This window comes from Thalassophryne amazonica, chromosome 11 (assembly GCF_902500255.1).
Source record: "Thalassophryne amazonica chromosome 11, fThaAma1.1, whole genome shotgun sequence".
Taxonomy (NCBI): domain Eukaryota; kingdom Metazoa; phylum Chordata; class Actinopteri; order Batrachoidiformes; family Batrachoididae; genus Thalassophryne; species Thalassophryne amazonica.
The window spans coordinates 95,129,854-95,274,032 of record NC_047113.1 but is presented as its reverse complement, the minus strand read 5'-3'; positions in this window follow the sequence as shown (position 1 = coordinate 95,274,032).

Here is a 144,179-nt window from a genome sequence, read left to right as displayed (position 1 = left end):
AAAATAAAGGATTAAAAATGTACATGGAAAATTCAATGAGTAAAGTAAATTGCTAAACACGTACATTTAACCCATCCACTGCAGAGGGTGACTTAGTTGCTGGCCATCATTGATGTACATGTGATAAAAATGACACTACCTTCGCCGTTGGTCCACTACAGTCTATGATGTCATGAAAATAGCCTTTGACGTGGTGTCCCATGAAAGGTGACGGGAGCAAAATAGCCAGCAGTGGAAGAGTTAAATTTTTTTTAAAAGTCAGGTCAACAAACCTAATATCAGATGGTGTCAAACTCAGAATATACTGAGCAATGTCAAAGTACATTGTGGGGGGCCATAGACCAATACCTTCAGCCTCCTTCAGCCAGCCTTCTGTCAAGTCCAAAAAGGGATCTGGCAACTGCACCCCACCAACCTGAATAGTTAATTGTAATGTTAATTGTAATGTTAATGGGCAAATGAGGAGCCTTATGTTGTCATCTGCTGTTGATGTGTATAATATTTTATAGCCTTGCCTTCAGTAGCCCTCTGTATAGTGCTGCCTTCTCAAGAGCTTTCTGTCTTGCTGATGGCTTGATGGCAATACACATTTTATGTGCAGCAAATGCCAAGGCTGCAAGTTCTTCTTTACAACCAATGACTGGAAGCTCCTGTTTTCTCAGAAAGTCCTTCAGTAACTCAGCACTCCACCTCTGGTAATCAGCAAGGGACATCTCCTCTCCACCATCTATTGCACAAAGAACAAGTCACTGCTTTTAGCCTATAGATGACTTGAAAGTAGAAACATTTACTGCAGTGGTGTCCAAACTATTCCAGAAAGGGCCGAGAGGGTGCAGGTTTTCTTTGCAGCCACTGACTCCAGCAGGTGATTTCACTGATGAACTCATCCCACCTGCTCAAAGTGATGTTAATCAGTGAAATCACCTGCTGGAGTCAGTGGCTGCAAAGAAAACCTGCACCCTTTCGTCCCTTTCTGGAACAGTTTGGACACCACTGATTTACTTTTATGATTTCTACCCACCACTGTTGGCCACATCCTGAACCAGTGCTGGTGCCAGAAAAGTATCAGCAGTAGAGAGTGTGGGACTGCATGGAGGTATGATGTGTCTCTTTGGTGCCGGTGTGCCATACTGAGGTTGAACCATCTGCTGGAATGTGGCATTTCCACCTTTAGCAAAGGATGGTGACAAACCTGCAAATAGTACATACATCTCAACATATGCATTTAAAAACAGTGTGTGCTTTAATAAGTGACAATAAGTTCATCTCAGGTTCATGAGCCAAAGTATAGATGTGACACCACTCTCAGCATGGACCTAGGTCTGTTCTGTCATTGGCTGTTTGGGCTGCCGTGGCCTGCACAGCCTGGGGTTGAATGAAATTAGACAGTGCACGAGATGTTGGCACACACTTGGTGCTGCCAGTGCCACACAGTAGTGTCTTCTGAATAAGGACATACAAAGCAGACATTTCTTCAGTAAAAATAAAATTATTAATGAATGGGCTTCTGACAGAACTAATTCAGTAGACGGTGCGCAAGTAAGATACGCCTAATGCACAATTTTACCCACCCTGTGTGATTCTTTTGACTTCCCAGCCTGCTTCCCAGGCCTTTTCTCATGCTGACTGGATGCTGATGGATTCATCATACAGTGAACCAACTGCCTGTAAGAGACAGACAGATCTATAATAATGTCATCGAGTGCATTGTTTGGGCTGCACACACAACATTGAATATGCGAGCGATAATAGGTGAAACAGGTTTCTATTTACCAAAAACCAAGACAATCACAACAGTAGTGATAGAAATCTGTGCTGTCATTCTTACTTTGGTTGAAATCAGTAAGATGTAGGCCGCAGACAGAGTGTCAAAGTCGTTTAGATTTTTTTAGATTTTTAAAAATAGTGCAGCCGTTTTGCGTGCAGCGCTGTTTTTCTCAAATGACCTTTGACCATACCCAGCATGCAACGCGTGCGTGACATCCCGAACTCGCTTATTAGTTTGTTTTCGATCATATGGCTCGCTCTGTAATTCTCGGGCACCCATGGCTGCAACAGCACAGTCCGAATTTCAACTGGGCAAATGGTACAATTATTGAGGGGCGTTCTTCTTGCTCTGGGAAGTGTTTAACCATCCCCAAACCATTGTCTTTGTCTGTTCTTTCAGATCTGGCCGGGGTTCCATCTTGCTATCATGACTTAGCTACTGTGTTTAGCAAGGCTAAAGCTAAGTCACTCCCGCCTCATCATGCGTATGATTGCGCTATTGATTTGTTGCCTGGGGCCAGTCCACCAAAGGGAAAGTTATATTCTCTGTCCACTCCTGAACGCACCGCCATGCACAGTGGCGGTTTTTGATATGGGCCATGTGGGCCATTGCCCTGGGCACCATTTATGGAGGAGCGGCACCGTGGAGATGAGCACTTGAAAAAAAAATCATGTCCACCGCAAAATGGTTTTCTTGTCACTGTGTGTAGAAATGGCAAATTGACGCCCCCTGTAGGCAACTGCTGGCGCCCCTGCTTGCTGAAGCAGAGATGATGGTGAAAGAAAGAGGACGGACATGTCGCGCGTGGAGGACAGTTCACCGCTGGGTTTCTCTAATGGGAGGGACAAGTGGGGGGGTTTGTGGGCTAAAGTCAGTTACACCTCAACTTCCTTCCAAATAACGCACATCTCATTCATAACATTATCAATACAGGCTTATAATTCCTGCACATTTTTCTGAATTGTGTGACATGTCCTGCTGCACACGGAGAGGATTCAGCTTTATCCCGAGCTGGGCACAGCCGAATTTTCTCCGTGTGCAGCAGGAAACCATGGACAGGTGCTCTCCTCCCATGCGATCTGCTCCACTTTGGCTCCATCCACTTAGGACGCAGCACAGAACCAGAACTCTGAGCCACATTTCTCTGTGGATCACGCAGCAAACAAGGCAGGCAGCCTGTTTATGAAATAAAAGGCATTTGAAAGCAGACGGACAGGGTGTAAAAAACGGGTTTGAATCTGCCCACTTGTGGAAAAAAGTTTGCAAAAAGGACAGCCTGCCTATTTGCAAAGACAGCTTAAAACTTGTGCTGTGTTTACATTCCTAGCTGAAGTGACTGAATCTGACCATTTTTTTGTGCCTGCAAGAGTGTGTTTTTACAGTAAGTTCTCAGCAGCTGGCAACTCTTTTTGTTGTCATGTACACTGACAAAATAATAATATTAATAACAATGATAATGAAATTTAAAATTAGTCTTATCATCATAATTAACAGGTTTATTTAATGGAGAAAAAGTATCACATTTGATTTCATTGGCATGGGAATGCTAGCAACATTTCAGTTTAGATTTTTGTTTGATCCACAGATGAAAATCAAAACTTGGGAGGAAAAAAAGGCAAAACACTACATGATCAAATTTCTGTCAAACCTAAAGCTTTTGCAGATTAGTTAATGCAAAGTATTTACATATTTAGCCTGTACAATATGTACAATATACAATATGCACAAACATCAAGCTAAATATTTAGATAAATGTTGAGACAAATATGTACTTTAATAAAAGAGCTAATTGTTCCTCCCATGGAAGACAGAATAATAAAGTGTCTAATGTAAGGGCATGTTTATTTAAACTTGGAATTCATGGATGCTTTGTTTTGGAGTAATATTGTAGCCTACTGGCTTTTGATGTCAATTTCAATTGCAATTTCAGGGGCACATCTAAAATATTAATAATATAATAATAAAATAATGGCTGTTTGTGCAAAATTTTGTCTTTTTTTAGGTTGGGGGGCTCAGAGGGAGCGTCGGCCGAGGAGTAATTCAGTGTAGAACCACCACTCCACCACTGGCCATGCAGGAGTAAATACAGGAGTCACTTGACGCTGGTTTAATTCGGCCCTCGTCACCCACAGGGGCGGGATTTTTCTTTGTTGAGAAAAAGTGGCTGTGTATGGAGTGGCTGTGTATGTGGATAAGAACATGGATTATAAAATAGTAGACAATATGACAACTGTGATTGATAACTTATTAGAATGTATAACTATTGAAATATGTGAAGAAAAAAGCAAAAATGTATTAGTCAGCTGTATATATAGAGCACCAGGATCTTGTATTGAAACATTCACTGACTGTATGGAAAAAATGTTCTCAAAAACTAATCAAAAAACTGTGTTCATTTGTGGTGACTTAAATATTGATCTGCTCAATCCAAATAAGCATAAAATAACAGATGAATTTATCAGTATAATGTACAGTATGAGTTTATATCCAAAAATCACCAGGCCAAGCAGAATTACATCCCATAGTGCCACCTTAATTGATAATATATTCAGCAATGATATTGAGAATAACACTGTGAGTGGATTATTAATCAATGACATTAGTGATCATCTACCAGTTTTCATCGTTTATAATAGAAACCATCGGCGGAATCAGCCAGAGGAGAAAATAAAATACAGGCGAGTGCGGACAGAGGAAAACATGAACACACTAAAGAAGGATTTACAGGAGCAAAACTGGGAAAAGGTATACAGTGAAAGTGATGTTGATAGTGCATATGAAACTTTTTTACAAATATTTACATCATTATATGATAAAAATTGTCCAATTAAACAAGACTACAGAAAACAAAAAATCCAAGCTCGACCATGGATGACGAAAGGGTTACGAAATGCATGTAATAAGAAAAATACACTGTATAGAGAATTCATAAAACTAAAGACTAAAGAGGCAGAAAATAGATATAAGAAATACAAAAATAGATTAACTAATATTATACGGGTATGTAGGAAGGAATATTATAGTAACATATTATATAATAACAAAAACAATATTAAAGGAATATGGGATATATTAAATAGCATTATCAAAAATGGTAATAAAAAACAGAGTTACCCTCAGTATTTCATTGATAATAATGTCAAGAAGGAAAATAAGGATGAGGTAGTCAACGGTTTTAATAATTTTTTTGTAAATATTGGACCAAGCTTGGCAGAAAAAATTCCCGATTCCCAACCTGAGGATTGGGATAATAATCTCATAGAAAGAAATCCCTGTTCAATGTTCCTCACAGCAGTGGATGGAAAGAAATTATAGACATTGTGAATAATTGTAAATATAAAACATCTACCGATTTAAATGAAATTGATATGGTGGTGGTAAAACAGGTCATTGAATGGATTGTAGAACCATTAACATACATCTGTAACTTATCATTTCAAACCGGTAAATTTCCCAATCAAATGAAAATAGCTAAGGTTGTGCCGCTGTATAAGACTGGGGATAGACACCACTTCACAAATTATAGACCTGTTTCTTTGCTTCCACAATTTTCCAAATTATTAGAAAAGTTATTCAATAATAGATTAGACAAATTCATAAATAAACATAAATTACTTACTGATAGTCAATATGGATTCAGAGCACATAGTTCAACATCACTTGCATTAATAGAATCAGTTGAGGAGATTACAAACGCCATAGACCACAAATTACATTCAGTTGGAATATTTATAGACCTTAAAAAGGCTTTTGATACAATCAATCATGACATATTAATCAATAAACTTGAACAGTATGGGATTAGGGGGTTGGTGTTGCACTGGGTGAGAAGCTACTTAAGTAACAGAAAACAGTTTGTGAAGTTGGGGGAATATACATCATCATGCTTGGACAATGCTTGTGGCGTCCCACAGGGGTCAGTATTGGGTCCAAAACTGTTTCTAATTTATATAAATGATATTGTCAATGTTTCTAAAATATTAAAATTAGTATTATTTGCAGATGACACAAGCATTTTTTGTTCAGGGGGGGATTTGCAGGAGTTACTGAGGAGGATCAGTATAGAAATGGGAAAATTGAAAATATGGTTTGACAGAAACAAATTATCGTTAAACTTAAGTAAAACAAAATACATGTTATTTGGCTATTGTAATACAGACATACAGGTTCAGTTACAAGTCGAGGGGGTAGATATTGAAAGGGTACATGAAAATAAGTTTCTGGGGGTGATAATAGATGATAAGATAAACTGGAAGACTCATATAAAACATATACAAAGTAAACTGTCAAGAAGCATTTCAGTTCTAAACAAAGCGAAACATATTCTGGACCACAACTCACTCTGCATTCTTTACTGCTCACTGGTTTTACCATATTTACAGTACTGTGCAGAGGTATGGGGTAATACTTATAAAGGTACAACACAATCACTATCAGTAATGCAGAAAAGTGCTATAAGAATTATTCATAATACTGGCTATAGAGATCATACAAATCCACTATTTTTACAATCCAAATTCTTAAAATTCACAGACTTGGTTCATTTTCAAACATTTTCAAACAGTACAAATTGTGTATAAAGCAATAAACAATTTACTTCCAGCAAATATTAAAAATATGTTTTTTAACAGATCAGGGGATTACAGTCTGAGGGGGAAATTTAATTTAAAGCATCAGTGGGCACGAACAACATTAAAAGGTTTCTGTATTTCTGTCTGTGGGATGAGGATGTGGAACAGATTGGGAGTGGGGCTCAAGCAATGTCCAAGCATGAACCAGTTCAAACAGCGGTACAAAAATATGTTTTTTTCTAGGTATAGGGAGGAGGAAGGGTAATGAGGGTTAGGGTGTTTTTGTTTTTTGCTTCGGCTTGTAAATATATAGTATTTTGTATGTAAGTAGGTATGTGTAGGTGTATATTTATGTTTGTGTATATATATGTATATATGTATATGTGTGTATATGTGTATATATGTGTATGTATATGTGTATGTATGTTGATGTGTGTATGTATATATATATATGTGTATATATATATATATATATATATTGATATCGGTTTAGGTGTGTAGGAATCTATGTGTATATGTGGCAAAGGGTATTACTGGTTGTGGGGAAGAAGGGGTAGGGATAAATAAGCTGATGCTTCACCCTACCCCTTTTCGGACATGTTGGGTACACAGTAGGAACTTTTTTGTTGTTGTCTTTACTGATCTATCTTGTAATTGTTGTTGTATCAAATGTTCGAAATAAACAGTTTTCATTCATTCATTCAAAAAAGGATAAGACTTGTCGTCTCTGTATTGATTATTGGGGTTTGAATGATATTACAGTAAAGAACTGTTACCCCTTACCATTGATGTCATATGCTTTTGAGTCATTAGTGTGCACCAAAGTATTTACTAAATTGGATCTTCGAAATGCCTACCATTTGGTCAGGATTAGACAGGGGGATGAATGGAAGACGACGTTTAACACTCCCACAGGTCACTACGAATATCTGGTGATGCCATTCAGGCTTACGAATGCGCCAGCCATCTTCCAGAACCATGTTAACGATGTACTGTGGGAATACTTGAATAAGTTTGTGTTTGTGTATTTAGATGACATCCTGATCTGGCGACACTGGCTTGAGAGGGCACAGATGCCGTTCTTGGATTACACAGATCATAAGAATTTGGCTTATTTACGTTGGGCAATATTTTTCATTCGGTTTGATTTTGTTATCACGTACCGGACCGGGTCGAAAAATGGTAAGCCATATGCGTTGTCTAAGCAGTATGATGACTCCAATGCTCCAGCTGATCTGGGTAATATTTTGGCTTCCATCTGTGTTTCAGCCATTACGTGGGAGACAGAGTCTCACATTAGGGCCGTACTTGAGACAAAAGCGATTCCGGCCGACTGTCCTGCTGGGAAATTGTTTGTTCCAGCCCCCCTTGGGGGGGGGGGGGGGGGGAGTTATAGAGTGGGGCCATAGTAGTTGATTCTCCTGCCATTCAGGTATTAAAAATACTTTGGATTTGGTGGCCACATATGATCAAAGATGTTACAGAGTTTGTGAATGCCTGTCAAGTCCTCAATTCATCCTCCTGCTGGTTCATTGTTGCCTTTGTCAATCCTGAGACAAAACTGCCTTCTACCAAAGAGTTAGCTGAAATTATGCTCACTCATGTTTTTTGTCTCCATGGTGTTCCACAGGACATCGTCTCTGACTCGGGTCCACAGTTCATTTTGGGATTTTGGAGAGAATTCTGCCATCTCCTTGGGGCCACGTCCAGTCACATGTCTGAGTACAATCCTCAAACTAACGGTCAGACCAAGTGTTTTAACCAAGAGTTAGAGAAAGGTCTATTATGTTCACAGCACCCATCTACCTGGTCTTCACAGTTGTCTTGGATAGAGTTAGCACACAACAGTCTACCATCAGCATCCTCTGGGTTCTCACCATTTCATGTTGTTTTTTGGTCACCAACCCTCCTTGTTTACTCCCACAGTTCTGCGATCCCTGGTTCTGTCAGCTCTCAGTTTGGTCAATCGGTGCCAACAGACCTGGGAGCGGGCTCGGTGAGCCCTTGGTCATTCTTTGACTCTATATAAGGCAGTGGCTGACCATAAGCGGTCAGTCGCTCCAGCCTATATGCCTGGTCAAAAGGTTTGGTTGTCTACTCATCACTTACCGCTCCATGGGGTTCCTCGCAAATTGGCTCCCACGTTTGTTGTGTCTAAGGTTATTAATCCTGCTTCTGTTCAACTCTAGTTACCCAGTTCCATGCGCATTCCCCCCACGTTTCATGTTAGTCACATTGGGCCTCATGTATCAACGTTGCGTATGGTGATATTTGAGTGTACATAAGGTGTACGCCAAAATGGCTGTGCTACTTGGCATTTATCAATGTGGTCGTTGTCGTACGCCGCGCTGAAAATATACACCAGGTCGAGAGGTGGCGTAAATTATACACCAAAATGAACCAGCGCTGGAATCCACATAAAAATGAAGATGATCAACATGATAAACAGTGCCATTATGCAAATCAATGCATATGTTACATAAATAACACTTTCCTGATTATACTACATAATAATCAATACAAATCCCGCCTTTGCGGGATTGTTATGGAGCATGATCCGTGGCCACAGCGCTGACTGCAAAGACTCGCCTTTTTCTCCAGACTTCGAGCCTGGAGCCAGAGCAGCGCTGAGCTTAACTTCATGTGGTGTGATCGTTTTAGACTATGAAATTGATAATAACAACTGTAGTTTTGTCATTCCCTTAATTCGCCCGTGCTGCAACCACGTTTTGTCGTCTCCATTCGGTTGTCACAATAAAATAAATACAGAAATACATTTAAAAAATAAAGAAATCTGACAGATTAGGCGTGTCTTATTAATTGAGCGAGCAAATATCCACATGTCAAGAATTATTGACATGTGAAAAGAGAATACAGTGGTCCCTCGCTATAACGCGGTTCACCTGTCGTGGCCTCGGAGTCTCGCGGACTATTTAGTCCAATTTTGCATGCCTTTTTTTTTTTACAGTGTTCTATGTTCTGCGTATCTGTTTATAAGAATCTTGTTGCCCAGAAGAGAAAAGAGCGCCAACAACTACTCATAACTGTGTTTGTCACACGGAAACAAACACCTGCTGCAGCCAGGTGTGAGTGGAAAAAGGCGCAGCGCCAGGACGCAGAGGCCCGATCTGTGAAAATACTGGTGAGTCACTATTAATAATTTCTTATGTGTCCGACCTCGTTCGTTGATCGTTAAAATTAATTCGTTAGTTCTAAATGCCATCATAATTATTTATAGGAAAACGTTCTATTTTTATTTCTCAAACAAATGTTTGGGCCTGAAAACAGTTTGGTATTATTTTCCTACTAAGGTTTGAACTTTTAGAGTGTTTACACACGAGAGAAAAGTGAGAAAATGTTCATGCCTGACTGAGAAAGTGTATAAACTGTGTAGTGAGGGGTTTTACAGCTTTGAAACGTCTATAATAATTGTAAAAAATAACGCTGACTACGTCACGGTTTCACGTATTACGGGCTATTTTTTAGAATGTAACTCCCGTGATAAACGAGGGACCACTGTAACACTTTTTTGATTATGCTACAAAACAATTAATACGACGGCCGCATTTGATGCTCTATTGGCACGCGTCGTGATTGGTGGAGTTCTTTTTCATTGCTGTCTTCCCAGTTTCCATGTCATAAAATGAGGGTGTGTCTGAAGCGGAGTCTGAATATTTACGGGCGTGTTTATTATAATTACGATCGTTTCCACCCGCCGCATTTATCAAGATCACATCAGGTGTACACCAGAAATGGGCAGGTGCGCACTGCTTGATACATGTCACGGCGACTTTGGTGTATTTCAAGTTTACGCAGTAAATTTACGCCACAAGTGTGCAACATTGATACATGAGGCCCATTAAGCCTTTTAAGTCCAACCCATTGTGCCCTCTGGCTGTTCCCCCGCCTTCCACCCGGTGGGTGGACAGGGGGCCTGTGTTATCTGTCTGGTGGCTGCTTGCTTCGTGCCATCGGGGCTGGGGGTTCCAATATTTGGTTGACTAGGAGGGTTACAGTCCTGAGGAGCGGTTGTGGGTTCCCTCCTGTTTTATTTTGGACCCCGGTCTCCTTTGTGATTTTTGTTGGGCTAATCCTGCTGCTCCTGGGCCGTCTGGGGTCAGCCCTTAGAGGGGGTGGGGGGGGGTGGGGGGGTACTGTCAAGATTTGGGTTTTGTGTGCTTTTATTTCTTTGCTTTGATTCATTTGTTCAGTTACTTTTTGTTTCGTTTAGTCTCTTGCTGGGGTTTTTCCTGTTTGGGTCTGTCTGACCACACCCTCTTTCTGGAGCATTCCATGCACACCTGCTTTCAATCTGCACCTCATCACCTGGGTGTATATAAGCTCCTCATTTTGCCTTGCTCCCTTGGCAGATTGATGCTCCTACTGCCTTCTCTCCAGCTCTGTTTTGTGTATTCTCGACCTGCTTGCCTCACGTGTGTTAGGATTACCTGCCTGTATCCTCGACCACACTTTTTGTCTGATGTTTTTGGTTGTGTTACTCTTGTTGGACTGCCTCACTGTCTACCAGACCCCATTTACTGTTTCAGTAAACTGCTTTCACTTACAGAGCTTGTTGTCTGAGTCCTGCATTTGAATCCAGCCTAACCTGTCATCCAGACCTGATACACCTTGCTGAAGTTAAATTCTTGCCCCTGATGTGTCCGCAGTAGTTCAAGGGTTCCACTCAAGGGTGAGGGATTTTCTTTCTTTTTCTTTTTTTTTTGTGCCCTCCATCCACACTTCACCCACTCAGCTTGCAAGCAGCAATCTATGACAGATGTGGAGCCATGCAAAGAAGTCTGCCCCCTTGATGAAAGGAGTGTGAATGTTATAACAGTGAGTAGTGAAATTGAAACATCTGCAGAAATAAAGTCAAGTCTTGTCGAGTTAATCAGGAGCATGTGATGGCACTGCACATTCACCACACCACTGGCCCAATTCCTGAATGGCAGCTACCCCAGCAGACACCCAACCCACCCCCACACCTTGGAAGTAACCATTGATGTGTTGCAGACAGGTCAAACATGGGTGTCCCCTGGGCTTGCATTCATCAACTTCCCCAGTCTTTTGTTGCCCCTGTCTCAGCTTTTTTGAAATGTGTTGCAGGCATCCATTTCAAAATGAGCAAATATTTGCACAAAAACAAAAATAGCTTATCAGTTTCAACTTTAAATATCTTGTCTTTGTGGTGTATTCAATTGAATATAGGTTGAAGAAGATTTTCAAATCATTCATTGTATTCTGTTTTTATTCACATTTTACACAATGTCCCAACTTCACTGGAATTGGGTTTGTATAACAGTCTGGCTGCAGCCAGACAGTGCACTCAGATTTCTCTTCTAGTTTATATTTGTTCTTGTGCAGGGCTGCAGTGCTGCAGGGCTGCGGTTCTGCGGGTCTGCGCTCTGATTTCTGTTATAGTTTATCTTTCTTCCTTTGACTGCGAGCTGCATTCATGCATGCGCGAATGAACGAATCGTCCGTGAGTAAATGTGGAGATGTCTGGAGTTATACTTGATGTGGACAGGACTTACATCCTTTTCTGTCCTTTGACAGAATTTTGAGAGAGCTTGAGGGGAGAGCAAGGAACTGTCTACAGCCAGGCTGAGCATTTTTTTTTTTTGTGCTATTTGTAGTTTTAATGTATTGTGTACACGGTATAAAAACAAACAAGTGATTTATACTCCGGGAACAATGGAACACAGCAGAAATCATAAATTGGCGTTGGGTAACGTTGTCTTGTAAGGGTGTGGCTTCCAGTCACGTTGAGTACCGTTGCTTTGCCCTGACTTGCGTTTGAAAGTGTTTCTTTTCTGCATCCTGTGCTCGACGCAGAAAAAATTAAACGTTTAATTTTTGGCGTCCGATTCGCTTCATGCTTTGCATCCGTCACGTTGTTCTGGCGTTGAGCTGCATCATCTCGGCACTAGGTTGCATTCACGTGATGCCGCACAATGCAACTTGAAGTGGGCCCAGTGTGAAAGGGGCTTTAGGTCCCGTTTTCCTTCCCACACTTCTCTGATGAGTTGTGTGACGACACAGATATTTCACCCTTCTGAACAGCAGTGTTGACATAGTTGTTCTTCAGAAGGGTGAGGTCCCTGGGATGCCCTGCTGTTTGGAATGCACTGGTGTTAATTCACACAGATCATCAGCACTCATCAACACTGATCAACACTGATGTATTCAGATTAGATTAGAGAGATTAGATAGAAGTTTACTGATCCCTTGGGAACACTTCCTCAGGGAAATTGATGTTCCAGCAACATTGTATAGCAGCACACAGAGTATCAAAAGTGAAACAAAGAAAAACAGTTTGCAAATGTAAATTTACGAAACCTGGGAGAGGTCACTTAAAGTGATATATATATATATATATTTTTTTTTTTTCTGGCCATGATAATTTGTGCTCACTTTTTCCTTGACCACTCAAATGAATAAAACCTGCACACATTTTATTAATTGAGCTGTCAAATTAATAAAACATGCTCACGTTTCCCTGGCCTTGATAATTCCTGCACACATTTTCCTTTAATTGAACCCTCGAATTAATAAAACGTGCGCACGTGTTAATCATTTCCGACATTTCCTTCCTGTTCACTGTCACTGCTGTATGAAGATTTGGTCTACTCGTAGGCTGTAACATTATAATTCCTTTATACCACTTCATCATGAAAGTGTATAACTGGGGGATACAAAATGCAAAACATGTACTGTGCACAATTTCCCCAATCACAGCCACAGATGCCTGTAACTTCTTCTGGGTTGTCTGGGTGTCTTGGTGGCTTTCCTCAGTCTTCTCCAACTTGCACAATCGCTCAGTTTTTGAAAACTGTCTACGCCACACAGATTTACCAAAGAGTGCCATACTGTTTGTATTTCTTCATAACTGATGTAAATAAACTTCAAGACATATTCAGTGACTTGGAAATGTTCATGTATCCATCCCCTGACTTATCTGAAGAAAACTGGCAATTAAATTGATTATTTACGGGTATTATACCAAAGGGGCTGATTACTTATGCAACCCATCATCTTGGCTTTTATATTTTTAATTAATTTATATCAAGTTGTAGAGATTTACTTTGAGTTTGAGTCTAAGGAAGATCATTTTAGAAATTTTTACATTGAGAAGCTTGATTTACTTTTTGTAGTTGAAATGCCATAAACAAATTAAAAAGCGTGAAATACCAAGGGGCTGAATACTTTTGCAAGCCACTGTAGTAAAATGAGCGCACAATGTAGTAAAACGTCTGCACATTCTCTCCACATGCAAAACTTTTAGTAAAATGAGTCAATTTCCATAGAAAATTTATGGAAACTGTGGATGCATTAGGATTTCAGCAATGCATTCAGGACTCGATGCACATTAGTGGAAATACCGTGGATTTGGTTCTCACATGTGGTATTGCTGTCACGAATATTGACATCATGCCTTTTACATCAGTAGTCTCTGATCACTCACTTATTAAGTTTCCAGTTTCGCTGCCGTGTTTAGTGGAACAACAACTTTATATGTCACTACACGATGCATCAAATCCTCAACTAAGACTGAACTTGAAGCTAGAGTGCCTGATGTCTTAGCTTCACATTTGGCAAATACCCAATCAGTAGACAGTCTTGTGGATAGTTTAAACTCAGTGCTCAAAAGTACACTCGACATGATTGCGCCACCTCTGTTAAAACCGCGCTCCTCCAAAACACAGTCACCTTGGTTCAATGATTACCTGCATGACTTCAAGCATAAGGCTAGAGGTCTAGAACAGAAATGGCGTAGTTCAAAATCAGAAGTATTCCACCTTGCGTGGCATGATGCTATCTTAGACTATAAGCATGCATTGCTGGCTACAAAGCAGACCTATTACTCTGATTTGATCAACAAAAACAAGCATAATTCAAGGTTCTTGTTAGACATGGTGGCAACACTTATTCCTGGACAACCACCTGTAGTTCGCACTCCTTTTACAGCACAAGATTTCCTGGATTACTTTGAGAAGAAAATACTGTAGAAGACATGAGGTTAAACATATCACAGCATGCCTTAACCGAGCCATTGCACCCTGCTATTGAGGTGGGCACCATTACTGAGGTATTGCCTAGATTTACAGAATTTGAAAGTATATCTCTAGGCATGCTGACAAAACTCATAATGTCAACAAAAAGCACAACCTGTTTATTTGATCCTATAGCCACAAAACTGTTTAAAGACCTGTGGCTCACTCTTGGGCCGACTGTGCTGGAAATTCTTAATTCTTCTTAAAATTCTTAAAAACTTCTGGATCTGTTCCAATCTGTTTCAAATCTGCAATGATTAAACCATTACTTAAGAAATCTAATCTTGAGCCTAGTGTTTTGAAAAACTATCGGCCAATATCAAATCTATCATTTTGCTCTAAAATTCTGGAAAAAGTCATTTCATGGCAGCTCGTAGACTATCTTACTAAGAATAATCTCTTTGAGCTACTGCAGTCTGCTTTTAGATAATATTCCACAGAGACGGCTCTCACTAAAGCGGTGAATGATCTTCTGCTTGCAATGGATTCAGACACCACTACAGTTCTGCTGCTGTTAGATCTCAGTGCTGCATTTGATACCGTGGATCATCATATTCTACTTGATAGGGTGGAAAATCATTTTGGGATTACCTTGCTTGGTGGGGGGAAGGAGTAAGATTAGGTTATGGTTAAGGTTAGGGTTGGGGGAAGGAGTGGGGTTAGTAATAGTGAGTTAAAAAACCCCATCACGAAAATTTGACTCATTTCATCACTGGAGCATGAAAAAACAAAAGTGAGACTGGCCTGGAAATTTGGGGTTCCACAGGGGTCCGTCTTAGGCCCCTGCTTTTCTCTGTTTATATAGCACCCCTTGGGTACACATTGCGGCGCTTTGGGATTACCTTTCACTGCTATGCTGATCATTCTCAGTTATAAATGCTGATAACTGCTGGTAATCTCATCCACATAAAATCCTTAGAAGATTGCCTTGCATCAGTGAGAAGCTGGATGTCTAGAAACTTCCTACTTTTAAACTCTGATAAGACTGAAATGATGGTTCTTGGTCCAGTGAGACATCGGCATCAATTTGACCAGTTAACGCTTAGCCTACACATGTGACAGACATGTATGTGTGTAATACATCACACTGACAAAGTGAGGAAACCTGGGGTAATTTTTTAACCTACATTGTCCTTTGACCTCCACATTAGAAATATTACGAGGGCTGCTTTCTTCCACCTGCAAAATACAGCAAAGATTCATTCCATCCTGTCTATGGCTGATGCTGAGACCCTGATCAATGCATTTATCTGTTCTAGATTGGACTACTGCAGTGTTCTATTTTCTGGTTTACCACAGTCCAGCATTAGGGGGCTCTAATTGGTTCAAAATGCTGCAGCCAGACGTTTGACATGAAGCAGAAAGTTCGACAACATTACACCCATTTTGGCATCCCTTCACTGGCTTTCTGTCCCAGTGAGATCAGATTTTAAGGTTCTGCTACGAGTCTATAAAATTGTTCACGGACTGGCACCTCCCTACCTAGCTGATCTAATTAAACCTTACGTACCGGCCCGGGCTTTGCGTCTCAGGGTGCAGGACTACTTTGTGTCCCTAGGATGAATAAGAAGTCTGCGGGTCATAGAGCTTTCTCTTATCATGCCCCTGTTCTGTGGAATGATCTCCCTGCATCAATAAAACAGTCAGATTCTGTGGAGATATTCATGTCCAGACTTAAGATGCACTTATTTTTCCTTTTGTATGGCTAGCATACTGGCATAGTATGTTTCTATGCTTTTTACTCTTTTAATTCATTTTATTAGGAAATGGAGCAGGCCACGGCCTCAACTTTATCTAAATTCTGGGTCTTTTAGTGAAGCTTAGGGCTAGTGGCCGGCAATCACCTTAGTATTTCCTGTTTTTCTTGTTAAATGGTGGCAAATTATATTGTATTTCGAGTCTTTCTGTGCCTGTTTCTCTTTTTTCCTCTCTCTTTAAGGTGCAACTCCATCCAGAGATGGGTGTGGTATTTGTGCTGGAGACCCTCCTGTCCTGTGCACCAATAGTATTTCCTGTATATTCATTTTATGAATTGTTCTGTAATTTATGTCTGTAACATGGCCCAAGCAAAGGATCACCCCTTTGAGTCTGGTCTGCTTGAGGTTTCTTCCTCAGAGGGAGTTTTTCCTTACCACTGCTGCTCTGGGGGTTAGTAAGGTTAAACCTTACTTGTGTGAAGTGCCTTGAGGTAGCTCTCTTGTGATTTGGTGCTATATAAATGAAAATAATTTGAAATTGAATAAAAAAAAAAACACTTCCGTAAAATATAACTACAAATACACAATATAAATACCAGACATACTGATCAATACTGGTTTATTGGCTACTATTGTTTCTCTCATTCTCATTCCCTACCTCTGTCTTGGTGTTACTCCTCCTCCTCCTGAATGAGGACTGGTACAGTCTGATGGCCTGAGGGACAAAGCAGTTTTTTCAGCAACAAATGCTGGATGGCAGCATGTGTTGCTCCAAACCTGGATATTGGTGCCATCACAGATATGTAAGTTGCCCATGCCATGGGCACTAACACACCCCCATACCCTCACAGATGCTGGCTTTTGAATTTTGTGCTGGTAACAATCTGGATGGTCTTTTTCCTCTTTTGTCCGGAGGACACAACGTCCATGATTTCCAAAAACAATTTGAAATGTGGACTCATCAGACCACAGCACACTTTTCCACATTGTGTCTGTCCATTTCAAATGACCTTGGGCCCAGAGAAGGCGGCAATGTTTCTGGATGTTGTTGATGTATGGCTTTCACTTTGCATGGTGGAGTTTTAACTTGCACTTGTAGATGTAGCGGTGAACTGTGTTAACTAACAATGGTTTTCTGACGTGTTCCTGAGCCCACGCGGTAAGATCCTTTACACAATGATGTCGGTTTTTAATGCAGTGCCGCCTGAGGGATCAAAGGTCACGGGCATTCGATGTTGGTTTTTGGCCTTGCCGCACACGTGTAAGAAATTCTCCACATTCTCTGCATCTTCTGATTATATTATGGACTGTAGATGATGGAATCCCTAAATTCCTTGCAATTGAACATTGAGAAACATTGTTCTTCAACTGTTTGACTATTTTTTTGTGTCACAAAGTGGTGATCCTTGCCCCATATTTGCTTGTGAATGGCTGAGCCTTTTGGGGATGTTCCTTTTATACCCAATCATGACACTCATCTGTCTGCATTTTGGTGTTCTTTGAGCATTCATCAACTTTTTAAGTCTTTTTTTAAATATTTTGCAGGCATCCATTTCAAAATGAGCAAATATTTGCACAAAAACAAAAAGTCTATCAGTTTGAACATTAAATATCTTGTCTTTGTGGTGTATTCAATTGAATATAGGTTGAAGAGGATTTGCAAATCATTGTATTCAGTTTTTATTTACATTTTACACAATGTCCCAACTTCATTGGAACTGGGGTTGTACAGCTGTGGAAAAATGGTGTAATACATGGATTTAAAACTATAAATATTTATATAATATTTATATTGTCCTTTTAGATTATCTTTATGATCCAGATCCTGAATTACACAGCTCCATGTGGGTTGAAGGAGAAAGTGACAAACAGCAGTCATGTGACATTTTTCAGTAACTGAAACTGAAAGAAAATCTATTTTTATTTTTCATTGCTTGAGTTTTTTTTTTTTTTTCCTCAGTCACAGAAAGTCCAGTAAAAGTTAATTATTTAAACTTGGCAGTATAATGTCAAAATGCACCAGATCTATTTTCTAGAGGAGTGCAGCTAGCATGTTACAACAGATGTGTCTGGGTTGACCCTATTGCTGCCTGTTTGCCTGGTTTAATCTGTTAACACGGAAACATGCAATATAGCCATAAAGTAAGTGTGACACTTGCTATGTGTGTTTCAGGCTTCAGAGTGGTGTGGAGAAAGGTTTTCATCTCCTCAGCTGAGCACCTGAAGCTGCCCCAGTAGCTTTTTGGTGGATGTGAAAGGGCTTGAAATGAAAGCAGTGTGCTTCCTTTCTCTCTCCCCTGCCACTGTGTAGGGTTAGGAACTTTTTTGATAGATTTTGTGGAGCTCAGCAACCAGTTGTGTTTCCAATTCGCAGGCTACCTTGTGCTGTTATTTCAGGGCTCAAAGTACTGTATAATAACAGCATCACTTCTTCTTTTTTGTTTGGAATCTCCTCTTGATGACATCCATCCATCCATCCATTTTCTATGCCTGCTTGCTCCTAATAAAGGTCACAGAGGGGCTGGAGCCTAACCCAGCAGTCTGACAGGTTGTTTGGTTTGGACACAAATGCAAGGCTCACACAGGCAGCTCTGGTGGTTGAAAGACTTTAGTGATGAGAACAGCAAAGGTTGGTACATGGGAAGGCAGTCCAAAAAACACAGCAGCAGTACAAAAAACTTCAGGCTTAGACAACTACGGAATAAACAGGCTGGAGGTCGAGAACACAATGAGGCTGGCAGAACAAGATAATACAATACAGAGAGCTGGAAAGAAGGCACAGGGCGCAACAATCTGGCGAAGAAACAGAGCAAAATGAGCAGTATATATACATCCTAGTGATTAGCGGCAAACTAATAGCAGGTGCGCATGGAAGGGCCCAGAACAAGGGCATGGTCAGGGAAGAGAGACACACCCACCACCAAGCGAGACAGTGAAACCAACACAGGAAAAGATCCAACTGAGGAATAGACAAACAGGAGAGCAACCAAACAGATAAAGACAAAACAAAGCAAAGCAGAGCAACCTCACACCCTGGCACAGTCAAAGGGCGTGAGGCGAGGTACACCCTGGACAGGATGCCAGTCTGTTGCACGGCCACTCATAGACAAACACATTCACATATATGGTCAATTTAACGTGTCCAGTTCACAATTCCCATATATCTTTGGATGTAGGAGGAAGCCGGAGCACCGAGAAGGAACCCATGCAAACACAAGGAGAACATGCAAACTCCATACACAAAGATCCCAGGTGGGAAGCAATCTGATGACCTTCTTGATGTAAGGGAACAGTGCAGACCACAAAGCCATCGTGCTGCCCTCAACACAATAATATAATTTACTTTGTGATTTTAGTTTGGATTGTTAACCTGACTTTTCAAAGTAACAAGTAATTAAAATTGACAGATAAATGTATTGGAGTAAAACATACAATGTTTCCCTTTAAGATGGAATGGGATGGAAGTATGAAGTAGCAAAAAATATAAATAAATATATACCAGAGTACATTGTTACTTTCACCAGTGACCACAGGGAAACAGACTGTCTGCCTCTTTCACTCCAAATAAACACAACATTGAATGGAGTGGAATGCCCTTAGTGATTCCCTGGTTTGGCTGAGGTTTGAACAGAGGATCCTGTGGTCTTATGCCCCATGCTTTACCACTAGACCATCACCTGAGCAATAAGACTGCTGTTATCATTAAAAACTAACCATATGCAACCTCCTGGACTCATGAATTTGGACTCTGAGGCCACTATGAAGGATTGCAAATTCAAACTGTGTACTTCAGTGGGAAAGCATTGTCAGTGATTTTTCTTTGGCCAGGGACAGACACAACTTGGGAAAGCATGGCAATCAATCACCTGTAATCAACCTCTGAATGTATTAATGTAAAATATGTACACCCACTCTTGTATAGTGCTGTACCGAAGCCAAATTTAATCATACGCGTGTGTCATTCAGCCATTTTCACACATTTCTGCCTTACCAAAATAAAATATAAACTAGCGCATTACCCGTGGTGGCTCTAGATTGGGTAGTGTTTATAAAATAGGTAGTTGACACTTCTCAAGGGTGGTAATAAATTGTGCAAAGTTTCCATAATGAGTGGGAATGCATGAGTCCAGAATGTGTTTAGAACCTTAGACCTTAGATCTCAACATTTTTCTGAAGAACTCAACCATTTTTTTAAGACGTATTAATTTTGTAATTTAATGGTATTTTACTGTCTTAATGTATTCATAAATTGTTTAGGTTCTTGTTATCATGGACACATTATTATTTGAATTGAATTTTAATTTATTAGACACTCATGCAACAAAATTTCACTCATATACAACACAAAACTCAAACAAAGTAGTCAAAGAAAAAAAACAGTTAGAAAAAAATAAAAAAATAAACAATGTACACAGTGCCTAAAGGCATAGGCAGAAGCAAAGCTTGTCAACGCCTACACACCTCCATGAAATCAAATCAAACCAGGCATGTGTGCCTGTCCATAAACATTCATTTCTAAACAAAATTGGAACAACAGCAGCTTATAATTACAATTAAAAGAAAAAAAATTTCCCAACAGCTTCCAATACAAGCTGGTTACCATCTACATATTTCAATAGAAAAGGTTCAAGTATAACACCTTCATACAACACAACTCAACCACTTTCCTCTAATACATATTTGGAGAATACCATTTCTTTGTATAAATATTTGAACCGGTTGATATCTGGACATCACTTGAGTTTCTCAGGTAGATTATTCCATTTTTTTAGGACCACAAATGGAGACACAGAAGCATTTCCTGGTTGTCCTAGCGCCAGTCATTTTAAAATGATACAAACCCCTTAAATGATACATTCCTTCTCTTTGCGTAAAATATTCTTGAATTCTAACTGGTAATTGCTTATTTTTCGCTTTATAAATCAATTGAACAGTTTTTAATGAAATCATATCATATTTAATATCTTCGATTTAATGTACAATGAATTGGTATGGTCCCGATACGCTGCATTGTGAATTATTCTTAATGCTCTTTTTTGAAGGATAAATAATGGTTACACTATAGTTTTATAGTTATTGTCCCAGACTTCAGCACAGTACGTCAAGTAAGATGTAATCAATGCACAATACAGAGTGTGTAGTGATTTGCCATTAAGAATGTGCTTTGCCTTATTTAATACTGCAATACTTTTGGATGTTTTCTTTTGAGTATGTTGAATATGAGCTTTCCAGTTAATTCTAGTCAATAATCACACCTAACAACCTATTCTCTTTGACACATGCTATGTTTACCCCAAGTATATTTAACTGTATATGTACATCCTTTTTGTAATTTCCAAATAACATCATTTTCGTTTTAGACCAATTTAGTGACAGTTTGTTAATATCAAACCAACTTTTCAACTTTATCATTTCAGTTCTTAAATCAAATAATAATTGTTGCAAATTCTCTCCTAAAAAAAAAAAAACAAGTTTGTGTCATCAGCAAAGAGAACTGCTTTAAACACATCCAAAACTTTACATAAATCATTCATATACGAGGTCTGTGAGAAAAGTATCCGACCTTTTTATTTTATGCAAAAAATATATGGATTTGATTCATATGTTTTTACGTCAGCCAAGCTTGACCCTTCGTGCGCATGCGTGAGTTTTTTCACGCCTGTCGGTTGCGTCATTCGCCTGTGGGCAGGCTTTGAGTGAGCACTGGTCCACCCCTCTCGTCGTTTTTTCATTGCAAGGAAATGGCAGAATGATTTGGGCTTTGTTCCATCAGAGTTTTTTTCAGAAACTGTTAGAGACAGGCAGCTGGAAACCATTCGGAAAATTCACATGGCTTTCGGTGAAAATTTTATGGGCTTCACAGAGATTAAGGAGTGTTACTACCGCTTTAAGGACGGCCCACAATGGCGCACGGCGCGCCGTGCTCCGAGCTGCGATCGACAGGCGGAAATCGCCAGATCATTTCTAAACGGATGGCTGTGTCGATCCGGGACCGTCGTGTGCAATTTCTCTGGTTATCACAAGAGCTGGACATCAGCCATTTTCCGGCAGATTTCACTTTTAACAAGAGATTTTGTCATGGAAAGCCACACGAAGGCTTTGCGCATCATGACTGATTTGCTGATGGAGCGAGACAAAGAACACCTCCGTTTTGGAGTGTCAGAGGACAAGTTGGGCCATGCCCAGCTCTCCACAATTTCTCTTATACTCACTTAACTGGTAAGCCACTGAAAGCCGAGATAGGCATGAGAAATGATCTGGCGATTTCTGCCTGTCGATCGCGGCTCGGAGCACGGCGCGCCGTGCGCCATTGTGGGCCATCCTTAAAGCGGTAGTAACACTCCTTAATCTCTGTGAAGCCCATAAAATTTTCACCGAAAGCCATGTGAATTTTCCGAATGGTTTCCAGCTGCCTGTCTCTAACAGTTTCTGAAAAAAACTCTGATGGAACAAAGCCCAAATCATTCTGCCATTTCCTTGCAATGAAAAAACGACGAGAGGGGTGGACCAGTGCTCACTCAAAGCCTGCCCACAGGCGAATGATGCAACCGACAAGCGTGAAAAAAGCGGTGGACCTTTTTGCTCTGAACCCATACTGACTGTCGTCAAGCAAGTTGTGTCATTCAATGAATTTTATCCAATCTGTTATTATAAAGTTTTTCCAATATCTTAGAAAATTGTGACAATAAAGACACAGGCCTGTAGTTAGTAAAAACATGTTTGTCACCAGATTTGAATAGAGGAATCACTTTTGCCACTTTCATACCATTTGGGACAATTCTAGTTTGAAATGATTTATTAAATATATAAGTTAATGGTTTAGCAATTTCTGTAATTATTTGCTTTACTAAGGCTATATGTACATCATTATGATCAGTTGGCTTTTTGCTTTTACATGTGCTGACTACCATAATAATTTCCCTTTCATCTACTGGGCCAAGAAACATTGTGTATGGATTTCTATCAATTAATTGCTGGTTTACCCAAGTAGTGTGTGGAATATCAGCTGCCAGATTTGGTCCAACATTATTATTATTATTATTATTATTATTATTATTATTATCACTTCTATTTTGTCATTTGATTTTTAAATGGATCATAATGGAAATAAGTGTTTTCACTTTCTTATGTCATCCATGCATTTTTAAAATATTTACAATCATATTATGTACTTACATTGAACTTACTAAGTAAAATCACAAACGCACACACACTCACACACACACACACACACACACACACACACACACACACACACACACACACACACACACACACATATATACACTTATGCTTTTAATATACAGGGTGGGCCAATAAAATGTTACCACTTTTTGATTGTTGATGACATGTTCAATCCACGCTCCTCTTCTTTGGATTACAGCTGCAACACGCACATTGAAGTTTGTGATGACATTGCCACACATCTCAAGAGGGATTCTTTGAATTTCCTGATGGATGTTGGTCTTCAGGGCCTCAGTGGTCTGTGGGTTGTTGTAGTACACTCTCTAATTGTACGAATTTAAAAAAGTGGTAACATTTTATTGGCCCACCCTGTATAGATGATTTTTCCCCTAATGGAATGGCGCGTGAGTCTGGAATGTAACTATCAAGACAAGACAACATGGCACCAGTGTGTGTGGCTGCTCGTCTGCCATCTTCAAGTTTGTTAGTGTTTTTACTGTTTTTAACTTATGTCATTTATGGAACTGAGTCTGTGCTGGTGTGTGATTGCCGAACATTGTTGGACCACCAACCTTTGGCTCAGGGTATGGTGTTGTTTGATAGGCAGCATTCTTGCTGCCACTTCTGTCAGAGATTCCTGGTTATCTGTGGCAGGTTCCCGTATTACATACCGGCGGAGGCATCATCGTTGCTGTGGTAGACAAAGCGGCCTGCTGGTGAAGCTGATGTTTTCTTAGGTGCATTATTCTGTTTCCACTCAACCAGCGCACAGATCACTTGCTCAACGTGTGCCGACAATGTCTGTGGAACCTGAGACCACCGTGCCGGGTTCCTTGACTCATTGAAGCCCGTGCTCTAGCTTCAGGTCCTGTCAGAACTGGCCTGGTGAATGCCAGATAGCTGGCAAATAAAACGTTAATTCTTTGGGACTGTTTTAGTTCCTGAGACTTGGCTTAGTGTTGGTGAGTTCAGTGCTCTAGCTGAACTTTTACTAGTGGATTGTTGTTATTTTAACTCACCTCGGGCTTCAGAGAGAAGGGGAGACATGGCAACTGTTTGCATAAAGGATCAGAAATGTAAACAGTGTTTTCTACTGTCTTCATTCTCCAGTTTTGAGTTTACCTCATTCGAAATGAGTCATGTTAAGCCGGTGTTCTGCGCTCTTGTTTATTGGCCCCCCAAATACAAGAAGAACTTCATAAATGACTACCCGGAACACCTCTCCAGCGAGGCATCCAGGGGGCATCCGGAAAAGATGCCTGAGCCACCTCAGCTGGCTCCTTTCGATGTGGAGGAGCAGCGGCTCGACTCCGAGCTCCTCCTGAGTGACAGAGCTCCTCACCCTATATCTAAGGGAGCACCCAGCCACCCTGCGAAGCCTCTGCCACCCTGCAAAGCCTCTGCGAAGCAATGCGCACAACTGTTGAAGACCAAATGAAAATATTGACAAAGCTACAGCCCCTTTTATAGGAGGTGGTGACTCGAATGTGCGCTGTATGCACTGTGGTTCCTCATGCCTAAATGAGAGACATCAGTATAATTAAACAAACAATGACCACATTAACTCAGCCTATATGGTTGAGATCTTACCTGCTGGTGTAGGCACGCGCACCCACAGTCAGCAGGAGGAGGAGGGGAAGAGAGAGCCGTGACGGACTTAACCACGAGGTCCCGTAACCCAGGCTCTAAAGCAAAATTTTGCATCAGCCATAACCAGTGCCCAAATCCAATGCAACAATGAACGGACTTACCACAGTAGAGAGCCCTGGACCCACAGCATGTGTCCGACCGCATGCCCTCTCAACAACCATGAAGGAATCCTCCACACAGACCAGACCTCTGCCCTGGAATGCACAGAGTTTGGCGTAGCACTTGCCCAAACAGAGTCGCACACGAGAGCACTGCCAACTGGAACCCACTCCAGGTGGTGTGTGTATGACACGCAATGGGCATGCTCCGGCTTTCAAGGCCATGCTAGCTCCGCCCACCATTTACCTTAAAAGTACATCGCACACCAACATACCACACATATATTCCATTTAATCTGACGTGTTCCGTTTTTAAAAAAATGGTTTATCTTAATATGATTCTTTAACTATTAATAATTAGATGGTGGAATATTCTGTTTTAACCAATGTTTTTTTTTTATGTTCTTGTTGGGTAACTAACAATCCTTTATTCATTTAAAATTACCTAGAATAAAATGTGACAGCATAGTTAATGTTTTTAAATATTTGATTCCTCATCTGCCTCTCTACACATGATATTTTTCTGAAGTGAAATTGCACACCCGAATTGGTGGAGTTTTAATGATGTAAGACCCCTTTAAAAGTTTCAGATCAGAGCGCCTCTCCCCCTCCGGCCTCTCTCTTCTGTCCGCTTCTTTTCTTTCTCTTTTTCCAAACGCTGAAGTTTCTTTTGTGGCTAACAAGGCCCCAAGCAGCCGAGCTTCATGTAGCTAAAAGCGACCACATGGTTCTTTGTTCGTTCTGTGTTTCAAAACTTTTGATAACAATTTACCAGCCTGATAACTGTTTTTAAGGCAGTAAAGGTTTATTTTATTTTATTTTATAAGATAACTTCCTAGCATAACTTTTCAGAATAAGAACAAATTTACAGAAATGTGTCTTTCTCCTTTTTGTAATGTTATTACGTCATTATCAAAAGTTTAAGTTTTTCTAAATTCACAAAGACTTTTAATCTGGTTCCACAAATTTTTGGAAGCCACCAGAAACCATTTTCAACAAACACCTTCACCTCTCAGGTGAAGCAAGCTACGACAGACCTGCCTGCAGAAGCATCAGCCATCCTGCCTGCAAGCCAACTGAAGCCCACACTGCTTTGGGATCACCAGGGAAAACCAGTGGTTCAACCCCAGACCCAGTCAAGTTCAGGCCGCAAAGGCCCACCACAAAGGAACCAAACCCAGCCACCAGTGACAGATACAATCTGCTCGTCCCAAATCTTCAATGGACCAGCTAAGTACACGTTAAAATGTCCCTTCAAGGGTTTTGTTGTCAATGGATGCAAATTGGCTTTAAACATATTCATTTAATAGTTTTAATAATTGGCTTCAAAATTCATCACTAAATTCAAATCAGATTTATTTACTGAGTTCCTTAAGCTTTATTTCACTGCTTGCTTTCAACGTCTCATGAGTAACAAATGTGTCAATAATAAAACTATTTAATCATTGTTCATTTACTCAACATGCTGGTAAACTCTTCATTTTTCTTGTATATGTGTAAATAAAATGTAAATATTCCTGCTGTGGTTTTTATTGTGTTCAGGTGGAAACAGTGTTGGTCAATCATATCGTAGAAGTTACAACTTTCATATTTGAGACTGATTAATGATTTTAGACTGATTAATTAATGATTGTTGAAATGAAAGTTCCTTAAGCAGCTTAAAATATAGGCGGTGCCCTGTTTAATCTTGAGGTAATTAAATATCATTCTAATTAAATATTGCTTTAATAATGTGCCACCATGTGTGGCCAAAGTTTAAAGTTTAACAACTGCAAATAACTGCTAATTATTAATTATATTGCTTAAATTCAATACACAGTCTTTTTCAAACTATGACAGGTACAGTGTCCATTAAATGCAGCATGAGCTCAGTGTTATAGCTCTACCAAATCCAGCATATAGACATGAGTGGTTCATAACATCAGGAGGCTTCAAACATACAGAGAATGGGCTGATTAGAGTACTAATATGTAGATAATGTCCTCCTACAATAGGTCTTGAAATGGTGATCATCCTCTCAAACCATTGTATTATGTGTATGTGCAATGTATACATCATCCCTCTGATGTCTTGAATTTTGATTTATTGTGTTTTCACACAAAACACTCATGCACCTTCCTGTTTTTTGTTTGTTTGTTTTTTTTGTTTGTTTATTTGTACTAAGTGAAAATAAAAGATTTGAAATATAGATGCAAAAAACTGTTTAGATTAAGTTTGGGTGGGTTTAGGGTATTAGTCACTCACACCTTTGCATGTTTTATATATATATATATATATATACGAGGTATGTTAGAAAAGTATCGGACCTTTTATTTTTTGCAAAAACCTGATGGATTTGAATCACGTGTGCTTGCATGAGCCAACCTTGAACCTTCACACGCATGCGTGAACTTTTTCACGCCTGTCGATTGCCTCATTTGCTGGTAAGCAGCCTTTGTGTGAGGTGTGTGTCGTGCGCTCGGCGGATTTTCATTTCAAGGAAAAAGACGGAACAACTGGAGCAGCGCCGCATCAAATTTTGCCAGAAACTGGGCGACAGCCAGGTGGAAACCATTCGGAAGATTCAGACGGCTTTCGGTGACTTTTCAGTCGTCTGACTATCCGAGAAATTGTGGAAGAGGTGAGCATGTCACAGCATGTCCTGTGAGACTTCAACACGGAGGTGCTTTTGCGCCGCCGTCAGCAGCAGCATGAATTTCACAGCCACTCTTTTCATGGCCAAATCTTCTGTCACAGTGGAATGTACCGAAAACATGCTGATGTCCACCTCTTCCACAATTTCTCGGATAGTCACACGACGGTCCCACATCACCACAGCGTTCACTTTGGAAATGAGCTGGTCATCAGCGTGTTGATGCCGACCGGAGCGTGGCTCGCTCTCCACCGTTGTGCGGACGTCTTTAAACCAGTTGTACCACTCCTTAATCTGTGTGATGCCCAGAGGATCATCACCGAAAGCCGTCTGAATAATCCGAATGGTTTCCACCTGGATGTCGCCCAGTTTCTGGCTAAATTTGATGCGGCGCTGCTCCAGTCGTTCCGGCTTTTTCCTTGAAATGAAAATCCGCCGAGCGCACAACACACATCCCTCACACAAAGGCTGCTTACCAGGAAATGACACAATCGACAGGCATGAAAAAATTCACGCATGCGCACGAAGGTTCAAGGTTGGCTCATGCAAGCACACGTGATTCAAATCCATCAGGTTTTTGCAAAAAAATAAAAAGGTCCGATACTTTTCTACCAGACCTCGTATATATAAAACATGAAATTTAGCTGCAAAAAACTGTTTAGATTAAGTCTTCATTTAGGCTAGTCTCTCCCATCACTCACACCTTTGCATGTCACATCGAAGAGACACATCGAAGTGGACACGGTTTGAAAATTAAGCTGGTTTTCTGTGAAAATTTTAATGGCTGATGAGAGATTTTGAGGTGATACTGTCGCTTTAAGGACTTCCCACGGAGCAAGACGTCGCACAGCGGTCCCAGGCGCCGTCGTCAGCCTGTTTCAAGCTGAAAACCTCCACATTTCAGGTTTGTCTTTCATTAAAAAAAATCTCCTTTAACAGTGGAATATCCGGATAAAATGCTGAAACCGACTTCTTCTGAAACTTCTCTGTTCTCTCACGATGTCCTGGATCAATAGAGCCTGAAATGTGGAGGTTTTCAGCTTGAAACAGGCTGACGACGGCGCCTGGGACCGCTGCGCGACGTCTCGCACCATGGGAAGTCCTTAAAGCGACAGTATCACCTCAAAATCTCTCATCAGCTGTTAAAATTTTCACCGAAAACCAGCTTCATTTTTTGAACCGTGTCCACTTCGATGTGTCTCACAGGTTTAGAAAAAATTTTGATCAAACAAAGCGCCAGTCTCTCAGCAACTTCTCAGACAAAGGAATTCCGACGAGGGGCTGGACGACTCCTCCCACAAGGAGTGCTCAAAGGCAAATGACGTCACCGACAGGCGTGGAAAAACTCACACATGCGCACGAGGGTTCATGCATGTCTGACGTAAAAACAAAACGTAAAATCCATATAGTTTTTGAAAAAAATAAAAAGGACCTATACTTTATTGACAGACCTCGTATATATATATATATATATATATATATATATATATATATATATATATATATATATATATATATATGAATAAATGTTTTAAATTTTCTTCTTTTGTAATGTGTTGCAGGCCTTAAATAGAGGAGTGGATGTAACTTTATTTTTCTTCCATATTGTCCCAAGTTTTTTCTGATTAGTGCAAACTATTAATGACCGTATCTTCCACTTTGTGCAAGATAGCACCCTGGAGGTGTTCACAGGTCATTTTGTGGCCTGTACACAGTGGATGCTGCATCAACCTCTTTTGCATCACACCTGATACAACCCCTGGCAAAAATTATGGAATCACCGGCCTCAGCGAATGTTCATTCAGTTGTTTAATTTTGTAGAAAAAAAGCAGATCACAGACATGACACAAAACTAAAGTCATTTCAAATGGAAACTGTCTAGCTTTAAGAAACACTATAAGAAATCAGGAAAAAAAAATTGTGGCAGTCAGTTACGGTTACTTTTTTAGACCAAGCAGAGGGAAAAAAATATGGAATCACTCAATTCTGAGGAAAAAATTATGGAATCATGAAAAACAAAAGAACGCTCCAACACATCACTAGTATTTTGTTGCACCACCTCTGACTTTTATAACAGCTTGCAGTCTCTTAGGCATGGACTTAATGAATGACAAACAGTACTCTTCATCAATCTGGCTCCAACTTTCTCTGATTGCTGTTGCCAGATCAGCTTTGCAGGTTGGAGCCTATTGTATAGCCCATTGTAACCTTGTTTTTTTCTGTTTAGGTGTTAATGATGGCTTTCATTTAGCTTTTCTGTATGTAAATCCCATTTCCTTTAGGCGGTTTCTTACAGTTCGGTCACAGACGTTGACTCCAGTTTCCTCCCATTCGTTCCTCATTTGTTTTGTTGTGCATTTTCGACTTTTGAGACATATTGCTTTAAGTTTTCTGTCTTGATGCTTTGATGTCTTCCTTGGTCTACCAGTATGTTTGCCTTTAACAACCTTCCCATGTTGTTTGTATTTGGTCCAGAGTTTAGACACAGCTGACTGTGAACAACCAACATCTTTTGCAACATTGCGTGATGATTTACCCTCTTTTAAGAGTTTGATAATCCTCTCCTTTGTTTCAATTGACATCTCTCGTGTTGGAGCCATGATTCATGTCAGTCCACTTGGTGCAACAGCTCTGCAAGGTGTGATCACTCCTTTTTAAATGCAGACTAATGAGCAGATCTATTTGATGCAGGTGTTAGTTTTGGGGATGAAAATTTACAGGGTGATTCCATAATTTATTCCTCAGAATTGAGTGAGTCCATATTTTTTTCCCTCTGCTTGGTCTAAAAAAGTAACCGTTACTGACTGCCACAATTTTTTTCTTGATTTCTTATAGTGTTTCTTAAAGCCAGAAAGTTGCCATTTGAAATGACTTTAGTTTTGTGTCATGTCTGTGATCTGCTTTTTTTCTACAAAATTAAACAACTGAATGAACATCCTCCGAGGCCGGTGATTCCATAATTTTTACCAGGGGTTGTAAGTTTTGAAAGCATATCAAATGTCACAATCTTCCCTGTACATCCTTTGTCTTTTATCCTTTCTTCAGTAACAGCTGTCTCGGGTTTGATGATGTAATCAAAATCCTAAATGTCCCCGCCCACCCCAGCAGCTACTCTTGATTGGTAATTCATCACCAGCACAGCTCACCCTAATGAACCTGGACACTGATTACAAGCCTCCCTTCAAACAGAAAACACTGGCCCTTCCAACTCAATTTCCTCACTCTTGTTGTCAAGTAGGAACTACAAAGCACCATGCACTGCTCTCCAGCTGGCAGCTTGTTAATATTTGATGTGATGAGCTTCATCATACAAATAAAACAGGAACCATCGATGCTTCTGCTGATGTCAAAACTGTGGTTGTTTAGAGAGAAATAAGAGTGTGGAGCTGATTAAAAGGCGGTTCAAGGAGGCATGTGACATTAGTTTGATTCCCACAGAGCTGTTAGGAGAAGATGAATGATGAGCAGAACATTGGGAGGAAATGTCACTTTACTGAAATTGGTTTTAGCACAGGAATTTTACAGTGATAATCTCAATTCGATTTTATTAAAGCAGCTTTGGATAAGTGACAAAAATGAGCAGGAGAGAGGGAGGGGAAGGAGTGACAGGGTAATTAACAGAGCAACAGACATGCTTGACTCAGGAAAATAGGTTAGAAGCATTTTAATGAGATATCAGGACATGATTGTGCAGATAGAGAGGGCAGGGAGTCCGCAGTACTTAACTGAAATATTTAGGGCAGTGTTACTTTTACTGCTATAATTACACATATTTTATTCTGAAGTACTACACAGACTGAGATAGAAGAAAATATTCCACATAAAGCGTCCTGATTATCCTAAACTGTGTGTAAACGGTGAAGAAATGTCTTACAGCTGTGCCGTGAGATCTCCTCTCCCACTGAGTCTTGACGATTAAAGTATCCCATGCCATAAAGAAATAAAATAAAATGTTAAAATTAGTCTGTTTTGTTTGTGTCACGTTGACGGTAACAGTGTAACGTCAAAAGTGAACGTGAACTACACTACCCACAATGCTCACTGCGTCGACCGGCCAATCACGTCTTGCGCTTGATGATGTCATCAGGAAGTGACAGCCAGTCTGCCATAAACACACGACACATGACAGGGATTAAAATGTTTGATTTTAGGGTTTACAAATGTTTTTGACTGTTAAACTTTGTTCACTTTACCAGCAACAACAACAAAAAAAATGTTACCAGACTGTAGTTAAGTTAAATTTTTCGGAAGATAATTGGTCCGATGATGGTTTTAAAACTTACCTGAAAAGCTAGTCCACTAACAAAAACATTAGCTTAGATATTTATTGGTTATCGGATTAGCTGAACAGTGCCCACCATTGCAAAATAAGGGAGCAGCCAAAGGGACTTACTAGTTAATTACTTATTAAGTATGAGTCATTCTTAATTAGTTATTTGTTACAAATTCATTATGTATTTATTCATACTTAATTAAGGCTAAATAAGGTGCAGTTATTGTAAAGTGCTACCTAATAATCATGATGTCAACTTACCATAAAAACAAAAACAGATGTATATGTTGTTAATGTTAAATTGTCATGACAATGACATTTTCCGGTAATGTCACTCATGTCAAGTTGTCATAATAAGAACATCCCAAACAAATTTAATTTTCTGGTCATGTCATTTTGATTAATGTCAAGTTGTCATAATCAAGATGACCCAAAAAATGTCATCTTGTCATTACAATAACCAAAATAACACTTAATTGGGAAACTGGGGTAAACTGAGGTGGTGGTCTCCATATTTAAAAAGGGGACCAGAGAGTGTGTGCCAATTACAGGGGCATCACACTTCTCAGCTTTCTGGGTAAAGTCTACGCCAGGGTGTTGGAAAGGAGGGTTCACCTGATAGTTGAACCTCTGATTGAAGATGAACAATGTAGGTTCCATCCTGGTCGTGGAACAATCAATTAATTGATCCAGCTCTTCACTCTCACAAGGTTCCTGGAGGGTGCCTGGGGCCCATCCAGTCTACATGTGTTTTGTGGACTTGGAGAAGGCGTATGATGGGGTACCCCGGGAGATACTGTAGAAGGTGCTGCGGGAGTATGGAGTGAGGGGGTCCCTTCTCAGGGCCATCCAATCTCTGTACTCAGAAAGGGAAAGCTGTGTTCATGTGCTCGGCAGTAAGTTGGACTTGTTTCCATGGGGGCTGGCCTCCTCCAGGGCTGCACCTTGTCACAAATCCTGTTTGTGATATTCATGGACAGGATATCGAGGCGTAGTTGGGGGGAGGAGGGTTTCTAGTTCGGTGGACTCAGGGTCCCATCAACGCTTTTTGCAGATGTTGTGGTCCTGTTGCCTTCATCAGCCTGTGACCTCCAACACTCACTGGATCAGTTCACAGCCAAGTGTGAAGCGCCTGGGATAAGGATCAGCACCTCTAAATCTGAGGCCATGGTTCTCAGTAGGAAACCGATGGATTGCTTACTCCGGGTAGGGAATGCGGTCTTGCCCCAAGTGAAGGAGTTCAAGTACCTCGGGGTCTTGTTCATGAGTGAGGGGACAATGAAGCATGAGATTGGTTGGAGAATCAGTGCAGCAGCGGCGGTATTGCATTCACTCTACTGTACTGTTATGATGAAAAGGGAGCTGAGCCAAAAGACAAAGCTCTTGATCTCCTGGTCAGTCTTCATTCCTACTCTCACTTATGATCATGACGGTTGAGCCATGACCAAAAGAACTAGATCACGGGTACAAGCAGCTGAAATGGGCTTTCTTAGGAGGGTGGCTGGTGTCTCCTTTAGAGATAAGGTGAGAAGCTCGGTCATCCGTGGGGAGCACAGAGTAGAGCCACTGCTCCTTTGCATTGAAAGGACCCAGCTGAAGTTGTTTGGGCATCTGGTAGGGATGCCCCTTGGGCACCTTCCTTACCTTGGCACCAGATCAAATTCCTTGTATGTGCAAACTTACTTGGCAATAGGGATGGGTATTGATAATATTTTATTGATATTGATGCCATTATCGATTCCGCTTATTGATCCGATTCCTTATCGATTCCCTTATCGATACCTCTTGTGAAATTTCTGTGTAGTAAAAGTAGGCTTTGCAGGTTTTCTATGTCAACAACATTTTAAATTGGTCACTGGATCACTGATCTCTGGACATAAATTAAAATAAATAAATTCTGAATTTTTTGTCAAAAGCATTTCCTTTCAGACATTTTGGCATGAATGTCTCTCCATACCTCTGAGCTGAGCTCAGTCGGCTGCTGCATGTCAGTACAGGACGTCCCAATTTGGCAGGAAAAAAAAAAACATTTTGATTGATTGCAGTTTGTTTGTATTACAACATTTGGAAAGAGGTGTGATTTGATTTAAACGGTGTTTCGCTTTGAATTTATTAATTCCGACTGAACTCTATCATTCTTACTTGACTCGGCAGAGAGCCACACAGTGTTTGGAGCTGTTTGAACAGAACAGAGCACGATTCTCGTTTCTTTCTCGCAACAAGACAGGAGTCCCAGTTAGTGACATATTCAGGGATGAAAGTGGTGAAAAACATTAAAATCTGAAACCCAAAATTACCCCCCACCACCACCCACACAAAAATGTTTGAATTCTAGAAGCTCTGAAATGCAATCTGGGCAGTGGTTGGCACAGTTCCGACAGTACAATAACTGATAATTATTGAAGATAAAGTTTGCATTATCGGGTTATCTTTTCAGATAACTTTGAAAACCATTATCGGACAAATTATCTTCAGATAAATTTTTGTCTGATAATTTTTAGACTGTTAACAGAGATGAACAGATGTGGAATTCTACCCTCTACACACAGAGGAGAGCGGCTTCTAGGAGAAACCGCTCTATCCTCTGCAGGCAAAGGAGAACTGGTCGCACAAAAAAAAAAAAAAAAATTCTTTTGACCCCACACACACACATTTTTAACTTATGGTTCAAATTTTACCCAAATTTATTTCGGACAAGTTATTTAAATTAACTGCACTTCTGGAGTTTTATAAAGTGAAAATTGTTGTGTGGGCCGCTGAAGAGGAGGTACTGCTGGCCCACCACCACCAGATGGCGCCCTGCTTGGAGTGCGGGCTTCAAGCACGAGAGGGCGCCGGAGCCACTGGGAGTGACAGCTGTCACTCTTCATCAGCACCAGCTGTCACTCAGCCAACTCATCACCATCTCCATAAAGGCTGGACTGCGACTCCACCTCCTCGCCGAGAAATCAACTACCAATCAGGTAATTTTCTCTGCTGACTCAAAACATTGAGTAATAATCTGAACTTCTTTGCAGCCGTTTTCCTGTGGTGTGTCCTTATCTGTGGGATTGGCGTTTGGTGTGATCAGCGACGGCTTCGCTTCACCCCAACCAGATAAGTGGTTAGACAGGAGCTCTCCACGTGACAACAGCTCCCCCTGCTGACGTTGCTATGGAAATGAGCAGGGCCAAAAAACGATCAGATCAGAGACAAAGGAGGCTGATCCGTGGAGAGTGTTTTCTCTGCAGCTCTACCGAGCACACACAGAGAGAATGCCCCAAACGGTCAAAACAGCAGCACTCGTCCTTAGAGACTGGGCTAAGGGTGGGTCACAACACCCACGTGGGGATACCCCGATGATCTGCACGAATCCCAGTCACGATCCTGAGTGGGGATCTAACCCTTCACGCCCCAGCACTGGTGGACACGGGGTCGGAGGGGAATCTGCTGGATAGCAGATGGGCAAAGGAGGTTGGGCTCCCTCTAGTGGCCTTACCGTCACCATTGTCGGTGCGGGCGCTAGATGGCACCCTTCTTCCACTAATCACACACCAGACACAGCCAGTGACATTGGTGGTGTCTGGGAATCACAGGGAGGAGATTGTGTTTTATGTAACACCTTCTACCTCTCGAGTAATTTTGGGTTTTCCATGGGTGTTAAAACACAATCCCCGGATTGATTGGCCGTCTGGGGCTGTGGTTCAGTGGAGCGAAACCTGCCACCGGGAGTGTTTAGGATCCTCGGTTCCACCCGGTGTGACAGCTAAGGAGGAGGTTTTAGTCCCCCCCAATCTGGCGGCGGTGCCAGCCGAGTACCATGACCTTGCTGACGTCTTCAGCAAGGATCTGGCACTCACACTGCCCCCGCACCGTCCGTACGATTGTGCCATTGATTTGATACCGGGCGCTGAGTACCCGTCCAGCAGGCTGTACAACCTCTCACGTCCGGAACGCGAATCAATGGAGACCTACATCCGGGACTCGTTAGCTGCCGGGTTGATCCGGAACTCCACCTCCCCGATGGGTGCTGGTTTCTTTTTTGTGGGCAAGAAGGATGGCGGACTCCGTCCATGCATTGATTACAGAGGGCTGAACGAGATCACGGTTCGCAACCGATACCCGTTACCTCTGTTGGATTCAGTGTTCACGCCCCTGCATTGAGCCCAAATTTTCACGAAATTGGATCTTAGGAATGCTTATCACCTGGTTCGGATCCGGGAGGGAGACGAGTGGAAGACGGCATTTAACACCCCGTTAGGTCACTTTGAGTACCTGGTCATGCCGTTCGGCCTCACCAATGCGCCCGCGACGTTCCAAGCATTGGTTAATGACATCTTGCGGGACTTCCTGCATCGGTTTGTCTTCATATATCTAGACGATATACTCATCTTTTCTCGGGATCCTGAGACCCATGTCAAGCATGTACGTCAGGTCCTACAGCGGTTGTTGGAGAACCGGCTGTTTGTGAAGGGCGAGAAGTGTCAGTTCCACCGCACTTCTTTGTCTTTCCTGGGGTTCATAATCTCCTCCAACTCCGTCGCCCCTGATCCGGCCAAGGTTGCGGCGGTGAGAGATTGGCCCCAACCAACGAACCGTAGGAAACTACAACAGTTCCTCGGTTTTGCAAATTTCTACCGGAGGTTCATCAAGGGCTACAGTCAGGTAGTTAGCCCCCTGACAGCCCTGACCTCCACAAAAGTCCCCTTCACCTGGTCGGATCGGTGCGAAGCCGCGTTTAGGGAGTTGAAACGCCGGTTCTCAACTGCACCGGTTCTGGTGCAGTCCGATCCCAAGCGCCAGTTTGTTGTTGAAGTGGATGCCTCTGACTCAGGGATAGGAGCCATGCTGTCCCAGAGCGGGGAGTCCGACAAGGTTCTCCATCCATGTGCCTACTTTTCCCGCAGGTTGACCCCAGCTGAACGGAACTATGACGTCGGCAATCGGGAACTTCTTGCGGTGAAGGAGGCTCTTGAGGAGTGGAGACATCTGTTGGAGGGAGCATCGGTACCATTTACGGTTTTCACGGACCATCGGAACCTGGAGTACATCCGGACCGCGAAGCGTCTGAACCCCAGGCAAGCCTGCTGGTCGCTGTTCTTCGGGCATTTTGACTTCCGGATCACCTACCGCCCCGGGACAAAGAACCAACGGTCTGACGCCCTGTCCCGGGTGCATGAAGAAGAGGTCAAGACCGAGCCGTCAGACCCCCCTGACACCATCATCCCCGAGTCCACTGTCGTGGCCACCCTTACCTGGGACGTGGAGAAGACCGTCCGGGAGGCCCTGACACGGAGCCCGGACCCGGGGACAGGTCCGAAGGACAAGCTGTACCAGGGCTGCGGTCCTTGACTTCTGTCACGGTTCCAAGCTCTCCTGTCATCCAGGGGTGCGAAGGACCGTGGCAGTGGTCCGGCAGCGCTTCTGGTGGGCGTCTATGGAAGCCGACGTCCGGGAATATGTCCAGGCCTGCACCACCTGTGCCAGGGGCAAGGCTGATCACCACAAGGCCCAAGGCCTCCTCCAGCCTCTGCCCGTGCCTCGTCGCCCCTGGTCTCATATTGGCCTGGACTTTGTCACGGGCCTCCCACCGTCCCAGGGCAACACCACCATCTTAACGATAGTGGACCGGTTCTCCAAGGCGGCCCACTTCGTGGCCCTCCCGAAGCTCCCGGCGGCCCAGGAGACTGCGTCTGCATGGGATTCCATCAGACATTGTCTCGGATCGTGGTCCTCAGTTCTCCTCCCAGGTCTGGAGGAGTTTCTGCAGGGAACTGGGGGCCACCGTCAGTCTCTCGTCTGGGTACCACCCCCAGACGAATGGGCAGGCAGAGCGGATGAACCAGGAACTGGAGCAGGCCCTCCGCTGCGTGACCTCCGCGCACCCGACGGCCTGGAGTGACCATCTGGCCTGGATCGAGTACGCTCATAATAGCCAAGTTTCATCTGCCACCGGCCTCTCCCCGTTTGAGGTGTGTTTGGGGTACCAGCCCCCATTGTTTCCGCTAGTGGAGGGAGAGGTCGGGGTGCCCTCGGTCCAGGCCCATCTGAGGAAGTGCCGTCGGTTGTGGCGTACCGCCCACTCTGCCCTGCTCAGAGCCCGGACGAGGGCTAAGGCCCATGCAGACCGCCGGCGTTCCCCGGCCCCTGCATACCAGCCCGGGCAGGAGGTTTGGCTATCCACAAAGGACATCCCCCTGCAGGTGGAATCCCAGAAGCTCAAGGACAGGTACATAGGACCTTTTGCCATAACCAAAGTCCTCAGTCCGGCCGCAGTGAAGCTGAAGCTACCAGCTTCACTGCGGATTCATCCAGTGTTCCATACCTCAAGGATCAAACCCTACCACACGTCGACTCTCTGCACCCCCGGACCGGCGCCGCCTCCTGCCCGGATCATAGATAGAGAGCCTGCCTGTACCGTGCGCAGGCTCCTGGATGTCCGTCGAAAGGGCCGGGGTTCCAGTATCTGGTGGACTGGGAGGGGTATGGACCCGAAGAACACTCCTGTGTGAAGAGGAGCTTCATCCTGGACCCGGCCCTCCTGGCCGACTTCTACCGGCGGCACCCGGACAAGCCTGGTCCATAAAGGCCGGACTGCGACTCCACCTCCTCGCCGAGAAATCAACTACCAATCAGGTAATTTTCTCTGCTGACTCAAAACATTGAGTAATAATCTGAACTTCTTTGCAGCCGTTTTCTTGTGGTGTGTCCTTATCTGTGGGATTGGCATTTGGTTTGATCAGCGACGGCTTCGCTTCACACCCCAACCAGATAAGTGGTTAGACAGGAGCTGCACGAGTGTGTGATTGGAGGTGGAGGTGCTCCCTCCTTACTGAATACAGACTGTGAGATTACTGAGTGTGCGACCTCACACTCATCAGGACTGTCTCTGTTCTCTGCCAGCAGTACCGGGTCTGACTGCTGAAGACAGCGGCCACCTGGGGCGCAGGGCTTGGCGGCTCCGGTGTTCTTCAGCTCTGTTGGCAGTGGAAGCTGTGTGGATCCGGCTTTTCTCTCGCCAGGCGTCTTCTATCGTCGAGCCTGCCCACACGTCACCTGGTGTATGATTGACAGTCACTATATTGTTATTGTCTGTACGTCGTGTGATTCACAACATTAAATTGTTACTTTTGGCTTATCCATTGTCCGTTCTTTAACGCCCCCTGTTGTGGGTCCGTGTCACGACACTTTCACAACAAAAATATCAGATATATGTTTTAGTTTTGAAGTAATGTGCTAATTTTTAAGGTTTTAGTGTGGGCATGCTGTGCCCAGCAGTGCATTATGGGTAGGATAGGGTAATCTCAGTACGGTAATCTCAGTACGGTAATCTCAGTACGTTCACGAAAGGAGAATGCATTTGAGACACTCTGATCAGGACAACAAAATCTACTGCCTAAAACTCTCGTGAATATATTCTCTGGGTTTATAGACGTTTTTGTGTTTGCTTTTATTAAATTCCATGCATCTTAAACGTAGCAAGTAGCAACACAAATTATCTGGAATTTTGTTTTGGCAAGTTTTCAAGGTCTCTACTGCCATCTACTGGCCAGTAGTGTTCATGGCAGTGCTCAGACTGAAGCTGGGCAGACACTGTACCACAGAACCGCACGGTGTAAAAGTTCAGAGCACCCAATTTATGTTCTCACACACATTGTACGTTCTAAAACCACACATCGGATTCATGTTTCCAGAAGCAAAACATAAACAGAAGCTTTTTTCAAACTTAATGTACAAAAACTCTCGATGGGAGACACCAAAGTTAAAAAAAAAACTAAAAAAAAACATTACAAGAGAGGTCTGCTGTGTTTGCACAGGCACAAGAATATCAAACAGGTTTGATTTTCATCTGACCATACGATCGCCGATCAGGAGATTGTCGTGAGATGTTAAACGCAGCTCGTTACTCCATGTATACTAAACGATGCAGGACGTGCGATTAACCTGAAACTTGGTGCGATCCAAAAAAATTCTCACACGAATGAAAAACGAGCTGAAAAAGGGCCAAAACTCGCACTGGCACCACTAGTTGGCAGTGTTCTATTTGACAACAGTTATATCAGACGGTTATCTAATTACAACTTGGCTTTTTTTTTTTTTTTGAAAATGCCTTTTTTTTTAACAAATAAAAAATGGCATATTTTACAAAAGCACATTTATCTGTAAACACCAACCATGACACACCTCACATTAACATGTTGGTTTACATAGAATTAATCAACCAATCAGTGGTAGCAGAGGCACATTTTTTCCCAGAATGCCATATGTCTGTGTTTGTTACAAAACTTCAGAATTAGTGCATTATTCAACATTAAAAGATATATGTTATATCTTAACTTTGCACAAATGACAGAATTGACATTAATGGAGTTATTCTATCAGTATTCATTTTATTTATACACCAATTCATAACTCAGCAATGCTTTATTTTGTAAGACCTCCGCCTGATGGCAGTGCTGTGATTGAGTAGAGTTGAGCTTTTTGGCTCCTCTCAGTTGCATCTGTGCTGGAAGCCATGTAGTAAACTAGAGCTTCCAGCAGAGGGCAGGATGCTGAAAGACAAAAGTGCTGATTCATTATATGGGTCTGTTGTCACTTTTGATGCTTCCGAAAGCGATCGCAGTGTTAAAATTCAAAATCAGTTTTAATCGTTGTTAACAGTTGCAACTGTACCGGAGACAATACTGGAACTTATCGGATATCTGTAACTTCCAATACATTTTTGGGTGGTTTAGCATTTTATCTTTATCGAAGATAACTTTTCAGTTATCTGATTATCTGTTATCAACGCTAATTTTTTTGGTTATCTGTGCCCACCACTGGTTTTAGGGAAGGACCTCAATGGAAATAGGTTGCTTGACTTTTTGCTTGATTAGTAATAATTAATTAATTAATTAATTAGTAATTAAAAGACATAAAAACTTGAAATATATCAGTCTGTGTGGAATGAATGTATACATTATACAGGTTTCACTTTTTGAATGGAATTACTGAAATAAATCAACTTTTTCATGTTATTCTATTTATATGACCAGCACCTGTATGTTATGGACTGCATCTAGTTCTGTTAACCTTATATTTCTTTTTTAAATTCTCCCATTTTTGCATCCAGCCCTATTTCCTTTAGAAATTTCCTTGACAAATAATAACAGTGTATTAGGACGTCAGGTTATGTGTTACACATATACATGTGTGTGTATATATTTTCCAACTTATTCCCATTGGTGAAACTTCTCATTTTCTTCCTGAAAGCTTATCAGGAGACAAGTGTGCTCGGGGCTCCCTGTTTGTTTACAAAATACACACGTGTTACAGACCTTGAAATCCAACAGCAGGGGTCGCTATTATCCAAAGATTTATGAACATACAAATTAACGTGTTTATCTTTTATCGTGATTTTCTCCATTGTGAGATATAAAAGTGTCTTATCATAGCATTCATGTGGATATGCATTATAACGCCTCAGCACACGAGCGAAGTTATGATATTCCTCAGTACGACAATATACGCAACATGCATCCAGCAGCATACACGTTGCTGTCATAGGCGATTGCCTGTAAAGTTTTTTGGCAAGTTCTAACTTTCTAAACAGTGTAATTTGTAATGAAAGCCACTTCCATTTGTGTGACTCTTTCGGCGCCATGTTTGTTTCTGTGGAGACAGCAGTAAGCTCCTCCTACCCCTCTAAACGGAGTGTGCATCCAGATTCATTATGTTTGAAGGGGTTTGTAGCCCTCTGCCTCACTCCAAAAAGAGAAATGAGACACCCCTCTGTCTCTTGTGCCCACGCAAAATGGAGGGGAAGGGGTAAGGGGAAGGGCTGAGGGGTAGAATTGAGATGTCATTCACACAAGATGTTGCATACTGTGCTGTCCCTGGCATCATCTTTATGATGTTTTCCACTCTCACTCTATACTCTAAAAAAGGAACTGCTGTCTCAAAAAGAAAAAAAAAATGATGTCACAATTTGCATAGATTTTCTTTCAATTAGTTATTTCAACTTTCAACTGAGTTAATGCCACAAGACATTGATTTGTCTGGAAGGTGTAGTTCACATGGGGCAGGGGGTGAGAGTAGGCACAAAAGCATGGGAAAGAGATGTGTATGTTGGGGTTCTGCCAGTTGGCCTGTTTGGCCATATTTTTGAGTTGTGTATTATTGTGGGTTTTCATCTGTCTTTATTTTCTGCTCTTGAGTGTGTGTGTGTGTGTGTGTGTGTTGGGGTGTTATGTATGGGGATGTCTTCTCATCTGATGGATGAATATAATCTAGACACCCATTCACGTCCTATGGCTGTCAGTGTTGACCAGGAACACCACAGGTGAAACAAGTTTGATGAAACCATTCAGAATTCAATAAAGGTGGTGATCATCACTTTTATATGTTATGTTCAAGTTCACAGTGTGGAGGATACCATGAGGCCTTGAGGCAGTCAGATGTAAAACACAATATTTTTGAGTGTTTGAAGTCTTAAATACGTAAGTCAGATTTGACCGATTTACACAACAGTGTAAATCGTTGTGTCATTTGATGATGACACAACAGAAAGGTTAAAAAATAACATTATGAAAAGTCAGTTGTGCATGATGTGGAAAGCAAATAGTAAGGCATGGTTGACCAGACAGTTTTTTCATTGAGTGGATTCATGAAGTTTTTGCCCTGAGTGTGTGAAAATATCTTTCCAGAAAACCATTACCAGTGAAGTGTGTGCTTGTCATGAACAATACTCCTGCTTACCCCCCAGGCCGGGAGTATGAGGTAGTGGATAAGTTTGACTTCATCACAGTGAAGAAGTTACTGCCAGCTAGGACATCCCCACAAACAGGTCAAACAGGTCATTTTGAAATTTAAGAAGCTCTACACCAAAGCACTTTTTCAGAGGTGTTTGAGGTTACCTTTGACATAGAGTTAACTCTCAGAGAGTTCTGGAACCACTTTAACATGAAGTCTCATCTGTACTGCAAACGTGAATTTAAATGGTCTGTCTATATTATAATACTGTAGCCATGTGGCCTCTGTGTGCATGTATGCGTACATGTGTGTATGGCATAGCTGGTAAGTTTATGTATTTTTGATGCTGCGAAAACAGCAAGTTGGCAGGATTATTCTTTTTGGAGAAATTAGAGATATTAGTGAGGAACAATGAACAATGGATATTGTGCTGCAATGCACCATGGGATGTCCGGGGTTTAAATGTTGTTATTATGGTTCATGTGTTGGGAAAGTGACACGGACCCACAACAGGGGGCATAAATGAATGGACAATGAATGAGCCGAAAATAGAACACTTTACTGTTGTGAATGTGCACAGCGAAATACAGACGGTTGCAGAATCTCGTATGTAGTCAATCTACAAAGGTGACGTGTGGGCAGGCTCGAGGATAGAAGACGTCTGTCCAGAGAGGAGCCGGAACCCACACGATTTCCACCGCCACCGAACCCGGAGAATACTGGAGTCGCCAAGTCCCGAGTCCCCAGGTGGTCACCGTCTCCGGCTGTTGGATCTGGTACTGCTGGCAGGAAGCAGAAACAATCAAGGGTGGGTGTGAGCACACACCCAGCAAACAGTCAGCAAAACAGTCTTTAGTTTCACATGGAGGGAAAACCTCCACCTCCAATCCAGAAAATCGGCACGTGCAGTATTTGTGAGTACTTATCACAGTTTGGCGTGGGGAGCGAAGGCGTCAGCCCTCCACGTACCACAAACCCAGCCTCCAGCTGCAAGCACTCACAGGAACGACTGCAAAAAGTACAGAAGCAAAAACTGTATGCGTATGACTCATAAACGGCTGAGCTGATTACCTTCTTGGCTTGAAGATATCTCGGCAGGGAGGTGGAGTTGCTGCCCGGCTTTTATGAAGATGATGATGAGGTGGTGATGAGTGACAGCTGTCAGGTGGTGATGAGAGACAGCTGTCACTCCCGGCTGCTCCTGTGAGGCGGCTGTGCCCTCTCATGCCTGAAGCCCGCACTTCAGGCAGGGCGCCCTCTGGTGGTGGGCCAGCAGTACCTCCTCTTCAGCAGCCCACACAATAGGACTCCCCCCCCAACGGGCGCCTCCTGGCGCCCGACCAGGCTTGTCGGGATGACATGCGTAGAAGTCGGCCAGGAGGGCCAGGTCCAGGATGAAGCTCCTCTTCACCCAGGAGCGTTCCTCAGGTCCATACCCCTCCCAGTCCACCAAGTACTGGAACCCCCGGCCCATCCGACGGACGTCCAGGAGCCGGCGGACCGTCCAAGCCAGCTCCCCGTCGATGATCCGGGCAGGAGGAGGCGCCGGTCCTGGAGCACAGAGGGGTGAGGTGTGGTGTGGTTTAAGTCTGGAGACGTGGAATACCGGGTGGATCCACAGTGAAGCTGGGAGTTGGAGCTTCACTGCGGCCGGACTGAGGACTTTGAGGATCCTGAAGGGGCCAACGTACCTGTCCTTCAGTTTTGGGGAGTCCACCTGGAGAGGGATGTCCTTTGTAGACAACCACACCTCCTGCCCGGGCTGGTATGCAGGGGCCGGGGAACGCCGGCGGTCTGCATGGGCCTTAGCCCTCGTCCGGGCCTTCAACAAGGCAGAACGGGCGGTGTGCCACACCCGATGGCATCTTCGCAGGTGGGCCTGGACCGAGGGCACACTGACCTCTCCCTCCACCACGGGAAACAATGGGGGCTGGTACCCCAGACACACCTCAAACGGGGAGAGGCCGGTGGCAGAAGACACCTGGCTGTTATGCGCGTACTCGATCCAGGCCAGATGGGTGCTCCAGGCCGTCGGGTGCGCGGATGTCACACAGCGGAGGGTCTGTTTGAGTTCCTGGTTGGCCCGCTCTGCCTGTCCATTCGTCTGTGAGTGATACCCGGACGAGAGGCTCACGGTGGCCCCCAGTTCTCTGCAGAAACTCCGCCAGACCTGTGAGGAGAACTGAGGACCACGATCCGAGACAATGTCAGTTGGTATCCCAAGCAGATGGACGACGTGGTGGACCAGGAGGTCTGCGGTCTCCTGGGCCATTGGGAGCTTCAGGAGAGCCACGAAGTGGGCCGCCTTGGAGAATTGGTCCACTATTGTGAGGATGGTGGTCATGCCCTGGGACGGCGGGAGGCCCGTGACAAAATCCAGGCCGATGTGGGACCAGGGGCGACGAGGCACCGGAAGCAGTTGAAGGAGTCCTTGAGTGTTAGTGTGGTCCGCCTTGCCCCTGGCACAGGTGGTACAGGCCTGGATGTATTCCCGGATGTGGGCTTCCATAGACGCCCACCAGAAGCGCTGCCGGACCACTGCCATGGTTCTTCGCACCCCTGGGTGGCAGGAGAGCTTAGAACCGTGACAGAAGTCCAAGATCGCAGCCCTGGCCTCTGGTGGGACGTACAAACAGTTCTTCGGACCGGTTCCTGGGTCCGGGCTCCGTGCCAGGGCCTCCTGGATGGTCTTCTCCACGTCCCAGGTGAGTGTGGCCACGATAGTGGACTCAGGAATGATGGGCTCCGGTGGATCCGACAGCCCTGTTTTGACTTCGACTTCGTGTACCCGGGACAAGGCATCCGATCTCTGGTTCTTGGTCCCGGGGCGATAGGTGATCCGGAAGTCAAAATGCCCGAAGAACAGTGAAATGCGGGCTTGCCTGGGGTTCAGCGGCTTAGCGGTCCTGATATACTCCAGGTTCCGATGGTCTGTGAAAACCGTGAATGGCTCCGAAGCTCCCTCCAACAGGTGTCTCCACTCCTCAAGAGCCTCTTTCACCGCAAGGAGTTCCCGATTGCCCACGTCATAGTTCCGTTCAGCCGGGGTCAACCTGTGAGAAAAGTAGGCACAAGGGTGAAGAACCTTATCGGACTCCCCGCTCTGGGACAGCACGGCTCCTATCCCTGAGTCAGAGGCATCCACTTCAACCACAAACTGGCGGCAAGGATCGGGCTGCACCAGAATTGGTGCAGTCGAAAACCGACGTTTCAACTCCCTAAACGCGGCTTCGCACCGATCCGACCAGGTGAAGGGGACTTTTGGGGAGGTCAGGGCTGTCAGTGGACTACTAACCTGACTGTAGCCCTTAATGAACCTCCTGTAGAAATTTGCAAAGCAGAGGAACTGTTGCAGCTTCCTACGGCTTGTGGGTTGGGGCCAATCTCTCACCACCGCAACCTTGGCCGGATCAGGGGCGACGGAGTTGGAGGAGATGATGAACCCCAGGAAGGACAAAGAAGTGCGGTGGAACTCACACTTCTCGCCCTTCACAAACAGCCGGTTCTCCAACAACCGCTGCAGGACCTGACGTACATGCTGGACATGGGTGTCAGGATCCGGGGAAAAGATGAGTATATCATCCAGATATACGAAGACAAATCAGTGCAGGAAGTCCCGCAGAACGTCATTTACCAAAGCTTGGAACGTCGCGGGGGCGTTAGTGAGGCCGAACGGCATGACCAGGTACTCAAAGTGACCTAATGGGGTGTTAAATGCCGTCTTCCACTTGTCTCCTTTCTGGATCCGAACCAGGTGACACGCATTCCTAAGATCTAATTTGGTGAAAATTTGGGATCCATGCAGGGGCGTGAACACTGAATCCAACAGGGGCAAAGGGCATCGATTGCGACCCGTAATCTCATTCAGACCTCTGTTATCAATGCATGGACGGAGTCTGCCGTCTTTCTTGCCCACAAAAAAGAAACAGCACCCATCGGGGAGGTGGAGTTCCGGATCAGCCCGGCAGCTAACGAGTCCCGGATGTAGGTCTCCATTGATTCGCGCTCAGGACGTGAGAGGTTGTACAGCCTGCTAGACGGGTACTCAACGCCCGGGATCAAATCAATGGCACAATCGTATGGACGGTGTGGGGGAACAGTGAGCGCCAGATCTTTGCTGAAAACGTCAGCAAGATCGTGGTACTCGATCGGCACCGCCGTCAGATTGGGGGGGACTTTAACCTCCTCATTAGCGATTAAACCGGGGGGAACCGAGGATCCTAAACACTCCCGGTGGCAGGTTTCGCTCCACTGAGCCACAACCCCAGACGGCCAATCAATCCGGGGATTGTGTTTTACCATCCACGGGAAGCACAAAACCAAGCGGGAGGTAGAAGGAGTAACAAAAAACTCAGTCTCCTCCCGATGATTCCCAGACACCACCAGAGTTACTGGTTGTGTCTTGTGTGTGATTAAAGGGAGAAGGGTGCCATCTAGCGCCCGCACCTTCAATGGCGAAGCGCCACCAGAGGGAGCCCTACCTCCCTTGCCCATCTGCTGTGCAGCAGATTCCCTTCTGACCCCGTGTCCACCAGTGCTGTGGCTTGAAGGGTTAAATCCCCACTCAGGATCGTAACTGGGAGACGTGTAGAAATACGTGTATGTCCCACGTAAATGTCTTGGCCCACCCTTAACCCAGTTTTTAAGGGTGGGCGTTTGTGTTTAACCGCTTGGGGCAGTCTCTCTGCAGATGCTCACTTGAGCCGCAGAAAAAGCACTCCCCGCGGGCCAGTCTCCTCTGTCTGTTAGATGATCTTAATTTAGCCCTGCTCGTGTCCATAGCATCGTCAGCAGGGGGAGCTGTTGCCACACGGAGCGCCGAGGCTGTGGAGTGTGGGGAGGGCGGAACCTTTTCGGACCCGGAAGGGAGAGGGACGGCGTGTGCCCGGCCACGTCCTTCGTCTCGCTCCCGACGGCGTTCTTCTAACCGATTGTCTAATCGTATAACTAGATCAATAAGCCCGTCCAAATCCCGCGGCTCATCCTTAGCCACCAGGTGCTCCTTCAGGACCGACGACAATCCGTTTATGAAGGCGGCGCGGAGCGCAGTCGTATTCCAGCCGGACCTCGCAGCCGCGATGCGGAAGTCGACTGCATATTCAGCTGCGCTCCGACGCCCCTGTCTCATAGACAGCAGCACGGTTGAAGCGGTCTTGCCTCTGTTAGGGTGATCAAACACCGTTCTGAACTCCCTCACAAACCCAGTATAAGAGGCAAGGAGCCGTGAATTCTGCTCCCAAAGCGCCGTAGCCCAAGCGCGTGCCTCACCTCGAAGCAAATTAATCACATAAGCCACCCTACTGGAGTCTGACGCGTACATCATGGGACGCTGTGCAAAGACGAGCGAACACTGCATCAAGAAGTCAGCGCACGTCTCCACACAACCTCCGTACGGCTCTGGGGGACTTATGTATGCTTCAGGGGATGGTGGGGGGGGGACGTTGAATGACCAGTGGAACGTCTGTATTCGGCACCGGGTCAGCAGGAGGAGGAGCCACAGCAGCGCCCTGAGCGTGCGCTTCCACCTGCGCGGTGAGAGCCTCCATCCTGCGGTTGAGGATGACATTCTGCTTGGTCATCAGATCCAACCGAGCAGTAAAGGCGGTGAGGATTTGCTGCAGCTCACCAATCACGCCTCCTGCAGACGCCTGTGCACCCTGCTCTCCCATTGGTTGTCCAACAGATGGTTGACGCCCCTCGGGATCCATGACGTTGGCCGAGATATCCTGTTGGGAAAGTGTAATGACACGGACCCACAACAGGGGGCATAAATGAATGGACAATGAATGAGCCGAAAATAGAACACTTTACTGTTGTGAATGTGCACAACGAAATACAGACGATTGCAGAATCTCGTATGTAGTCAATCTACGAAGGTGACGTGTGGGCAGGCTCGAGGATAGAAGACGTCTGTCTAGACAGGAGCCGGAACCCACACGATTTCCACCGCCACCGAACCCGGAGAATACTAGAGCCGCCAAGTCCTGAGTCCCCAGGTGGTCACCATCTCCGGCTGTCGGATCTGGTACTGCTGGCAGGAAGCAGAAACAATCAAGGGTGGGTGTGAGCACACACCCAGCAAACAGTCAGCAAAACAGTTTTTAGTTTCACACGGAGGGAAAACCTCCACCTCCAATCCAGAAACTCGGCACGTGTAGTATTTGTAAGTACTTATCACAGTTTGGCGTGGGGAGCAAAGGTGTCAGCCCTCCATGTACCACAAACCCAGCCTCCAGCTGCAAGCACTCACAGGAACGACTGCAAAAAGTACAGAAGCAAAAACTGTATGCGTATGACTCATAAACGGCTGAGCTGATTACCTTCTTGGCTTGAAGATATCTCGGCAGGGAGGTGGAGTTGCTGCCCGGCTTTTATGAAGATGATGATGAGGTGGTGATGAGTGACAGCTGTCAGGTGGTGATGAGAGACAGCTGTCACTCCCGGCTGCTCCCGTGAGGCGGCTGCGCCCTCTCGTGCCTGAAGCCCGCACTTCAGGCAGGGCGCCCTCTGGTGGTGGGCCAGCAGTACCTCCTCTTCAGCGGCCCACACAACATCATGTTCTTTTAACAGTGTTATTAATGTGATTGGTGTATTGTGTTTTTGTAGTTCAATTGGTTTAGTCAGTTTAGTGTCATGTTGCCATTACTATGAGTGGGAAGTATAGTGTGTTTGATGTCTTCCACCACTGTTTCTGTTGGCGGGTGTGTAAAAATAAAAGCACCTGCTTGGTACCGAATGCAGAACAGACAAAAAGCCCTGGTTTTGTTTTCATTCTTCTGTGCAGCTCTTCACAATATATTAAAAGCAAAGACCAGCTTCTTAGTTCAGCGGTGTTAGAGTTTATGGGCACTCCAGACAAGGTTAGTGTTGGGCGGGCTCGCATGCCTATTAGCATTGGCTAAGAAATGCTGGCTGTGGATGATGGCTTTTGGACCATGGCCAGGCAGAGGAAGTCATAGGGCTTGGTGCCTGGTTGCAGAACCCCAACCACACTCGCCACTGTGAACTGTGAACTGGTTTTATCCCTTGGATATGACTGTTGTAAGTCCTTTGAGCCCACGGGTGACTTCCACTCCTATCTTCAGACTGAAATGCCAGGCTTTAGTAATAGCGGATTCTATCACCTACAAAGTCAGGTGACAGACACCGGCTGATGTTAACTCTTTTTCTGGGGCAAGAGCTCCCAACATTGCTTCTCATCTTAGGGTCCTGATGCTGCAGAAGGGTAGACAGACAAAGGAATGTGACATTAGATACAGCCACAGTTATTCACGTCGGCACTCTGAGGTCACAGAAGTGGACATAGAGAGGACTTGTGACCTCACGAGAAAGATGTTTCTGCATTAATTAAGAGTCTCTGGTTCCCTCCCCTCCCGGGGTAATGACGAGGCATTGAGCAGGCCGACATCCTTAAATAGGTAGCTGGTGCAATTTTGTAGACAGTAAGGTTTTAGTTTTATTGATGTCTGGCCTTCATTTTGGGGCCGCCGTGGCTTGCTGATGCCGCACAGCCTTCACCCTACTTGGGAAAGCGCCACCATCTTGTCCGCAAACATAGATAGAGCTCTAAAGGGAAGGTAACATTAGGACTTTATAGCAGGCCATGGAGCAGGTGATTAGATACCCTGCAAGGCGTATGACAAATGTGGATGTGGAATTTAGTGGGCAATTTATTGCAGAAAATCCACTATGGTGATAGTGCAGTGGTGATATGTGGCAGGGAGTGAATTTCATCCTGTTGAGACTGTGGTCTATTTCCGCAGACGTGTCAGTAAAAAGCATAGCGCGATACGCTTTGCAAACGTAATACCCATTATTACACTGGATGATGTTGAAACTGAGTATGACCACTGGCTGTTCCAGCAATACCAAAATATTTTGTGTCTGCTACCTACAACCCACGTGGAATGTCTCAAGCCTAAACCTACTCCTAGGCATCTTAAATATTCTACTCTGGAACCACCCCTAAATCCAAACAGTCCAATTGTCAACCCCACTGAGGTCCTTAGTCTGGGTCTCATTAACATTAGATCAATGTCGTCAAAATGACTGTTGATTAATTATCGAATTATGGATCACCACTTAGATATGATTGGGTTATGTGAAACCTGTCTTAACCCTCTGGAGTTGATTGATGCGCCACCACATAAAAAGGCTCATGACCGAATTAAGTGAACATAACACTCAATCTGCTGCACTCTGAGTCTTGCTTTGGAACATGGAGACTTCAACCTTTACACCACTTTTTAAATTTTGTTAATAGGCCAAGTATAAGTTGAATTATGATTAATAATTTCCACAATATTTTGGGGGGGATAATATTCTCATATTCTCTGTGCATTTTGCAGACACCTGCAGCAAAAACGACTCATTTCCTTATTCAGCTGGAGGAGCAAGAGGGCTGGAATGAAATACGACTCCCTCAACTGCATCAAGAGAGAGGGGTGTTACCATTGGTGGAAAACTCATGACCATTAACCAATCACAATCGCCAACTCCATGAAGGTTTGATGACAACCCTACGTAGGTGTGTGTGTGTGTGTGTGCGCGTGCACATTTTGTGAATGAGACTTGTCTTCCATGTCTTTCTGTTTGTGACAGCAAACAAGTTAAAAAAAGTACACACACTTTTCTTTATCACTAGTGTAAAATATATTAACAGATAAACAATGATCCCTAATCCACATAATTTGCTTGCTGAGAGAAGAAAAGTGTGGTTTCGTGTGCAGCGTAAAGCGGCAATCATTTTTGAAAGTTGTCTGATATTTGCCAGTGTGTTTTAGTGTGTGTGGTGTAGTTATTTTATTTATTTAGTTTGTCAAAAAAAATCAGGCGTCGGGAACAGCGAGTCAAGTCTCTCTTTTTTTGAACTGCATGAAGACGATCGAAGCGGGAGCGCATCATCAGAGTCTTTCTGGTCTGGACAAACAAGAGCAGGTGGATCCACCGATGTGTGAACAGATCTTCATAGTGGATTGGATCGCGGGCTTCTCTTTGCAGCTTCTCCAAGACTCTGCACTATAGAGCTCAGCCCCAGTGCCGAGTCCTGGAACACAGCAGGATGCAGACACACACTACTACAGCAGTGGTTCCAGGCGGGGAAAACACAAGAATCAAGGTAGAGATCCCCCCCACACGCACACACACACACACACACACACACACAAAGTCCAAAACACCTTTTCCTGTTTTTTTTTTGTTTTTGTTTTTTTTTTTTTGCCACTAACACAGTCAGGACAGTCTGAACCGACACCAATAAAAATGCTACAAAAACAAGGAATTAGGGAAAAAATACACATGGATATTGAGGTGGAATATCTACAAAGTTTTGGGTTTCTGATATGCATTGGACAGGAATTCGCCTGAAACATTTCCTGCATTTTAATGTGAATTATTGTATATAACTTTGTTTATGCTACATTTTTACACATGTTTTTGAAGTGTACAATTTATATTTGCATTTGAAGTTACAAAAATGGTTCATTAAACATAATTCTGGTTTTCACAGTAAAAAATAAATAAATAAATTCTTTCTGATTTAAATTTTAGGTTTTGGGGTGATTTTAGGGTCACTGTTTTAATGCAGTATGTCAGAATGAAAGAAAATTTGTAAAGTCACACAGGTGAGGTTGTGCTGAAAGAAATGGGACCAAACAAGGCCAGGTAAACAGTTTTTTAAGGTAAATTATGAAGTTAAAACCAAAAGTAGTCAAAAATGTCCCAAATAGCCAAGACTCCAGAGGGTTAAACCTACTGCTGTTCTCCCCTGAAATGAGGCCTGCCCACTGGCATACACATTTAGCCACGTCCCTCATGATGCGATGGATGTTGCTCTTCTTTCTAAATCTATGTTTAATTTATGAGCTGTTGGGTGTCAAAAATATCATTCTTTTGAATATCTGATTCTCCACTCTGTCCACGATGCTATGCACAATTACAAAGGTCCAATGTTTCCTGTAGTTCTTGACCAGGTTTGCACACACTGCAGCAGTGATTTTGGTCCACTCCTCCATACAGATCTTCTCCAGATTTTTCTGGTTTTAGGCCTCCTTTGGATCATCCAAATGGTCACTGGTGAACTTCAAACAGGCCTAGACATGTGCTGGCTTGAGCAGGGGGACCTTGCTGCCCTGCAGGATTTTAAACCATGACTGTGTAATGTATTACTAATGTAATATTTGCGACTGTGGTCCCAGCTCCTTCTGGTCATTGACCAGGTCCTCCTGTGTAGTTCTGACCTTTCTCAGAATCATCCTTACCCCACGAGGTGAGATTTTGCATGGAACCCCCAGACCAAGGAAGATTGACAGTCATCTTGTGTTTTTTCCATTTTCTAATAATTACACCAACAGTTGTTGTCTTCTCACCAAGCTGCTGCCTATTGTCCTCAAGCTGATCCCAGCCTTGTGCAGGTCTACACTTTTGTCCCTGGTGTGCTTAGACAGTTCTTTGATCTTGGCCAAGGTGGACAGGTTGGAGTGTGATTGAGTGAGTGTGTGGACAGGTGTCTTTTTATACTTAATTGTAACACAATTCAAACAGGTACAATTAATACTGGTAATGAGTACAGAATAGGAGGGCTTCTTAAAGAAAAAAATAACAGGTCTGTGAGAGCCAGAATTCTTGCTGGTTGGTAGGTGATCAAATACCTATTTCAGCCCAGTCTCACATTTTTTTCATGCTCCCGTCACGAAATGAGTCAAAATTTTGTGACAGGTTTTTTTTTTTTTTACCTCAATATCACTAACCCCTCTACTACCCCCCAACCCTAACCATAACCACCCCTGACTCCCACCCCCCCGCTTCACTTAATTTCATGCAGCCATCACAGAATGAATTAAAATGAATTTGTGATGCTGTGACGAAAATGAGGCGCTTTTCGTCACAATATCACGAACCAATAGATTAATGTATATTTTGTGCTCCTGAATCACGACTTGCCGTGAGACCAGGTTGGCCTATTTATGCAATAAAATGTAAATTAATTATTTTAAAAAATCATACAATGATTTTCTGTTTGTTTTTTTTGTTTTCTTTTTGTTTGTTTTTTTTTTTGGTTTGGTTTTGGTTTTTTTAGATTTTGTCTCTCACAGTTAAAGTGTACCCACGGTAAAAAATGCAGACCGTTCCATTCTTTGTAGCTGAGACACCTTACAAATTTGAAAGTGTATCAAATACTTATTTGTGTTAGTACTCCATGCTGAAATCTTGCACCCATCGATTATGAATATTTCACTGCTATCTGTGATGATCTGCCACAATGGGTTTCTCTGAGCCTCACAGCCAGGTTGATGATGACATGAAACTGGATTTATTTTGTGGTTTAGATCATTTTACCCTCTGTGGTTTATGTTATTTATACATCTATAGGTGTGTAAATGTTAAAGCCTTGAACTATTGGCAATGAGTCTCCTCTTTAGACATAGGAGCTCCACAGCACTACGCCCCAAGCAGCAGGTGACTCAAAATACTGCTGCAGAATGTATTCCATGCATAGAATTATGCGACTCTGTGCAAGGCCACAAATTTTATAATCATTAAGCATGAGAATGTCTGGAATGCCCTGATTGAAAGAATTGCATATCATGCAGGAGCTGGGCGCGGATGCAACATGTGGGTTGAGGGAAGATTAAAATAAAACACGACATTTTCTGCAGAAGCAGTTGATTGATTTTAACAAGGTAAAGTCGTATTTGGTGCTACAGGCTGGGTTGTGCTGCCAAACCATTTGATGTCCTTGAAATGTAAGATAAACAGCATGAATCACTGTAGGCTGCAGAGTTATAAGCCTCTCTAAAGGGGTCAATTTGCTGCGTCAATATGAGGCAATTATCCTCAGGATAAGTCTTCTTGTGCATTTCTAAAGGAAACGTTGACACCATTGCTTTGAAATGTGCCTCACAATAAAAAGGCATATAATTATTCCAGGGCTGCAGTCACAGACTGCAGATGATGGGCAACAGTGATGATAAGTATTTTCTGTGCAGACCTGCCTCTATAAAAACCATTCAGTAAAAAGATTTGTTTACTTGATTGCGTGCTCACTCACTTTTTGGATTATTTGTGTAACCCACTGCCAGCACACAAGTCAGCCAAAAATAAAGTCACTAGCTTTACTCATGTGATGCAGAGGGTAAACCTTGCAATCATATTCTGTGAAAGCAGATGTTCAAAACAGGTCTGGTTAGGGAGCTGGTGCTGCACAGTCACTAAATCCACCGTAGATTGTAAACGGCTACCACCCAAACACAGCACTAGTCTTTCCTCGTGTCTTCAAACCAGTCATCAATCTGACTCAGCCAGGATAACTGTGGTTATCCCATGGCCTTCCTCAGCTGCTTGTTCCTGAATATTGTGGCATCTGTGCTCACTTTTCCATAAGTATATTCCCCTTTGAACTCCTTTTTTTATAACAAGACTGCTGTCTAATGAGCTCACAGAAAAAAAAAGAAAAACAAACAAACAAACAACAACAACAAAACACCAGCTTCGTGATGCCTCACGTGCACATCAGTAGTTCCTACTACCAATATTTGTGAGGGGCACCATGTTTGTGCATAATGTCGTTATCCCACCATGCATTTGGAACATTTTAGGGGAGAATTATATGTCTCCACACAAATGGTCTTACACATAACACTGTGAAATTAAGGATGCAGGGGATAGCCTTGCATTTCCAAAGAGGAGGAAGAGGAGTATATATGAAGACTTCAGGCGCAAAACCCTGTAAATGCCACGTCCACGGAAAATGAAATAACCATTGCAAGTGAAAGCTTACCGAGGCTCGTATCTGATAACCAGTGGTGGGCACAGCTAACCAAAATGTTAGCTTCGATAACTGGTAATCAGCTAACTGAAAAATTATCTATTTTTAACGCTAAACTGATAAACTGTCTAAAAACTTATCAAAAGCTACAGATAACCGATAGCTTAAAATTTTGCCTCCCAACACTCTCAGCTACTAAGAAGCTCATTTTGAGTTTAAACACCGCCACAACTTCTAATAGAATCAAAGGCGATCACAAACCCAAACAGCCAATGAGCCAGCGCTTCTGTCTTTGTGCGCTCTACCCCCTCCTATAGAAAAACATCATTTACCCTGACAGGATACAGTGGTCCAGCGATGAGGTAGAGGTCTTGAAATTGAAAGCAGGTTTGAATTATGGTTTTGCTTTATAAATAAAATTATTCTGGCTAGAAAAACTACATTAATGTAAACTCTTAAAATGTGCAAAGAGATATGTAACACGTCTGTTAATTTTAAAATAATGCACTAATTCTGAAGATTTGAACATTAACAGACCAAAGGGATTATGGGTAAACTAAGCCTCCGCTCATACTGATTGGTTGATTCATTCATTCTATGTAAAAACCAACACAAGTGAATCAATGTAACATGTGCTGGTGTTTACAAATAAATGTGCTTTTGTAAAATATGGCATTTTTCTCATTTGTATAAAAAAAGAAAGAAATTTTCAAGATCCCGCTAGACAGCACCTAAGCGCACGCGTGATGACATCACAACTCTATCCGGTTAGGGAGGCAAGGTTTCTTTCAGTAACAAGAACTGTCAAAAAAACTTCCTCGTGTGTGGTTGCTGGAGTTGTGTGGTGATAGGAATCGCCTTTTGAATGCTTGAATAACAATGTCAGTCACACAAAGAAATAAAATAATAGTGAAAACATGTTTGGTGCTGTGTTATAACAGATCAATCAGTTGTTCCATGAGGCGTCATAACATCAAGCCTGGTTCACATGGGAAGATAATTAGGCCTGACAATCTTAAGGACGCCCCGACAATTGTGATGACGCTAAATATAATCTTCGATGGTTAGCAGATTAGTGGAACTGTGCCCACCACTGTCGATAACAAAATCAATTCTACTGCAACACCCCATAAGTCCTATGGTAAATGCAAGTCAAGATGCGGTTTGTATGCAGAACTTCGTAAGCACCATCCCAGTTTGTGTGCAAAACCACACAGTGAACAGCGCACCACTCACTGGCATCTATCTCGATCACATTGTTATGGATAAGACGCGGAGTGAGGAGCGGTCCAGTATCTGACTGAACCCAGCATGAAATAATCAGAAGCAGTTCCAAAAAGAAAACACATTTATTTTTCTCCCCTTGGTGCTATACATAAAATACTAATTAATTAAAGTTCTGGTGAGGTGAAAAGGCGGCGCGCTCGCTCAACGTCTCAACAGTCGGAGTCCGAACGTTCAGGACTCAGGAGTTCCGCCGACACCCCCCCCAGGTGACTTTTTCCCAGAACTGTACTCTGCGAAGGAGGAACAGAGATGATATTATTCAACACTATTACTACGAAATATTGTTTGGAGGCAAACTTATCAGCTACACGTTTAGGTCTGAATTCCAACTTAATTCAAGGAGGCTGCTGCTCACAGCTAGTGGAGGATCATTAATCCGCACGCCACTGCCGTGAGGAGCACGCCAAACACTTTCCACCAATAATTACTTATAGCTGCGTATAAGACGCCAATTTACATTCACGGATAAACTTTTCAGAATATTCACATCTGCCGTGTGCTGACAACATTTGTCTCTCACCCTCGTCCTCCTTCACAGGCACGATGTCAGACTCTGAAACGGCCCTCAGCGTCCCCACACAGTCGTCACAAGGTCGTATTCTCCGGCAATCTTATCCAACTCACTGCTGGTTTAAAAGTAGTTCTTCATCACTACATTGGTACCAGCTGGAAGTCCTCAGATCTGCACGTGAACATCACAGGTGTCGTGGATTGTCCTGATAGAGAGCCGCACGAGAATGCAACAGGTGCAGCCAATCATCGTAACAGAGGAGAGAGACTCTTCTGCAGCACATTTTCCTCAAAGAACAGCCCCAAATCACCTGGGAAGGAAAATAAACACAAAACAACCCAACCTTGTCCAGCCAAACCCCCCCCCAACACACAACACACATGACACAAACATTGCGGCGCCCACGAGAGCTTCTCTGATGCTGTGTTTACACATAACAACGGCACGTCACACGCCACGAAGTATACATTCTTGGCTGCTGATCACGAATGTGATTTGAGGCAGAGGTGTCAGGTGTCCTCAGGAACTGCTGCAACCTGTTACCATGCGTTCTGATTAATGGAACGTGTTGGTGGAGCATTATCAGAACAATTACGCACGGTCAAGAATAATGTTCCGCGCATCAGCGCATCGTTAAGTTCTGTCACATTGTGAATGAGGTGAATTGTCCCCACACACACACCCATATTCATCCATCAGCTGATGAATAATTCAGATCACTTCAGTTTGCTCCTTTAAATCCACACCAGAAGAACGTTGTGACTGCATGCTTAGTTGGGCTCTGTGCCATAGAGTGGTGCAGAGAGGAGGAGGAGACGGAGAGAGCCAGAGGTGTGGATCCACGTGGCTCTCGTCTCACTCGGTTTCCCCAACATCATGCGCAGCAGCAGGTGGAACACCTGCAGGAGCACACTGAGGAGCATTGGAACAAACCTTTTAGCTGACTTGGCATCTCTGTCCTTCTTCAGCATACTGCAGCAATGAAACTGAATGCAGTGCAGCAGGGTTTAATTGTGCACATGTTAGAGAAGAACACTGTCCCGCTCTATTAAGGATCATCACTATCAAGACGGATCAACACCCTCAGTTGCGACCTCCATGACATGAGCTGAAATGAGGGTGGTGCGTGACATTCGTGGAAGATTTTTTGACAGCCAAAAACATGCTCCATGAAAACCACGAATATCACACACCAACACGCCCTATTAAGAAACCTATTCAGATAAGTCACATTAAGAATGTCAGGAATGTGCCAAGAATGGTGCACATATGACATCCGTAACGCATACAGCCTATGTGTAAACGTAGCATTAGTGTACATTAAAGTGATGGACTTACTGAGGTTTGCAAACAAACTGAAGGTGGAGATACCAGGTTTTGCAGCTAAATATATTAAAGGTTGCTAATTAATACATTTCTTAATAAAGGTTGATTTGTGAGATTCTGCTATTTTGTTCAGTGCAAACAAGAGTGGTCTGGTGGAGATACAGGGTTTTGCACCTGAACTCTTCATGTGTATATATATATATATATATATATATATATATATATATACTTGTCCTACAGGAAAAGCTGGTTGTCCGGACAACCCATGAGTGAGACTCCAATTAAATATTTATCACATATACTTTGCTCTAACTTGTCACTTAATAAAAACCTGTCATACTTCTTTTGTTTGTAAGTACTTTAACTTTAATATTCCAACATAAGAATTACAGCTGAAAGAGAAAAATCATTACATTTCAACATTTTCTGGGACTGAGATTCAGATGAAATATTTATCACATCTACTTTGCTGTGACATATGACTTGATGAAAAATTTAATACTGTCACTCTCCTGTGTGGGTGGTAAAAATTTGGAATTTTATTTCAGAAGATGTGGCAACAGAAACAGTTCATCTGTGGTAATACAGGGAGGCACTTATTGCCTTAATCCAAAAAAAAAAAAAAAAAAAAAAAAAAAGTCACTCAAAGACACAAAACATAAATAATGCATGGCCTGTGATCTGATAGTTTTTCCACAATGTGGTGGTGATGGACACATAATGATCCTGACATTTACTTTGTCTTCTATTTCTGTAACTGCAGACTGTACGAAACCAACACATTTCATGTTTTGTGAGATCAGCTTTATTTATTTTTGTTAATATACGAGGTCTATTAGAAAAGTATCCGACCTTATTATTTTTTTCAAAAACCATATGGATTTGAATCACGTGTGATTACATCAGACATGCTTGAACCCTCGTGGGCATGCAAGAGTTTTTTCACGCCAGTTGGTTACATCATTCGCCTGTGGGCAGTCTTTGAGTGAGGAGTCGCCCACCCTCTCATCGTTTTTTCATTGTTTAGGAATGGCTCAGAGACTGCTGCTTTGTTTGATAAAAATTTTTTCAAAACTGTAAGGTACAACTGAGTGGACACCATTCAATAAATTCAGCTGGTTTTCGGTAAAAATTTTAACGGCTGATGAGAGATTTTGGTCTGGTAGTGACGCCGTAAGGACGGCCCACGGCGCCTGACGGCGATCTGCGCTTCGAGGCGGCAGCTTCTCACCGTTTCAAGTTGAAAACTTCCACATTTCAGGCTCTGTTGACCCAGGAAGTCGTCAGAGAACAGAGAACTTTCAGAAGAAGTCGGCATGAGGAGTTTATTCAGACATTCCATTGTTAACGGACATTTTGTAATGAAAGAACGTGCGGGTAGAGTCGCATGTCGGGCCGGACCCGACCGCGGGGGGTCGCGATAGGAAAAACACCTCCGTTGGAAACCTTAACGGGCAAGTTGGAACATGCCCAAGCTGTTAAACAATTTCTCAGTTACTCACTTGTTGAAAGCCATCAAAAGCCGCCTGAATTTTACAAATGGTTTTCAACACGGAGGTGTTTTTCCTGTCGCGGCGCACACAGATTTGCCGAGTCATCACGGAAACGACTCGGCGAATTTGCGCGCACGTCTTTCATTAAAAAATGTCCTTAAACAGTGGAATGTCCGCATAAAGTCCTCATGCCGGCCTCTTCTGAATTTTCTCTGTTCTCTCACGACGTCCTGGGTGAATTAAGACTTAAATTGGGATGTTTTCAGGTGGAAACAGGCCGACGATGGCGCCTGGAAGCGCTGCACGACGTCCCGCTCCGTGGGAAGTCCTTACACCGACAGAAACACCCCATAATCTCTCATCAGCCGTTAAACTTTTCACCGAAAACCAGCTTAATTTCTCGAATAGTGTCCACTCGGATATTCCTCACAGGTCCAGAAAAAATGTTGATAAAGCAACGCGCGCCATCTCGAGCAGCGTGTGAAACAAAGGAATTCAGCCGAGAGGGCGGGACCGCATCTCACTCAAGGCCTGCCCACAGGGAAATGACGTCACCGACACGCGTGAAAAAACTCACGCATGCGCACGAGGGTTCAAGCATGATTGGTGTAATCACATGTCATTCAAATCCATATAGTTAAAAAAAAAAATAATAAAAGGGTCGGTTTATTATCTAATAGACGTCGTATATCCATTCCTACAATTGAGGCCTGCAGCATTTTCCAAGAAAAAAAAAAATCAGCAGCTTGTATTTTTATTCTGACTATAGAGTTCATTTCCTCTTTTTCCTCCTCCTCAGTCACGTTTGTGCTTGAACATTAAACAGCTACATAAAGTCATCTAAAATAAATATCTTTGGAAAATAGCAGCCTGTTAAAGTTCAGAGTTCTCAGCCTCTTTATGTGATTTCTGCTTCTGAACATCACTGCAGAGTTTCTCCACATCAGGTTTTTTAAACACACGTGTGTGATTTTTATTCTGTTCATTCATATATTCTCATTTTAAGGAATTTTGACCAATTTATTTAATCTCATAATTTCAGTATAACTGTCACCGACACGTGCACACGGTGTCAACAGGACGTACCGTCAGAACAGTCCAGAGAGAAATAAAGGCAGCACCACAGTTTAGTTTTTCACTCTATGCTCAGCTCGCCCTTCCCCTCCCCCTCCCCTCTCCCTCTTCACAGTCAGCCGACTGACGTGCGCATACACACACACACAGACGGCTGCAGCGATCAGACCCAGTCTTAATTTTAGAGGGCTTTAAGGAAATTTTTTCAGTGTCTTTTTCGAAAATTTACCGCTCAAATGACAGCAGGACGGCTCGCTGCCTAAAACCTTGGTTCCCGCTCCCGTATCATCCCAATCACGTGATAAATAGCAAAGTTGACTCCCATCCTGTGGGATTCCTGAAAAAATGTCAGCCTCTACTACGAACGCACACGCCATACAGTGGTCTCGCGCACAAATTGATATCATGTTTTCTGATTGTCCACTGCGTGGAGAGTGGCGGGACAAACCGAAGATGTGTTCGTGCGAGGTGCGAGACAAGACGTGATGTAAATAAGAAAACAAAAAGGCAGCAGTCAGGTATTTTGGTTCCGAGCGATGAAAATAAAGAATATGAACGCTTTAAACCAAAAAATGCCACTTGGACAATGATTAGAGCATATTGCTTGTACGATCACAATTTACACTTGTCCCAGTCAATCGGACAAGCGTTAATGTCGATGTCTGTATATATAACAGTGTTGCCATAGTTACTTTGAAAAAGTAATCCAATTACTGATTACTCCTTGAAAAAGTAACTTAGTTACTTTACTGATTACTCAGTTGGAAAAGTAACTAAGTTAGATTACTAGTTACTTTTTTTAGTTACTTTCCACAGCTGCCGACAACAACCCCCTGCCATCTCAACATGACAATAATACTTGTTTTGCCAAAACTCACTTTATAGTCATGCTTTCTTGACTTCAATGAAAATAAATACTTGTTTTATAAAAAGTAAAATAAAGACCTCTTTCTTGACCTCATATTTAACTGTTGACATCACTGTAACAGTAAAACTTGAAATTTCTAACCTACATTGTTTATAAATGTAACTATTAAATTTTTTTCTAACATTTAAATTCTCTCTAAACATTTTACTTGTTGAAATTATTATTTTAAGTAGTTGTATTAGTAGTTGTAGTAAAAAAAAAAAAAAATGGCTTCAAAACTGGACCTTTAATCTAGGGGTGTTGTGGGGAGGCACATCCCTGCCCCACGCCCCCATTCCATCTGGATTCGCCCCTGCCTTGGCGTTTGGGCAAAAAGAATGGATAACATTTATTTACGCAGGAAACATGACCAGATTTACAGGTAAGAAAGTTTTATTGTGTTTTCACATCATGTGGTCCTGAGAAAAAGAGTTTAGGTGTATTTGAGTGGAAAATAGTGTTAGTCGTTGACGTGCCTGACGCGTGGCGGAGGACCAGCTATTTTTAGCAGCAGATACGGAGCGGCTCAGAGAAAAAAAAAAAAAAGCATAAAAATGTCTTTGTAAAGCTCAGTGCATTTGTGCTGTTGTCACTGCTTTAAGAGGTGAGGACAAGTTGTAGCTGCTGCCCGGGAGCTGCTGCAAAAAACCGTGGATGAAAAGCTCGCAGCTCACTTAAAGTGGGCAGTTCAGTCTTCCTGCCCACGGACCACGTTTAATGCTGCTATCGACCCACAATGCAAAAATAATAGTAACGCACAGTGACTTGGAGAAGTAACTTTAATCTGATTACTGATTTGGAAAGATTAACGCGTTAGATTACTCGTTACTAAAAAAAGTGGTCAGATGAGAGTACCGGCATCACTGTATATATATATATATATATATAAAGCTTATACACGCCCATCCCTTATCTATACATACATACATACATACATACACATATACACCTACTTCCAAAAGCAAATGCCACCACAGACAGTATAATTAATCAATAAAAAAGAAAAGAAAACACAGCCAGACACAGTGCACAATCCCCCAAAATAGTAACAAAAAACAGTAACAAAAATCTATAAACCTAGTTCATCATATTATAAGAAGCAATCATATTCTTCTTATAGAGCCATGTAAATCTGACTAATGTACCAGATAATTTGATGTTATCAAGACAGTTATTCCAACTATTAGCACCTTTAACAGAAATGCAGTGACGTTTTACAGTAGTTCAAATCTTTGACTTCTCAAATACTAACGTTCCTCTCAAATTGTAATTGGACTCCCTCATGTTAAACAGATCCTGGACATGTTGAGGAAAAGTTTATTTTTGACTTTACGCATGATTTGAATTGTGGCACACTCAACCAAGTCCCATAATTTTAAAATATGTAAACCGACAAATAAAGGGTTTGTTGGTTCACGGTAGAGTTTGTCACTAATAATTCTTATGGCTTTCTTTTGTAGTAAAAATATTGGTTTTGTCAACATTTGTATGTGTTTCCTCAAACCCCAATGCAATAGGTCATATTTGGAACTAGTAATGAATGATATAAAATACAACCCCTGGCAATAATTATGGAATCACCGGCCTCGGAGGATGTTCATTCAGTTGTTTAATTTTGTAGAAAAAAAGCAGATCACAGACATGACACAAAACTAAAGTCATTTCAAATGGCAAGTTTCTGGCTTTAAGAAACACTATAAGAAATCAAGAAAAAAAATTGTGGCAGTCAGTAACGGTTACTTTTTTAGACCAAGCAGAGGGAAAAAAAAATATGGAATCACTCAATTCTGAGGAAAAAATTATGGAATCATGAAAAACAAAAGAACGCTCCAACACATCACTAGTATTTTGTTGCACCACCTCTGGCTTTTATAACAGCTTGCAGTCTCTGAGGCATGGACGTAATGAGTGACAAACAGTACTCTTCATCAATCTGGCTCCAACTTTCTCTACTTGCTGTTGCCAGATCAGCTTTGCAGGTTGGAGCCTTGTCATGGACCATTTTCTTCAACTTCCACCAAAGATTTTCAATTGGATTAAGATCCGGACTATTTGCAGGCCATGACATTGACCCTATGTGTCTTTTTGCAAGGAATGTTTTCACAGTTTTTGCTCTACGGCAAGATGGACTCTATGGACTCACTCAATTCTGAGGAAAAAATTATGGAATCACCCTGTAAATTTTCATCCCCAAAACTAACACCTGCATCAAATCAGATCTGCTCGTTAGTCTGCATCTAAAAAGGAGTGATCACACCTTGGAGAGCTGTTGCACCAAGTGGACTGACATGAATCATGGCTCCAACACGAGAGATGTCAATTGAAACAAAGGAGAGGATTATCAAACTCTTAAAAGAGGGTAAATCATCACGCAATGTTGCAAAAGATGTTGGTTGTTCACAGTCAGCTGTGTCTAAACTCTGGACCAAATACAAACAACATGGGAAGGTTGTTAAAGGCAACATACTGGTAGACCAAGGAAGACATCAAAGCATCAAGACAGAAAACTTAAAGCAATATGTCTCAAAAATCGAAAATGCACAACAAAACAAATGAGGAACGAATGGGAGGAAACTGGAGTCAATGTCTGTGACCGAACTGTAAGAAACCGCCTAAAGGAAATGGGATTTACATACAGAAAAGCTAAAAGAAAGCCATCATTAACACCTAAACAGAAAAAAAACAAGGTTACAATGGGCTAAGGAAAAGCAATCGTGGACTGTGGATGACTGGATGAAAGTCATATTCAGTGATGAATCTCGAATCTGCATTGGGCAAGGTGATGATGCTGGAACTTTTGTTTGGTGCCGTTCCAATGAGATTTATAAAGATGACTGCCTGAAGAGAACATGTAAATTTCCACAGTCATTGATGATATGGGGCTGCATGTCAGGTAAAGGCACTGGGGAGATGGCTGTCATTACATCATCAATAAATGCACAAGTTTACGTTGATATTTTGGACACTTTTCTTATCCCATCAATTGAAAGGATGTTTGGGGATGATGAAATCATTTTTCAAGATGATGATGCATCTTGCCATAGAGCAAAAACTGTGAAAACATTCATTGCAAAAAGACACATAGGGTCAATGTCATGGCCTGCAAATAGTCCAGATCTTAATCCAATTGAAAATCTTTGGTGCAAGTTGAAGAAAATGGTCCATGACAAGGCTCCAACCTGCAAAGCTGATCTGGCAACAGCAATCAGAGAAAGTTGGAGCCAGATTGATGAAGAGTACTGTTTGTCACTCACTAAGTCCATGCCTCAGAGACTGCAAGCTGTTATAAAAGCCAGAGGTGGTGCAACAAAATACTAGTGATGTGTTGGAGCGTTCTTTTGTTTTTCATGATTCCATAATGTTTTCCTCAGAATTGAGTGATTCCATATTTTTTTTTCCCTCTGCTTGGTCTAAAAAAGTAACCGTTACCGACTGCCACAGTTTTTTTTCATGATTTCTTATAGTGTTTCTTAAAGCCAGAAAGTTGCCATTTGAAATGACTTTAGTTTTGTGTCATGTCTGTGATCTGCTTTTTTTCTACAAAATTAAACAACTGAATGAACATCCTCCGAGGCCGGTGATTCCATAATTTTTGCCAGGGGTTGTAGTTAACGAATGTTGCGAGAGGCAAGTCTTTTGCTTTATATACGATTGCAATGGCTTTAGACATTTTAGATTTAACTTAATTGATATGTGTTTTCCAGCTTAATTTGTCATTAATAAAAAACCCAAGAATTTTTGTTTCAGTTACAAGATCAGTTTCAGTATCATGTAACAATAAATTTCTGCTTAAATTCCTGGCCTTACTGACAAATATAATACACTTAGTTTTACCAAAATAGAGTGATAATTTGTTTGAATCAAACCATTGTTTAAATTTCTTCAGTTCCTTCTCCATCATGCCAAAAGCTGTCCCAAAAGATCCCTACTACAAAATACAGTTATATCATCAGCAAACAAAATACAAGTCAGGGACTAAGAAACCAAACATACATCATTAATTTATAAAAGAGACAAAAATGGACAAGGACTGACCCCTGGGGCACCCCACATGTGAAAATTTCAGAATTTATCCCACATAAAAGAACATACTGATACCTATTGTATAAATAACTCACTATCCACTCATACGCCAATCCTCTGATGTCTTACTTCTGCAATTTGTCCAATAATAAGGCATGATCTATGGTGCCAAATGCTTTCTGTAAATCAAAAAAGTAAAAGAAAAAAAAAAAGCAACAGTGTATTTCTTATTCTCAATTGCATTTGTAATGTGTTCAAGAAAGTCAATTAATTTCAATGAATTTGTACGATTTTTCTTAAATCCATATTGCTGCTCACTAAGTATATGATGTTTCACTATGAAATCATTCAACCTCCTTGCAAATACCTTTTCCAGAATTTTAGAAAATTGAAAAGAAAGTGAGATTGGCCTATAGTTTGAAAATACGTGCTTTAGCTATTTTCATTTTAGAAGGAAATTTCCCAGTCAATGACAAATTATCAAAAACATCAAAATTTAAACTGTCAGTTGATTGTTTCCTTTTTACTTCATGTACTATGTCAATTATTTCAGTTTTATCTGTTTCTTTAAAAAACATTGACTCCAGAATTGTATTGGCTGTTTTGCTGTTGTCCAAGCATCACATTTTTGGGGATACAAATTAATTTGCTCCAACCCCAATTCCAATGAAGTTGGGACATGGTGTAAAATGTAAATAAAAACAGAATACAATGATTTGCAAATCCTCTTCAACCTATATTTAATTGAATACAGCACAAAGATAAGATATTTAATGTTCAAACTGATAAACTTTATTGTTTTTGTGCAAATATTTGCTCATTTTGAAATGGATGCCTGCAACACATTTCAAAAAAGCTGGAACAGTGGTATGTTTACCACTGTGTTACATCACCTTTCCTTCTAACAACACTCAATAAGTGTTTGTGAACTGAGGACACTAATTGTTGAAGCTTTGTAGGTGGAATTCTTTCCCATTCTTGCTTGATGTACAACTTCATTTGTTCAACAGTCCGGAGTCTCCGTTGTGGTATTTTGCGATTCATAATGCGCCACACATTTTAATCGGGCGACAGGTCTGGACTGCAGGCAGGCCAGTCTAGTCCCTGCACTCTTACTATGAAGCCACGCTGTTGTAACACGTGCAGAATGTGGCTTGGCATTGTCTTGCAGAAATAAACAGGGACATCCCTGAAAAAGACGTTGATTGGATGGCAGCATGTGTTGCTCCAAAACCTGGATGTACCTTTCAGCATTGATGGTGCCATTACAGATGTGTAAGTTGCCCATGCCATGAGCACTAACACACCCCCATACCATCACAGATGCTGGCTTTTGAACTTTGCACTGGTAACAATTTGGATGGTCTTTTTCCTCTTTTGCCCAGAGGACACGGCGTCCATGATTTCCAAAAAAACTTTGACATGTGAACTCATCAGACCACAGCACACTTTTTCACTTTGTGTCTGTCCATTTCAAATGAGCTTGGGCCCAGAGAAGGCGGCGGTGTTTCTGGATGTTGTTGATGTATGGCTTTCGCTTTGCATGGTAGAGTTTTAACTTACACTTGTCGATGTAACAACGAATATGTTGACTACATCGACAAGGAATATAGCAACGGTATGTTGACTGACAATGGTTTTCTGAAGTGTTCCTGAACCCATGCGGTAAGATCCTTTACACAATGTCAGCTTTAATGCAGTGCTGCCTGAGTGATCAAAGGTCACAGACTTTCAGTGTTGGTTTTCGGCCTTGCCGCTTACGTGTAGAAAATTCTCCAGATTCTCTGAATCTTCTGATTATATTATAGACTGTAGATGATGGAATCCCTAAATTCCTTGCAATTGACCATTGAGTAACATTGTCCTTAAACTGGTGGACTATTTTTTTCACACAGTTGTTCACAAAGTAGTGATCCTCACCCCATCTTTGTTTGTGAACGGCTGAGCCTTTTGGGGATGCTCCTTTTATACCCAATCAGAACACTCACCTGTTTCCACTTAACCTGTTCATCTGTGGAATGTTCCAAACAGGTGTTCTTTGAGCATTCATCAACTTTTCCAGTCTTTTGTTGCCCTGTCCCAGCTTTTTTTGAAACATGTTGCAGGCATCCATTTCCAAATGAGTAAATATTTGCACAAAAAGTTTATCAGTTTGAACATTAAATATCTTGTCTTTGTGGTGTATTCAATTGAATATACGAGGTCTGTTAGAAAAGTATCAGACCCTTTTATTTTTTGCAAAAACCTGATGGATTTGAATCACGTGTGCTTGCATCAGCCAACCTTGAACCTTTGTGCCCATGCATTAATTTTTTCACGCCTGTCGATTGTGTCATTTGGTAAGCAGCCTTTGTGTGAGGACGTGTGTAGTGTGCTCGTTGGATTTTCACTGCAAGGAAAAAGACGGAACGACTGGAGCAGCGCCGCATCAAATTTTGCCAGAAACTGGGCGACAGCCAGGTGGAAACTATTCTGATGATTCAGACGGCTTTTGGTGACAATCCTCTGGGCATCACACAGATTAAGGAGCGGTACAAACGGTTTAAAGACGTCCGCACAATGGTGGAAAGCGAGCCATGCTCCAGTCAGCCATCAAAATGCAGAAATGAGCAGATCATTTCCAAAGTGAACGCTGTGGTGATGCGGGACCGTCGTGTGACTATCCGAGAAATTGCGGAAGAGGTGGACATCAGCACATTTCAGCACATTCCACTGTGACAGAAGATTTGGCCATGAAAAGAGTGGCGGTGAAATTCATGCCGAAGCTGCTAACGGCGGAGCAAAAGCACTTCCATGTTGAAGTCTCACAGGACATGCTGTGACATGCCCACCTCTGCCACAATTTCTCGGATAGTCACACGACTAAAAAGTCACCGAAAGCCGTCTGAATCATCCGAATGGTTTCCACCTGGCTGTCGCCCATTTTCTGGCAAAATTTGATGCGGCACTGCTCCAGTCGTTCCATCTTTTTCCTTGCAATGAAAATCCGCCGAGCACACTACACGTCCTCACACAAAGGCTGCTTACCAGCAAATGATGCAATCGACAGGCGTGAAAAAATTCACACATGCGCATGAAGGTTCAAGGTTGGCTGATGCAAGCACACGTGATTCAAATCCATCAGGTTTTTGCAAAAAATAAAAAAGGTCCGATACTTTTCAAACAGACCTTGTAGTATTGTGACCTCATTGTATTGTGTTTTAATTTACATTTTACACAACATCCCAACTTAATTGGAATTGCGGTTGTATATCCATTCATAAATACTTATCAATGCATATTTTGTTTTAAGGAATTGGTATGGTGGTATTAGACGAGGAGTGCGGGTTGATTCATTGCAAAATGTTAAAGTGATGTTCGGTTAGGAGGTGGTGTTGATTTGCGAGTAATTGCGCCGCCATTAGTTGCTAACGGTAGCTAAATGTGGGTTCAGAATGGGTTTCCATTAGCCGCTAAGCGATAGTGGCTAATCGACTAACTGGTTTTAAGAAACTCATGAAGTTTTACATCCGACGATATAAATTCACATCGATCAAGTGGACAGCCTCTCGGATGGAAACAAAGTGTCCGCTTGATGATTTTCAACCATAAAATATGTTAAGCAGTTACATTTGGTTTGACAACACTTAGCAAATGCAGCTTTAGCCTAGCTTTCGCTAACACTTACATGCTCAGCTGATTAACCATTAGGGATGGGTACTAATAAGGTTTTAGCGATATCGATGCCATTATCGATTCTGCTTATCGATCTGATTCCTTATCGATTCCATTATCAATACCTCGTGAATTTTGTGCTAAAAGTAGGCTTTACAGGTTTTCTATGTATTTCATTGAGGCTTAAAGTAAATAAATATGAAATTAGTCACTGTATCCTTGATCTCTGGACATAAATAAAAATAAACAAAACTGTGTTTCGCTTTGAAGTTATTAATTCAGACTGAATTCTATCATTCTATCTTGACTTGTCAGAGAGCCGCGCAACGTTTGGAGCTGTGTGAACAGAACAGAGGATGATTCTCGTTTCTTTCTCGCAACAAGACAGGAGTCCCAGTTAGTAACTTTAATCTGCACAAAAGTGAATCACAACTCATATTCAGGGATGAAAGTGGTGAAAAACAAAAAAAGCTGAAACCCAAAATTACCCCCCAACACCACCTGCACGAAAATGTTTGAATTCTAGAAGCTCTGAAATGCAATCTGGGACTATTCCAGACAATAAACTGGAGTGAGTGCAGCACCCATTTAGGTGAGAAAAAAAAAAAAAAAACTTTCCTTATTCAAATTCATTCCAGTAGTATTCTGCTCTTACTAGGATGCAGCAGTTTTCTAGTTTGGCAGATAGTTCTGGAGGAAATCACTGAAGAAAATAACAAACTGAAAATATGGTTTGACCGAAACAAACTGTCATTAAACTTAAATAAGACAGGGATGAAATGGAGGTGTGAGAGTCACTAGGTGTTCACAGGAAACACTTATTTCTGTATGTATTTATTTATTTATGTTAGTTGCTATTATATATTTTCTGTTGTGTTTCTATTCAGGTTCTTTTTGTCTCTTTCTCTAAAATTGTGTATAATAATCATTAGATTACTAATGTATAAGCAAAAATAAATTTAAGGAATATTACAGTTTGAAAACAAATGCACCCGAACGTGATGACGGCTGCAATTGCTAAATTTTTACCATTGAAAATGCCATAGACATGCTAACGCGTTAGCATCGCTCAATATGAGGACCTCCTTAATGGAAGGTACATTATTTGAGAGAGCCAAAAAGGAAAAGAGGAAAGAATTAGAGAGCAGACAGCAGGTAGCAGCTAAAAGAATAGAAGAGGAATGTGATGAACAAATAATAGGTGCAGACAGAAGTTGTTATTGTGGGATTCTTAAATGGTTTGTAGAGAATTAAAAAATCATTTATAAATATTTTATAAAGACATCATATATTTTGTTATTAATAATTATTAAGCCATCTATTTATGTTCTTACCAATGAGTAGCTAATAAAAAAAAATGCTTAATAATTTGTGAGGGCTTTCCGGACATGTTATTGTTCTTTAGCCCTTCCCTCTGTAGTTGTGGGCACCTGTAGGGCTCTGTGTTGAAGAGTCCTGTGATTGGGGTGATCAAGAACACCTTGAGACAGAAATTAGTTCACCCTAAGGACAGGATCCCTAGATACAAACAGAGCAATGTAGTGTATTCTATCAGATGTCAGGAAAACTGTAACAAACACTACACAAAAGGCTATACCAGCACCACAGAGGGGGCACCGGTGGACCTCAGTCTGCAGTTTATCTCCACCTTAAAGACACTAACCACATGTTTGAGGACAAGGAAGCTAAATTAGATTAGAGCAATTGTTTAGTCACTAGCCTACAGCAGTCTGCCTCTCGGTAGGAGGGGTGTGGTTAGGTTTAAAACTCCAGCTTCTGTGGATCTGTTATACTTTTCTACAAGAGTCAAGACAGAAGTCAGACTACCACAGCAAGAATTTTAGTTGAGGAAGCTTCTGCGATTTGAAGCGAAACGTCCTCGCGTCAAGCAACCCAGTCCAGTCGAAGATTCAAGCTTCTCTACTATCAGTGTATGCCACACCTTCTCCACCAGAATGAAACTCATACACCTCAAAATGATTCACCACCAAGGCAAGTGCTAAAGCTTCCTTCTCAACAGTCAATTAAGTCTTCTGATGATTATTTAGCTTTTTCGAGAAATATGCCACTGGTCTGCCTCATCTGGTTTCATCCTACTGCAAGAGTACTGCCTATGCCAGTGTCACATACATCTAAAGCAAGCTTGAAAGTAACGTTAAGAGTGCACAGCACAGGTTCACACGCCAGCATGGCATTCACCCCTCCAAAAGCATGTTGAAAGGTTTCCATCCACACAAACTTAACATCTTTCTTCAAGAGGTTAGTCCATGGGTGGGCAATCACGTGCCATGAAAGGCAGACACACTGTATGTTTTCCTTGCTACCAATCAAACCTCAGCAGGTGACTTCATTAATGATCAGGTGTCTCAACAGGTGCTTTTACTGCAACAGGTGTTTATCTTCAGGGGAGAAGCTCATCAGCAAACCCACCTGCTGAGGTGATTGGTTGCAAAAAAAACCTGCAGTGTCTCTGCCCTCGTTGGGTTAGGCAGTGGTGCTGGAACCATTAAAAACTTTGGAATAAACAACCTGTAAAATCCACCCAAACACCCCACTCTCATAAGCTCTTGTCTATTTGTTGTTACTGAAAGATCAAGGAAGGTCTCCACTTTGACATGTCTAGTCATCACCTTTCCTTGCCCAACCCCATGTCTGAGATAAGTTACTTGTCCTTTCCAAATTCACACTTTAGGAAATTTACAACCAGACCTGCTGTTTGTAACCTTTCAAGGAAATGTCGCAATGGTCAGTGTGCTCTCCCCAAGAGTCACTGTTTACAACCACATCATCAATGTAGGTTGATGATGTGGTTGTAAACAGTAACATATCAAACTATTTGGTATGGTTGTCATTATGGTTATCATCTACTGAAAAGTAGCAAGTGCATTTTTCCATGCCAAATGAAACAACACTGCATCACACCATCAGGCATCACAAAAGTAGAAATTTCCTTTGTCTGTGGGGTCAGAGGCACCTGCCAATAACACTTTTATTTTATTTATTTTCATTTATATAGTGCCAAATCACAACAAAGCTGCCTCAAGGCAATTCACACAAGTAAGGTCTAACCTTACCAACACCCAGAGCAAGCACACAGGTGACAGTGGTAAAAAAAAAACTCCCTCTGATGATTTGAGGAAGAAACCTCAAGCAGACCAGACTCAAAGTGGCGACCCTCTGCTTGGGCCATGCTACCGACACAATTTACAAAACGAGTATACAGGAAATTATGCCAGTGCATAGGATGGGGGGGTGCATAATTACACACCACTCCTATCTCTGGATACAGTTGCACCTCAAACAGAGAGAAAAAAAAAACAAACATCAGGCATTGGAAAGACAACAAATACAATATAATTTGTCAGCATTACGCAACAAGGAAAACAGAAGAAATACTAAGGTGATCGCCGGCCACTCGCCCTAAGCTTCACTAAAAGACCCAGAATATAGATAAAGTTGAGGCCGCGGCCCACTCCGTTTCCTAATAAAATGAATTAAAAAAGGTAAAAAGCATAGTAACATACCATGCCATTAAACTCGCCATACAAAAGGGAAAATAAGTGCATCTTAAGTCTGGACTTGAAAGTCTCTTCAGAATCTGACTATTTTATTGATGCAGGGAGATCATTCTACAGAACAGGGGCACCACAAGACAAGCTCTGTGACCCACAGACTTTTTATTCACCCTAGGGACACAAAGTAGTCCTGCACTCTGAGAACGCAGAGCCCAGGCCGGTATGTAAGGTTTAATTAGGTCAGCTAGATAGGGAGGTGCCAGTTCGTGAACAAGTTTATAGGTTAGTAGCAGAACCTTAAAATCTGATCTCACAGTGACAGGACGCCAGTGAAGAGATGCCAAAATGGGTGCAATGTGGCCAAAACACTTCAGTAAATCAACTTTGTCACAACCTCTGTTACGCCAATCTTGTGTTTGCAGTATTTCGATCTCGGAATTGGAAAAGCATGAGCATGAGTCACTTGTTTCACTTTTCTGTAGTAAATAGAAGGTCTGAAAGTATTTTGGGGTTTTGACCAGAAGAACAACTGGAGAACTCCATTCACTCTGCCCATGTTCATCACTCCTATATCCAACATATAAGACAGCTTTTCCTTTAAACACTGCGATTTGGAAGCTGATAGCCTATAGGGGTACTGTCTGATTCGAGCTGCACTGCCTATATCCACATCATGGACAACTTGCAATGTCTGCCCTGGAACATCTTGGAAAAGAGAAGGAAATTCAGCTATCAGAGCTTTGACCTCCCTCTGCTATTCAGCTAGTAAATGCCTAAGTTTTGGCATCAATTTATGGAGATATTGCTCAACATTGCCTTAGTTGCCTGTAGTCAACTGGAGTTATTGAATTTGTTTTTGTTTTAGCCACCATGTTCTGTAACAGCCGTTTGAGGAACAGCATGCCATTTTACTGTTGTGGCGCCAAAACATAGTCCTTAAATATAAGAAAAGCTGTAGGAATCAAACAAACACATCTTCGTTGTCTTCACACAACGTTGAAGACATACCTTCCTAATTATTGGATTGTAATCATCTGCATGCCTGATCTATCAACATTAATGAAATGGCTCCTCTGTGACGCTGCACTTGGGTATCAGTGAATTTAAGTGTTCTCTCAACCAACAAAACAGAAACAGACTGAATACTGAACTGGTTTTCTATATCTTCATGAAATGTCGTGAGGAAAGATAACAATGTATGCATCTGATTAAGCTCACCAAGCCACCAAGCAGACTATACCCTTCTCTCCTTGCTCCAAAGTGCCTCTTTCTTTTTATCCCTTATTTCTTAGCAGACACAGGACATTTGTTATTTGTCCCCAAACTCATTGTGCTTTCTCCATCAATGATTTATAAATAGAGTGCTATTTAACATATCAAAAGACACTGTGGCAGGGACAGAAAGAAAAACAACTTCAAGAAAGGGAAAAAGAGACAACAGATGGGAAGACAGGATTGTGAAGAGAAGACAAAGAGTAAGAACGCTGAACTCAGCTCAATCACATGGTGCGCTGTCAGTCACACCATATTTGTTCATTTCATGGACCATGATTTTACTAAGTTGTCATTGGTTAAATCTGAATTGATGAGATGATGCCACTCTCTGGTATCAGCCCCCATCACCCCATGGTTTGTATGGGTATCTAAAAGATGCTATTCATCAACATGCTAAACTCTTCTTTAAATTGTAAAGATAGTACTTATTGTTAAGTTCCCCCCTTTGTACTGTAGACTAATTGTGATTCCTCAGTTATAAGTCACTTTGGATAAAAGTGTCAGCTAAATTAATCTAATGTAATTAATTTTATTCATTTATTTACTTATTGTTTTGATTCATTTTTATATTTTGTGGGCTTGTTGGGAATTTGAACCTCGGACTTCTTGAAAGATGTATCTACTGGTAATGCATCAGTAAGATGCATAACAATATCTGGTTAGATACAAAAATGCATTTCAAACACGCACACACTCCAGCCTTATAACAGACAAAGAACGATCATTCCAACTGCGTCACAGCACACAGAGCACACAGACAGAGAGAACATGAACGTACCTTGCACTCCCTACCTTACTTTAAAAAGTGCTGCATGCAGTGGGTCCTATTCTATTACTATCTTTCATAGTATTTTCATCAGTAACAATATAAATAATGATATGAACATAGCACCATTCATCAAACTCACCCATGGTCACATTCACCACACTTACATCAAGAACGTGTGTGAGGTGGAGATGGATGATTCTGTTGTTTAAAATTCTGAATGGGAGCAGCTGAAAAATGAAAAGAAAAAAAAAAAGCTGCAGCACCGGATGGGGCCATTGGGAGCAAAAATAGAAAAAAAAAAAAAAAAAAAAAAATGTGGGCTTTGACTTGCTTTGTGTGTGCACTACATCTGCATTCATAGTTTGATTTGATTAATTTTTGCACAAAAGTTAATTATTAAATGAAAAGCAAGTACACACCTGGATGCAAATGTCCAGTTCAATATGTATATATCATGTTTGGGACTGTGGGGTGGTTTTGTATTATTCTATTTTTGTTCTCTCTGTTGTTATTCTTGGTGCTTGTGTTTTGTTGAGGGGAGTTTTCTTGTCTAGGTGTCTGGTGTTTGGGGCTGGGTGTTTCCCACCTGTCCTCCCGTCCTGTTTGCCATGCCCCCTTTCAGATCTTTCTTCACACATCTGTCCTGCATTTCCTCATTATCACACCTCCTATATTAGTTACACCTTTTCCCCTCATTCTGTTGTGAGATTGTTGTGCCTTTGCGTTTAGTATCCTGTCCAGTTTTGCTTACCTGTGGTTTTGACCTGTCTGCCTGCTTTTTTATCCTGTCTTTGCAGTTGTTTATATTGGTTTGCCTTTTTGTGCACGAACTCTGTGTGGACTGACATTAAACTCTGTAACGCTGACTTCTGAATCCTGAATTTCTGTCCTACCACTTTGTGCCATCCAGCGTGTCATCAGTACATTGAACATGGAACACATTTTTATTCGTTGCCTTGAAACTCGACAGTCATGGGAAACATGCCACAATTTTGTCCCTCCCCTGGACACTCAGCGTCTTTGGGGGTGAATGGATCTGTGGGTGGGCCTCGTCTGGCCAGGGCGCTTAGCTTCTGCATGATGATTGGAGGATCAATTGATAGGGCAAATCCTGTTTTGATTGACAGCTATTTTGAGATATGCACCCTCACTTAATCATCGGGACCTCAGTCCATCACGGATTTTGCAAGTGAAGTCAAAAGACAAATTGCAGCCCATTTTTTGCGATTTGCTTGGTGAAATTACTTGACCATTTCCATTGTTCATTTATTATACTGTAAATAAAATAAAATCATAGTATTTCTTGTTTCAGTTTAACGGAATTTCAACATTTCCTCGTTTGAGTTTAATATTGTTTCGTTAGTACGTTCAATCAATCATTCATACTGTTGTTTAGGACGGAGTGAACTAGCCAGCTAGTAGGTGCACACATGATGGCAGACAATGCTAATATTGTCGACCTGATTTTGGCAAAACCATTTTATTGTCTTCCTTACGAGGAGAAAGTTAGAAGTAAACAGTAGGGAAGATAAGGACCTAAGATCGATTTGGTGCTAAAAGTGGGGAAATGGGGAAAAGTAACAGGTCTTTCCAGCTCTCCTGGTGTGACAAAGTTTGCTGGCTGACTGGAAGTGCAAAGAAAATGTGCTGTTGACCTCGTGATGAAACCATTTCAGGGATGTCTTGTCTGGTCAAAATTGACTTTTGGGGATCTGTCTAACTTTGATTGGGCATATAAAAGACAAGAAAAGAGCAATTTGGTACTTTAAAATGTCCAATAATCCCCTGCACTTCCCATAATGCACCACAGCACCAGTAGAGTTCCGGTGTTTCAAAGCCATGTAAACAATGGCTAGCGAGGATGTGGATGGCGCCGATTCAGAGTTCACGAGCGATTATGATGATGACACATTCTCGCAAGCTGAGAGGGTTATCTAGAAGAGGTGTAGCACCTGTGATGAACTTCTGCTGTGCCCCGATGTTGTCCTGTTGTCCATACTTTACGAGGTGTGTTTACATCGTGCCCTAAAGGTCTTGTCTCAGAGTGATGCTGAAAAACTAATTCATGCATTTATTTCCTCTAGGCTGGACTATTGTAATTCATTATTATCAGGTTGTCCTAAAAGTTCCCTAAAAAGCCTTCAGTTAATTCAAAATGCTGCAGCTAGAGTGCTGACGGGGACTAGAAGGAGAGAGCATATCTCACCCATATTGGCCTCTCTTCATTGGCTTCCTGTTAATTCTAGAATAGAATTTAAAATTCTTCTTCTTACTTATAAGGTTTTGAATAATCAGGTCCCATCTTATCTTAGGGACCTCGTAGTACCATATCACCCCAATAGAGCGCTTCGCTCTCAGACTGCAGGCTTACTTGTAGTTCCTAGGGTTTGTAAGAGTAGAATGGGAGGCAGAGCCTTCAGCTTTCAGGCTCCTCTCCTGTGGAACCAGCTCCCAATTCAGATCAGGGAGACAGACACCCTCTCTACTTTTAAGATTAGGCTTAAAACTTTCCTTTTTGCTAAAGCTTATAGTTAGGGCTGGATCAGGTGACCCTGAACCATCCCTTAGTTATGCTGCTATAGACGTAGACTGCTGGGGGGTTCCCATGATGCACTGTTTCTTTCTCTTTTTGCTCTGTATGCACCACTCTGCATTTAATCATTAGTGATCGATCTCTGCTCCCCTCCACAGCATGTCTTTTTCCTGGTTCTCTCCCTCAGCCCCAACCAGTCCCAGCAGAAGACTGCCCCTCCCTGAGCCTGGTTCTGCTGGAGGTTTCTTCCTGTTAAAAGGGAGTTTTTTCCTTCCCACTGTAGCCAAGTGCTTGCTCACAGGGGGTCGTTTTGACCGTTGGGGTTTTACATCATTATTGTATGGCCTTGCCTTACAATATAAAGCGCCTTGGGGCAACTGTTTGTTGTGATTTGGCGCTATATATAAAAAAAAAATTGAATTGAATTGAATTGAATTAAACCGGTGTCCTGTCGAGATGAGATGTGCTGCGCTACTGCGCATGTGGAAATGATGTAACTCACTCAACTTGCAGCTGCGCATGTGCATTTTGTTTTTTGTTTTTCTTTTTTTCTGTCAAAGTTTTTTTTATTACTTGTATTCAGTGTATTTATAGCCAAGTAAGTACAACATTTTCTGTATTTTACGTTAGGAGCATAAATGTACAGTAGTGTTCAGAATAATAGTAGCATTATGTGACTAAAAAGATTAATCCAGGTTTTGAGTATACTTCTTATTGTTACATGGGAAACAATGTACCAGTTGATTCAGTAGATTCTCACAAATCCAACAAGACCAAGCATTCATGATATGCACACTCTTAAGGCTATGAAATTGGGCTATTAGTAAAAAAAAAAGTAGAAAAGGGGGTGTTCACAATAATAGTAGTGTGACATTCAGTCAGTGAGTTCGTCAATTTTGTGGAACAAACAGGTGTGATTCAGGTCTCCCCTATTTAAGGATGAAGCCAGCACCTGTTGAACATGCTTTTCTCTTTGAAAGCCTGAGGAAAATGGGACATTCAAGACATTGTTCAGAAGAACAGCGTAGTTTGATTAAAAGTTGATTGGAGAGGGGAAAACCTATACACAGGTGCATCAACTGGCCTAAAGAGAAATGGAGGAATATTTTGTGGACTAATGAGAGTAAAATTGTTCTTTTTGAGTCCAGGGGCCGCAGACAGTTTGTGAGACGACCCCCAAACTTTGAATTCAAGCCACAGTTCACAGTGAAGACAGTGAAGCATGGTGGTGCAAGCATCATGATATGGGTATGTTTCTCCTACTATGGTTTTTGGTCTATATATCGCATACCAGGTATCATGGCTCAGTTTGGATATGTCAAAATACTTGAAGAGGTCATGTTGCCTTATGCTGAAGAGGACATGCCCTTGAAGTGGGTGTTTCAACAAGACAATGATCCCCAAGCACACTAGTAACCAAGCAAAATCTTGGTTCCAAACGAACAAAATTAATGCCTCACAGATGTGAAGAAATCATGAAATCTGTGGTTATACAACTAACTACTAGTTTGGTGATTCACGGGATTGCTAAAAAAGCAGTTTGAACATAATAGTTTTGAGTTTGTAGCATCAACAGCAGATGCTATTATTATTGTGAACACCCCCTTTTCTACTTTTTTTTACTAATAGCCCAATTTCAATTTTCAATTTTTTTTTTATATAGCGCCAAATCACAACAAACAGTTGCCCCAAGGCGCTTTATATTGTAAGGCAAGGCCATACAATAATTATGTAAAACCCCAACGGTCAAAACGACCCCCTGTGAGCAAGCACTTGGCTACAGTGGGAAGGAAAAACTCCCTTTTAACAGGAAGAAACCTCCAGCAGAACCAGGCTCAGGGAGGGGCAGTCTTCTGCTGGGACTGGTTGGGGCTGAAGGAGAGAACCAGGAAAAAGACATGCTGTGGAGGGGAGCAGAGATCAATCACTAATGATTAAATGCAGAGTGGTGCATACAGAGCAAAAAGAGAAAGAAACAGTGCACCATGGGAACCCCCCAGCAGTCTACGTCTATAGCAGCATAACTAAGGGATGGTTCAGGGTCACCTGATCCAGCCCTAACTATAAGCTTTAGCAAAAAGGAAAGTTTTAAGCCTAATCTTAAAAGTAGAGAGGGTGTCTGTCTCCCTGATCTGAATTGGGAGCTGGTTCCACAGGAGAGGAGCCTGAAAGCTGAAGGCTCTGCCTCCCATTCTACTCTTACAAACCCTAGGAACTACAAGTAAGCCTGCAGTCTGAGAGCGAAGCGCTCTATTGGGGTGATATGGTACTACGAGGTCCCTAAGATAAGATGGGACCTGATTATTCAAAACCTTATAAGTAAGAAGAAGAATTTTAAATTCTATTCTAGAATTAACAGGAAGCCAATGAAGAGAGGCCAATATGGGTGAGATATGCTCTCTCCTTCTAGTCCCCGTTAGCACTCTAGCTGCAGCATTTTGAATTAACTGAAGGCTTTTTAGGGAACTTTTAGGACAACCTGATAATAATGAATTACAATAGTCCAGCCTAGAGGAAATAAATGCATGAATTAGTTTTTCAGCATCACTCTGAGACAAGACCTTTCTAATTTTAGAGATATTGCGTAAATGCAAAAAAGCAGTCCTACATATTTGTTTAATATGTGCTTTGAATGACATATCCTGATCAAAAATGACTCCAAGATTTCTCACAGTATTACTAGAGGTCAGGGTAATGCCATCCAGAGTAAGGATCTGGTTAGACACCATGTTTCTAAGATTTGTGGGGCCAAGTACAATAACTTCAGTTTTATCTGAGTTTAAAAGCAGGAAATTAGAAGTCATCCATGTCTTTATGTCTGTAAGACAATCCTGCAGTTTAGCTAATTGGTGTGTGTCCTCTGGCTTCATGGATAGATAAAGCTGGGTATCATCTGCGTAACAATGAAAATTTAAGCAATACCGTCTAATAATACTGCCTAAGGGAAGCATAAAGTGAATAAAATTGGTCCTAGCACAGAACCTTGTGGAACTCCATAATTAACTTTAGTCTGTGAAGAAGATTCCCCATTTACATGAACAAATTGTAATCTATTAGACAAATATGATTCAAACCACCGCAGCAGTGCCTTTAATACCTATGGCATGCTCTAATCTCTGTAACAAAATTTTATGGTCAACAGTATCAAAAGCAGCACTGAGGTCTAACAGAACAAGCACAGAGATGAGTCCACTGTCCGAGGCCATAAGAAGATCATTTGTAACCTTCACTAATGCTGTTTCTGTACTATGATGAATTCTAAAACCTGACTGAAACTCTTCAAATAGACCATTCCTCTGCAGATGATCAGTTAGCTGTTTTACAACTACCCTTTCAAGAATTTTTGAGAGAAAAGGAAGGTTGGAGATTGGCCTATAATTAGCTAAGATAGCTGGGTCAAGTGATGGCTTTTTAAGTAATGGTTTAATTACTGCCACCTTAAAAGCCTGTGGTACATAGCCAACTAACAAAGATAGATTGATCATATTTAAGATCGAAGCATTAAATAATGGTAGGGCTTCCTTGAGCAGCCTGGTAGGAATGGGGTCTAATAGACATGTTGATGGTTTGGATGAAGTAACTAATGAAAATACCAAATACCGGCATCACTGAAAGCAGCCAAAGATAACGATACGTCTTTGGGATGGTTATGAGTAATTTTTTTTCTCTAATAGTTAAAATTTTGTTAGCAAAGAAAGTCGTGAAGTCATTACTAGTTAAAGTTAATGGAATACTCAGCTCAATAGAGCTCTGACTCTTTGTCAGCCTGGCTACAGTGCTGAAAAGAAACCTGGGGTTGTTCTTATTTTCTTCAATTAGTGATGAGTAGAAAGATGTCCTAGCTTTACGGAGGGCTTTTTTATAGAGCAACAGACTCTTTTTCCAGGCTAAGTGAAGATCTTCTAAATTAGTGAGACGCCATTTCCTCTCCAACTTACGGGTTATCTGCTTTAAGCTACGAGTTTGTGAGTTATACCACGGAGTCAGGCACTTCTGATTTAAAGCTCTCTTTTTCAGAGGAGCTACAGCATCCAAAGTTGTCTTCATTGAGGATGTAAAACTATTGACGAGATACTCTATCTCACTTACAGAGTTTAGGTAGCTACTCTGCACTGTGTTGGTGTATGGCATTAGAGAACATAAAAAAGGAATCATATCCTTAAACCTAGTTACAGCGCTTTCTGAAAGACTTCTAGTGTAATGAAACTTATTCCCCACTGCTGGGTAGTCCATCAGAGTAAATGTAAATGTTATTAAGAAATGATCAGACAGAAGGGAGTTTTCAGGGAATACTGTTAAGTCTTCTATTTCCATACCATAAGTCAGAATAAGATCTAAGATATGATTAAAGTGGTGGGTGGACTAATTTACATTTTGAGCAAAGCCAATAGAGTCTAATAATAGATTAAATGCAGTGTTGAGGCTGTCATTCTCAGCATCTGTGTGGATGTTAAAATCGCCCACTATAATTATCTTATCTGAGCTAAGCACTAAGTCAGACAAAAGGTCTGAAAATTCACAGAGAAACTCACAGTAACGACCAGGTGGGACTTCCAATTTGGATGGACAAGACTAAGAGTCAAACTTTCAAATGAAGTAAAGCTCTGTCTGGGTTTTTGATTAATTAATAAGCTGGAATGGAAGATTGCTGCTAATCCTCCGCCTCGGCCCGTGCTACGAGCATTCTGACAGTTAGTGTGACTCGTGGGTGTTGACTCATTTAAACTAACATATTCATCCTGCTGTAACCAGGTTTCTGTAAGGCAGAATAAATCAATATGTTGATCAAGTATTATATCATTTACCAACAGGGACTTAGAAGAGAGAGACCTAATGTTTAATAGACCACATTTAACTGTTTTAGTCTGTGGTGCAGTTGAAGGTGCTATATTATTTTTTCTTTTTGAATTTTTATGCTTAAATAGATTTTTGCTGGTTATTGGTGGTCTGGGAGCAGGCACCGTCTCTACGGGGATGGCGTAATGAGGGGATGGCAGGGGGAGAGAAGCTGCAGAGAGGTGTGTAAGACTACAACTCTGTTTCCTGGTCCCAACCCTGGATAGTCACGGTTTGGAGGATTTAAGAAAATTGGCCAGATTTCTAGAAATGAGAGCTGCTCCATCCAAAGTGGGATGGATGCCGTCTCTCCTAACAAGACCAGGTTTTCCCCAGAAGCTTTGCCAATTATCTATGAAGCCCACCTCATTTTTTGGACACCACTCAGACAGCCAGCAATTCAAGGAGAACATGCGGCTAAACATGTCACTCCCAGTCCGATTGGGGAGGGGCCCAGAGAAAACTACAGAGTCTGACATTGTTTTTGCAAAGTTACACACCGATTCAATGTTAATTTTAGTGACCTCTGATTGGCGTAACCGGGTGTCATTACTGCCGACGTGAATTACAATCTTACCAAATTTACGCTTAGCCTTAGCCAGCAGTTTCAAATTTCCTTCAATGTCGCCTGCTCTGGCCCCCAGAAGACAATTGACTGTGGTTGCTGGTGTCGCTAACTTCACATTTTTCAAAACAGAGTCGCCAATAACCAGAGTTTGATCCTCGGCGGGTGTGTCGTCGAGTGGGGAAAAACGGTTAGAAATGTGAACGGGTTGGCGGTGTACACGGGGCTTCTGTTTAGAACTACGCTTCCTCCTCACAGTCACCCAGTCGGCCTGCTTTCCCGGCTGCTCGGGATCTGCCAGAGGGGAACTAACGGCGGCTAAGCTACATTGGTCCGCACCGACTACAGGGGCCTGGCTAGCTGTAGAATGTTCCACGGTGCGGAGCCGAGTCTCCAATTCGCCCAGCCTGGCCTCCAAAGCTATGAATAAGCTACACTTATTACAAGTACCGTTACTGCTAACGGAGGCCGAGGAATAACTAAACATTTCACACCCAGAGCAGAAAAGTGCGGGAGAGACAGGAGAAGCCGCCATGCTAAATCGGCTAAGAGCTAGTAGCTGCGCTAAGCTAGCGGATTCCTAAAAATACGCAAAGTGAATAATGTGTAAATAATTTAGAGGTGATTCAGTAGAAGGAGTGCTTTAGTTAAGGCACGTGAAGATTACACTGTGAAACAAATCGTTATCTAGATAACTAGATCAATCTAACTGCGCAGATTAAACAGCTAACAGATACAGAAAAACACCGCTGTGCTCCGGAACAGGAAGTGATACAATACCGCAGTGAGAGCCAACCACCAGTCTCATAGAGTGTGCATATCATGAATGCTTGGTCTTGTTGGATTTGTGAGAATCTACTGAATCTACTGGTACCTTGTTTCCCATGTAACAATAAGAAATATACTCAAAACCTAGATTAATCTTTTTAGTCACATAGCACTACTATTATTCTGAACACTACTGTGTGTATATGTATATTTTGCCTGTCGAAATAAGCTAACTCCAGGTTAAAAATGCTTATTGTTTTATAGTGAGTAGATTTTATACATTACTACATTCGGATGAACAATTTATACATTTACTTGCCCATCAAAATAAGCGAACTCCGTCAAGTAATTTTTTCAGTGCACACATCTGCAGTTACGCGAGGAACCTCATCTTGACGATGCACCTCATCTCTACAGAACACTGGCAATCTGCTGAAACCAACCTCTCGCGTGAGTCACTTACTGTGAGACGGCGCGAGATTCACAACTGTGAAACAGCTAATGAACATGTGAGTCCATGTGCAAGGTTGAGTTGCCTGTGCAAGGTTAGGGTTGAACATGCAACTAATGAAGGTGCTCACATTCGAGTGGCAAAACATAATGAAACAGTCAAACAAATCAAAGCCTTTCTAAATCACCAGAGTGATGGGACGTCCTTCCTTGGCTGGCATAATGACAGTAGTGAATGACAACAAGAATTACAGGGAGTTCACAGAAACATGATCTAAATATGACTCTGTCCTGGACAAGTGTTTTCTGGTGTGTCTTATTACATCCAAAAATGACTTGATCTCTGCTCTTGCAGCCACTGATTCTGATGAGATCAGAGATGAAATTCAGACTGCTCCCTTTTTTGAATGGCAGGTGAATGAATTAACTGATATAACTTGTCGTGCCAAACCTTCTGTCATTGTTTGCTATGTTGACAGTGCAGGTAAAATTCAGGAGTGCTTTATTGCTTATTGGGTGAGATGCTCAGTCTGTTTTTCACGTAGTCTCTGAAAACATGCAGAGCTATAATTTTAGGGATAAACAGACATACAGTGGGGCTGCTGTCATGGCTTCAGCCTTCAATGTTCTGCAGGCCAAAGTGAAGTCAGCAGTCCCCCAGTGCAATGCTTGTGCGTTACTATGCACACAGACTTAATCTGGTGCTGTCACAGGGGGCTAAATGCTTCTGAGTGCAGAATATTTTTTGTATCACTCTAGGTTTACCACATTTTTCTCCAAATCCACAAAGAGGACATCTTTTCTTGAGTCTGCAGGCTGTTCAAGGTTGCCCAGAAATGCTCCTACTCGATGGAATTTCACATCACGTATAGTGATACTCTGACACTGTCCAGCAGATTGCCATGGATGTTGTCTACTGCAATTAAAGAGTCTCTTCTTGTATTTTTCAAAGAGAAGAAGTCAAAGGGGTCTTCCCAAGCTGTTTATGCCAAAGCAGCAGGTTTCACATCCGACCCACGAGATGAGTCCATGAGAAAGTGTCGACTCTTCTAATTCCAGGATCCCTAGGAGCACTACAGAAAGCTGTACATGGCCATCCTTGATAAGGGTAAGAGTACAGGGGAAAGCTATGTAATTTCTTGGTTTTTCTAAAAGACATGGAGTTGAACAGTCCAATGCCTCAGCTGTACAAACCGTTATCATTAGTGGCAACAATTGGAGCTACATCTGTGGGTGTAGAAAGGGGCTTATCCTATTTACAAAGGCTGAAGTCTTACACCCCCAACACAGTGGGTCAAGGCCATCTAAGCAGCCTAGCTCTGCTGGCCATTGAGAGGACTCTGATAAAGTCTTTGGAAAAGATGCCTACTTGGTGTGGTAGGGTCACAGACCATTTCCTTGTAAAGGAACAAAGGGCGGAATTTATGTATAAATAAATTCACTAATTTTATGGTGTATGCTGACAATGAACTTCCCCTCTTTGAAAGACCAGCTGCCACAGGTAGAAATGAATTAATCACATCATACAAATAAATGACATTTTATATGCACAAAGTAGTGTTTGGATCACTGTACCTTTTGGCATCTTTTATGATGTTTTGTTTTCTTTTGCACAGATAGGACATGATGCTACGCCACGCACATTCCCTGTGCCCTGTTCGTTTTTTCTACACTGAGCACAAAGGAGAGCGTGCAACACATTTTTCTGTGATTCTACAAACTCTTCTTCCTCATGTTGACACATTTAGCAGTATCACATTGTATCTTCATGTAGCTTAAGGTTAGTTTAATTTTCTTTAAACCCTCACTTTGAACTCACCGTCCATCATCATTCTGCATGAGCTGCCCACACATAGTGGATATGTAAACACATCAAGAATATCATTTAGAGCTGGATGACAAATTCCTACTATGGCAATAATTTTTACTGGTATAATGAAAACAAAATGATATGGCCCATCCCTAATCTGCATGGGTAAGGTACATCTCTAAATCTAATTGGGGCAGCTGCACCTTACATGCATGGTTTGTGCATAATTTGGTGTGAACACTCAGAGGAGTAACAGGTTTGTCTTTTTTGCCAGCTGATTTTCACTCTTTCTCCCTGTGCACATCAGTTTCCTCATCAAAAATGTCTTCATGCCTTTTCCACACTGCAGCACTGTGCACCAGTTTGCAGAGGTGGGACGAAGTCACTGTCAAGTCATTCTCAAGTCATCAATCTGCAAGTCTCAAGTCAGCTTGCAAACAACTGGTGGTCATTATGACTTGAGACTTGTCTTGGGACTTGCTGATTCATGACTTGAGAGTGACTTGATGCTGACCTCGTCCCACCTCTGCCAGTTTGACAGGTGACACTCTGATTGACTGAATCAATGATATGCCTACAAAATACAAATGAATAATGATCCAGAAAAATCCAATCCCTCTGCACGCTGCGCCCAGCTTTGTGCTCAGTTGGTATGTCACATAGCAACACGGACTTGGACATCCCACCAATGAAATGTGCATTCTGCATTTTTAACTGTGGACCATAGGTCCTTAAATTAGGGCTTAGTTCCACGCAATGAAACAGACGGTGAGAGTAAGTGTTGAAGATGTGAGCCAGCCACTCTGTCTGTCGTCCTTGTAATGTCCTTCTTACTATAGGTTTTGGAATTGGTCCATTGCTGCTCTCAGAACATAGTAGGGTGGAGACTGGGCGTGGCTTTCCTATCACAGCTCAAGCAGTTTGGCAAGTGGAATGTCCTCATTCAGTCACTGCTAATTTATTTGTGAACTGTTGGTGTGAAAGGGGCTAATGAGAGGTTACAACTGCCATTTCAGTTCTGTTGTCCTCTGATTTTACTTTTGTATAAAGACACCCCCCCCCCCAGTTTTGTTTGATCGGTCCACCACCTGTTGCTGGCACCATTTTGGCATCACTGTGAAGATGTCACTGTGTTCCCAGATCTCAGCAAGAACGCTGGCGAGCAATCTCTTCTCATAATAAAAGCAATGATTGCAAAACATTAACAAAATGAGACACAGGTGGAAATGGCCGCCCACCACCAGAAACAATCTAAATATAGATATTCATATTGTAACAATAATTCTGCAGAGCCCTGAGCAGTGCACAGGTTTATGGATTAGAGGAAAAACCTTTAGTTGTGCATAAGGTGCTGGAGGACAGTCCATGTAAAGCGCTGCCTCTGTGCAGCCCAACGGAGCAGCACGTAGTGTCTGAGGCCAATTATCTGCTCTCTCTGTTTGTGTGTCGACAGAAACACAGGAGCTGAACCATGATTCAACCACAACAAGCACAAACAGCGGCGACATCACCCGGATATCATGCTGCAGTTTAGCCACCTGAAAGCCTCAATTTTTAATCACACATTTTTGACATACTGGGCTCAATTTGAACTTTAAACATGTGAACAAGCAGCTAGTCTGAGAAACCAAACAGTTCATCATTGCTTGCCTGTGTCAGTGAGTCTGTTGGAGGTTTTCTGTTTGATTCTTTTTTTTTTTTTTTTACCCCTGGTTCTCCACCTGGTGTCTCAATCTTTTTTAGGTACAAGTTGGGGGGGGAGAGTTTGTCCAGAAAAACATTTGGGAACCATTACTTTATGTATGTTATATGCAGGGGTGGTGGCCAAGTGCTTAATGCGCTTGGTTTCAGTTCAGAAGGCTCCGGGTTCAAATCCCACCCCTGACACATTTCTCCATGTAATGTGGAGTTGCTTCAGGAAGGGCATCCGGTGTAAAACCTGTGCCAATTCAACATGCAGATCCACCTTGGATTTGCTTGCTGCTGAATAATTAGTGCAATATTACTGTAACCAATGACAACAGGGCACCACAGTCTCTTTGAACCCTTTGTAATATCGTGGGATTTGACCACTTATGGGGACAGCTGCTACCATTGTGCAATATATACACAGTATAACATCAATTTCAATTACAATTTAGTTTCATTTATATAGCGCCAAATTACAACAAAGTTGCCTCAAGGTGCTTCACACAAGTAAGGTCTAATCTTACCAACCCCCAGAGCAAGCACACAGGCAATAGTGTTAAGAAAAAACTCCCTCTGATGATTTGAGGAAGAAACCTCAAGCAGGCCTGGGCCATGCTAGTGACACAATTTACAAAACAAACACGACTTCACATGGAAAAATGGTGTACGGTTTTGTTTTCAGCTGCAATCACCAGTAAAAGTAAAAGTGGATTTTTTTTTTGGTTCTCAGTGGAGAAAGGAAGACGAGGCAAATGGGCGACATCGTGTCTGTAAGTGTTAGCCTACACAGCTGACAAGAGTAGCTGCATTCTCTTGCCTGCAAAACCGCCTCGACATATTTATGCTCCAGGTAATGAACAAACCGTAACTCATGTCCACTTTCCATCGCATTATCACTTTTTCTTTGCATTTTTACTTTGTTTGTGTGTGATTTGCCCAAAAAACTCAGAGAAAATGCCTTGTTTTTGTCCCTGAAATTTCATCATATGCAGCATATTTTACTGTTTAGCGCCCGCCCTCAAATGAGACTGCACTGCCCAACTAATGGAAAATCCCCCCACTTGACAGAAATTTATTTTTATGCTGTTTCTCATTGAAATAATAATATCTGCATGCAACACAGCTGTCAGGGCGGGCAGATGCCCGGTTACAGTAGCGGTTGGACCTGCAAAGATTCCCAGACTTGGCTTAGGTGTAGGAGTAAACATGGTCTTTATTCCAGGCTCTGGTATGGTACACAGGCGGTCAATCAGTGAAGCGGAGGTACAATCAGGGTCAGGCAAAAACGCAGCCATATTCAGGCAGGGATCAATGGCATGAGCAGACACAGACATAAAAGATGAGGCAAGAGGCGTGGTTGAGGAGAACAGAGAAAAACACGGTACACGGCAAGGCAAAAGTCAGGACTGAAAACAAGGGGCTGGAATGTGTGCAAAGACGACAAACTGGCAGGGGAGTGATGGCTGGGAGGTGTTTAAATAAGGCAGGTATTAACTAGGTGTATGTGAGGAACAATCTAGAAAGGGGACGCGACAAGTGGACAAAGATTATCAGGCAAGATAGTGAGGAAGGGAGTGCACAAAGTGGAAGGATGTAGGATACAAAGATGCGTGAGCGAATGGAAACACAAAGCGGACAGAATCAAAGTGTGAGATGGGGACACAATGCCAGGTGCAGGGAGTGAGAACGTAATCAGAGAGCATGAGGAAAACAGGGAACTATAAACAGACACCCAGTGGTGGGCATTCATTCATTCATCTTCTACCGCTTAGTCCAATTAAGGGTCGCGGGGGACTGGAGCCTATCCCAGCAGTCATAGAGCGTGAGGCGGGGTACACCCAGGACAGGACGCCAGTCTGTCGCAGGGCCACAAATAGACAAACAAACACAGACACACCTACGGACAATTTTTTTAAAGAGTCCAATCCACCTAACCCGCATGTCTTTGGATGTGGGAGGAAACCGGAGCACCCGGAGGAAACCCACGCAAACACGGGGAGAACATGCAAACTCCACACAGAAAGGCCACGGGAATTGAACCCACGACCTTCTTGCTGTGAGGCAACAGTGCTAACCACTAAGCCACCATGCTGCCCCCAGTGGTGGGCACACAGTTCTGCTAATCCGCTAATTATCAAAGCTAATCTTTTCATTATCAGATTAACTTTTCAGATAACTTTGAAAACCATCAGCGGACTAATTATCTTCTGATAAATTTTGGATTTAGAAATTTTAGACCGCTAACATATTTTTGCCGGTGTGGTGAACAATGCTTAACAGTTACAAGCATTTATAAACTCTGAAATCAAGGATTTGAGTATCTACCTGTTAAATGTTTTGTAGTAGATGTACAGTTCTATTCTCTGCAAACAGAGAAACTGCTCTATCCTTTGCAAGTAAAGGAAAACTGGTCACAAAAAAGGAAGAAGGTGAGGGGAGATACCCACAAAAGAACAAAGCTCATTTCTTTTGACCCCATATTGATGCACTGGCAATATCACCCAAGTCATCCAGAGGCATACAGTTTTAACGTATGGTTAAAATTTTTACCATTTTAACCAAACTAATTTCGGACAAGTTATTTAAATTAACATCACGTCTGAAGTTTTATAAAGTGAAAATAATAGATATATATTTTACTTTTCCAGTAATGCACTCATTTTGAAGGTTTTAGTGTGGACATGCTGTGTCCAGGTGCATTATGGGTAATAACAGTACATTCACAACAGAAGAAATGCATTTGAGACGTTCTGATCAGGCTCCACACAGACAACAGCATTAAACCCTTTGTATATTGTGCCTGAAACTCTTGTGAATATATTCTCTTGGTTTATAGACATTGTTATTGTGTTTATTTTATGTAAAAATGCCAGAAGAAGCCCAGGGGCCTGTACTATGAAGCAGGGTTACTGGCTTATCAGGGTAACGTCAGGAGTAAGTTGATGATGTGTGGAGTAACTTCCCGGTTAACCCGTACTACGAAAGGTGGATAGGTTTTGATAGGAGGTATGCTGCCATGGCAATTTAGGCTGTGTGCCAAACCTGCTCCGAGCAGGTTATGTTCTCGGTTAGCTTGAGGTTTTCCCTCAACCACTCCCTTTATAAGTACTGTCCATCCACCTTCAATCACTCCGAAGACAATGCCGGCCTACCTGGATGATCCGTTTGATATTGGGGCACAAATTGTGAGGGGCTCTCTTCACAGGGCGAGGGTTTTTAAAGACCGCCAGAATCCGCTGACATACCCGGACGATATTCTCTATGAAAGATATAGATTCTCAGCCGAGGGAATTCGTTATCTTTGACAGCTGATCGGGCCAGAAGTCTGTAACATCACCCATCATAGACTGTAAAAAAAGACTGTTGTTTTTACAGGAAAACACTGGCAGCTGTGGTTACCAGGGAATTCCTGTAAAAAATACAGCAGTTAAATGTGCAAAAAAAGAGAGCTCTTGTTTGTAGATTTAACAGTTCCTTTAATGTGAGTCAGCCGTGGTTCATTCACTGTAAATCCATATACATATTATGTCTGTAATGTTATCTACTGTGCTGCTGTATGTGTTATAGGAATTCCCTGGTAACCAGAGCCGCCAGCATTTTCCTGTACAAAAAAGTAATTTTTTACAGTGTAACAATACCCCGACGATCGAGCAGATAATGTGCCTTGTGCCTATTTTGCCAGTGGACAATTTATGTATTCCATCAGTGATGCTGAACATCTGAGCAAGAATACTGTATGTCGTATGATTCGCAAGGTAGTACTTGCTCTATCTAAACTGTTGGATGCATTTGTCGTTTTCCCTGGCCATTTATCCACAATGCAAATCAAAGAAGGGTTTTATGCAATCGCGGGTAATTACTAATATCAAAATAGGTCTAATGCATGTCCATTAATTAGGCGAAGTGGGGCTTATCAAGCTATGAATATAAACCTACCGTTCTGAAGGATGTTTTTATATTTCATCTTCACCTGCTGCCAGGTGCATTTGGCACTGCTATTGCATCTGAAATATTGACAGGATGGGAGTTCACCCAACCAGTCCACATGTGTTTTGTGGATCTGGAGAAGGCATTCGACCGTGTCCCTCGGGGCACCCTGTGGGGAGTGCTCCGGGAGTACGTGGTCCGGGGTCCTTTACTAAGGGCTATCCGGTCCCTGTACGACCACAGCAGGAGCTTGGTTCGCATTGCCGGTAGTAAGTCAAACCTGTTTCCAGTGCACGTTGGCCTCCGCCAGGGCTGCCCTTTGTCACCGGTTCTGTTCATTATTTTTATGGACAGAATTTCTAGGCGCAGCCAGGGTGTAGAGGGGGTCTGATTTGGGAACCACAGAATCTCATCTCTGCTGTTTGCGGATGATGTGGTTCTGTTGGCTTCGTCAAATCAGGACCTTCAGCGTGCACTGGGGCGGTTTGCAGCTGAGTGTGAGGCATCCCGGATGAAAATCAGCACCTCCAAATCCGAGGCCATGGTTCTCGACCGGAAAAAGGTGCTTTGCCCTCTTCAGGTCGGTGGAGTGCCCTTGCCTCAAGTGGAGGAGTTTAAGTATCTCGGGGTCTTATTCACGAGTGAGGGACGGATGGCGCGTGAGATCGATAGACGGATCGGTGCAGCGTCTGCAGTGATGCGGTCGCTGTATCGGACCGTCATGGTGAAGAGAGAGCTGAGTAGGGGGGCAAAGCTCTCGATTTACCAAATCGATCTATGTTCTGATCCTCACCTAGGGTCATGAGATTTGGCTCATGACCGAAAGAACGAGATCGCGGGTACCAGCGGCCGAGATGAGTTTCCTCCACAGGGTGGCTGGGCACTCCCTTAGAGATAGGGTGAGGAGCTCGGTCACTCGGGAGGAGCTCGGAGTCGAGCCGCTGCTCCTCCACATCGAAAGGAGTCAGTTGAGGTGGCTCGGGCATCTTTTCCGGATGCCCCCTGGACGCCTCACTGGAGAGGTGTTCCGGGCTCGTCCCATTGGGAGGAGGCCCCGGGGAAGACCCAGGACACGCGGGAAGGATTACATCTCTCGGCTGGCTTGGGAATTCCTTGGGGTTCCCCCGGAGGAGCTGGGGGAGGTGTGTGTGGATCGGGAGGTCTGGGCGGCTTTGCTTGAGCTGCTGACCCTGCGACCCGACTCCAGATAAAGTGGAAGAAAATGGATGGATGGATGGATATTGACAGGATTAGGAATAGCAATCATACAGTCAAGGTAGCCTATTTAGGAAACATTAAATTAACCTAACATTTATTAGTAAGCCTATGCCCACTTCTGAATCGTGTTGCATCTGGGCGTAATTAATGAAAGAAGGTCATTATTTTACACATATTAGACATTAATCATCTGTAACAGATTTGGGGAACAATTGAATTGTACTTACGCATTTACCCGATCAGCAATATGTTGCCAACAAGCCTGTCTTGCTTTATTGGCAGACGATGTGTTCGATTTCCCCCTTAACATTAATTTAAATTCCTCGTAGCGCCGCATAATAATCGTGCATTCTTCTTCGGTAAAGTAAGGTGACTGCGCCATCATTGAAAAATGGTGACATGTGCTGCAACCTGCCCCTTTTATGTGAACGCGCAGAAACTCCAATTAGGTTAACACAGGTTCAACAAATCAACATCTTATTCAGCGTCGTAGTACCGATTAACCCCGGTTTAAGAGGTTGACCCTGGGTTACATCTGAATAAGTTAACCCCGCTTCATAGTACAGGCCCCAATGTGAGCTGCAATCACTTCCTGTTTGCTGTTTAGAGTCCTGCTTATGTCAAACACTGTATGTCGTCTTTGCAGCTTAATTGTAGCAGACACGGATTATCTGGAATATTTGTTTTGGTAAGTTTTCATGGTCTCTACTGCCATCTGCAGTGTTCTTTTTATTTTGACCCCGGATCTATCAGACGGTTGTCTAATCACAACTTGATTTTTTGGCTTTTGCAAATGTTTTTTTTTTTTACAAATAAAAAAGGCACATTTTACAAAAGCATATTTACAACCCTGGCAAAAATTATGGAATCACCGGCCTCGGAGGATGTTCATTCAGTTGTTTAATTTTGTAGAAAAAAAGCAGATCACAAACATGACACAAAATTAAAGTCATTTCAAATGGCAACTTTCTGGCTTTAAGAAACACTATAAGAAATCATGAAAAAAAATTGTGGTAGTCAGTAACGGTTACTTTTTTAGACATATTTAGAAAAAAATATGGAATCACTCAATTCTGAGGAAAAAATTATGGAATCATGAAAAACAAAAGAACGCTCCAACACATCACTAGTATTTTGTTGCACCACCTCTGGCTTTTATAACAGCTTGCAGTCTCTGAGGCATGGACTTAATGAGTGACAAACAGTACTCTTCATCAATCTGGCTCCAACTTTCTCTGATTGCTGTTGCCAGATCAGCTTTGCAGGTTGGAGCCTTGTCATGGACCATTTTCTTCAACTTCAACCAAAGATTTTCAATTGGATTAAAATCCGGACTATTTGCAGGCCATGACATTGACCCTATGTCTCTTTTTGCAAGGAATGTTTTCACAGTTTTTGCTCTATGGCAAGATGCATTATCATCTTGAAAAATGATTTCATCATCCCCAAACATCCTTTCAATTGATGGGATAAGAAAAGTGTCCAAAATATCAACGTAAACTTGTGCATTTATTGATGATGTAACAAAGTTACAATGATGAACAAAGAACCACCACATAGCTACCCATGAGGTAGCAGCTAGCTTCAAATGGTTGGGCCTTTGTGCCGTGATATCGACGCTGTGACTATCAAAAGAAGGTAACGGATCCTGATGTGAGCACAAATTCGTTTTAGCCAGAAATAACAAAAGTTGCTTGAAGCTTGATTATGCCAGCCATAGATTAATGGGAACCAAACCAACACATTTTTGACTAGCACAGAGCTAACGTTAGCCACAGAAAGGCACAGGCCTAATTAATATTTTGACTAAAACATGGCTAAAATATATACTCTCTTTTATTAGGTGTTGACGCATTTGAAATTTAAGTAATGTCAGTGCCCAGAAAGAGACTTTATGAAGATAAGCTTGTGATAATATTTTTGGATTATTGCTTGTTTCCCCCCAACAGCAACCACACCGGCTGCCATAAGAGTTGTTGAATCAGTGAATCCTCCATCTGATCAGTGGGTTGAGTGTCTGCCTGCAGTTGATTCACATCAGCCCGATTATCCCGAGGTTTGTACTATAATGGTTAAATAAGATTGTATAGTGTCTTGTGCCAGTAGATTCTAAAATTCATGTTCAGCAAGCAAAATATTCAAACATTTCTGGCAAGAAATACTCTGTTCTATTTGGGATATAATCTGAAAATAGAGTAAAATCTGTCAGTAATGAAGATGTATATGCTAACTTTCCTTCCTTAAAGAAATAATTTACAGGCCCTGTTACTCAATAAACATATTTAGTTATTGCTGATATAAAGTTTCAGAATTTCTTATATAAAAAAATTCTGTGTCCCTTGCATAATGTTTCATTTGCAGAGTGTGTGCATACTGTCTATGGTACCATACACTTGAAACATAAGGACTTCTATGCTGTACTACTGAGGTTTCCACCTTATCTGGCGTGGAAAAACTGACCTGTGCCAACAAAAAAAATTATTTTTGGAGATTCTTTTGGAATAGACCTGAGTAAGCACCAGCACCAGGAATGCATTTGAGATTTCACATTTTTCTGGGGGACAACCACCAGACCCCGCCAGGGCCTTTTCAAGATCTTTCAAGTTTTTTTTTTTTTTCCATAGCTCACTTTCATCACTCAGTTCATTCACAGATTTATCCGTGCTCATGATGAAAGGTCAACAGCATTGGCTTAATCATTTGTGAAGCATAGGATTTAATAAAAAAGTGGAACTTCTGTATTAAGGTTGTAACATGTGGAACTATAAACATTTTGTGTTCCAGGAGAAGCAGAATGACATCATTCACAGTATCGAACAGCTGAATGACAAAGTTGATGCACTACATCCTTGGACCATCCCTGAAAGTGTCGGTTCCCAGACATACCAGGAGAGAGAACACTGTGGACGCTGCTGACACGATTATCCGAAGGTTGGCCAGCTCTAAACCAGAAGTGTGTGCTTAAACCAATTACAAGCAGTGCCTGGAAGAAATGGGGCTTCCAGTAAAGTCATTCAAAGAAGTGAGTTAATGTGTTTTCTGTTTGTTAAATCCTCTTCACTTCAATAAAGTTTTGCCTTTTTTTTTTTTTAACACAGTGTATTATAAACATGCTGTATTTATGGAAACTAATAACTAAAGGGCCTTTCACATTGCATACTTTATACGCATCAGGCAACAACTCCCAATGTGTCGTCAGTCATGTTGTGTCAACGCCTCCCTACACCCTGACGTGAAGCGTGCAGCAGGGGGGCGGAGATTTTCACTCTGATTTTTTTCCAGAGGAAAGCTGAATGATCGGCATGTTGTATGTGTGTCGATGAACCAAGAAAAAGCTTTAATATAGCAATTTGATTTCACAATCAAATTAATTTTTGGGTTAAAAAACATTTGCAAGGATTTTTCTTCAGAAAACTGCTCTGTATAAATGAGCAGTCCTGTGACACGTTTCTGTTTTGTAGAGATCAGTGGTTTCTTCCACGAGTCTTCCATGTTTGGACCCAACACATTTCTATTGGACAGTGCGAAGTTTTGTCACAGTTCAGAGCGCCAAAAGTTGGATTGGGTTGAACTTTGAACGTCATTCTGTTGACCAGCAGGAATGCGCACACTCCTGGTAGAAGCATCTGTTTAGCTCAGCTTTTGTCGCGACACTTCTAACGCCTGTAAAAAGCTACGTGTTTCATTGAAAATAATGCTTTTTAGGCCGATTTGTGATGCCTCTGACACTTCCAAGCATGTGGTGTGAAAGGCCCTTTACACAAATAGCGTTGGGTACAGAGGATTAATCATTTTTGTCTGATCTGCTTTCACCTGTGTGGTATACCTCGCTGATAACTAACCTGAGAAAAATTCTGCAAGCAAATAAACAGCTTGTTAAAAATATAGGGCCTGTCCAATGAGGAGTTGAGTTGAATATCAGTTATGACCATGCTGCTCACATTATACAGTAACTGAACAGGAAAGTATATATAATTGCTTATGACTAAGTATTCGACCATTCTACAAATGTTCATTTAATGTTTTGGTTCAACTGTTCACATGATGTTTGTGAACATTTGTGAACGTTTGTATAATGTTCATTGAATGTTTGCATGCAAACATTACCTGTCCTCATTCTTTGTTCATATGATGTTCATCCAATGTTCATGCCATGTTTGCAAACATTCTCATGCAAACGTTCAATGAACATTCAAAGAATGTTCAGTTTCCGGGTGGGACATCCCCCCCCCCCCCCCCCCGATGTCACGGTGCTGCCATACAAGGCGCTCACTACACACAATGGGAGCAACTAGGGGATTAAGGACCTTGCCCAAAGGCCCTTAGTGATTTTCCGGTCAGGCTGGGATTTGAACCAGGGATCCTCTGGTTGCAATGTTTCTGTGTAGGCTCTCAGTTGTCCAGGTGGTTTCCATAGTAGAGAAGCTTGAATCCTCGACTGGACTGGGTTGCTTGATACGAGGACGTTTTGCTTCAAATCGCAGAAGCTTCCTCAGCTAAAATTCTTGCTCTGGTAGTCTGACTTCTGTCTTGACTCTTGTAGAGAAGAATAAACAGAAGCCACAAAAGCTGGAGTTTTAAACCTAACCAGACCCCTCCTACTGAGAGGCAGACTGCTATAGGCTAGTGACTAAACAATAGCTCTAATTAGCAACTATTGTGCTCTAGTTAGCACCCTCCTAATGACAGGGCAGCTGTCCCTCCTAATGATGGAACAGACGCCCTTCCTGATGGCTCCCTTGACGACTCTCCTGATGACGTGAATAACTTATAACCATGAACAAAAGACTGATACCCCATTGTAAACAGGGGACAAAGCATGTCTCAGACCCCCTCCCCGGTTAAGGCTGGGTTCCAACTGTTTCACATAGAATGCCTCCTTGACCCCTCTCTCAAACGATTTCTTCTCTCTGGCTAAGATTTTTACTTCCTTGTCTTCAAACGTGTGGTTAGTCTCTTTAAGGTGGAGATGAACTGCAGATTGAGGTCCACTGGCACCCTCTCTGCAGTGGTATAGCCTAACAGAGCAATGTTTGTTGTGCAACATTGCTCTGTTTGTAACTTGAGCAATGTAGTGTATTCTATCAGATGTCAGGAAAACTGTAATGAACACTACATAGGTGAGACTAAGCAACCTTTACACAAAAGGCTATACCATTTTTTACAATCTTAGCCAGAGAGAAGAAATGGTTTGAGAGAGGGGTCAAGGAGGCATTCTATATGAAACAGCTGAAACCCAGCCTTAACCGGGGAGGGTGTCTGAGACATGCTTTGTCTCCTGTTTACAATGGGGTACTCAGGTCAAAGCAGTTTCACTCTTTTGTTCATGGTAATGAGTCATTCACGTCATCAGGAGTGTCACCAAGGGAGCCAACAGGAAAGGCGTCCGTCCCGTCATTTGGAGGGACAGCTGCCCTGTCATTTGGAGGTTACTAACTAGAGCACAATAGTTGCTAATTAGAGCTATTGTTTAGTCACTAGCCTATAGCAGTGTGCCTCTCGGTAGGAAGGGTCTGGTTAGGTTTAAAACTCCAGCTTTTGTGGCTTCTGTTTATTCTTCTCTACAAGAGTCAAGACAGAATTCAGACTACCAGAGCAAGAATTTTAGCTGAGGAAGCTTCTGCGATTTGAAGCCAAACGTCCTCGTGTCAAGGAACCCAGTCCAGTCGAGGGTTCAAGCTTCTCTACCAGGGATCCTCTGGTCTCAAGCCCAATGCTTAACCACAAGAACAAAATTACAAAATACAACCCTTTTTTCATCTTGAAAGGGGAACAGAAATACTTTTTGAGAATTTGTTTGTGCATTCCTTGGTAAAAATCAAGTGTTATTCATACACTTGCAGAATGTTTGAGTGCAGTGTAAATAATATTATTTGAATCAAATTTGCCGCTAAATTGACATGTAAATCTCCATTGGCTGAAGTCAGTGGAGGGCACTTCCGGTTGACGTCACTGGTTGGGGTCTCCTCTGCTGGGGACGAGTGCAGTTCACTGAGCTCGCTCATTGAAGTTCTGTTAGTCTCGTCAAGAAACAGGTGGAATATGCCGGAAAGCTGCGCATGTTGGCAAAGGCACAAATGGAGGAACAAGGGAGACAAATTTTCCTTCCATAAGTAAGTGGTTTTGGTTGCACAGGTGGTGGCCAAGTGGTTAATGCACTTGTTTTCAGTGCGGAAGGCTCCCGTTTCAAATCCCACCCCTGCCACATTTCTCCATGTTTTGTGGAGTTGTGTCAGGAAGGGCATCCAGCATAAAACTTGTGTCAATTCATCATGCAGATCCACCTTGGATTTGCTGTGGCGATCTCGAGTGCAAACAAGGGAGCAGTCGAAGGGACTTACTTTAAGTACGTGGTTTTGGTTATTCTTGTCACTTTGTCCGTGACATTTGGTTGATAAACACATGTATGTTTCCTGCCCGTGTCTGTGTCATCCAAGGACACGGACAATTCTCACACACAGAGATGTGCACACACACCGACTTCATCAATGAAACTCAGTCAATAAAGGATAATTGTGTAAAAATATAATATATATACACTGGGGAAAATAAGTATTTGACCCCTGTCAATTTTGCAGGTCTCCCATCTACAAAGAATGGAGAGGTCTGTAATTGTTATCGTAGGTACACTTCAAAAGTGAGAGACAGAATCTAAAAAAAAAATCCAGAAAATCACATTGGATGATTTTTAAATAATTAATTTGCATTTTATTGCATAAAATAAGTATTTGACCCCCTAGAAAAACAGAGCTTAACAATTGGTACAGAAACATTTGTCTGCCATTACAGAGGTCAGACATTTCCTGTAGTTCTTGACCAAGTTTTCACACACTGCAGCAGGGATTTTGGTCCACTCCTCCATACAGATCTTCTCCAAATCTTTCAGGTTTGGAGTTTCAGCTCCCTCCAAAGATTTTCTATTGAGTTCAGGTCTGGAGACTGGCCATTCCACTCCAGGACCTTGAAATGCTTCTTACGGAGCCACTCCTTAGTTGCCCTGGCTGTGTGTTTGGGGTCATTTTCATGCTGGAAGAACCAGACATGACCCATCTTCAATGCTCTTACTGAGGGAAGGAGGTTGTTCGCCAAAATCTCACAATACATGACCCCATCCATCCTCCCTTCAATACGGTGCAGTCGTCCTGTCCCCTTTGCAGAAGAGCACCCCCAGAGTATCATGTTTCCACCCCCATGCTGCACGGTTGGGATTTCTTGGGGTTGTTCTCATCCTCTAAACATGGTAAGTGGAGTTGATTCCAAAAAGCTCTATTCTGGTCTCATGACCTTCTCCCATGCCTCCTCTGGATCATCCAGATGGTCACCGGTGAACTTCAAACGGGCCTGGACATGTGCTAGCTTGAGCAGGGGGACCTTGCTGCCCTGCAGGATTTTAAACCATGACAGCATCATGTGTTACTAATGTAATCTTTGTGACTGTGGTCCCAGCTCTCTTCAGGTCATTGACCTGGTCCTCCTGTGTAGTTCTGAGCTTTCTCAGAATCATCCTTACCCCACAAAGTTAGATCTTGCATGGAATCCCAGACCAAGGGAGATTGACAGTCATCTTGTGTTTCTTCCACTTTCTAATAAATAATCATAACAGTTGTTGTCTTCTACCAAGCTGCTTGCCTGTTGTCCTGTAGTCCATCCCAGCCTTGTGCAGGTCTACAGTTTTGTCCCTGGTGTCCTTAGACAGCTGTTTGGTCTTAGCTATGGTGGACAGGTTGGAGTGTGATTGATTGAGTGTGTGAACAGGTGTATTTTATACAGGTAAGTTCAAACAGGTGCAATTAATACAGGTAAAGAGTTCGGAATGAGAGGGCTTCTTAAAGAAAAATTAACAGGTCTGTGTGAGCCAGAATTCTTGCTGGTTGGTAGGGGGTCAAATACTTATTTCATGCAATAAAATGCAAATTAATTATTTAAAAATCATACAATGTGATTTTCTGGATTTTTTTTTTTTTTTTTTAGATTCTGTCTCTCACAGTTGAAGTGTACCTATGATCAAAAATACAGACCTCTCCATTCTTAGTAGGTGGGAAAACCTGCAAAACTGACAGGGGATCAAATACTTATTTTCCCCACTGTATATAAATGTTTCATAATGGTTTTAGGAGCTGCTCTACGCTGAAAACAACAGCAGCAGCAGCAGCTGGTTCAGCCCAGCAGCTCAACTTAACAGCGCAGAGCCGTGTAACTTTCATCACTAATATTTTGGAATGCATGGGTGTCAGAGTTTAATACTTTCCTGACATGATTCAATGTTAATTAATTTTACTGGCTCAATATCCAGGTCAGAATGGCATTTTAACATGTATTTTTCCAGTGTTTTTCTGAGTGTGTTCAGTTGCAAATCTCCATTGAAAATGCATTAACATCCGGGAACTTCATCAATATTTTGCCCGGTTAGGAGACGTCATGTCGCTGTCCATGAAGAGACGTTCGTGTTTAGTGGGCAGCATTGGGAGTGCAGACTTAAGTAGTCATATATAACCTTTTTGTTGGTGCCTCTGGCATGGAATCTCAGAACAAGGCTCATCTTCCCCCAACCGGTGACGTCATCCGTCTCACCTGCATAAACCGCGGCAGCCGGTCGATGTCACAGTGTCTCAGACCACGACTAACACAAGGTTTTCTGTAGATGTTTTATGGTCTTTAGTGTTTCTTGAACTATCAAAAGAAAGCTTTTTTGTGTTTATTCATCCTATAAATAATCAGTGGGTGTTTCTGTATCATCTTTAAAATAGACACGTAATTTGATAAAGAATTGAGGGTGTGTCACTCAACACTTGGACACAAGAATAATTTGGCCCTGAATGAGACAGAGATCCTAATCTTGCAGATTACAGTCCAGATTAGACCCAGGTCCACATGGTGACACAGTGCAGAAGGCTGAACTGTGTTGTTTTATTTTTGTTGCTTGGAGGTGTTAGTGGGCTGTTGGCCTATGGTGATGCGTTAAGTGATGATCTGTCCCTCTTTGTGAGATCACAGGGTGTATAAACTGCACTTTCGGGCCTCTTTCATACATTGACACTGTGATGCACTTTTTCTTTTCAGAACTGTCATTCAAACTGAGGTGTGGATAAATGAACTGATCTATGACAACATGAGCCTGGGTGTCTGCTTCCAAATGAAAAGGTTCACCTGAAAATAAAAGGATTTTCAAACCTGCTGTGCCCTGTTTCATCTGTTTATGGAAACAGTTTAGTTTGGGGAACAGAACAAAATAAGCAGCGGGGTACAGATCACTTGTGGTGACAATTCAAACAACAAGGGATGAGGCCCTCACATGTGGCTTTTTATCTCCACAGACGATCTTATATGGTCATCACTGACTGAACGTATTTAATTAAACTTGAGACGGATGGGGCATGAGCCAAGAGATTGTCTAGCAATCAGGACTGAATTTCAGTGATTAGGACCAAAGTTCAACACCAAGATCAAAGCTCAGCAATCAGGATCAAAGATCAAGAACATGATCACAGAAGAGTGATCACGATAAAAGGCCAGGAATCAGGGTTGAAGCTCAGTGACCATGTCCAAGAGCAATTAGGATCATAGTTCAGCAATGAAAATCAAGGCTGTTCAAAAATCTTTACATTCAAAGATCAGGGACTATAGTGAAAGGTCAGCACTCAAGGTCAAACTTCAGATGTCAGATCACAGACCAGGAATACAATCAAAGACGAATCATCAGATTGAAAATTGGGTTTGGGATTAGAGTTTTTTTCTGTTTTTGTATTGCAGGGTTTTGTTACTCTTTGTTTACATGATCTTTGCTACTGTTAGAAAGGCCTTAGCAATCCCTCTGAGTCTGTTCTGCTTTAGGTTTCTTCTTCAAAATACACTACCAAGGAGGTAGTGGCAAGGAAGGTGGCAAGGAAGTGTTTCCTTGCCTCGGTTACCTATGTGCTTGTTCAGGGGTGTTGCTCATTTAACGCGGTGAATAAAATTGCCCCTTTTCTCTTTTATTTGTGTCAATGCATTTGTGCAATTTTATAAAAAAAAAAAAAATATATATATATATATATATATATATATATATATATATATATATATATATATATATATATATATATATATATATACGAGGTCTGTGAGAAAAGTATCAGACCTTTTAATTTTTTTCAAAAACCATATGGATTTGAATCACGTGTGATTGCATCAGACAAGCTTGAACCTTCGTGCACATGCGTGAGTTTTTTCACGCCTGTCGGTTGCATCATTCGCCTGTGAGCAGGCTTTGTGTGAGCAGTGGTCCACCCCTCTCATCGGATTTTTATTGCGAATAAATGTCTGAACGATTTGGAGCTTTGCTGCATCAATTTTTTTCCAGAAACTGTGAGAGACCTCCAGGTGGACACCGTTCGGAAAATTAATATGGCTTTCAGGGATGATTTTATGGGGATTATACAGATTAAGGAGTGTTACTGCCGCTTTAAGGACGGCCCACAACTGCTGAGAGCACGGCGCGCTCCCAGCGCCGATCGACATGCTCAAACAACCAGATCATTTCCAACGTGAAGGCTTTGTTGATCCGGGACCTCGTCTGACTTTCACAAAAAGGCAGGAGACGTGGACATCAGCACTTTTTCGGCACATTCCACTGTTACAGGAGTTTTTTTCATGGAAAGAAAAGCAGAGGGACGCACCACGGAGCCGTTCATTACGCGGCACAAAACCACCTCCGTGTTGGTCTCACAGGACGGCTTCCAGGTGGATTTCAGATGGATTCCGGTTGCTTTTCAGTCGTGTGATTATCTGATTGTGATTGTGCATGAGCTGGACATGCCCCAACATGGGCCCCAACTCACGCATGCACATGAAGGTTCAAGCTTGTCTGATGCAATCACACGTGATTCAAATCCATATGGTTTTTGAAAAAAATAAAAAGGTCTGATACTTTTCTCACAGACCTCGTATAAGAGGGAGTGTGATCCTCTCTATATCCCCAGTTATACAACTTCATGATGAAGTGGAACAGAGGAGCATTTTCTTAAAAAGAATATCTGAAAGTTCACCTACAATTTGACAGAAGGTACATCTGAGATGCAAGCCTAGATTTGATGTTTTAGTGAAAGAAGACCCTCATCTATACCACTTCATCATGAAGCTTTATAAATGAAGATACAAAACGCAGAATTTGCACTGTGCACAATTTCTTCATTCACAGCCATATAAGCCTAAAACTTTTTCTGGGTTGTGTCAGGGATTTGGCAGGGTCGGGGAGCTGAGTCCTTGTTTTCCTCCTTTCTGTTGCTTCTGGTCTGCTTCGGCTTTGATTTATTAATATTTGTTTTATTTGGGATTTATTTGGTTATGTTTTTCTTGTTACTTTGTTTCTTGTTATTCTGTTGCCATCATCCAGTTCTGTTCTAGTTTTGTTCTGTCAGGTTATGTTTGCTTTACTGATCATTAGTTCATCATCTGTGTATTTTTTCATTTGTGTTGTCAGTTACATTGGGTTTTGTATCTGTATCATGTATCATGTAGTCTCTGTTTTCCTTGTTGCCTTGCTTTAGGATTTGTTCCCGTTCTTGCTCAGTTCTGTTATGTTCTATTCTGTCTCCTGTCTAGCCTGTTCATCATTCCCTGCTATTTCTCACTTCCAGTTAATCATGTTCACTTCCCTGCACCTGCTCGATGTTTTCATCCCTCTTCCATCTCCATCTGTGTTGTCATGTCACTCCACTAGTTCTGTGCCCTCCTCTCACACTTTGTCCCAGTCTGCTTTGTGTTTTCATTTAGTCACATTCTTGACACCTGTTCACACATCTTTGTCTTTTCTTCTCTCCACCTTGTGTTTTCTCCCCACACTGTCTTGCACAACATAGTATCTTTGTTCATTAGCCACCCCCCCTTTCTGGATCCTTACTCTCACATGCACCTTGTTAACACCACCTGTTCCTAATTAGTCCACAGGCATATAAACCCTCACAGTCTCACAGTCCCTCGCCAGATTGTTGTCGCTTCCAGCACACTCTCCAGCCTTCTAGTTCTCTGTCCTGATTGTCTTGCCGTGTACCAGTTCTGTGCTCCAAGTTTCTTGACCGCGCCTTTTGCCTCAGCCTACATGCCAGTGTTTGCTCGTGCCTCAGACCTCTGCCCGGAAATGACTACGTTTGTGTCTCGCCCAGCTTGTACCTCTGCTCTGCTATATGATCACCTGTGTTCCGAACCTCTGCCTGAAATAAACCTGACGACTTCTTATACCTCAAAGCCTGGTTTGGGAGTTTGTACCATGGGTCCACCCGCTCCTGGTGTCGGGCAGCCGCCCGACATGACAGGTTGTCTGGGTGTCTTGGTGGCTTTCCTCACTGTTCTCCTTGCACAGTCACTCAGTTTTTGAGAAGGGTCTACTCCACACAGATTTACCATAGAGTGCCATATTATTTATATTTCTTCATAACTGATGTAAATAAAGTTCAAGACATATTCAGTGACTTGGAAATGTTCATGTATCCATCTCCTGACTTGTCTGAAGAAAACTGGCAATTAAACTGATTATTTACAGGTATTATACCAAAGGGGCTGATTACTTATGCAACCCATTATCTTGGCTTTTATATTTTTAATTAATTTATATCAAGTTGTAAAGATTTACTTTCAGTTTGAGTCTAAGGAAGATAATTTTAGAAATTTTTATATTGAGAATCCTGATTTACTTTTTGTACTTGAAATGCCATAAACAAATTAAAATATGTGAAATACCAAGGGGCTGAATACTTTTGCAAGCCACTGTATTTATAGGGCAGCACAGTCTCATTTGAGCCCTGCATGATATTGTGGGATTTGACCACTTACGGGGACAGCCACTCCCATTGCACAATAGAATATACACAGCATTCACATGGAAAAAATGTGTACTGTTTTGTTTTCAGCTGCAATCACCGAAGCAGTCGCGAAAAGTGCAGGTTTTTTTCAGTTCCCAGTGGAGAAGGGAAGCCGAGACGAATGGGACATGTTGTGTCAGTAAGTGTTAGCCTACACAGCTAAGCAGAGCAGCTACGTTCTCTTGCCTACAAAACCGCCTCGACACGTTTGAGCTCCAGGTCATAAACAAACCGCAACCCATGTTCACTTTCCACCACGCTGTCACTTTTCTTTGTATTTTCACTTTGTTTGTGTGTGATTTGCCTAAAATTTCAAGAAAGTGCTGTGTTTCTGTCCCCAGAAGTAGAGGAAATATGTCATATGTATCATTTTACCCCATTAGCACCTGCCCTCAAACAAGACTGCTGTACCCAATTATATTAAGTTGATGGGAGCACAAGCTCGAGAGGCCATGTGGCTCTGCCCCTTGTCGAGTTTGTTTTGATACCTCATCTTGGTGTGTTAAGACCAGTGTTAGGCACAGCTAACCAAAATGTTAGCTTCAATAACCGCTAATCCAATAACTGAAAAGTTAACTTTTACAACGCCAAAACATTTATCAGAAGTTACAGCTAACTGCTCACTTTTATTATGATTCGGCACACTGTCAGCTACTGATGAACCAGTTTCAAGTTTAAGCACCACAGGGGCTTAGAGTAAATTCAAAGGCGATCACAAACCCAAAACGAATAAGCCAGAGCTTTTGTCTTTATGGAACCCGTCCCACTACTGCAAGGACATGTCAGTTACTTTTCACACACAACTACACAGACGGTGGCAAAAGAGATCAAACCCAAGGCACTTTTCACTTATGGTTTCATTTATAAACAAAACTAATTCCAGACAGCTTATTGGGCATTGTCAACTCTGTCATTTTTACAAAGTGAAAATATCACACATATCTTTTAAAGTAATGCACTAATTCTGCCCTTATAAAAAATCTATAGGAAATTCTATAGGCATGGCCTATAGGTTGCTATAGGCTAGTCTATAGAATTTCCATAGACAAGCCTATAGAGCAACCTATAGGCTTCTACAGAAAAACCTATAAGTGCCTATAGGCAACTGGGACGTTTCACCTATAGGATTCCATAGGCGGTCCTGTAGGGCCAGCTACAAGAACCTATAGGCCAACCCATAGGATCTCTATAGGAACCTATAGGCCAACCCATAGCATTTCTATTGGATCCCGTAGGGCCCCCATAAGAACCTATAGACCAACCTATAGGAATTCTATAAGAACCTATACACCAACCTATAGGATTTCTATCTAAACCTATAGATCAACCTATAAGCTCTCTATAAGAACCTACAAGTCATTATGCCATAATATATACAAAGGATAATAGGAACAATTAAACATTTAAATATAACATTTATTTCACAAATACACAAACAATACACAAACAGTGACAATTGAACTTTGCACTGGATGAAATATTGAACATTAGGGGAAGGCTTTAATCAGTGGTATTACACTTCTTCTTCAGTAAGCGTTTGCTTTCCGTGTTCAACAAGTGAGTGATGGCCGTTTTGACTGGTTTAGCATCAGGAGACCGGGGCTGTGCTTTGATATAATCTGCATATGAAAAAAATAAATAAATAAATTACATCTGTGAATTGTGGATGCAGCATACAGATAAAACAAAACCCACCAGCATAGGGTTAAACAGCAATTAAAACGGTTATTCAAAAATAATTCTCCAAGAAATATTACTTAAAAATGATACCACCAGTTCCCAAAGCAGGGGAAAAACATTACCATATTTCCTCTATTAGAAGCACATGGGCTTATATAAATAATGGGTTTTTTAATGGTCAAAATGTTTCTGTTTCGAAAGAATTTAGTTTTTGGTCTAGGTGCGCCTCTATTGGATGTGTGCTTCTCATAGAGGAAATATGTTATATGTAAGGCATTGCATTAATATTGTTATCGTTCTACCAGTTCTGCCACTAGGTTAGGCACAAAATAAAGCTTGAGATGATGTACAACAGTAAGAAAAGTTTCCTACAACAAACAGTATACAAAGCATTGTCTAGAATAACAAAAACATATTTTTTTTCCACCAGGGAGGCTTGATGTGCACAAATGGAAGAAAAAAATATTATTGCCTGGGTTTAATTTTGAATATTCCATTATTATTGCACCTACCATGACCTCGCCACTAGTGTCTTTGGAATGAGCTGGTGAACAAGCAGCAGAAGATGAAGTGGACGCATGTGCAGGAGAGGCATGCTGTGAAGCAGAAGAGCATGGTGCAGCTTTTAACTTTTTTTTACCACATCCAGTAAATCAGGCAAGTCTAAAAGAAAGAGATTTGTGAGGATTAAAAATTCAAGCTAAACTACAAAAATCGCCAAAGGTTCATGACAACTGAAGATGGCCTCTCACTGCTTGTGGTAAGATTTATATATACAACTGTCATCATTTCTGTTCAAACGTGAAAATTTGTTTATATACACAAATTATAGAAATAATTCATGGAAAATAAATGTCTAAACTTCAACAAGTAATATTTGTCACACACTTGATACTGGGGCTTAGTAAATCACTTTCTAGACTGATTCACTGTGCCCCGGTTACATGTGACACACATGAGTCATGTTATCAAATAGCTGATAGTCTGGAGAAGACATAACACATGCTCATCAGTTGGACGGGGTAGTCTTCTAATAATTTTTTGGGCCACCTTTCCTCTGTTGTGAGAAATAAATGCAAAGATACTGACATCCACTTAGTTTTACCCTTAATGCATCCAAAAACAAAACACAAATTTATAAGGGTAATGTCTTTATGTATAAAAATATGGCATAACTGCTGTAAATATATTTGTAGTTTTGCAGATATAGCTACTGATTTATTGTGCCCCAGTTTCCCCTACCACCAAAACTGTTAGATATATGATTTTTTTTTTAATCTCCACATGTGTGGTCTCTCAAGTTTCAGGCATACTATTGTTATTTCTACGTGGTTCTTTTTATGTAAAATTCTGCCCCTTACCAAAAACCAAACCATTGTATTCCTCATTTTGAGTTTATTCAAGGTCACGTTAGAAACCAGGCCTGGGACCCCCACAGACAGTGTCCTTCTTGTGAAAGGCCCCTAAAATGATTCATACAACACTTTTTATACCTTGTGGGTGTTAACATAGGTGTGGTTTAGTCTAACATTTCTAATGTTACTGGCTCTCACCAACAGGGGGAGCTCTCCCTGTGTCTGAAACTTGGACAGATGATAGAGTAAAACTTAACATATTTCTCAGAACGTCCAAACAAATAACACAAATACTTAATAGCTAACATAAAACAAAGAATTAGCACAGATATATATATATATGCAAAAACTTCCATTTTGTGTGATAGAATTTAAGATCTACAGTGAAGTTTTAGGCTAGAAGGTAGGCACGGTTGAAGTCAGTTTGAAAAACAAGTTCGGTCTTTCATTTTAATTTCTCACCTAAAAAATGAACTGAACTTTGAACTAATGCAAAATTGAAATGGTGATCTATGAATGTGAACAGTTCACTTTGAACATGTGTGAACTGACCTTTGAACTAGTTCATGAAAAGTGTGAACTTGCACAACACTGATCAAGACTACACATGGACATTTTATACTTACTTCTCAGATTCTCAAGGGCCAAATGCAGCTGCTTATTTCTTGCCAAAAGTTTAGCATTTGCTTTTGTGAAGTTGTTGACCTTCTCTTTCAGCTGTAAATAAATGCAGATTGTTCAATAATTATACAAAGTCAAAATGATTGACACTATTGCCACTGGGTGTTTTATATGAGTTAAAAAGGACAATGGGGTGCTCACCAATGCAATCTCCATGCCCTTGTCCATTACTTCATCATTATCATCTTCACTCTGTAACAGAATAATAATCATGATTAATTTAACCCTACTGAAATTAAACAAAGAGTTGCGATGATAAATAAAGCAAGCAAAGAACAATAAGAATTGTAGATGTAGCTTACCTCAGGACTCAAAATGCATTCTTCCGCTTGTGAAGCCACTGGGGTCTGTACATGTGTGGTAAAAAGAACAGTTTAATATGATGTGTATGTAAAGCATGCCATACCATTCCTTGGAAACAATCATAATGTTACTTTATACATACATTCTCTTTCATTTCCTTCTCTATAGCTCTTGCCAGTTCTTCATCATTGTTCTTTGAAACCACTTTCTTTTTCTTCTTAATCTACAGAGACAAAATTATATTGCAGCATTAACAAAGTGAAATCCACACATGACAAGGACATACACAGACACTATCATAGTGCATTCATGAAGAAAACAATCCCTAAACTGCCATTAAGAGAGCAATGTTACTGGTTGGCATATGCTGTCACAATCACCATCAAATTCCAGAAGAAGTATTTCTTTTACAAAAACTGCACAAATGCTGTGAATTTATTTTCAGTTTCTCAATCGATGTAATGGTAAAATTTGCAGGACATGAAAGCATGTAACACATGTAACACAATCCATACCTCTGTTTTACTTCCAGTCGTAGACTCTGCAATCTGTTCGTGGCCAACAGTCCACTTGAATTCGTCTACTTCAGTGGCATCTTCCTCAAAAAACTCAAAAAGGGCATATTTCACCATTATACAAGCGTAAATGTGAAATAAAGGAAACAGACAAAAGTGACGTGGTCTTTCTCCAAGATCGGCCTCGTTTTGAAATGGCGCGATCCTATGAGCGCGTGGCATCATGGGATATAACGACCTATGACCCGAAGACAGATTCATGACTTATACGTGTTTATTTGTTCACACTGATCTAAGTTTTAGATGTTTTTATAAAGAAAACTGAAAAGTTAATTCTATTTTAAATTTTTGTTTCATTTATTTAAAAAAATGTATTTATTTTGAATCATTGTGCTGTTCTGTTGTACGCATGCGCACATAACCTGACGGCCCCTCCTGACAACACTGCAGTCCAGGTGGCGGTAATGCTCCGTATAAGTTGGTTACCAACCGCCTTTAAACACGAAGACGGTGAAGAAGAAGAACAACAACAACAACAACCCGACGTCCACAGCCAAAGCAAATATGTTTTGGAACAAATATGTTTTGGAACAAATATGTTTGTTTTTTCTATGTGCTGTAACTGTATGAATTAGGGGATTGTCTACTCATTTCATGACCTTAACCTTAACAAAAGAAAAACAAATTAAAATATTTTCTTACTTCAAACACACATGTACCATATTTCCTCTATTAGAAGTGCATCTTGGGCCAAAAATTTCATTCTTTGTATACAGGAATTTTAAATTATTTATACTTATTTTATTTTAACCATATACAAGATAAATGGCATAGGTAACCTAATTATTATGCAGTTCAAACAATATACTTTAGGTGTTTTAAATAAATACTGTCATTATTGATTTAGAGTAATTATATTTTATTAATACTAAATACATAAAGCTGAGGATTATGCATTTCAAATAAATAGGAATTATTACAGTAATGAATATGAATCATGTAAGGTTTATTTGGTAGGTTTGTATTAAAACTATCTAAAAAAGTAAATGGGAATTAGTCATGTAATAAAATTACATAAATCTTAAAAGTCAGGGTTAAATATTTCTGTGAGTGTAATAGTGTCGCAATTAATGTTCGTATAATAAAAAATTAAGGCTCAACCAACTAGAAACAGTCTCTGATGAGTGCAGCCACATGTTTATCTAAGGCTCTTTCTGATATCAGCCCCATGACTAATGTTACACCTTTCTGATGCTCACTGTTTTTTTGTTGTTGTTGTTATTGTTGTTGTTTTCACAGAGTCTACTGCTAATAGTGTCCTATGTCTTGCGGCATGGTCTTTCTGATAGTGCTTTGGATGATCTTCTTTCTTTGATGACTATACACTGTCCAAACAGTGTTCCTACATCAAAGTATTTGCTGTACAAGAGTTTTGAATATTCAATGTACGAGGTATGTTTATTTTATTTTTTATTAAATCATCATCTGTACTGACCAATGTGTTTCATATAAAGGGAGTTATGCTGCATTTACACATAGGCAGAATGCATTACGAACATCATATTTGCTTCATTCTTGGCACATTCCTGACATTCTTAACGTGATCAGCGGCCAAGAATGTATACTTCGTGGCATTCATTTTTTGTTGTTATGTGTAAATGCAGCATTAGTCTGTGCTGTTATCATTCGCCATGGTATGCTAGTAAATCATGTTCTTGTTGGTGTATGGTGTTTTTTGTTGCTATACAGATTGCTTATCATTGATCATCAATGTTGCTCAAGCTTCTGTTGTGCATTACATAAACGACCATGCTCTAACAGGTTTCAATGTTCTTATATTCATACCATTCTTCTATTTCAATTTCAGGTTCACTATTATTGCATGGAGTGCACTGCATATCTTGGCCCCGAGAAATTGACAAGGAACTGTACAAACTGCAGCAATGAATTCAGTGCAGACATCTCAACTGCAGAAGGTAGTTTTTTTTCTCAGGATGCCCGTCAAAACACAGCTGCAAAGAATGATGAATGTACCAGAAGTGGCAGCTGCCCTTGAAAATCGAAATATTGATGAACTCTTGAGAGAAACTAACATAAATGACATTGTTCATGGTAAACTTTATAAAAACCTTCTTCATGATGGCATAATAGGTCCCAATGACTTGTCATTATTGTTCAATACTGATGGAGTTTCTATTTTTAAATCCTCCAATTTTTCTGTTTGGCCTTTGTTTGCCACAGTAAATGAAATTCCACCACATATGCACAGGAAACATATGATTATGGCAGGCGTGTGGTTTGGAGAATGTAAACCCAAAATGAATACTTTCTTAAAACCATTTGTGGATGAACTTAGAGATCTGGGAGCAGATGGTTTGCACTCACCTCTTGGCCAAACCAGGATTTTTGCTCTTTGCCTGTCAGCGGATGCACTTGCCAGGGCTTTAATGAGGAATTCCAAACAGTTCAATGGGAAGTATGGATGCGACTGGTGTAAGCAGGAAGGCAAACCAATACCAACTGGAAATGGTCCTCCCATTCGTACTTACCCATACAGTGGTGAAGCACTCCCAAGAACTGACGATGATCAGGTGAGATTGTCAATAGAGTCACAGAGAACAGGGATGTGTCAGCAAGGTGTGAAGGGGCCTTCAGTTGTCATGCAGTTACCACATTATGACTCTGTGAAAGGCATTTGTTCTGAATCACAACACACAGCTTTCTTAGGAGTTACTAGACATTTTGTGGGGACTTGGCTGGATTCAGCAAACAGAGCAGAGGCATATTACATTGGGGACCAAGTGAAGAAATTAGATGAGAGACTGCAGGATATAGCACCTCCAAGTGAAATAACCAGATGCCCCAGGTCTCTCAAAACGCGGAAGTATTGGAAGGCATCTGAATGGCGAGCTCTCCTGTTATATTCTTTGGTGGTATTTCAGGGAATTTTACCTGATGTGTATATGAAACACTGGTTCCTATTTGTATTTGGTATTTATTACCTCATGAGTGAGAGTGTTTCTGAAAGAAAGGTTCATGAGAGCATGCCTCAGGATGTTTGTTCTGATGACTGAGCGTTTGTATGGAATAAGACATTGCACTTTCAATGTCCACTCATTGATTCATTTTGCCCAGTCAGTTATCAACACTGGCCCTTTATGGGCAACTTCCACCTTTGTTTTTGAGGGATACAACAGGACTTTGATTAGGTGTTTCCACGGTACCCAGAAAGTTGGTTTTCAGATTTGTGAGACATTCTCTCTCATGAAGGTGATGACAGAGTTAGCAGTTAGTTGCATGGAGGAGAACATTGATGTGTCTGTCCTGTATACCTCATTGGCCAGCAGACACACTAAATCAAAATGTACAAACGTACTTTCAAATAATTTGCGTGCTCTTGGCAAAGGAGAGCAAGTTATTCTGCCTCCATCAAAGTTACTGGCTGCAAGCAGACTGACAGGGATCCAAGTGCACACTTCCGCCATTGTATATAAGAGATTTATTTTTCACCGCCAGCTGTATTCCAGCAGTGACTATTTTCAATCTGCTCGGCATTGCAACTGCTATGTTGCATTTACTCATGGTGTGTATAAATATGGAAGAATTGAAACTTTTCTCTGTGTTAAATTGGGACCAGACTGCATGAATGATAATGGTTTTTGTTTGTGTGATAAAGCAAATATCATACTAGTAAAGCCATTCAGCATTACACGAAGACCATCATTTGTTGATGCAAGGCTAGGCTGTTCATCTGACTTTCTTGTAAATATTGACCAACATGCAGATAACCCAAATATTTGTATTTATCTAGGAGACATCCTGCAAAAATGTATTTTTATGAAAACTGATGTTTCATCTTACCTGTGCCCACTGCCTTCTCGGTTCTACTGGGATTAAGTTGTGAATTGATGGTTACACATGAATGTTTTACATGTTAGCAGAACTTGGCCCTCTATAGAATGCTATAGGGCAGCCTATAGAATTCTCCAGGTCCCTCTATAGAATCCTATAGGGCAGCCTATAGAATTCTCCATGTCTGTCTATAGAATCCTATAGGGCAGCCTATAGAATTCTCCATGTCTGTCTATAGAATCCTATAGGGCAGCCTATAGAATTCTCTCAAAGTCACCGTCAAGTCACTCTCAAGTCATGAATCGGCCATCAATTGTTTGCAAGCTCACTTGAGATTTGACTTGAGACTTGCCGATTCATGACTTGAGAATGATTTGACAGTAACTTCGTCCCACCTCTGGCATATAGGATATAGACGGTCCTACAGGATTGTATACACTGGCGTACGGGTTGAACTGATATAACATATGCATGTGTAGTTTCAGTTACAGATGTTATAGTAACCATTTGAAGCAAACTGTCTGCATTAATGCTGACCTGTTTGGATGTTTACATCTATACTTGTGTTTGATGATACTGCAGTTTCCAAGTTCCATGGTTCTACAAAGAAAATGATATATGTGATTATGTATATACATTTAATAATTTTTAACTTGTAATAAAAGATATTGTTCAATTTGTAATGTTGTGTAACTTTTTTTATACTTTGTCTTTATCTGCTTGTGTATAAGCGTGATGTGTATATACACACTTCTCAAATATATTATAGTTACAAGTGAACAAAAATTAATGTGTCCTTGCTAGTACAGTGGCAACGTTATCTTGCATAAAAATATGCAGACAAAATAAAACAATCTGTTTTTTCATTCAAATTCCACATTTTTTTCTATCAGATAATTTATCGGCTACATTTGAGTAGAATGCCAGAAGTGATTAATATGGTGATTCTATATGCTGGCATGTCTATAGAAACCTATAGGTTTCTATACGCAATGGCACCTATAGGTCCTTATGTCTGTATAATGCTATTGGTTTCTATAGGCCAAGACCCCTGTAGGTCGCGTGTCTATAGGTGTTCTATAGAAAGCTACGAGGTCTGTCAATAAAGTATAGGTCCTTTTTATTTTTTTCAAAAACTATATGGATTTCATTCATATGTTTTTACGTCAGACATGCTTGAACCCTCGTGCGCATGCGTGAGTTTTTCCACGCCTGTCGGTGACGTCATTCGCCTGTGAGCACTCCTTGTGGGAGGAGTCGTCCAGCCCCTCGTCGGAATTCCTTTGTCTGAGAAGTTGCTGAGAGACTGGCGCTTTGTTTGATCAAAATTTTTTCTAAACCTGTGAGACACTTCGAAGTGGACACGGTTCGAAAAATTAAGCTGGTTTTCGGTGAAAATTTTAACGGCTGATGAGAGGTTTTGAGGTGATACTGTCGCTTTAAGGAATTCCCACGGAGCGAGACGTCGTGCAGCACTCCCAGGTGCCGTCGTCAGCCTGTTTCAAGCTGAAAACCTCCACATTTCAGGCTCTATTGATCCAGGACATCGTGAGAGAACAGAGAAGTTTCAGAAGAAGTCGGTTTCAGCATTTTATCCGGATATTCCACTGTTAAAGGAGATTTTTTTAATGAAAGATGTCCGGGCGGATTGCAGCGTCGGCGCGCAGCCGCCGCGACGCTCCGCCACAGGAAAAACACCTCCGTTGGAAGCCTTAAGGACAAGTTGGAACATGTCCAGCTGTTAAACAATTTCTCATATACTCACTCCACTGAAAGCCATCAAAAGCCGCCTGGATTTTACAAATGGTTATCAACACGGAGGTGTTTTTCCTGTGCCGCCGCACCGCGCCGGCTGCGTCCCGACGCGCGGACCTGTCCGCACGTCTTTCATTAAAAAAATCTCCTTTAACAGTGGAATATCCGGATAAAATGCTGAAACCGACTTCTTCTGAAACTTCTGTTCTCTCACGACGTCCTGGATCAATAGAGTCTGAAATGTGGAGGTTTTCAGCTTGAAACAGGCTGACGACGGCGCCTGGGAGTGCTGCAAGACATCTCGCTCCGTGGGAAGTCCTTAAAGCGACAGTATCACCTCAAAATCTCTCATCAGCCGTTAAAATTTTCACCGAAAACCAGCTTAATTTTTCGAACCATGTCCACTTCGATGTGTCTCACAGGTTTAGAAAAAGTTTTGATCAAACAAAGCGCCAGTCTCTCAGCAACTTCTCAGACAAAGGAATTCCGACGAGGGGCTGGACGACTCCTCCCACAAGGAGTGCTCACAGGCGATTGACGTCACCGACAGGCGTGGAAAAACACGCATGCGCACGAGGGTTCAAGCATGTCTGACGTAAAAACATATGAATGAAATCCATATAGTTTTTGAAAAAAATAAAAAGGACCTATACTTTATGGACAGCCCTCGTATATGACCTTTATAGAATCCTATAGAAACCTATTGAACTTTTTCGTAAGGGTGAAGGTTTGAGTATTAACCAACACACGTGTCAAAATGCATTATGGGAAATGAGCAGTGGCGGGCACAGTTCTGCTAATCCACTAACCGCTAATTAGTGAAGCTAACTTTTTTGTTAGCGGATTAGATTTTCAGATAACTTCAAAATCCATCAGTGGGCCAATTAGCTTCCACTCAATTTAGTTCCACTTACTTTCAGTTCACTAACATTTTTTTGCTGGCATAATCAGTAAACCCGAATGGTCAAAAACATTTGGAAACCTTAAAATCATACATTGTAGCTCCTGTCTGTTATGTGTTTAGCAGCAATCAAGCAACTCTACCCCAGCAGACGAGACCTGGTTAACAGACTACTACAAAAAAAGAAGAGTCATTTGCTTTCAACATACAGTGCCCCAGACATGTTGCAGAAGACAACAAAAGCAAAGCAGTTTTCACTTATGGTTTGATTTAAAAACAAAACTAATTCTGGATAGTCTATCGACATTAACATCAACGCTGTCATTTTTACAAAGTGAAAATATTGCACATATATTTTAGTTTTACAGTAATGCACTAGTTCTGAAGGTTTGAGCATTAACACACACAGATGCCAAAAGACATTATGGGAAAATGAGCCTCTTCATCACTGGTTGGTTGGCTTATTTATTTGTAAACACCAACACACAAGTTATTGTAAAGTGTGTTGGTGTTTACAAATAAATGTGGATTTGTAAATTTTTTCATTTGTAAAGCAAAGGCATTTGCAAAACTGAAAATTTTGTTTGTTAAGTGAGATTCAGCGCAAAGTGACTGTGTGATTGTTGGACGCTATTCACACTCCTATCCAGTAGATGGCAGTGTTCTATGTATTTTGGTTCAAAATGCATATAACACTGAGTCTTTTTAACTGTGAACAATGTCTCAGACTCGTGGTTAACATGAATAACTGCAGTGAAAATACAAATAGACACTGAAAATGTATTCCAAGATTAACATGAAACATAAAAAGGCAATGGAAATCCACAGACCAAACTCCTCAACATGAAGTCATCTGTGTGTGTGTGTGTGTCTGTGTGTGTGTGTGTGTGCGCGCGTGCGTGCATGTGTGCCAAATAAGATTTTAGTTCACAACAATATAAGGAGGCACATTTCAGAATCAGAATTGAATGATTGCCAAGTAAGTTCTCACATACAAGGCATTTGATCTGGTGGTGTTGGTGCATAATAAAAAAGAAAAATAAATACATACTTCTGTAAGCAGTATTAGAGTCAAATAGTCAAATAGGCAAGACTATGTTCACTATTAAATAAATATAACATAGTGGGATGGGGCTCTGCAAAAGTGTATGATTGCTGTGCAAAGGTACAGTACCTTTCAGTGCAGGGATGACTAATCTGTACTTTGTAGAAGTGGGAGCAGGATAAATGGGTGTCTCTGGCATTATTTATTAGCCGAGCTGCAGATGGAAAGAAGCTGTTTTTGTCTTGAGGTTTTAGTCCTGATGGACCTCAGCCATGTGCCATCGGAGAGGGTGCCAAAACGTTTGTGTCCTGGTGAGAGGGGTCGGCCACAATCTTCCTTGCTCGCCTCAGGGCCCTGGAGGTGTACAGGTCCTGTAGGGATGGCAGATTTCAGTCGATCACCTTCTCTGCTGCGTGAATGATATGCTGCAGTCTGCTACTGTCCTTAGACAGTGATGGAAGGAGATGATGGACTCGATGGCATTTAAATGGTAAATGGACTGCCTCAGACACTCAACAAATGCTTTACAAATAATGCCTCACATTCACCCCAATGTGAGGGTGATGCCATACAAGGTACTCACTACACACCGGGAACAACTAGGTGATTTTCCGGTCAGGCTGGGATTTGAACCGAGGATCCTCTGGTCTCAAGCATTGGGCTTGAGACCATCACCTTCCTTGGTTCTTAATGCACTATTTTTGGTGAAATGTAAAATTCTTTCAATGTTAATGTACATTTTGATGGGTTACCATGTGCTTACAGTAATTCCTATGCAATGCTAAATGCATTTGCACAGATAGGATTTTACAGATACAGGGATGACTTTAAAGGAGAATATTGGGGGTAGTAAACCAACATACTCCTTTGTCATGTGATAAATTGATTGTATTTCATTTCACTGTTTATAATAGCTAAAACAAATAATAAAATAAATCAATAATTCAATTGGATACAGATATTAAGCATAATTTCATGTTTACATACTTTAAAGAGATAAAAAGAGAAATTAATTTATTGTTTTACATGGGTTAAGAAATCATGTACAACAAAGGATCTTTTGGGTTAAAAACATGCATGTACAATTTTACTGCATATTGTTTCAGTTGTAATATGAGGAAAGAATATAAAAAAAACTAAGTTATAGGTGTGAGAAAAAGTAGGAGAATGGACTTCATTTAGCTGTGTACAATTATATCATTATTGTTGTGCAGGCTAGGTTTGTTTCTCCTAAAGATTAAAACCTGGATTGGTTTCCTGTATTCTCTATGGACAGAGATGGCGAGCCTGTGCTCGAACTGAACCGAACCGTCATTTGAAAAACCTCATCCTCTTCAGTGTCAAACACCAAAGTTGTAACAACTCAAACTTACCACCGAAAGGAAAAGGAACTGAACTAAAAGAAGTAGAGAAGCTTGAATCTTCGACTGGACTCAGTTGCTTGACGCGAGGACGTTTCGCTTCGAATCGCAGAAGCTTCCTCAGCTAAAATTCACCCTAAGGACAGGATCCCTAGTTACAAACAGAGCAATGTAGCGTAATCTATCAGATGTCAGGAAAACTGTAACGAACACTACATAGTTGAAACTAAGCAACCTTTACACAAAAGGCTATACCAGCACCGCAGAGAGGGTGCCAGTGGACCTCAGTCTGCAGTTAATCTCCACCTTAAAGACACTAACCACACGTTTGAGGACAAGGAAGTTAAAATCTTAGCCAGAGAGAAGAAATGGTTTGAGAGAGGGGTCAAGGAGGCATTCTATGTGAAACAGATGAAACCCAGCCTTAACCGGGGAGGGGGTCTGAGACACGCTTTGTCCCCTGTTTACAATGGGGTACTCAGGTCAAAGCAGTTTCAGTCTTTTGTTCATGGTAATGAGTCATTCACGTCATCAGGAGAGTCGTCAAGGGAGCCATCAGGAAGTGCGTCCGTTCCATCATTAGGAGGGACAGCTGCCCTGTCATTAGGAGGGTGCTAACTAGAGCAAAATAGTTAATTAGAGCTATTATTTAGTCACTAGCCTATAGCAGTCTTCCTCTCGGTAGGAGGGGTGTGGTTAGGTTTAAAACTCCAGCTTTTGTGGCTTCTGTTTATTCTTCTCTACAAGAGTCAAGACAGAAGTCAGACTACCAGAGCAAGAATTTTAGCTGAGGAAGCTTCTGCGATTTGAAGCAAAATGTCCTCGCATCAAGCAACCCAGTCCAGTCAAAGATTCAAGCTTCTCTACTATGGAAACAACCTGGACAACTGAGAGCCTACACAGAAATATTGAACTAAAAGAACTTTGACTTGACTAGCGACTAAAAAGACTACTTAAATTTTGAGCTCAATAGGACTGGGGTTATTTTGAAATGCTGGCTTGTTATTATTATTGTTGTTATTATTGTTCATTATTGTATGTTATTTTTTCCAATTTTCCTACATAATAATAAGCATTATCCTTGCTCATTTACTGCCTCCATCTATTTCATTCCACATTCACTTTAGTTCTATTGTAATCCTGCTGAACTGAGCAACGAGTCGTTTATGCTTCTGACGTATCCTAGACTACTTAACATGAGTTTGGGGTTACACTAAGGATTCACCTTACTCTTTTATGAAACACCTTGGGGCAACCTGTGTTCAGATTTGGCACCATATACATAAACTCAAATGAAAGTGAGGTGTTGAGGGAGTTTTATACTCTTCTCTTCATGTATTTAAACATTTTGGTATGGAAGCAAGTGACAGCCTAAAGTGCTCCAAGAAGCTCCTGTTTTATTTTTAGGCCATTAGAGGGCACTCTCAGAAGGCTAAGAACGCCTTTATTGCCATTGATGAATACATACAATGAAATCTGTCCCTGCATTTAACCCATCCTAATTAAAGATAGACACAATCCAACCACTATGAGCAGTGGGCAAGCCACAGTCCAGCACCCAGGAACAAACTCCAGATGTAGAGATGCTGCCTTGCTCAAGTGGAAAGAAACAAGCATTTTTTTTTTTTTTTTTAATAGTGGGAGGAAACTGGAGTGCCCAGAGGAAACCCTGGGAACATGGGAAGAACATGGAAACTCCACACAGAAAATACCAGGTGGGACGCGATCCCACGGCCTTCTTGCTGTGTCAAGGCTCGTGTTTAAACGAGCATAGCTGGCAGAGTCCAACAAATCAGACAGGGGTTGTTGTGGGTTGCTTGGGGTTTTGTTTTGTTGTATTTGCTGTCATTTTATTCATGATTAGTTTTGTGTTAAGGATTTCTCTTGTCTGGTGTTTGGTATTGGGTGTTTCCCTCCTGGCCTCTCTCCTGCTTGCCACACCCCATTCCAGATCCTTCTACTACACCTGTCTTGCATTTCCTCCTAATCACTCCCTCTTTCTTAGTTCAACTTCTTTGCTCATCTCATTGCAAGATTGTTGTGCCTTCTACTTCTTTCGAGCGGTTCTTCAGAGTGTCTAGTCCTGTCTGCCTTCCCATGTTTTTGACCTGCATGTCTGTATTTTGCATCATTTTCTGCCTGATGCTTTGGACACTGTTTGTAATGGCCAGCCTTTTTGTGTACTGAACCTTGCTTGAACAATCATTAAACTCTGTCAACCTCATGTCTGAATCCTGCAGTTGTGTTCTACCACCTTGCATCACAGAATCTGACACCAATTCCCCTATATATATATATATATATATATATATATATATATATATATATATATATATATATATATATATATATATGCATACAGTCGTAAAGCAGTGTTGCCAAAAAAATGCTCCGGGATCTACTAGGAGGCAGAAGCACCACTGAATAGGTGCTCAGAGAACAACATTGGTCACTGAAGTGTGGCACAGAGGAAGCATTAAGATGGTCACAGGTGGTTGCACAGAGGAAGAGCAGAAGATTGCCAGTGTTAAAGGACAAGTTGGGACATGCCTATCTCGGCTTTCAGTGCTTACCAGTCGAGTGAGTATAAGAGAAATTGTGGAGAGCTGGACATGTCCCAACTTGTCATCTGGCACTCCGAAACAGAGGTGTTCCTTTGTCTCGCTCTACCAGCGAATCGGTCGTGACGCGCGAAGCCTCCGCACGGCTTTCCATGACGAAAAGTTGTTAAAAGTGAAATCTGCCGGAAAATGGCTGATGTCCAGCTCTTGTGATAACCAGAGAAATTGCACACGACGGTCCCGGCTCCACAGAGCCATCTGTTTAGAAATGATCTGGTGGTTTCTGCCTTGTCATCGCAGCTCGGAGCGCGACACGCCGAGCGCCATTGTGGGCTGTCCTTAAAGCTGTAGTAACACTCCTTATTCTCTGTGAAGCCCGGAAAATTTTCACAGAAAGCCAGATAAATTTTTCGAATGGTTTCCAGCTGCATGTCTCTAACAGTTTCTGAAAAAATTCTGATGGAAAAAAAGCCCAAATCATTCCGCCATTTCCTGACAATGAAAATCCGACGAGGGAGCTGGACCACTCCTCCCACAAGGCGTGCTCACAGGCGAATGACGCAACCGACAGGCGTGGAAAAACTCATGCATGCGCACGAAGGTTCAAGCTTGGCTGACGTAAAAACATATGAATCAAATCCATATAGTTTTTGAAAAAAATAAAAAGGACAGTTACTTTATGGACAGACCTCGTACTTTTCTAAATATATCACAGATTTACATTTCCTGAGGCATCTGGCAAATGCTGTTTGCTGGTGGGATATAAAAACCAGCAGAATGGTGTCACAAAAATGGACTATTAAAATCAACCAACACAAATAATGATTGGTCATATTAAGTACAGAGCCTTGTGAGAAGGTCTGTAAATCGAAGATCACATGAGCTGAGCTCACCCCAGCTTTAATGTTGTTCTGATTTCAAGTTAACTGAAGGTTGAGACAAAAAAAATGGCCCCAAGGCCAGAAAACCACCAGAATATCATGAAGTCTTCCCAAATACCAGTCACACAAAATACTATTTAAATCCTTCTAAAACTTTTTTTTTTTTTTTTTTGGAGTGGGGGCTCCAACCCACAAACAGAAAGGACCTGTGTCCATCCTCTGTGGATTGGTACAACGAAAAACCTGACACCAGCCTCATTCATTCTGAGACATGATGGAAAAGAATTGCCTATTTTTTTTTTCACATCTAATGCCCAATGCAGATCTTATACCCCATCACACATAGCCGGAATCACGCAGAGTGGCGCTGGACTTGTGAATTGGTGCACATCCTAAAGGTGTTGGATTTCAGTTCCAAAATGTTCTGACAGCCATCTGCAGAAGTCGACAGTTGGTCAAAATTGGCCGGTGGCCTCGAGTGTGATGCAGACACCTATCCAACGGCGGTCCATTTGTTATTTGAGGACCATCAAACCACAATTTACATGTTCCGATGGCAAAAAAACAAGATCCGAAATGAGCACATACGAGGGAACCTTGAGATTGCTGTACAAAAAAAAAAAACGCCTGAAGCACTCCTGCATTTTAATGCAAACAGATGTGTATAACTTTGTATTTGCTACATTTTTGCACATTTTTCAAAATTTACAATTTATATTTGCATTCTAAGTTATAAAAATGGTTCATTAAAGATATTTGTGGTTTTCACAGGAAAAAAACCTTTTTCATTTTTGAATTTCATGTTTTTACATGAATTTAGGTTCCCTGTGCTAATATAGCATGTCAGAATGGAAGAAAAACTGTAAAGTCACACAAGTGAGGTTGTGCTGAAAAAATGACACCAAACAAGTCATAGTAAACAGGTTTTTTTTAAGTTGAATTATGAAGGTAAAACCAAAAGTAGTCAAAATCGCCCAAATATACTCCAGACTCCAGAGGGTTAATGATAAACTATAATAGGCTTGAGTGGTACATACTGTACATATGGGTTTACTAAAGGTACAGTGAGGAAAATAAGTATTTGAACACCCTGCGATTTTGCAAGTTCTCCCACTTACAAATCATAGAGGGGTCTGAAATTTTCATCTTAGGTGCACATCCACTGTGAGAGACATAATCTAAAAAAAAAAACCATCCGGAAATCACAATGTCCATCCATCCATCCATCCATTTACTTCCACTTTATCCGGAGTCGGGTCGCGGGGGCAGCAGCTCAAGCAAAGCCTCCAGACCTCCCGATCCACACACAACTCCCCCAGCTCCTCCGGGGGAACCCCAAGGATTTCCCAAGCCAGCCGAGAGACGTAGTCCCTCCAGCGTGTCCTGTGTCTTCCCCGGGGCCTCCTCCCAATGGGACATGCCCGGAACACCTCTCCAGCGAGGCGTCCAGAGGGCATCCGAAAAAGATGCCCGAGCCACCTCAACTGGCTCCTTTCGATGTGGAGGAGCAGCGGCTTGACTCCAAGCTCCTCCCGAGTGACCGAGCTCCTCACCCTATCTCTAAGGGAGTGCCCAGCAGCTGTGCGGAGGAAATTCATCTCGACCGCTTGTACTCGCAATCTCGTTCTTTCGATCATGAGCCAAATCTCATGACCATAGGTAATCGGAACGTAGATTGATTGGTAAATCGAGAGCTTTGCCCCCCTCCTCAGCTCTCTCTTCACCACAACGGTCCGATACAGCGACCGCATCACTGCAGATGCTGCACCAATCTGTCTGTCGATCTCACGCTCCATCCATCCCTCACTCGTGAACAAGACCCCGAGATACTTAAACTCCTCCACTTGAGGCAAGGACACTCCACCGACCTGAAGAGGGCAAAGCACCTTTGTCCGGTTGAGAACCATGACCTTGGATTAGGAGGTGCTGATTTTCATCCCGGACGCTTCACACTTGGCTGCAAACCGCCCCAGTACACACTGATGGTCCTGATTTGACAAGGCCAACAGAACCAGATCGTCTTCAAACAACAGAGACGAGATTCTGTGGCTCCCAAACCAGACCCCCTCTACACCCTGGCTGCACCTAGAAATTCTGTCCATAAAGTTAAGGAACAGAACCGGTGACAAAGGGCAGCCCTGGTGGAGGCCAACGTGCAATGGAAATAAGTTTGACTTACGACCGTCAATGCGAACCAAGCTCCTGCTGCGGTCGTACAGGGGCCGGATAGCCCTTAGCAAAGGATCCCGGACCCCATACTCCCGGAGCACCCCCCCACAGGGTGCCCCGAGGGACACGGTCAAATGCCTTCTCCAGATCCACAAAGCACATGTGGACTGGTTGGGCGAACTCCCATGAACCTTCAAGCACCCGATGGAGCGTGTAGAGCTGGTCCAGTGTGCGGCGACCAGGACGAAAACCACACTGCTCCTCCTGAATCCGAGGTTCGACTATCGGTCGAATTCTCCTCTCCAGTCTCTGGATTAGACCTTACCGGGGAGGCTGAGGAGTGTGATCCTCCTGTAGTTGGAACACACCCTCCAGTCCCCCTTCTTAAACAGAGGGACCACCACCCCGGTCTGCCAATCCAGAGGCACTGTCCCCGACCGCCACGCGATGTTGCAGAGGCGTGTCAGCCAAGACAGTCCCACAACATCCAGAGACTTAAGGTACTCAGGATGGATTTCATCCACCCCAGGGGCCTTGCCACTGAGGAGCTTTCTAAAGCCCAGGTTACACATAGACGGTTTTGCCGGCGAGTAGTACGTAGACCAAAGTTCGCAGTAGTCTGGCTGTTTTCGCGGTGGAAAGGGGCGGAGCGCGCGCATGTAAAAAAAAAGAAAGAAAAAACGAAACTCCGTTCCCCGCTGCTGTTTGCTGCGGGGCTGCTCCTCGCTCTTTCCCCAAAAAAACTCTGTCATAATTTTGTTTAGAAGCCAATCACGATTTGTTTTATTATACATCTGTGTAGTTAATTAATAAAATATTCTCTACAGACGATTCGCTCGCGCACACGTAAAAAAAAAAGAAAGAAAAAAAGAAACTCCGCTCCCCGCTGCTGTTTGCTGCGGGGGCTGCTCCTCCGCTCTTTTCCCCAAAAAGCTCTGTCATAATTGTGTTTAGAAGCCAGTCACCATTTGCTTTATTATACAGCTGTGTAACTAATAAGCAAAATAATCTCCAGGACGATTCGCGCGCGCACGTAAAATAAAAATAACAAGAAACTCCCCTCCACGCTGCTGTGGTGCTGCTGCTCACTCCAAAAACTCTGTCATGATTGTAAAATAAAGGACAAAAGAGACATAAGTCCTGCTCACGGGCTGCTACCAGATACAGGACATGTTCACATCTTCAAACTCCAGACATCTCCACGTCACTACCTATTCAGTCCCTGATTGGTCATCACGGTGCGACGAGAACTGCGGCACTACAGGAAGCGGCAGGATGAAACGGCGATTAAAAAGTATCAAACGCCGTTGCTCACGTTGTCGCTGTCGTCACGGGAGGTCTCCGGGAGCGCTCCCGGATTTATTCGACATGTTGAATAATTTTTTCGATGATTCCCGGTGAAGCCGGAACTAAGCCACGCCCCCTAGTGCTGGCGTTAACAACGGCGTGTGATCCTTAAGACGGCAAAAAACTCTTCTGGGACGCTTCCGGGAGCTCTTACCGTCTGTGTAAACGGGGTTTAACCATCTTGGTGACTTCGGCCTGGGTAATGGATGAGTCTGCCTCTGAGTCCCCAGTCTCTGCTTCCTCTTCTGAAGACATGACAATGGGATTAAGGAGATCCTCGAAGTATTCTTTCCACTGCCCGACAACATCCCCAGTCAGGGTCAACAGCTCCCCACCTGCACCGTAGACAGTGCCGGTGGAGAGCTGCTTCCGCCTCCTGAGGCATCGGACAGTTTGCCAGAATTTCTTCGAGGCCGACCGATAGTCCTCCTCTATGACCTCCCCGAACTCCTCCCAGACCCTAGTTTTTGCCTCTGCAACCACACGGGCCGTGGCACGCTTGGCCTGCCTGTACCTGTCAGCTGCCTCCGGGGACCCACCTACCAACAAAGACAAATAGGACCCCTTCTTCAGCTTGACGGCATCCCTTACTTCCGGCATTCAGGGACTGCCGCCGCGACAGGCACCAGAGACCTTGTGACCACAGCTACGAGCGGCCGCATCAACAATGGAGGTGGAGAACATGGTCCACTCGTACTCTATGTCTCCAACCTCCCCTGGGATCTGGGAGAAGCTCTCCCGGAGGTGGGAGTTGAAGACCTCACTGACAGAGGGTTCCGCCAGTCATTCCCAGCAGACCCTCATGATACGTTTGGGCCTGCCAGGTCTGACCAGCTTCCTCCCCTCCCAGCGGATCCAACTCACCACCAGGTGGTGATCGGTCGACTCAGCCCCCCTCTTCACTTGAGTGTCTGAGACACATGGCCGAAGGTCAGATGATACGACTACAAAGTCGATCATCGACCTCCGGCTCAGGGTGTCCTGGTGCCACGTGCACTTATGGACACCCTTGTGCTCGAACATGGTGTTTGTGATGGACAAACTGTGACTAGCACAGAAGTCCTACAACTGAACACCACTCGGGTTCAGATCAGGGAGGCCATGCTTCCCAATCACCCACCTCTAGATCTCACTGTCTCCGCCCACGTGGGCATTGAAATCCCCCAGGAGAACAATGGAGTCCCCAGTGGGAGCGCTATCTAGTACCCCTCCCAGGGACTCCAAGAAGGTCGGGTACTCTGCACTGCCACTCGGCCCATAGGCCGAGACAACTGTGAGAGACCTGTCCCCGACCCGAAGGCGTAGGGACGTGACCCTCTCGTTCACCGGAGTGAACTCCAACACATGGTGACTGAGCTGGGGAGCAATAAGCAATGTGACCCCAGCTCTCTGCCTCTCCCCGTGGGCAATGCCAGAAAAGTGGAGAGTCCAGCCCTTCACCAGGAGTTGGGTACCAGAGCCCAAGCTGTGCATGGAGGTGAGCCCGACTATCTCTAGTTGTTATCTCTCAACCTCCCACACAAGCTTAGGCTCCTTCCCCCCCCAGTGAGGTGACATTCCACATCCCAACAGCCAGTGGCTGTGAGCGCGGACTGGGCCACCGGGCCACCCGCCCTCGATCGCCACGCATTTTAAATCACAATGTATTATTTTTAAATAATTTATTTGTATGTTACTGCTGCAAATAAGTATTTGAACACCTGTGAAAATCAGTGTTAATATTTAGTACAGTAGCCTTTATTTGCAATTACAGAGGTCAAACATTTCCTGTAGTTTTAAACCAGGTTTGCACACACTGCAGCAGGGATTTTGGTCCACTCCTCCATACAGATCTTCTCCAAATCTTTCAAGTTAGGAGTTTCAGCTCCCTCCAAAGATTTTCTATTGAGTTCAGGTCTGGAGACTGGCCAGGCCACTCCAGGACCTTGAAATACTTCTTACGGAGCCCCTCCTTAGTTGCTGTGTTTGGGGTCATTGTGATGCTGGAAGACCCAGCCCTGACCCATCTTCAATGGTCTTATTGAGGGAAGGAGGTTGTTGCCAAAATCTCACAATACATAACCCCATCCATCCTCCGTTCAATATGGTGCAGTCGTCCTGTCCCCTTTGCAGAAGAGCACCCCCAGAGTATGCTGTTTCCACCCCCATGCTTCCCAGTTGGGATGGTTTTCTTGGGGTTGTTCTCATCCTCTAAACATGGTAAGTGGAGTTGATTCCAAAAAGCTCTATTCTGGTCTCATGACCTTCTCCCATGCCTCCTCTGGATCATCCACATGGTCACTGGTGAACTTCAAACAGGCCTGGACATGTGCTGGCTTGAGCAGAGGGACCTTGCTGCCCTGCAGGATTTTAAACCATGACAGCATCATGTGTTACTAATGTAATCTTTGTGACTGTGGTCCCAGCTCTCTTCAGGTCATTGACCCGGTCCGCCTATGTAGTTCTGAGCTTTCTCAGAATAATTCTTACCCCACAAAGTGAGATCTTGCATGGAATTCTAGACCGAGGGAGATTGACAGTCGTCTTGTGTTTCTTCCACTTTCTAATAAATAATCATAACAGTTGTTGTCTTCTACCAAGCTGCTTGCCTGTTGTCCTGTCGTTCATCCCAGTCTTGTGCAGGTCTGTAGTTTTGTCCCTGGTGTCGTTAGACAGCTCTTTGGTCTTGGCTATGGTGGGCAGGTTGGAGTGTGATTGATTGAGTGTGTGAACAGGTGTCATTTATACAGGTAACAAGTTCAAACAGGTGCAATTAATACATGTGAAGAGTGCAGAATAAGAGGGCTTCTTAAAGAAAAATTAACAGGTCTGTGAGAGCCAGAATTCTTGCTGGTTGGTAGGGGATCAAATACTTATTTGCAGCAGTAACATACAAATAAATTATTAAACTAGAAGCACTCAGAGAGTGCAAACCTCCGCCAAGGCCATAGGGTCACTGACCCTAAAGAGATTCCCTCCTTGGCACAGTGATCTATTCAACAATTCAGTGTTACAACCAAAACTATGATACATACACTTTTCTTTCCTGTATATTTGACATCCCTGACCATGAAAACATACCACTAGAACTTGGAATCACTTTTATGTCTTTATTAGTTCAAAAGTTATTGTATAAAAACGATTTTTCTGTAATTTTCTGTAATGGTTTTCTTCTGGATCTAACTCCATAACATTTGAAGCTACATCAAATCTGATGACACCTTACTGAATCAGTACAGATTCAGCTACAATTTGGTGTTTGTTGTGCATCTCTAGCTTCATTTGTCACCTCACACTGACACATTTTCTATTTTCCCTATATTTTTGCATATTCTGGACTTACGCGTAGCCAGGGGTGGGCCTGGGCCTGCCCACTTGTCAGCCAGGCCCGTGCCATCCAATGAGAAGGCTGAGTCGACAATTGACAGTCACCTGTTGTTGCCTCATTGTATTCCTATGATATGGTATTGCATTAGCACTGAGTGACAATTAATAAATTGTGTCAAAAAAATGTGGTTCATCTTCTGTGATTTTTATTAATTCATTTTCAGAGTACAGTGGTTCGCGGTTCACCTTTTGCGGCCTCGCAGTTTCACAGATTTTTTTTAGAGCAATTTTGCATGCTTTTTTTTAACAGCGCATTGTGTTCTGCGTCCTTATCAGGCGGGCCGGCACTGGTCAGCATCACCGCAATTGCTCTCACTGCCTCCGATGCGCTTTCTGCGGGCTCGATAAATGCAGCAGCGGGCCACTCACACTGCCCTCCTGTCTGATGTGCAGAATTGCGCCAAATCTGGCAACAGGTCCAGAGACTACGCTCGCTGTTTTGATGTGGATGTTGACCGCAGCTGCAGAGCTCCGTGGCCACCGAGAGAGGACTTGGATTCTTTGCGGGTCCCGCATCCGTACCTCCGGAGGCAGTGAGCGAAGGGAGAGTACGCCCATTGCGTTCTGCGTGTGTCTGTTTATAATCTTCTCGCACAAAAGAAAAAGAGAGTGTTTACACAAGAGAGAAAAGTGAGAAAATGTTAATGCCTGTTTGAGAAAAGTGTATAAAGTGTGTAGTGAGGGGTTTTACAGCCTTAAAACAACTATAATAATTGCAAAAAATAGCGCTGACTACTTCACGGATTTCACTGTTTTCTACTGTTCTACTGCTATATATATATATATATATATATATATATATATATATATATATATATATATATATATATATCAATTTATAAAAGCACCAAATCACGACAACATTGCCCCAAGGCGCCTCACACAAAACAGTTCAAAACAGTTTAAAATTAATTAAAAACAAGTTTAAAAACACAATTAAAAGCAAAAATTAAAAGAATAACATTTATAAAGATTTTTTTTTTTTTTTAAAGCAGAATAACACACTATATTAACCAAAGTCAGTCTTGACTTGAAGGTCTCCACAGTATCGGACTGTCTTATCAACACTGGGAGACCATTCGACAATACTGGGGCACAAGAAGAAAAGGCCCTTTGACCGATAGACTTTTTCATTACCTTCAGGACACAAAGCAGTCCTGCATCAGATGAGTGCAAAGCCTGGGACGGTACGTAGGGTTTAATCAGATCAGTTAAGTAGGTTGGTGCCAGTCCATGAACAACTTTATAGGCTAATAAAAACCTTAAAGTCTGATCTCACAGAGACAGGTAACCAATGGAGGGATGCCAGAACAGGTGTAATATGGTCAAATCAATCAATCAATCAACTTTTTTCTTATATAGCGTCAAATCACAACAAACAGTTGCCCCAAGGCGCTCCATATTGTAAGGCAAGGCCATACAATAATTATGAAAAACCCCAACGGTCAAAACGACCCCCTATGAGCAAGCACTTGGCCACAGTGGGAAGGAAAAACTCCCTTTTAACAGGAAGAAACCTCCAGCAGAACCAGGCTCAGGGAGGGGCAGTCTTCTGCTGAGACTGGTTGGGGCTGAGGGAAAGAACCAGGAAAAAGACATGCCGAGAAGGGGGGCAGAGATCGATCACTAATGATTAAATGCAGAGTGATGCATACGGAGCAAAAAGAGAAAGAAACAGTGCATCATGGGAACCCCCCCACAGTCTATGTCTAAAGCAACATAACCAAGGGATGGTCCAGGGTCACCCGATCCAGCCCTAACTATAAGCCTTAGCGAAAAGGAAAGTTTTAAGCGTAATCTTAAAAGTAGAGAGGGTATCTGTCTCCCTGATCTGAATTGGGAGCTGGTTCCACAGGAGAGGAGCCTGAAAGCTGAAGGCTCTGCCTCCCATTCTACTCTTACAAACCCTAGGAACTACAAGTAAGCCCGCAGTCTGAGAGCGAAGCGCTCTAATGGGGTAATATGGTACTATGAGGTCCCTAAGATAAGATGGGACCTGATTATTCAAAACCTTATAAGTAAGAAGAAGAATTTTAAATTCTATTCTAGAATTAACAGGAAGCCAATGAAGAGAGGCCAACACGGGTGAGATATGCTCTCTCCTGCTAGTCCCCGTCAGTACTCTAGCTGCAGCATTCTGAACCAACTGAAGGCTTTTTAGGGAACTTTTAGGACAACCTGATAATAATGAATTACAATAGTCCAGCCTAGAGGAAATAAATGCATGAATTAGTTTTTCAGCATCACTCTGAGACAAGACCTTTCTGATTTTAGAGATATTGCGTAAATGCAAAAAGGCAGTCCTACATATTTGTTTAATATGCGCTTTGAATGACATATCCTGATCAAAAATGACTCCAAGATTTCTCACAGTATTACTAGAGATCAGGGAAATGCCATCCAGAGTAACGATCTGGTTAGACACCATGCTTCTAAGATTTGTGGGGCCAAGTACAATAACTTCAGTTTTATCTGAGTTTAAAAGCAGGAAATTAGAGGTCATCCATGTCTTTATGTCTGTAAGACAATCCTGCAGTTTAGCTAATTGGTGTGTATCCTCTGGCTTCATGGATAGATAAAGCTGGGTATCATCTGCGTAACAATGAAAATTTAAGCAATACCGTCTAATAATACTGCCTAAGGGAAGCATGTATAAAGTGAATAAAATTGGTCCTAGCACAGAACCTTGTGGAACTCCATAATTAACTTTAGTCTGTGAAGAAGATTCCCCATTTACATGAACAAACTGTAATCTATTAGACAAATATGATTCAAACCACCGCAGCGCAGTGCCTTTAATACCTATGACATGCTCTAATCTCTGTAATAAAATTTTATGGTCAACAGTATCAAAAGCAGCACTGAGGTCCAACAGAACAAGCACAGAGATAAGTCCACTATCCGAAGCCATAAGAAGATCATTTGTAACCTTCACTAATGCTGTTTCTGTACTATGATGAATTCTAAAACCTGACTGAAACTCTTCAAATAGACCATTCCTCTGCAGGTGATCAGTTAGCTGTTTTACAACTACCCTTTCAAGAATCTTTGAGAGAAAAGGAAGGTTGGAGATTGGCCTATAATTAGCTAAGATAGCTGGGTCAAGTGATGGTGGGTCAAATGTTCTTCTCCGTGTCAAAAGTCTGGCAGCAGCATTCTGAATTAGAGATCCATGATACTGGACTGCGGCAACCCTGAAAATAGGGCATTACAATAATCCAATCTGGATATATTCAGTCTCATCAAAGATGAAAGAACTCCAATTTAAAATTATTAACAAAAAAATAAATACATTACAAATAAAAGGGGGGGGGGCATGCCATTGTCTCCTTCAGTGATCTGGTGGTGTAATGGTTTGGACATGATTTAAGAGGTTTTACTTTGCCATCTGAAGGTTAATAATCATATTATTCCCTTTGATCGGTTTTGGTGTAGAGAGTCAGACTCAGACGTGCCGAGTTTCATTAACCTCAGGTGGTTTTCGGACTTTCTGTTGTGAAAGTGTTGGAACACGGACCCACAACAGGGGGCGCAATGAACGGACAATGGAGAAGGTAAAGAACAAGATTTACTTCTGTGAAACAGGCACAATTAATATAACAAACACAATTTGGGGTCGAATCCGCTGGTGTCGTGTGGGCAGGCTCGAAGGTAGGAGACGTCCGTCTCAGTCGAACCGGAACCACCCAGATCTCCTCTGCCACCTGAACCCTGGAAATACTGGAACCGCCAAGTCCCGAATTCCCAGGTGGCCACTGCCTCCGCTCGTCGGATCCGGTACTGCTGGCAGGAGAGAGCGACAACACACAGGCGTGGATGACCGCACCCAGTAACGGAGAGGGGAGAAGCCGCCTCCACCTCTTGTCAAAGAACAGCAGGAAGGTGAGTACTTATCCAAAACAGTGAAGCTATCTGTAGTCACCAGTCCTGAAAAGGTTTAATAGGTTTAGCTGGTTAATATATATAAATGCAGAGAATACTACCTTAGTCTTAGGCGATATCTCGGCACTGAGGTGGAGACGCCGTCCTCCTGATATACCTCGGTGCTGAGTAGAAACAGCTGTGTTTGGTGATGGGTGACAGCTGTCACCCAGATTACTCCCATGATGCGGTAGCGCCCTCTGGTGCCTGGAGCCCGCACTCCAGGCAGGGCGCCCTCTGGTGGTGGTGGGCCAGCAGTACCTCCTCTTCAGCGGCCCACACAACACTTTCTGTAATTTATTAGATTAGAATAGAACAGAATAGAATGCTTTTTATTGTCATTATACACAAGGTACAATGAAATTAAAAGGCAACTCCCGTAGTGCAAAGGTGTAAAAGTAAATATAAAAATATAAAAAGACAAATAAGAATATATACATGTATTTACAAGGGAGCCAGTAGGTGTATATAAATAGAAGTCTGTGCTATTCATTGCATTCACCTTTATAAAAAATAAATGCAATGAACAGTGCAGACTGTAGGCTAATGTGCATTCAATACTCGTATTGCACTTGGGTCGAACATGTTGGTGAGTTTGGATGTGCAGGCCTTGATGGACCAGTACCTCTTTCCTGAGGGCAGCAGTGAGAACAGGCTGTGCCCGGGGTGTGAACCATCGAAGCTGATGCTTCTGGCCCTGCGCAGACATCTGGTGTTATAAATGTCTGACAGAGAGGACAGCTGCGCTCCTATGATGTTCTGTGCTGACTTCCTGACTCTCTCCAGAGCCTTCTTGTCAGCCTGAGAGCAGCTCCTGTACCACACCAAGATGTTGTTGGTGAGGACGCTCTCTACAGAACACCTATAGAAGGACAGCGCAGTTCCTGGGACAGGTTGACCTTCCCCAGTGACCTTAAAAAGTACAGATGCTGCTGTGCCCTTTTTACAAGGGCATAGGTGTTGGTGCCCCATGTAAGGTCCTGAGAAATGTATGTTCCCAGGAACTTGAAGTCACTGACCCTCTCTACGGTGCCTCCCTGAATGAGAAGGCGGGGGGGGGGGCATCCTCCCTCTTCCGCCTAAAATCTAGCACCAACTCCTTTGTCTTTGAGGAGTTAAGTGCCAGGTTATTTAGGGAGCACCAAGTAGTGAGGTTCAGCACCTCCTCTCTGTAGGCTGTCTCATCTTTGTTATTAATCAGCCCAACTACAGTAGTGTCATCCGCAAATTTGACAAAGATGTTGCTGCTGTGGGTTGGTGCACAGTCATGGGTGTACAAAGTGTACAGCATGGGGCTCAGCACACAGCCCTGAGGGGCCCCAGTGCTTACTGTCAGCACTGAGGAGTGGTGGGACCTCATCCTGACTGACTGCAGACGGTTGGTGAGAAAGTCGCTGATCCATCTGCAGGTGTGCTTGCCACTTTGAACATCAGTCTGCTTGGAACAAGTGTGTTAAAAGCAGAACTGAAGTCCACAAACAACATCCTCGCATAATTGCCAGATTGTTCAAGATGTTGACACACTGTGTGGAGGGCTGTTACATTATTACATAATGTTGAATTTATGCGGAATTAATTGTTGTACTGAAGCTTCAGATATCTGTTGCTGAGATAAATGATTGGAGTGCAGTTTGAAGCAGAAACGAGGTGATAATCATTTAACACTGTTGTCTCTGAATGACTTCCGTGTCAGAGGATGGCTGTCAATCAAACCTTGCTCTTCAGAAATGAACAGTCACAGCAGAGCCAGTGCCGACCTGGTTCCCTCCCCCCTGGGTGCAACCCCACCCCACATTGCCATAGGTTTCGAGCGAGAGAGAGGAATCAGCTTTGAGAGGGCGGGGGGACAGGGTGGTCCTCTCTTACAGCACCTTTTCACTCGCTCAAGGAGCAGTTTCCTCCGAGTGTGCGCACGTGTCAGGTCGGTGCCCAAGCGCATTTTTTACACGAGTGTGGTTTTGGCACCGATCTGATGCCATACTGTGATACATATCCATGCATGTGAGAATGGGACTTTAAGCACAGGATCTGCTGAGGTAGAAGTCGAACAAGGACGTGATGACGTCACATTATCATTAACAAAATGAAAGTTTGGAAAACGACAAAACCTAAATGTTTGAGCAAGTCCAGTTTTGCCATTTTAGAACAAGTACAAATGGCTTAACATCAAATTGTGGGAGGGGGACGAGGCTCTATATGTCAAAGAGTGAATCTGCAGCACCTGGGAGAGCTTCAGCTGACATAAGCTCTCTCCCGTGTCAAAGTGTCTCTGACGTTACAGAGTGACAAGTCATCCAAGAGTCACGTCACTTGCTGACGTTGTGGACTTCCAAGGAGGACCGATGTGAGAACCAGCACTTTAATTTCTTGTTGCTTTGATGTGATCACACATGATGCACACAGGAAGCTGTCCTGTGTGCATCAACTGATATTTCACAGCAAACCTCCAGTCATGTTCTTAGTCGATGATTCACTGCGTTAACTAATAGTGCAGCAGATAAGTGAATATTTACCAAGGGATCCTTCAAATGGTGATGCAAGCACCAAATTTGGCACACATACTCCTTTGACATTACTCTTTTAAAAATGCAGAGTGGTCAAATGAACTTTCAATAGGCGGCCAAGAAGGGGTCAACTGAAGAATTTCACAGGGGTCAAAATTAAAAAATGCTCCACTCATATTGAAAGGTATTCCATATTATTAGTCTGATCATAAAGATTCCAAAAAGGTATAGTTTGGACTATCTGTGAATGAATGTTATGGAGTTATGGGGTAAAAACAGCAAAAACACTGAGAAATGTCAATTTCAGTTTGTACAGGGGTCAAAAGTTAAAGTTGCTCCAATTTTGGAAAAAAGTGGTGCATATTACTGGTTGAGCTAATAACATTAATAAATGGAATAGTTTTGACTGTGTTGTGTGCTTGGTTTGCAAAGTAAAGGTTAATGTCGGCATCCTTTGGATTCTATGATATGTGACATATGCAACCCTCTAACATGATATCTAAGCATGACACACGATGCAAACTATTCCTTTTTAAAACCATATTCACTCAACTAATAATATGCATCACTTTTTACCAAAATAGGAGCAACTTTAACTTTTGACCCCGTACAAACTGAAATTGACCTTTCTCAGTGTTTTAGCTGTTTTTAACCCCATAACTCCATAACATTGATTCACAGATAGTCCAAACTATACCTTTTTGGAATCTTTATGATAAGACAAATAATATGGAATACCTTTCAATATGTGTGGAGCATTTTTAAATTTTGACCACTGTGTAATTCTTCGATTGACCCCTTCTTGGCCGCCTATTGAAAGTCCATGTGGCCACTCGGCATTTTTAAAAGAGTAATGTCAAAGGAGAATGTGTGCTAAATTTGGCGCTTGCATCACCATTTGAAGCATTTTTAGGGCACTATAAGGCTAAAATCACATTTTACTGGACTAAGAGTGACGTTTCAGATAAATTATTGTTTTGATCATCCATATTAAACATCCTCAAAGTCCCACAGCAGCAGTGCATGTGGAGCCTCCTGTGCTTCCAGCTAAATTTGGCCTCAAATGGCTCATTTCAGACTTCTGTGACATTTATCAGTGACGTCGATATATGGGCTGCTGCTTGCATTGTGAACTATGCCCACTGAGTGGGTCTGGTCTGTGTGACCCACCCACACAGTCTGTGCAGAGCAGAAGCAGATCTGCCCCCTTGTCAAAGGCAGAGGGGACATGGCTGTCAATGGAGAGCATTCACATGACGTTTGTCTGCAAATTTTACAAATATCTGATTGAAAACATATAAGGACCTGCATTAGATTACTTAAAAGGTGGCTAATATACCCCTTTAAGGGTGATCTACACTCAGCACGAGCCCAGTAAATGATATTAAGTCACAATATTTGGAGGCAAATCTATGTCAGGCAATTTTTGTACTAATAATAAAAATATTCAAGTGTCTGTAACAATGAATTTCTTTAGAAAATCATGTCCTTTACTGTGTGTCAGGACACAAATTTGTAAATGATGGAATAACTTACAGACAAAACAACTGAACAATAGCACAGCCAACAAAAACAATTACACAGTCAGAATAGAGGCTGCTTTCCTTTAGGTGGGGCTGTTCTTCATCACGATGTGAAGTTTTCCAGGTTCTGGTTCTTCGAAGAAACAGTCTCACAATAAAATGGTCGTTAATCATGCACATACAAAAGCAGTCGTGTCTTGTATCAGTGGTGTGGACGGTGCAGTGCACCAAGTCTGACGGGTGCTATGGAAACTGGGAGCACTGCAGGGACGGATCAGTGAGGACCTGAAGATGAAAACATGATTTTGAATGGCAAATATTTAATTTCTGATGGAGTTATACTGGTTTATACACACCAGCTTGCTGGGATTTTCACCAAAATCTACAACCGGTCCCTGACACAGTCTGCTGTCCCATCATGCCTGAAGACCACCATAGTCCCCCTACCCAAGAAATCCCCCATAACCAGCCTCAATGACTACAATCTAAAAAAGGACCTGCTGTCTCAATGAGAAAAACTGATGTAACAATTTGCATATTTTTTTAGTTATTTGTATGTTATTGTCCAGCTGGTTAGTAATTCCTGCAGTTGTAGCAGTGCAAAGGTTGTACAGCAAAAATTTAGATGAGTGGGTGAATGAGTTACACCATCCAAGCCAGCAAGTGTAGGCAACACAGACTGGATATATATTGGACAATGCCTGCGTGATGTCATCCAAATATCTGGAACAGCCCATGTCAAGCCCATATCTGGGCATCTCCATTTTGGCGGCCCTTGCAGCACTGATTCTGACTACGTCACGATGAACTCATGAATGCATAAAGACGAGAAGCATAGTGTGAGCTCAGTGTGTGATTAACAAAAAAAAAAAAAAGAAACCTGAACACAAGTCTGAACCAGTTAAGCTAACATGCTAAGATGTTTTCAGGTGTTTATAGACGTCTTTCCATTCTTTGCGTGGTTACCTATGATGCACCATGCAACACATTTTATCAGGCAGTCCGTTGCAGACAAACGCTGACGTTGAAGCGAAAATGTTCAAAATGTCTTAAAAAAAATCCCTCCGTTTTGATGTTCCGCGCATGCTACAGTGATTTTTTTTTTTTTTTTATAGATGAAGCAACATTTGCTCACTACAAGGAGAACATAAAGGCATTTCAAGGCACTGATCCTTATGATGGAGAAGAGTTTATCAGCTTAAATAAGTCTGAGGGGGAGGGGCTACATTTTCATTTAACAATTTGCGAGTCTCATCGCATCACGGACGCATCAACCCCCAACCACCTTGCCTCATCGCATTACCAAAGTCTGAGGATTGAAATCACTTAGTCTGTTGTTTTAGATAAACTCTTATGTATATTTTAGATTATTTTGATAAAATTTGATGTTTTAAGCTTTGAGTTCTGCTGCAGACTGATTAGCCCTTTAGCCAGTTGGCAGTGGTGGGCACAGATAACCAAAAAATTAACTTTGATAACAGATAATCAGATAACTGAAAAGTTATCTTTGATAAAAGATAAAACAATAAATCACTCAAAAATGTATCGGAAGTTACAGATAACCGATAAATTCCAATATTACTTCTGACACATCTACAACTAATAGTAAAACAAATTTAATAGCTTATAATAAAAATATAAACAGACCCCAACCATGAGACAACACTTTTTTTCAACATTCTGCCCCTGCTGGAAGCTCTTGTTTACTACAGCACTCCCAGCACAGTGACACTCCAAGAGCAGCCATAAAGCCAACTCTCTATTGACTACAATGCTCGGTCAGGCGCAGGTCTTGAAAAATAAAGTCATGCTGACTTATGGTTTTGATTATAAATGACATTAATACCGATAGAATAACTCCATTAATGTCAATTATGTCATTTGTACAAAGTTAAAATATAACATATATCTTTTAATGTTGAATAATGCACTAATCCTGAGGTTTTGTAACAAACAGACAAATCGCAAAGGATTCTGGGTAAAAGTGCCTCTTTTTGGAGCGAGGCGGAGGGGAAGGCGAAGGGCTACAAATCCCTCAGTTTGGAGGGGTAGGAGGAGCTTACTGCTGTCTCTGAAAAAACAAACATGGCGCCGAAAGAGCCGCACAAATGACGCGGCTTTCATTACAAATTACGCTGTTTAGAAAGTTATAACTTGCCAAAAAACTTTACAGGCAGTTGTCTATAACAGCAGCGTGTCTGCTGCTGGATGCATGTTGCGTATGTTGTCGTTCTGAAGAATATCGTAACGTCGCTCGTGCGCTGCATTATAATGCATATACATACGAACGTTACAATAAGACACTTTTGTATCTCACAACAGAGAAAATCATGATAAAGGATAAGCACGTTAATTTGTATGTTCATAAATCTTTGGATAATATCAATCCCTGCTGTTGGATTTCAAGGTCTGTAACACGTATTTTGTAAACAAATGGAGCCCTGAACACACTCATCTAATAAGCTTTCAGGCAGAAAATGAAAAGTTTCATCAATGGGAATAAGTTGGAAAATATATACACACACATGTATATGTGTAACACATAACCTGACGTCCTAATAGACTGATATTATTTGTCAAGGAAATTTATAAAGGAAATAAGGCTGGATGCAAAAAATGGGAGAATTTGAAAAAGAAATAAGGTTGTAATTCCATTAAAAAAGTGAAACTTGTATAATGTATACATTCATTGCACACAAAAAAAGCCATTTGCAAAGCCAAAAAGTTGATTTGACAATCATCTGACATAACCGGGGTCAAAATAAATAGAACACTGCCATCTACTGGTTCCCACACGCTTAGTGAACACTACTGACCAGTAGATGGCAGTAGAGGCCTTGAAAACAAAATTCCAGATACAGTAATCCCTGTCTGCTACATTTAAAATGCGTGGAATTTAACAAACGCAAATAAAACCAACATCTATAAACGCAGAGAATATATTCAAGAGAGTTTTAGGCACTAGAGTTTAATAATGCTGTTGTCTGTGGAGCCTGAACAGAGTGTCTGAAATGCATTTGTCCTGTCGTGATGTACTGAGATTACATCATCCTACCCAAAATGCATTGCGGGTCACAGGATGTGCTCACAAAACCTTAAAAATTAGCACATTACTTTAAAACTAAAACATATATCTAATATTTTCACTTAATAAAACTTCAGACATGACAGTAATTGTAAATAGCTTGTCCAAAATTTGCCTGATTAAAATTTGAACCATAAGTTAAAAACGTATGCCTCTGGAGGACTTAGGTGATATCGGCAGTCTATTGGTATGGTGTTAAAAGAAATTTTTTTTTTCCTTTTGGGGTACTTTCTCTTTTGTTTGTAGAGGCTCTCTTCTGTTAACAAAGCTTATAGCTGTGCATCTGTTACAAAATTTTTAACAGGTGAGTGCTAAACTAAGTTTAAAAATGCTTGTTGCTGTTCAGCTTTATTTACTTTGTTTATCAGCTTAAAAGTTATCGGACAAAGATTAATTGGAAGATAATTGGTCTGATAATGGTTTTTAAAGTTATCTAAAAAGATAATGTGATAAAGAAAACATTATCTTTGATAATTATCTGTTATCGGATTATCGGAAGTGTGCCCACCACTGCCTGTTAGCCTGGTTGCGGAGTTAGTGACAGATTCACTGCGCTATATTTGGGGAGTCTTTAAATTGAATTGAGCTAAATTTCACAATATTTCTATTATAACACACTAAATTATTTGTGCAAGTGTTTCTGATGTTCACAAAAGGGTGAAGAGAAGAAAAAAGTCTGATTCAACAAAATGTAATAGTAAATGGTGAGACAAATAGCCAAAGATCACAATCATTATATAATTGCATCTTATATTACTTTACTCATTCCACAATTATCCACCAAAAACACTTATACCTGAGATGAAATGCTCAGAGCACACTTTGTAATGCTGTTTGTTGGGTTAGGGTTGAAATGAAAGATGCTCCATCCTTGATGCGTAATGACTGTTGGGATGCCAAAAATCTTAGTGACCTCTTGTCTGCATTTCCACGGTTTGTACACCCAAACACCATGCATGAGTTAAGCATTGTCTCCCTTTAGCACTATCTGGCGCTTCAAAGTGTCGCATACTAACATTATATGTTTATGTTTTATGCTCTACAACATGGAGGCTTGCTAGGAATCATGGGTAACCATGCCCAGAATAGAAAGGGTTATACTAAATCATATTTTTGGGGACTGTGCTGTGATTCTCCTTTGGTGTGGACATTAAACATTATTGGCCATTTATTTTCTTAGTAATCATGCATTAGGGCCCCTTCACGAATAGTGCAAAGTTTGGACGAAGTGCACACTTAGTGCGCATGATGCAGGAATCGTGTGCAAACCGTGTAATGTCATCCCTGTCTCCACTGCCTCGTACACCTGTTGCTACAACTATTTGCGCACACAAGCACCTGGGAGACAAAGTGTGCACTGTGCGAACACATCGCACCCTCTTGTGGCAGGTGCCAGTCAAACATCTAACAGTGCTCATTGGGCACTTAGAAAATGTGTGGCCAGTCGCAGTTTTCACATGACAACAGAGTGCAGACAACCACTGTCATACTGCTGTGAAATTTGTCTAAGTTCCCCACGGGAGGCATGGCTTCTGAAAGCTGTGGTGATCTGTCATTCTGAACATTCAAGCTAGACAACACCTACTGTGTTTGGACAGATATGGACTAACAACTGTCCACTGTGAGGCGTGTGTGTCTGATTGTTGTATTTATGTGGACATGAATAAAAACATATATTGCCCGTCAGCGCAATGTTTCCTGTGTGATGTTTTGTGCACTAATTTCAAACTGTTTCATGTTGTTTTGCCGTTTTTGTCCAAACTTCGCACTGTGTGTGAAGGGGACATTAACAGGGCTTAACAGATCAGGCTACCAATAGCTGATAAAGTCTCCTGTTATCCTACAAACATTAATCAGAAGTGAATTTCACACAAGACAAGTATTGTCACTGGACATCTTAGAATGTTTTCACCATACAACAAATCATATTTTTCCAAGTTTGTAATGAAACAAATAGCGACCACATTGAAAGGACAAATGACACAGTGAGAGTCAGGATTGGCTCAGCAGCTTTCACTCAAATTGACCACACCCCCAGTTATACATAACTTTATGCATAACTTTGCCATTTTAAAAATAGACTTGAATATGACCCTGCTTCCTTTTAGAGCCAACCTACATAGACACACACCTTAATATGAGCTAACAACTTATCAGCAAATACAGGACAAACTATACAACAGAAAATTAAACAAAGCTGGAATTAAAGGGTAGAACATGTCAGTGGAGATAATAAAACGTTTTTTTAATGAGTGCAGCAAATTTCCCTTGGAAACTCAAAATAATGTTATGAAATGTTAAAAATTTTAAAGAGCTGTTTCAAACACTGTTTCAAAGACCATATGAAAACAAAGACTGCCACCTGCTGAACATTTCAGGAATGTGCAACTATAGCAAATAATTAATTTCATATTTAAAGGAAGGAGTCCGTGCAGGCACTGAATGTGCACAAGCATGTGTGATGCTTTTCATTTTCTGTAAAGGAGAGAGGAGTTGGATTTTTTTTCTGATATCGGAGTTGAATCACTGCAGCAAACAGGTGCAACAGCACAAGTGTGTGTGTTAAATGGATGAAAGCGAGCGGGAGCCTCCGGGCTGGACGATCCCTGTCACAGGAATCAAGAAGCACTGCTGCTTACAAATGTGCTGCAGTTACTCCTGTAGCCAGTGGAGGGCAGCACATCAAACAGCCATCCTTACCTCATCCTCACCAGTGTAAGAGAATGTCATGGACAAATGAAGACTGCAGCGGAGGAGTCCTTCTGAACAAACACTAAATGATGTGTTATTCCATGGCACCTGATGGGATCAGTGCACAAGAGTGAAACAGTTCAAGGTTTTTCTCCATGTTTGGACACAGGAAGCAGTGTTTCGGCCGCATGGCCAGACTATCAACGACAGCTGAGACGGAAGTGGCATCTTTGCCAACTGTCTGGCTCATTCTCTGGTCAGGCTGCTTCCCTCAGGCTCCTCAGCCAGTGCAGGAGCGTGTCCAACCCCAGCAAATATCAACACAAATTACCGCACGCACGCACCAACAGCTTGGAACACTTCACAGCGAGTGCCTGATTTGCTGCTTACTGCTTATGTGAAATCAAGCAATTTGCAATTGTTCATGAAAATATTCTAGTGGATTTTTATCATCATTACTGAAGACGAAACTGCATTGAAGGCCATTTGATTATGAGTGAGAAATAATTATGACTGAGTGGTGGATCAAAACATGATAACTTGCAGTTTGCAGACTCTTTAATTGGATTTTTGGAGTAAATGGGATTAAATTAAAACGGCATAAAAAACCTCCATAATCAAATTAGTGTAAGCAACTTTATTATATGTACATTTCTGCTTTGCACAGTAAGACAGCAGTCATGGATGCAATAAATCGACTGTTATTTAAAGCTGATACATGTCACCAAAAACAGGCTGGAGTGGATTATTTTATTTTATTTTAAATAAAATGTAGCATAATGATCTTTAAATAAATCAGTGGGGTGTACAGCC